Raw genomic sequence first — 144,179 nt, 5'->3', positions numbered from 1 at the left:
TATCGACACCGAAGGGGTGGACAGTAACACATGCAGAGGACTGACGGCTCTTCGTTCGAAATGACTCCCAACTCTTCAATGTGTGCTCCTATTAATATAATTATTTCGCGAGAAAACTATCTTGGAGAACGTAACACTTAATACATATTATCTTCCATAATACGTTTTTTTTTGTTAGATCGCGTAAATATAAATGTGTCGTTCAACCCGTCACCACCCGACACAGCCAATTGGTAAGGTTTGTCACGTAAACAGAACATCCCACATTGTTTGTAAATGTTGTGGATTTACTCACCAAAGCACCGGTGTGCAGAGCTAGCAACGAATTTGCATGTTCTGTTTACGTGACAAACCTTACTAATTGGCTTCGTCGGATGGTGGCGGGTTTAACGACACATTTATATTGACGCGATCTAACAACAAAAAATACCTGTATAATAACTTAATTTGGAGCTTTATTATAGATTATATTGGTAGCGAAAGCCTACGTGTTAAACTGACGCGTCATCTTGCCGTTTGAAAGTGACAGCTGTCTGCTAGTGATACACTCGTAATCATAAAAATTAGCATTTACAATTTGCATCATGACCTAGGCTATAAAATGTGGAGACGAGCTTTCAAAGTCACGGGACGGTTGCGAGGCGGCAGATTCAGGCATGGCATTCGGGCTCTTCACACACACACAGCAAATGACGTCGCTTTGCATCACCAGTAGACAAACACTGCAAAGAGGACACGACTTAAAAATGTTACATGTTGTTCATTACAATTAAAAATGTCTGCTGTGGAATCAATGATTATATCAGGGCACTGGATTTGCGTACTCTGCCCTTTTAGGTAACACGCGAATGCCGTTGTTGTCCTTTGTTATTTGCATCTGAAAGCAAAAGGGCACACGAGAGATGTGCTTTCGCCGAACGAGACGGCTATTGAAAGTAGATTAAAAAGATCCCCCTCGGACACTCAAACCATGCCGGTAAACGGAGGCACAAAGGTTACTGGATGGAGAAAAAAAAGCATTTGTCCACCTCAAAACAAAGGGAAACGGTCACGCGTCCCAAATACCTGCAACTACCACGGCGAAGCATCACCATCGTCATTCACGACACTCAACTCAACCATGTAAAAGCAATTAATAGCCGGCCCGCGGTGTTCCACGGATTACAAGATGTGCCCCCCCCGCTCTGCTCGCTTACCCACCCACATCCTGTACAGCGACACCCCGGTTTGAACTCAATTATTTAAACTAAATTATTTTCATTCTACGAGGTAAGGCCCACTGAGCTATACAGCTCTTTTTTCAGAAGCGACCTGGCCACAAATAATAGCTCAACGAAGTGGCTCGTCACGTGTAAATGTTTCGCGGTCAAAGACTCGAACACACACGTTGATTCGAAATGTGAAGGGAAAACCCGGAGGCCCCTGGAAAGAGAGAGAGAGAGACACGCAAACTTCTAATATACAGCAGCAGCAGGCGTCAGGGTCGGTATCGAACCCACGGCCTCCTGTCGACCAGGCTAGGGAGTTAACATCTCCCCAGCGCGTTTTACGTCAGGGATACGTTCCTGAAATGTGCGACAACGGAAATCATAAACGACGTAAATTGGTTGTGGTGGTGGTTGGTGGTGGTGGTGGTGGTGGTTAGTGGTGGTTGGTGGTGGTTGGTGGTGGTGGTGGTTAGTGGTGGTTGGTGGTGGTTGGTGGTGGTGGTTGGTGGTGGTGGTGGTTGGTGGTGGTGGTTGGTGGTTGTGGTGGTGGTTGGTGGTAGTGGTGGTTGGTGGTGGTGGTGGTTGGTGGTGGTTAGTGGTGGTTGGTGGTGGTTGGTGGTGGTGGTGGTGGTTAGTGGTGGTTGGTGGTGGTTGGTGGTGGTGGTTGGTGGTGGTGGTGGTTGGTGGTGGTGGTTGGTGGTGGTGGTTGGTGGTGGTGGTGGTTGGTGGTTGTGGTGGTGGTTAGTGGTGGTGGTTGGTGGTGGTGGTGGTTGGTGGTTGTGGTGGTGGTGGTTGGTTGGTGGTGGTTGGTGGTGGTGGTTGGTGGTGGTGGTGGTGGTTAGTGGTGGTTGGTGGTGGTTGGTGGTGGTGGTTGGTGGTGGTCGTTGGTGGTGGTGGTGGTTGGTGGTGGTCGTTGGTGGTGGTGGTGGTTGGTGGTGGTGGTTGGTGGTGGTGGTGGTTGGTGGTTGTGGTGGTGGTTGGTGGTGGTGGTTGGTGGTGGTGGTTGGTGGTGGTGGTGGTGGTTGGTGGTGGTGGTGGTTGGTGGTGGTGGTTGGTGGTGGTGGTTGGTGGTTGTGGTGGTGGTTGGTGGTGGTGGTCGTTGGTGGTGGTGGTGGTGGTTGGTGGTGGTGGTTGGTGGTGGTGGTGGTTGGTGGTTGTGGTGGTGGTTGGTGGTGGTGGTTGGTGGTGGTGGTGGTGGAGGCGAAGGCTGAGAGGCGACGGATAACTAGAATGGACGGACGACGATGACGATGCTGTCAGCGACGTAAGTGTGCGGGTTGAGGCAACATCACAATCGGGTGGCAGTATTCAGAATAAAGTGATGACGTATTTGCAAAACGACGTAAAATGGGGAGACGTAAATCGGTATATTGCTGTGTTTTAAAGCAGGCTGAGCCTTACTCTACAGAGCGTCTTTTGCCATTGTACACTTGGCAAGCGACTATTGTTGCTGGCATTTGCTCGACAAGCGTGATTCCGATAAACGCATCCATCATCTGCGATTGAAATCCATGCTGTTGAAAAAAAAAACACCTATACAATTTAGATGAATTGATGTGGTGTCCCTATGATTGCACTGCTGCAGCCAAAGTAATAGCCATCATTGTGTGTAAACTCCAAAGCAGTGTAGTAAGGATTATTCTGCTGTGAAACTTAGCCGTGTGCACTAAACAGCTGTCCCATAGCAATGTCCACATCTTGCGCATTCATCCCGCTTTTAATGATGCACTGTATCCCCCCACCTGCCCCCTCCCTCCCACTGTGTTCCTTACGAAAATCATCATCGGCTTTGTTCAATCCACTGCTCGATGAAGTCCTCCACAAACCGCCGCCGCTTCCTCCTCCTCATCAATCTCTGACGTCCTCTGTGATGCCACGGATCCATCTGGCGCGTAATGCAACACGAGCCGAATTCTGAAACAAAGAAAGATTGCCACGAATAAGATTTCACAACCGCCACAGGTGGTGGTGGTGGCGGTGATTTTTTTGTTTAATCATTCCACCTCGTTATGCTCTGGCACGCCGATATTTCGCATAGCCGAAGGCCCCGTCTGTTGGGCTACATAAGGATGCAACCGCAGTGCGCACGGAATACCAGCGCCGCCGCAAGTCCATGAAACGCAGCGGGTCTCCCAACATTGACCTAACCCCACACCGAATAAACAACCAACAGCCCGACCCACACAACCAACAGGGACAACAACTTCAGATCTAGATTGAACCAACAGGGACATCATTCCTTTACTGCATCGTCGTCATCGTCAGCAGTCCCTTGGGGTTCAAGGATGACGTCCGTCAAGTTTGGTGGTGGCTCTAGAGGTGACCGAGGAGCCCGATTCTTGATCGGCAGATCTTTGGGCATTGGGGGCTTCCACGCGTCCCAGGTGGGCGTGAGATCCCCAGTGCCGGGTTGGCTTCCTTTTCCCTTAATTGTATACACAATATTCAACCAACTTTTAAGCCCGACTCCTTTACCATAATTGACAAGATTGGGTAATAACAGAAGTACTGTTTAACACGTAGTAGGCTTTCACGACCAATATCATCCATAATACAGGTTTTTGTTGGGTTCGATCGCGAAAATATATAAATGTGTCGTTAAACCCGCCGCCATCCGAAAAAGCCAATTAGAAAGGTTAAAACAGGACTTCTCCACAGATCTGGCTGTCGCCTGATGAAGCTAGTTGTAATTACTGGCAAAACGTCGTACCCAGATGGTAAATGTTGTGGCTTGTCTCTCCAACACGTTGGAGAGCTGTGTGCAAGATATATGTCAAGGACGGTGATGCCATATTCGCAGGCAAAGCATTCGGCGCTGTTTCCCCATGATGTTTCACTACTGAAGACGCCAACATGTGTAGTACATATCATTATTCTGCTATGCGTCTATATGCAGTACTTCTGTTTATAATACACGTGTTTTTTTTGGTTAGATCGCTTAAATATAAGTGTCGTTAAACCCGCCACCACCCGACGCAGCCAACTCGCAAGGTTTGCCACGTGAACAAAACACGCCAATTCGTTTCTAGTACAGCCCACCCGCTGTGTTCAACCCACGACATTTACAATTCGAGTACGATGTTTCGCCGGTAATGACGACCACCATCATCAGGCGAGAGCCAGATTTGTGCAGAAGTCTCTCATGGTCCGTGCCTCTTGCCGCCGCAAACCGGCGGTCTCGAGTGATTTGTTTGATCCACGGATCACGGAGGCGGCCGCCATTCCTTCGAGGGTGGCAGTCCGCTTCGAAACCGTCGACCAACTGAAGTGGGCGCAATTTTGTTGCTGCTGGAGTTTGCGTGAAAAGACGTGGGGTGGGGGTGGGGGGTGGGGGGCGATGTTTCCACGGGGGTGACAGCCGTGCCTTCCTTCGAACTACGGATTTGTGGCAGGAAATTCTAACAAACGAACAAACAGAAAACAACCACACGGGCACTGGTTTCAACTGCGGAAGCTGGGGGTGGGTGGGTGGTGGGGGGGATTGGAGGGATGGCGAGGCTAAAACGAGTCGAGATTAAAAATCCCTTGTGTGTGGCTCAAACAAACAAAAAACCGCGTGCGTACGCAAGCAGGCGCGGCGGCGCGGGCTCGCACTCACTCTGCTGCGGAAACAAAACCACGAGGAGGGGTGGGTGGGGGGGCTAAGGTCACGGGAAGCAGCGAGAAAATAACTTGGTGGTGGTGGTGGTGGTTGTTGTGCCTGTGGGATGGACCGCAGAGAGCGGCTGCAGATGCAGCTCGCTGTGGTTGCGTAAAAGTTGCCGCCAACAATCGCCGGAAGCCCGTTGCATGAGAAAAACTAAAAATCTGTGCGCGCGTCGAACATTCGGATTGCACTTTACAGTAATAGCATCGCGTCCGCGAGGAACGCTCAGTTACGGAACGACCCGGGTCCGGGTTCGGGTCCACACCCCTCCCCTTGCCTCTACAACCCACGAAAGTCGAGAGCCTCCTAGGCTCGTGTAGGCATCGCAGTCGCAGGATAACTCCTCTCGTCCGCCACTCTCTATTTTGCCAACTAACTCCCGTTTTCCGTGCGGTGGCGCAATGAATGGTTGGTGTGCGGACTTAATTGTGATCCAGAGGTTTCACGAGTTCGATTCCATCTCTGGCGTGGCGATTGAAACGATGTTGTAAGCTTCTTGAATGGTACCTCCCCCTTCCCCCCAGCCTGCCGTAAATAAATGGGTTCAAGAGGGGCCCAGGTTTAGAGGGCCTGAGGTTCAAGGGCCCAGGGACCACAGGGTCTGGTAGGAGCCAACAACACGGTCCAAATGTGTGCAGTCAGCAGCACCCCCCGTATAGACAATTGTACGTACATCATGTTGAACTTCTTTTGCACCGCACATAGATAGCCTGTGCTAATCGGAGGTGGATTAAGAGACCCTGACGGATTGACAGATGCTGTAGTTTATACAAGTGCATATGCTATTTAATGAGTATAGGATATGATTAAAAATTCACATTCGTCAACAGCACCGTGGCCTTTAATTAAAAACGTCCTTATTGGCAATGTTTTTTTGGCATTGACCCTTCTTCACAGCGCATAAAAAGTGAGGCCAGAGAGATGGATAATATCTCGCTCAGCTATCAAAGGCAACGATCTTGATGTTCCTTAAAAGTCCTCTCTCTGCTCTTTTGCTTTTACAATTATACATACACACACCATACGAAATAAAAACATTCCAAAACGCGTGTGAATTTGTCGTATTGCAAACGATGGAGACTTCAAATACACCAAGGGGTTAACAAATTCTGGAAATCAGACACGTAATAAGCTCCCAGCATAAAAAAACTTTCTTTTTCCCTGTGCAATGACTAAGCTCATGGGGTTTCCATCAATAGATCAGAGATCTGTGAATCACTAATCCTCGGGGCTGCCAGAGCTTCATAAATAATTTCCAGCCCCTCCACCAAGATGCAGTGGATGCCATCGCTAGGGACCTGCAAACATTGGTGGCAATGTTAATGTTCCGAGATGAATTATTTTGCATAAGCAAGTTCCGTTTCCAAACAAATTGAACTCGTCGAAAAAGTTGAAACTTTTCGCTGCAATGCAGATCCTCAGCTCCACTTTTCGCCGCTTCGGTTGGCACCATCATCGCCTCCGCCGTCGTAAAAAACAAAGACCGTTCGTGCTTTACGGCCGAGCCGGGAACCCAAGTTGTGTTCATCTGTGCTACAGTGCAATTACGAGCGGCAGTAAATTAGGCGCAGAGCTTTTCGCGTGTTGGCGAGAAATCCCCAAGGGGGGAGCCGCAGCGAAGATTAAAACACTTTTCGGCTCGTCCGACGGAAAGAAGAACGATCGATGTTCAAAGTCAAATTTTACGAATTTGTTCCGCCACCTCGGTGGCGTGGCTGTCGAGTGTACAGGCGGTGCAACTGCGCGTCAGGGCCCACGGGCCAGGGACGCTTGAGCGCTGGGTTTTTAACAGAGGGGGAATTGGTTAGAGGGGGGGGGCAGAGGGTGAGGTGGGAAAGGGCGAGAGGGGGTGTCGGGGTATTTTTAATTCCTTGCTCTAGGGCTCATGCACAAACCTAGCGTCGCTGTTTTCGTACGAACCGCATTTTTAATTACTGCTAAATGTAATAATGAAAAACATCAAAATATACGTATGCTACTTGTACTAAAAAAACTTCATTTATTTTTTTGGGGACTTGCTTACCTTTTATCTACTTTGCAACTCCGTTATTTTTTGTATGGTTTGTTATTGTAACTCGGACCTAGATATGTGTGAAAAAGAATTTCAAAGGTCATCGGATTTACTCCAGGATGAATAAAAGATTCTCATAAAAAATCCAAAGTCCGAAATATTTCATTCCACAACTCATCGCTCCCCTTGTCTTCACCTTCAACAAAGCTATAATGTACCCCTTGGAGTGTAGTCCAACCTCAGGCTTGAATGCATTAGCCGAGCAAAGTACTGGACAAGACTCCGGCTTGTTCGTAATGCAGCTGCTCGAGTGCTTACACGTGCACCATTACGCGAGCACATTACATCAGTCCTCTTATCTCTTCATTAACCTCTACGGCTTTAGAAAGGCTCAAGCTACATTATTTTCAAGAACTAATACATTTAAATATTCCATCAAGGTCCATTAAGTTCTGATCTCCAACAGATCAGCACTCCTCGGTCGACAGGTTGCACTCTTTTGGTGATTGGGCTTTTGTTAGCGTGGTACCTAAGCTATGGGACGCCTCGCCACTTGAAATCAGGAAATCAGAGTCGGTAGATATATTTAAGTCTGCTTTGAAAATCCCATCTCTTTAAAGTGGCCTTCCCTCTTTCGTTTGGTCGGTTGCCCTGGTTCTGGTTTTTTCCTGCTTTTCATGCATTGCACATTGGGATCCTAGGACGGAACGCGCATGAAACATTTGAATTATTATTATCATGTTTAGGTGACCTCTCTCAAGCAATACATGCGGTCCATTACATCGTCCAACAGGGGAAGGAAATATATCTATGGGATCCTTTTTGCCGGTATCAAGATGTTGATAAAGGAATAAGCTTTACCCTTCCCGGAAATAATTCTGCTGTTCAAGGTAAGGGGTTATTGATCAGCGTTTTGTATTTTAGCTTTATAGCACGTGCAATTAAAAGTACGGCAAATCATCGCTTAACGCGTGTCCACATAACACGTTCTTGCTATAACGCGGTCCTTCCATTCAGGGAACACTCTTCGCACAACGCGGCACGCGCTCACCGCTATAACGCAGTTTCTGAGCCGTCGACGGCGAACTACTTTCTTGAGCTGCGCGGCTGAGCGGTGTGATACAGTGACGCGGAATGATACAGTGACGCGGCGGTGAACCCTCAGTTATTTGTACGTCGCAGCGCGTTCGTCATTGGTACACTGCATCTCGCCAAACTTCGTCACATTTTTCGTGGGTAAATCGTTTTCGCTTAACGCGGCGCTCTTCAGGAACGCATCTGCCGCTGCGTTGAACGAGGACTCGCCGTATATTGCGAGTCAAGTCGAAGATTTGGACGGACAAAATGTCTCATCAGTGGCCGTTTGCTATCAACCATCGAGCTCACACGGACGGGGTGAGCTCGAGGACAGCGGGGCACGGTAGACAAACGCATAATTGATAGCCATTGTTCGTGCCGTTCAGAGATTGACATTTGTTTAACGTTTGCTTAACGTTGACCTCGTCGTGCTCCCCTTTCAATCTCCGAGTTTATGTGTAGCCCCCCCTGCCCCTTTGAATGAGATCAAGCGATAGGGGCTGCTACAAGGCACTATAATTCAAGGGAGACCTCGTGTCACGAGTGTCACGAAAGCAAACAAATTGCACAGCGGTAAAACATCGCCGACAGAATACTTACAATTCTTAATTCATACCCTTTGGTTATTTACTTCTAGCTACGTGACTTTAGCGAAAGAACCACAAAGAGTATGGATTCCTGCAGTCACGAAAGCTTCAAATCAAGATTGAATTCTAAATTAGTTTTTTGTAGAGGTGATTTAGATCGTGGCAGTTTTTTTTTACAGAAACCCTCCACCACCTGACAGCCAATTGTGAATCGAGTTGGCAACGTCACGGGCAAATATCTTGCACGGTTTCCTCGCTCGCCCCGGTAGGAGATGCGTACCCGAAAAAATTGGGCACACCAAAGTGAAATCGCGTAGCGTGGTGTGCACAGCCACCCAAACCCACAGTGCATCGCACGGGGAGACAGTACATGCACAGTACATTAACAGTACATGCATAGTACACACACAGTACACACACAGTACATACACAGTACACGCACAGTACACACACAGTACACACACACTACATACACAGTACAATCTTAATTTTAGAACTTTCGTGACTGCAGGAATTATTATTTGGTTCTTTCGGTTAGATTTTATGTCGCTATTTCATTATACCTGATGATTGCTTGTGTTGCAATCGAAACGTCGTATTCTATTATTTAATGTAATTTATTATTTTATCTTTAGACGTGACTTAACCGAAAGAACCAAATAATAATACACAGTACACTCACGGTATACGAATTGATGGAGCGCACGCTGCTGACACGCTTTGGGCCCACAGTTGAGCCACACCTGCCCGTCGACAAACAAAACGGGCTTCCAACCTGCCAGAAGCTGCTGTGAGCAAGTCCTTGACCTCACCAGCTACATCGAATCTGGATTCCAGTAAAGGCAACAAACCGGAATCGGCCATGATGGACCTCTCATCCGCTTACGACACCGTCTGGAGACATGGGCTACTGCTCAAGGCAGCGCCCATCATCAAGTGCCGTTCAACAATGAATCAGCTTAAAACTCGATGCTCAGCAACGGAAACTTTTGTGTACACCTTGCCGGTAACACAGCCGTACAAAAGAATGTCAACGACGGCTTGCCCCAGGGGTCAGTAGTCGCTCCGATCTTGCTTAATATAATCATCAGCAACCTGCCAAAGACATCATCCCGCAAATGTATATATGGCTACTCAGGGAAGAAACCTGAAGTCGACCATTAGTGACACACTAACATCAGTCTTGTCCATATTAGAATACTACTTCCAAAAGTGGAGACTACGAGCGAATCCATCCAAAACGACCGTCTCAATCACCATCTCAATAACCGTGACATAAACGCCCGGTTGGAAGTGACATTCTGTAATAAATGACCGATATCCCAAGTACTTGGGCATAACACTAGACAGAAGCCTCACATTCAAAAAACACATCAAAAAGGTGTGTGCAAAAACAAAAAGCAGAGGGACCTCTGTTACGCAAACTGGCCGGTACAAGGTGCGGAGCCGCCACCCAAACCCTTCTCACGACCGCCCTCGCGCTCGTGAGCTCCAGCGGCGAGTACTGCGCCGCCAGTCTGGGCATCAAGCGCCCACACAAAGAAAGTGGACGTCCACATCAACGGCGTCCTTCGAACCAGTAACGGGCACGGCTGAAATGCACTCCCATTGAGTGGCTACCGGTTCTGGCCAACATTACGCGAGCAAACCTCCGCTGGGATTCAGCGCCAGCAAACCTATTTTTAAAAATCCCAGGCAGTGTACATTTACCATTACAGCAAGACCTGCTTGACCCTCCACAGACTCGTTTGAAATCCCGGAAACCAATCTGGGGTGGTGCGAGACAATTGGATGAAGCGGGGTCAAATGAAGACCGCTGGCGAACACTGTGGAGTTCTGTGGACATTCCCAATAACTGCCTCATCGACGACCCCACGAATGCTATATGCACGACGTTGATCTGCCAAGAAAACTAGGGTGCTCCCATCAACCGTTTCAGAACACAGAGTGACTGCGGCAACCCGAATCCGACAATGGACCACATTGCGAACAACTACATCCTACGCGCGCTCTCCGGCGGACTGAGCGGTATTAGTCGCGCCACTTCTGAAGCTATCGAATGGCTCGCAGACTTCAACTTGGACGTGTGATTTGCACTTACTTGTCATGCGCTAGAGAGAGAGAGCTGTCGGGTGGAATCGTATGTTTTAGGAAATCCTTTGTATAAAAATAACGCAATTAAAATAATACATTTGAACCGAGAGCAGTTGTTCTTGTTTGTGTTTGTTAATTTAGAATCGTGCATTTCCATTATGAAAAAAAAATCGTTTAACAAAAATTCGATAGACACGTTCGATGGAACAGCGCCGCATCGCGGGTCGTCAATGATTAAAAAAAATGGGAGTTTCTTGACTCAATCGGTCTCACCCGACACACAAAAAAACCGACTGACATCGCTAGCAGCCACGCTTCATAATTGTCACAAAAAAGACAGCCCTGCAAAGGCGCTGTTTATGCTGTTTTGATGGGAGAGTGCACTCAGAAATTCCCAGCGAAAGTTGAACGCCGCCGGCGGTCCGCTCGAGCAAAATATAAACTGGCAGGTGACGCGGTATAAGGTCGAGCGGATCATCTAATTTTACATTCAATTTGAGATTATTTTCTCGTGCTCCGAGATGGCTTGGGGTCGCTCAGAAGGCTTAAGGCCGCGAGTGAGAGTGCACGCCGAGCCGGCCCTGGTCAGGTAGATATCCTGGGTTTGAATCCCCCGAATCCAAATCCAGGACCCAGTTGTGTGCCATTAAACCGCGGTTCGTCTCAAGAAACGATGGTTGAAATTGACCGTCTCAGCCCGGTCACAAATACCTACACACACACACATCGCAGCCATATTAAGTTTGGTTCGTTATTTCTTTGCCTTCATCGGGCTCTGAGAATTACCATAAAAATGAAATCTATTCCATGAGATTCATGTTTTTTAAGCTCTTATTGGAAGGTTCTCAAAGGTTAACGAAGAGAGCAGGACTACAGTTGTGCATTGGAATGGTTACAACGAGGTGTGACGTAAGGCGCTCTTGAGATTTAAGTGTGGAATTTAAGTGCCCAATTAATGCAAATCCTTACTCCACCTCGTATGGCTTCCTTATGCCGCCTAGTAAGCTGCGCTATGAAGAAGGGCAAATTACATGACACGTTGCCTTGGTTTGCATTTTAAGACCACAGCGTTGTTAACAAGTGTGTTGATTTTTTTTGGTAGAGATTAGAGAGTCTATTGAATGGCCATTCTCTCACGCAAGATCCACTGCTTCCTGCAACGGCTTCGCATAAACGCTTCATCTCATGACGTGATTCCAGTAACGCAGATCGCTTTCACGAATGGTAAATTAAAGACACAAGCCACGGTGTTGTGACTGGGGCCATGCAACCCAAACTCTGTATTTTACAGTAAACCGCTGTGGTTTGCACTACTTCAACGGCAGAGGAACAGCAAAACGACACGATCTTTCTCTCCCGAAGCCCTCTCATCGTGGCTAGGATCAGCAGAGACCTCCACTTTGGCAATCAGCGCCTGAAAGTATAACTGCCATTACGCACGAGAATATGTGGGAGTAGCATTCCAGTAGATGTTTTAAAAATATATATATATATATATTTGGGAATATAAAGAGGGCAGTGCGTGACAAACAGCGCTACCGTGCCGCCTCCCCCACGCGTCCCAACTTAAGCGGATTCTCTTTTCAACAAACAAAAAATTCCCCGCAACACCCGGGGTTTGTCTCGGGTCCCAAGGCGCGGATGTTACATCAGCGGTTACACAGAAGCGCCGCGCCAGGTGTTGGCGTTGGCGCTGATGAGGGCAGGGAGCACCGAGCAGCTTTAAGGGGAAAACATTCGGTCCGCTACAAACAACAACAACTCAACGGAGCCCCAATTTAACGTTAACGACGCGTTCGGGGTGGGGGGGGGTAGGAAAGTAATCGCCGGGTAAATATATATATTTTATTTTTGTACGCGAACACCTGCCACGATCATTGCGAAAGTATGCACGCATCGACATCACCGATTCCCGCTTCTGCTGCTCGCGATAACCGAGGTGTGCGTGGCATTGCGCGTGCAAGGACGGGTCGCTTCACAAGCGCGCAGGTTGCACGGTAACGTTCACAGATGTATTGGGAGTCTACATTAGGCGATCTTCGGTCAAGGGCTTTATTGGAATTGCTCACACTCGCAACTAAAAAAAAAGTATATATTTGATCAAGTAAGGCCCACCGAGTTACATAGAAATTTTATTAGAAGCGGCCTGGCCACAAATGATAGCTCAACAAAGTGACTTTTCACGTGGAAATGTACAGCAGCCAAAATGTGGATGGAAAACCGCAGGACCCGGAGAAAAATCCACGCGACCACGGGGAGAGAGAAAGAGAGAGAGACGCGCTAACTCCAAAATATACAGCAGCAGGCGTCAAGGTCGGAATCGAACCCACGACCTCCTGCATACCAGGCGAGGTAGTTAACAACTCTTAGCCAGCGGGGCAGCGAGTAAGGAGCCTTCTCTGCATGAGTCCCGAACGATTCCTAGAAACGCACGTTTATAGGAATCTAGGAGCATGCCTTTTGATCATTCGACTGCTATCAATTTCCACACGTCAAGCCACTTCATTGAGCTATTATTTGTGGGCAGGACGCTTCCGAAAAGAAGCTAATAGCTCAGTGGGCTTTACCAGATAAAATAAAAAAATTAATTCTAAAGTTTTTATTGTATAATTTCATTGATTTCTTTACGTTTCCTATACTTTGCACTCCCATCGTGTTTTGCATTGTTTGTTGTTGTAACGTTCTGACCTACTGGACTTCTGTGAAAGAGCTTTATAGTTCATCGGATTCCTCCAGCATAAAAAATAAGATTTCCCTCCATATATATATAAATACTCTACCCACAGATCTTTGTGGAACGTTCCAGAAGGTTAATCTAACTCCTCCTCCTTTCTCCACCAAATATCTTACCTCCAGTGCTCAGCCAATCCCCTGCCTCGTTCCAGGCTGCGTTCCCGCAGCACTTTATTTATTAATTGGAGCCGTGCCGTGTCTCCGTGTCTTCACCTAACCCCCCCACCTCTCCCAACGGGTCATAACATGCCGTGAACCCGGTGATCCGAGTTCGATTCCCAGCCACTGCTTTTTATCAGTGGCGTGCGATATCGGAAACCGGTTCTGCCCTTCACCACTCCTTCACCAACCCGCGCTGAATGACCATCGTGGTGAAGTATGGTCAAAAACTCTCAAGATCGACATAGCGTGGGAAGGCCTTCCACCCAACGGTGCATTGAGAGTGGATGGGATTTATGTTACTTGACATTTAGGATAATGGCGCTAATGAAACTATACATGTGAAAATAATGGATTGGCATCCACCCTGAATATCATATGTCATAGGCTGTGGGGCTACATGATGAGCAACAGAGGGCAGTGCAGCCAAATCAATGATTGTCCTGTACTGTGCTTCTATGCTCCCTGCCTTCACCAATCCGTACTTCACGGGTGAACAAACACCACGTCCTCGTGGCACGGGGAGATCATCACCCAGCAGTACTCGACATATAGCCATCACAGTGCACGGTTAGTGTGTGCCACATCATGCGTAAACGTATTTACTCGTTGATTTAATGCATACGTTTCCTTACTGTGCATTTTATTTTATTAAAATTCCACCGACAATGGCTCCGAGTCACATCACGGAAGGGAAAAAAAAAGCCCCTTCTTGAACGAAAAAACACGCACGTGGGATTCTGAGTAATGACCTTGGCCAAAAGTCATACAATGAAGGCAGTGGCGGTGGGGAGGTCACAGTCAACAGACGAACAGGAATGTCCGGGCCACCACCAATCCCGCAGTAGCAGCTGCCGCAAGCAGCCCGAGGAGATAACGCAGCTCAGACCACCGCATTTAGCTTCTCTGGCTACGCTCCTGCACGTTGGCTGCCCGTAATCCTCCAGCACTGTGGAGGTAGCAGCGAGGTGTTGGTGGATCACCGCTGCGCTACCAGTGCGTGAAACTCCCTCCAGGAGCCGCTGTACTCTGGCTCGCCAGGAGAAGGCGGTACCACAAGTAGACGAATCGACATGTGTTTCCGACCGTACGGGGGTAATTGCGTGTTGCCCCCTCGCACGTGCGTGGGATCCCCTCCGCCACCACTTGTATAGTAAATACTCAACGTTATTTGACTGATAACGTCTTTAATCAAATCCAACAAAGGACCCTCCTGCAAAAAAAAGTCCAACGACACAGCGTGACCTCACCTGGATAAATAAAGTAACTTATTATTTGTATTCTTCTATTTGCTACGCAAGAATTTACTGCGCTTATCAAACGCACAGTTAGGACAACATTACTACTATCCCAGGAGAGTACAATCCCAATCCCTGTGAGCAGATCTTCCCGAAATACAGACCTAGGAATCTAAGCAGGCTTTTCGGCCTGGTTGCTTCTTCAATTGGGAACTTCTTGCGTACACCAGGTGATGTAGGCTTGGGCTACGTGTTAGCCAGATGACATTTCGGCAATGGATTCTTGAATCCATCTGCGCTATGCTTTGAGTGTCACCCCCCCACCCACCCTTCCCCGTAAGCGTGAGTTTTATCAGGTTCCTGCCGACATCCTGTATCGCACGCCAAGGACTCCTTCAAAAAATTGGCCAAACATCAAAATGCAGGACCCCCCCCCGCCTGCATTTTCTGGATAAACAAAGCGCATTGATATGAATAGCATTAGGAGCTGTAGCCTTGGGATTAAACAGCTGCAAGGAGCCGCACGACTGAAGGCAGACAAAGACTGCAGGACTAAATTTACAAAAAAAATACGACGTTTCGATCGCAACACAAGCAATCGTCTTTGGCTCTTTTTTTCTCCTGATGACGATTGCTTGTGTTGCGATCGAAACGTCGTAGTTTTTTTATTATCATTTTTTTTGTTTCATGTGACTTTACCGAAAAACCCAAAGAATAGGAACTCCTGCAGTCACGAAAGCTTTACGTCAAGATTTAGGATCAGGACTGCTGGAGAGAGAGAAAGAGAGATAGAGAGAAGGGGACGAACAAAGCCGGCCGGGAGATCAGGGCATCTGAGAAACCTGGGTTCGAATCGAGGTTTCAGCTGCTTGTGTGTTGATGTTCTCAGCCCCGGTCACACCGATGACTGCACGCAGGAACAAAAAAAACCCCCCATCCCATTCAATTTGGTTATGGACTTCATTTTTGGCAAATTTCCAGGTCTAAAGAACAAGGTCTCCGTTTGACTGTCATGCATGGTTACAATGTGCCCTATAAATTAAAGTGTTTACTCGTTGATTAAATCACGGGTGGAAACGTGTCACCTTCTACTGTGTAGAGCAAAGGGCCTTTCGAATGGATCTTGCGTGGTGGGATATTCTCGAATAACGAAGGGTTACACTGCTTCGCTCGAGAGATCCAAATCGATACTTCGTCTCATTACCCAACGACGATGGCACAATCAGAATAAAATGAAGGGGGGAAAGATTTTAATATATATAGATAAGGCAGGCACAAAGGAGAGCAGAGATTCGAGATGTTCAACGCGATGAGCCAGAGAGCCCTAGACACTTTTCTTGCCATCTGGCAGAATGCTTGCTGATTGCCGTAAAATGCTGCCGATTAGCCACAGAGAGGCTGGGACCCTTACTTCAACCCAAGCAGCCCAACGTAATGACGCCGCAACAATGCCAACAGCGAACGCGCTCCACTTGGTGGAACCGGTCGCTCTTTCTCTGCTGCTGCTGCTGTTGTTGCTCGTACGCGTCTGGAGTTGTCTTCCGCTGGTCTGCGAACAACACTGAGACCGTGCTGCTGTTCAAGACTCCAGGCTCAAGACGCGAATATTCCTCTCCAACACGTGATAGACTGCCCCCCCCCCCTACCCCCCTGCCCCCCCGCCACATTTACCGCAACATCATTCCACCTCTCTCAGAAATAAAAGAAACAACTACGGGACGTCTCCCCACGCCGTGTTGCTCATGGGGATGGGGAGTGTGGGGGGGGTGGAAGGGTTGACCATACTTCACCACGCTCTGGGTCAATGAGAGTTGTCGTAAAGGAAGTCTGTAAAAGTCTACCCCTCATCCTCCCCTTGAGCGCAAACAGCGGACCCCTATTTAGCGTGGCTCAACGGGCACAATGGGTTTCCTCGAAGTCGCTCAGGGCCCTTGCAACGCGCGAGCTCTGGGAAGCCACGTGGCACGGCTGTGATGTCATTCTGCTGCCAACTCGCATCGGCCCAATTGACGAGCCAGTCTGTGGCCAGAAGTTGAGCAGCTTTAAAGGTGGCTGACGGTGCTTGGGATGGGTGACCCACGCGCAAACAGGTGTCACAACAAGGCTGCGGGGCTACGACGCAGAAGGGGGAATTGCGGGTAAAATCAATTGTTGTACTGCACTCGTAAGCTCCCAAGGGCCTGCACTGACCAGCCTGGTGCGGTGTGGTCAAACGACCCCTCACAACCCACACGGCGCGGGGAGGGCCCTCACTCATCCTGCAGTGGACTGACAAAGAGAGCTGTAGATGTGCACACACGGCAATTATTTTAATAATCTTTCCCACCTGCAGTGCCGGATTATCCTCGTTGCAAAAGTAGCTATATAAGCTATCAATTCCGGTTCAGTGTTTCTGCACTTGTTCTATCACTATAGTACTATACTGCCTTCAACTTTTATGAACGACTGGGTGTTTAAGTTAAGCGATTTGTCGTATTACCTGTCTGTATAGCAAATGAAAAAAATACAATTACTTTACGATGCAAGTTAAACATTTTGTGTTTTAATGTGTAGTCGGTTCACTGAGAGACACACACTAACTCAGGAGGCAACACGTTTATTATATGAACAACAACGGGATATCGACATAAACCGGTCAGGACAGTCAGCACACTGCCCGACCCACAATGCCGAACACGAAAACCGAAGACCCAGAGGAAGACGCAGCACGGAGGACTCCATTCCAAAAGACAGCCCCGACCCAGCCTCGGGACCTCCCTTTTATGCCCCCCAGCGTGGCCTGGCTCCGCCCTCGGTCACGCCCCCTTCTGGAACCTACCAGAAGGCTCTGGGCCATACCCCACGTGTCCCTTCTGTCACCTTTGGCCTACATCCTTACCCTGGCCTATCACGTGCCCTTGCCAGCCAACCGGGCTGCTACGTCCTCAGATGCCCCCTCTCTGCCAGCCACCAGAACTACGCCCCCTAGGGACCCGTTCCATGACATTACATGGCCAGCTGGCAGAGAGGGCTACTACACTCCCAGTTCCCCTCTCGATCAGTAACTGTCGCTAGGTGCCGTAGTAATGCATTCTATGTCACTACATATGTATGTGGTTTTTTAAAATGTAGGGCCCCTTTATAACACATGCTACAGGCACTAGCTTAAACCGGCACTGCCAAACTGTATGGCTAATTCTCAAAGTGTGCATGTATTAATGGGTACCTAGTGTAGTGCATGTGTAAACACCGTCACCGGAGAGACAAAGGCGGTCGGGCATGGTGCTGGCCACCCCCTCGTGTACCGTTGCCGGCCTTCATAAGTGCTCGCTAACAGCACTTGCCCCAACAGTATGTGATAGCTATACGGGGTATCGTTGTCTTATGTGTGTGTGCACACGTGTGTATGTACACTGAACTTCTTTCGTCCCGTACGTAGCCAACCGTGTTAATCGGAGGTGCGACTGTTGTTAGGCATTTCAACGCAGCTTCTCTGTTCGCTTTCGTCTTAGGACCCATTCTTATTTCTCCTGTTCTGCTCTTCCCACACGTGGCACGATCTGGGCATTATCAGGGCCGTAAAAAGAGGCGGCCGAACGTTGTGAAAATAAATAAATAAATCGCTCTTTCACCACGCGTTTTAACCACACAGCGCCATAATTTTAAGACCGTTACGTTTGACAGCTGCCAGGCTATATTTATAAAGAAAATTGCGTTCATTTGCCGATAGAGACAGATTTGGGGGTGACTTTTTGGCCCGTTAAATTGACACAGGGACCTGACCGGAATAATAAAGCGTCGCCGTTGTGTGTGCGTGTGTTTGTGTTCGCGTCTGTGTGTGTCTATGTGTGTGTGTGTGTCTATGTGTGTGCGTGTGTGTGTCTATGTGTGTGTGTGTCTATGTGTGTGCGTGTGTTTGTGTTCGCGTGTGTGTGTGTCTATGTGTGTGTGTGTGTGTCTATGTGTGTGCGTGTGTGTGTATATGTGTGCGTGTGTGTGTGTCTATGTGTGTGCGTGTGTGTCTATGTGTGTGTGTCTATGTGTATGTCTATGTGTATGCGTGTGTGTGTATATGTGTGCGTCTATGTGTGTGCGTGTGTGTGTGTGTTCGCGTGTGTGTGTCTATGTGTGTGTGTCTATGTGTGTGCGTGTGTGTGTATATGTGTGCGTCTATGTGTGTGCGTGTGTGTGTCTATGTGTGTGTGTGCGTGTGTTTGTGTTCGCGTGTGTGTGTGTCTATGTGTGTGTGTGTGTCTATGTCTATGCGTGTGTATGTGTGTGCGTGTGTGTGTCTATGTGTGTGCGTGTGTGTGTCTATGTGTGTGTGTCTATGTGTATGCGTGTGTGTGTGTGTATGTGTGTGTGTGTCTATGTGTGTGCGTGTGTGTGTATGTGTGTGCGTGTGTGTGTCTATGTGTGTGCGTGTGTGTGTCTATGTGTGTGTGTGTTTGTGTTCGCGTGTGTGTGTGGGGAGCGGTAGCGTAGCCGTTAGCGCGCTGCGCTACGAATCTGGCGACCCGGGTTCGATTCCCACTCACGGCCAACATCAGTGACGATTTTCTGAACCGGTCCTGGGCCTCCCTTAGGTCGACTCAGCCTCAAATGAGTACCGGGTGTGGTGTGTAAACATCGCCACTGGGGAGACAAAGGCGGTCGGGCGTGGTGCTGGCCACCCACCCCGTCGTGTGCTGTTCCGGCCTTCATAGGTGCTCGCTAACAGCACTTGTCCCTAGTCTGTTAAGGCTATATGGGGGATCTTTGTCTTTGTGTGGGGAGGGGTAGTGGAGCGGTTAGTGCGCAGTGCTGCGAACCCGGAGACCCGAGTTTGATTCCTGCTCACGACGATTATATTAACTAGTCCTGGGCCTCCTCCCCACGGTCGACTCAGCCTAAAATGAGTACCTGTGGCAGTATGTTAAAGATCGCCACTAGGGAGACAAAGGCGGCCGAGAGGGCATGGCGCTGGTCACACCCGCCCTTCGTATCCCGTTCCGGCCTTCATTAGGTGCTCGCTAACAGCACCTGCTCCCCGACAGCCTGTAACAGGCTAGACACGGGTGACCTTTGTCTCTTGCTTGTGTTTGTCGGCTGAGCGATGCCGCGAGACCTCCACCATCCCGCGAACCAACCACCAACTACAGGGAAAATAACCCTCGTCCCAATTTTATTTTTTTGTGTGGGAATAAAATGAATTTGGCACCCCCCTCCCTCCCACCCCCAGCCAGGGACGAAGGCTCCGGCGTTTGCCTCCGAGCGACGCCGAGCGAAATCGGCTGCCCATCGAAGCCCTCGGGGCCACCAAACAGCAAAGGATGGAATTTATGTGGCCAGAAGAATAAAATAAAACCCCACCCCATTTATTCTAAAAATGATAATATAAGCAGCAGGGAGTAACATTACAGATTTGTGTAACATAAGGCGACCAGACCTTGCAAGAGGAATACATTTAAATCGATGTGCAAGAAGCGTAAACATTTCTTTGTGTGTGTGGAAAAATTTATATTTAAAGTGCCGTGAATTTAATATCGTCATCAGCCATCATCGATCCACTGTGAAGATGAAGACGTTACCCAAACCGCCGCTATATCTCACGGTCGTGCAATGCAACGGTCCATCTTGCTTCTGCACGCAGGCCGAATTGAGCGCTCCATCTCTCCCACCACTGACGTCCCCTCGGGCGTTCCCCTCCTTTGCGCTGCCGCTCCGTCGTTAGCCTCACCCAGCGGCCACCGTCGCTTCTCCCGACGACTCGCGTCCTGTCCTGCGCAACGTTCTCTGTACGTAATGTCTTGCGCTACGTTCTCTGTACGTCATGTCGCACGTTCTCTGTACGTCATGTCGTGTGCTACGTTCTCTGTACGTCATGTCGCGCGATACGTTCTCTGTACGTCATGTCGCGCGTTCTCTGTACGTCCTGTCGTGCGCTACGTTCTCTGTACGTCATGTCGTGCGCTACGTTCTCTGTACGTCATGTCGCGCGTTTTCTGTACGTCATGTCGCGCGTTCTCTGTACGTCCTGTCGTGCGCTACGTTCTCTGTACGTCCTGTCGTGCGCTACGTTCTCTGTACGTCATGTCGTGCGCTACGTTTTCTGTACGTCATGTCGTGCGCTACGTTTTCTGTACGTCATGTCGTGCGCTACGTTCTCTGTACGTCATGTCGTGCGCTACGTTTTCTGTACGTCATGTCGCGCGTTCTCTGTACGTCCTGTCGTGCGCTACGTTTTCTGTACGTCATGTCGCGCGTTCTCTGTACGTCATGTCGTGCGCTACGTTCTCTATACGTCATGTCGTGCGCTACGTTTTCTGTACGTCATGTCGCGCGTTCTCTGTACGTCATGTCGTGCGTTACGTTCTCTGTACATCATGTCGTGCGCTACGTTCTCTGTACGTCCTGTCGTGCGCTACGTTTTCTGTACGTCATGTCGCGCGTTCTCTGTACGTCATGTCGCACGTTACGTTCTCTGTACATCATGTCGCGCGTTCTCTGTACATTATGGCGCGCGTTCTCTGTACGTCCTGTCGTGCGCTACGTTCTCTGTACGTCCTGTCGTGCGCTACGTTCTCTGTACGTCATGTCGCACGTTACGTTCTCTGTACATCATGTCGCGCGTTCTCTGTACGTCATGTCGCGCGTTCTCTGTACGTCATGTCGTGCGCTACGTTCTCTGTACGTCCTGTCACGCGTTATGTTCTCTTTACGTCCTGTCGCGCGTATGTCCTGCCATGCCTACGTTCTTTCATCCGCACGTCCCTCCTTCTAGGCGCAATGGTGGCGAGATGTTAACTACCTCGCCTGGTATGCAGGAGATCGTAGATTCGATCACGACCCTAACGCCTGTATATTTGGAGTTTGCGTGTCTCTCTCCCCGTGCTCGCGTGCATTTTTCTCCGGGTCCTCCGGTTTTTCCCAACACATTTAGAAACGTGCGTTTAGAGCATTTGGCTGCTATACTTTTCCACATGATAAGCCACTTTCCTAGAGATATTATTTGTGGCCAGGTTGCTTAAAAAAAGAGCTACCTATCTCAGTGGGCCTTACCTGGTAAAATAAAAAAAATAGTTTAGTTTTAATTTATAGTTTCAGTACAATTTCGAAACGTGCACCTCCCAAAGCCATTTTTGCGCGCTCTTTCGCTTTTCACGAGTGCCGCGTCGGTCATGGGGACTCCTCGACCGTTCTTCCCCAGCACTGGTCAATGCGGGCTGGTTAGACCCAGGGCCGGTTTGTAAATCACTCGACGCGCTGCTGCCGTTCGCCGTAGCCGGGATTCGAACTCGGATGAGTGTCAAGGTTCACAAGGGTCGTGCTCCAACAACCGCGCCAACGTGTACGCAATTTAAAGCCTGCATATATATAAATGGAATTAGCGGCATCGATTAACATATTTGGAGGTAACGCATTTAAGTCGCTTTGGCTGAGAAGCTCGATGTGCGTTGCCAATGCTCACGCCTGCCAATGAGCCTTTCCCCACAAGAACACACGGTGCCTTTGCCGAATATGTGGGCAGTGACTCAGCGATTTAGAAAGTGTTGTAAAAAAATGTGAAAACGTCCTTCTCCAGTTAGGGCTTTGTGCAGGATAACCACAAACCCATCAGTCGCCCCCTTCAGCCACAGACGGCACTTTATGCATTAGCGCTGCCACGGTCACAGTGTCCCGCCGACTCACAAACAAATTGGTTGAGAGTTCAAATCCAGGTCAGGGTGTTATATAATAACCATCGTCATCATCATCATCATCAGCAGCAGCAGCAGCAGCCATTGTCTATCCACTGCTGGACGAAGGCCTACCCTCACCGCCGCCATGGTTCGGCGAGGCTACAATCGGCATCGCTCCTGCACATCAACTGGTCTCGCCACTGCATCCCCACGTGCTGGCTCGGACTGAGACATAGGGTAGCAGTACGTGGGGCAAATGCCCGGTGGGCCGGTCCATTCCGACGGCCGGAGGGTTGGTCTGTGTGGCGAAATTTCAAATGTGTTCAGAGTTTTTTATATATTTATAAAAAAAAAAAAATTCTCAATAAAAATATTTTCCAAGCTCTAATGTGTACGCTTCATTGCTTGTTTACGCTCTCAGTTGCCATTTAAGACCCCATATATTCGGAAGCCCCGAAAGATTATTCTTCACCGGCCCATTTGTTTGTTGGACCCAGCCCCAAATGGGCCAATTAAATCGCGCGGAAAATTTGGGTCCGGCGTGTTTACAAATACCCCGGGGCCGATTTTTAGTCCCGGTCTGTCACTGACCACGGTGGTCATCAATGTTGGACGCGTTCCCTCCTTGAGCTAACATTCCATCGCCAGTCTCGCCCATTGGCCGTCATCCAAACCGCGATGTTGTCCCACGAAAACCCATTCACGGGTTCTTTGTTGTCACTTTAACGTCTCGGAAATTCTGTTTCCCGATCCACGTGTTCCCCTTTTCTGTTCTCTCTGGATCAACACGTTTTGTGTTTGTACGATTAAATGTTACTCATCATTATTTGTTAATATTTATTTGAACAGCACATTTCCTTGGAGTGTATTTCTCATTTCTAAGTGTGTCCCTGGCTAGATGCAAGTCATGAATCTTCAGTTACATGGATTTTTTTTTCTAATTTTTAATCAGCAGACGTAACCATCCTGGTTTTGATCTTATTCGGCACACAGTGGTGGGGTAAGCTGCGGCAAGTGGCTGCCTGTGATCCAGCCCTGTGAAGGCAGCAGCGAGGGTTTGTGGATCACCGCAATAAATGTTTCGAAACTCCTTTCTATCTATGGGGCCTTTTTGCCAGTAAAAAAATAATGAACAAAATAAGAATAAAAAATATAATTTTTAAAAAGCTTTTTCTACTCGTGCCATCCCTGGGCTCGTCAGGAGGAGTCGGGACAGGACGTGGACTAATCTCCATCTGTTTCCATCTGTACGAGTATACAGCGTTGCCCCCTCGCACATGCGTTGATTTTTCTCCAGGAGCTCCAGTTTCCTCCCACCTTCCCACCTTGGATAATAAGTGCTCATTATTAATTGGCTGAAAACATCTTAAAACGAAACCCAAATGCAGCAGCAGCAGCAGGACCCTCCTGAAAACGGCCCTACGACTCAGCGTGGCTCTGCTGGATAAATGAGTAAATTAAAAGTAATCATCTGGCGATGGAGTAACCTTCGAAACACCACACAGTGCAGGCAAGGGACATTCACCTTAGCAGTCCTTCCATCGGCATGGCTTAACAGCTTTGACTCAGACGCACACTTTATTTCAGCCGGTAGGGTCCCGTTGAGAGAAGCAGCAATTCTGTCAGGACGACCAGAGAGCCCCAACACCTTCATCAGTGGCGGCAGTTTCCAGACGTTGCAGGGTGGAGGGAAGGTGGAAACTTACAAAAGCCAACAACAACGACGACAATTTATTTCCAAGAATCCCACGCGACGATTTTCTGCAAACAGGATAAACAAGAAATAAAATGGCTTACGTGCACAAATAACCAAAAAAAACGAGGTGAAATTACAATATCCATGTCCAAGATGTGAACGAATCGGATTCTGGTGGTGGTGGTGTGCAGAATGAGATCCGGAGGGGCTTGGAGATTTCGCTCTCCCCTTGGGGCAGGCAACTTGAGACGCAGAAAAACACATGGACAATGGACACTGAAATGATGTGCAATGTCACAAATTGTCTAAATACATCATTAATCGAGTCAACGACTCAAAAAGGGATTGGGAGACATCGTGTAATATTGAATTTAAATAATAATATTGAAATAACTTTGTTCCCAATGATATAAACTGTATTACAACGCAATTGAACTTAAACGAAATTACGTAAGCGCAACAGGAGGTAATGACTGGGCCCAAAGGGTCCCGTATGAATCGCGCAATAAAACATTAACACAACTGCTGCTGCTGCTGCCCAAGGCGCAGGGTGTGAATATGAAGCCTCCTTTGCGAGAAGCCAGCCGTGGTTGTCCAAATGGGACAGAGCCAGAGGTCGGCAACCAAAATAACAAGATTACTTTTTTTATTTGGTAAAAAAAAAACCCTAAAGAACCGCAATGCATGTGAATGACGTCACGAAGCGGTCCTTAACACCCCCCCCCCATTTCCCGTGCACAATTCAACATCTGAGATACGAACTGAAAAATCGACTTACGAACGGGTCTTCAGGAACGTAACCAGACAGTCTTCGACTTACGAAAAGGTCTTCATGAACGTGACCCGGCGTTCGTAAGTCGAGGACTGCCTGTGCTACAACTTATGGATCCCACTGCTAGAAGGAGGGCCTTCCCACGCCGCGTCGATCAAGGGAGTTGCTTTGACCGCACTTTGTCACGTCGCGTTAGCGCGGGGTTGATGAATCGACCACCCCCCCCCTCCCCCCGGTTCAGCTGTCGCCCCCTGCCATCGATGTTAACCGTGGCTAGGAGTCGAACTCGGGATGGTGGGTTGACAGCGCGATGCGCTGAACGCCGCCGATGATCATCCGCCGCCGATCATCCGCCGTCTCTCTCGGTATTAAATGGAACATTTTACACGCGCGGCGTTGTCACGCGCGACATCGAAACGCAATCACTGGAAGCAAGGGAAATAAACAGGCGCTAATATAAACAAACAGACATGAGATTACAAATTACGTTCATCGTATTCGCATGACGGTCCCTGAAATATTAGCGCCCGAAAGAACACCGGTTTCTGAAGTCGTGTCGTGACTTCCAATCTAAAATCATCATCATCATCATCTGGACAGCAAGCCCAAGAGGCATCGAGCTACAAAGGAATTCACAGCGGCAGCTAAAAGGCCCATTGGAGATAATCTCCAGCGATTTTTGAGCGATTGCCACATAGAATGCTCGTGCGTTTTTTGGGCACGGCGGTGAGGTTACTGAAATGCACCTGCCACTATCATTCCGCGTCAATTACGGGCGCAGTCTCTCGCATTCCCCCACCCCCTTGGGAGCCTGGCCGATGTACAGACCTCTGTGACGGCGGAAGAGGCTTGCGAGCGCGCGCGGCACACGCATGCACAGAGACAAAGCTCCCCCGTGTAGCCTATAACAGACTGCTGGCGCAAGTGCTGTTAGCGAGCAGCTGTGAAGGCCGGCACGGCACATGAGAGGGTGGGTGGCCAGCACCACGCCCGACCGCCTTCGTATGCCCAGTGGCGATCATTTTTGCACAATGCACCAGGAAGGAGGGCTCAGGACCGATTCAAATACTCGTCACTGGTGTTGGGCGTGCGCGGGAATCGGACCCGGGCCGTCACGTCCGTAGCGCAGCACGCTGACCGCTACACTACCGCTCCCCGTTTACCGTACAGACATACACACGTGTGAACACACGCACACACGTGTGAACACACGCACGCACGCGCGCAAGCACACCGCTGCAGTGTTTGTTCACATTGCCGTAACGCCCGCAACGATTATTTTGTTTATCCTTGACACACGGACGGAGAGGATATGAGCGTGCGGCACGCGGGGCCCTCGCCATTTGCGCGACCGCATTCGGCAAATTTGCGGGGACAAATCCGACAGGCCGCGTTAGCAGCGTGCGCGGTTTGTTACCGGGGGACATTTCGTCGTTAAAGCCAACGGTGGCAGCGTGGAATAGTGGTCAGGTCCACCTTTCTCTCTCTCTCTCTACCCACAACAAACCCCCCACGCACACTGCCAGACGGGCAGCAGGGCAGGGTGGTTAGCGGCGGTGGGCGGGGGTCAATGGCACCTGGGGTGACCAATGCTTCCATCATCTACCCGCGTGGGCTGCGTCTATCGGGGGCAGCAAGCGCCGTCCGGTTGTGTCGACACTCCTTCCGATTGTTCATATTCGAAGATGTTTCAACGTCGCATCGGGATTTTTATTTATTTTTCCATGAAGATAGTGGCCGTAAAACTTAACACGGTACTAGTAGTGGTAGTAGTAGCCTTAATGGATTTTTTTGGTTACATTTTTTGCCTCATTAGAAAGCCACCACGGTGGCCTCGCTATCTCGAGAGAGAAAATCTGCCACAGCATTCGCCATCAATGGTGGGTGGGGTAACCCAATGAGATATTTTTTCGGGCCCCAAATAGCCCAATCGCCCCATCGTTGCCGGTCGCTTTTGCGCGGCCAAGTGAGCCGTGACCAACGAGGCAGAAACTACACCCAGACGGTGGATGGCGTGGACGCCGGCTCTGTCTTTGCTTATCAAGGCAGGATCAAGGCGTTGTTGCAAGTCCGAATGAATGCGCATGTATAAGAGGGTCTATTGCTAGCCAAGATGCCTCTTTCAAAAAAGCAATACCCCATCTCCCACCTTTTTTTGTTTAGATGTTTGCATCTGCTAAGTGAAAGGCCCTAAGACCCCCCCCCCCCCCTACCTCCCAACGAACACGGAGCAGACGCAACGCGAAGCAGAAGGCCTTCCACCAGTGAGCAACTGCTTCAGCAGGATTCATCGCCCCCCCCCCGCGTAGACCCAACAACAAACAATCCCAGAGCGAGAGACGTCGGCGCCAAGAATGGAAAGCAGCGGAGACACATCCAAGCGGATAAATCCCTCGCATTTCTTTAAATAATTAGTTTTCTCGACTGCTCCCGTTCTCGTGTTTTTTTTAAGACATGGAAAAAACGTCGAGTAATTTTGTCCTCGCAATTTATTTCTGTTTGCCGTTACGCAACGCGCGCCGTCAACCGTGGAGCCGGGCGGAGCGGTGGCGCAACGGTTAGCGCACTCCGCTAAGAAGTTTGATTCCCACTCAGAGTGAATGTCAGTGGCGGGTGCTATTTGACCTGGTTCTGAGCACCAACACCAGTTATCCGTGCGGACGTTGAAACTTGTAAAAACAAGTACTTTATTTCATTTCATATAGCGTTTGTTATTTTAGGGACACTGACTGGTCACTCCCACAAATGAGACTCATCCTGGTCTCACGAGTCGCTGCCACCTGGTTAAACAAACCAAAGTTGAACTCGACCAGCGTGGTGAAGTATGGTCAAACAACTCCCGTGACCACCAACAAGCCATGGATAGTCCATCATCCAGGCGATTGTATTGACACGGGTCTCTGAATTAATGAATAATGTACTTTCGTACTTTATTTGTATTGCCTTCCTTGCCTTGCCTATACGTTGAACTCATATCGGGTTTTGTATCGTTGTTGTAACATTCTGACCCTCATAGCTCATCGGATTCCTCCTCCAGTCGAAATAAAGATTCTGATTCTGTATGTATCCTCAAATTCAAAATCACCACGCACTTGTGATCAAGGGGATCCAGGTTATTCCAAAGGCTACATCACAATATCATGAAAATACGGGGGCCCACAACACACACGAGAAGCCTCCGATCAAAACCAATGTGTTCGTCATGATGCAAGGAGTAGAATATCAAAGGGCAGTAAGACACAGAGCAATTGTGTTATTTGCACGAGTGCAGATGAAACCACTTCACTGCTTCCGTCATCAGAGAAGACACTGCCGTATTTCGTCAAAGTGGTTTCACGAGATAACCCTCACGCTACGTGTCTCGGGCCTCTGGGAAAGCAGAAGACAAAGGCAATACATGAAGCCATTTTACAACGTGGTTCAAGCAAAGACAAATGAATGCACTAGGATTTTCTGAAAACATACGTAACCGTGATATGTTTATCCTGAAGCATCTACTATACATCGTCTTGAGTCACAACACTACAAGAGCAACACATTCCTGCGGAGGGAGCTGGTAGGAACGTTGGGTTGCTCGGTCAATGGCCAGGGTCAACGGCGGCGTGGTGTATTCCGAAAATATGCCCGACTGTGAGGGCGGGCACAAGCCGGCGTGAGTAGGTTAAACGTTGAGTTTTATAAGGGCACCACGGGGTGACCAGCCCCTCCCCACCCAGCCCCACCCCTCCCATCCCCCACCCAGCCCCACCCTCACCACCCAGCCCCTCCCCACCCTCCCCTCCCCACCCAGCTCTTCCCCACCCATTTTTGGATGCACGACGGACGGACGGACACAATAATCCCCTGTGGGCTGGTGGAACCAGGTGGTTCCTACCAGTATTAACTCTTTATCTGTTGCACATTTAAGAGTGGCTGTTTGTTGCTCGCCGCTTGGGTGATTGTGGGTATGTGCTCAATAGGCAGTGATTTAAAGAAGATAGACCCCAACGCAGAAGGTGCCTGGGTTTGATATTGCACGAAGCTCATGGTCCACACCTAAGCCGCATCCACTGCACAAACCATTGCAGTAGATGCGGACAGCTGATGATGCACAAATGGAAAATTAAAAACTCTCCAGGAGTGGTGCGACTGTGATCATCCAAAACAGAGACCGTGTGAAGACGCAATGCCCCGATCCACAAATACGAAGAAGGCATCACCACAGCGGTACACTCCGCAGCGCCTGACGCGGTTATCTGGGCTTAACCGCCCGAGTCTGAAATTGTAGTTATTGCTCTGTATCATCTACATCAGCCGTACAAAACGATGAAGAAAGCAGAAGAAGAATAAACAAACATTACAGTACTAACATTAAATATAAACCAAAACATATTTTTGTAAAATGCCCGTGTGGGTGTTTTGTTGTCTCTCGAGCGAGATGCGACAATTGACACCGACCTGGAAAAACGGATCGTTCGACGCAGGTGGCTCTGCGAAGGCATCTAACCATAAACGTAGCGGCCACTAGCGGCTGCAGGGAGTCCACGGTGAACTCCGCACTTGCGATAAGCGCGCAAACGGATTTAACCCCCCGCCCCGCCACGCCGCCTGTGATTCAGCGAAGCCGTCACGATTCGCCGTTACGACTCTGCTATACGAACTCCGTTTTTGTTGTTGTTTTTGCCTGCATCGCATTAACACCTCTCCTCTCGCATGGTCGTGTGGATCTGTGTCATTCGTACAGTTTCCTCAGCTTCAAATGAGTGGGGTTGTTTTTTGTGCAGACAAAGACCCCCCCCCTCCCCGTATAGCCTTAAGAGACTGTTGGGGAAAATGTTGCTAGCGAGTAGCACCTATGAAGACGGGTATGGTTCGCGAGGGGGTGGATAACCAGCACCACGCCCGGCCGCCTTTGTCTCCCGAGCGGAAATATTTTACGCGTGTACTCATTTGAGGCCGAGTCGACTTAAGGTATGGCCCAGGATCGGTTCAGATAATCGTCACGGTTGTTGGTGGCCGTGAGCCACCGCTCCCCACCATGTGCGCGTATACAAACTCACGCATGGACAGACTCGTGCATCATCTTGCCGAGTCAGATCTGCGAGTCGAACCAGAAATGACCCCGAAGAGCAAACGGACGGGGAGCGAGGGGGACCACACGGGAAGGAAACCAAACCCCTGCTGATCCCCGCCTGGACACCCCCCCACCCATCCCCCAGAGCCCCCCCCCTCACCCCTCCCCCGGAGCCCCCCCCCCTCACCCCTTCCCAAAGCGCCACCTTCCCAGAGATTCGGGAAGCCTGCCGGGTTCCCTGTTAATACCGCTCGGACTATCGCCAAAAAGCCTCGTGGCCGTCACAAACAAAAGAAAAACCGCGCGCCGAAACATTGAGGCCGCTCCAGCTCCAATGAGCACTCGAGTCGCCCCGTGGAACGTGAGCGCGCAACTCCACAACGAGACTTCTGCGCGGCTTACACGCCCAGCGCAAACAACGACAGCTGACAACATTCATACACTCGCCCCCCCCCCCCCGGGCTTTGGGCCAAAACACAGACAGAATAGAACCAACTGCTCCACCTGAGCCATTCATGTTTTTGAAATGCGCATGCTGTGTCTGTGTGCCGTTCGCCTTGTGGCGTTCTCTGGCCAGACACTGGCGAGACGAGGCCATCGAGGCGGCTGTCTCTGGTGCAGGCAAATCAGTTTCAAGGACAATGAGAACATTACATTACACTGTGTAAACAAAACAATTTTTGTAGTAACTTTTTTGTTACTTTAGTATAAATACATGTACATTTGTATTCATATGTTGTTTTATTCTGACTTTACGTGAACGAAAAGACACAAATTCGCCCGTTTTCTCATTGAAAATAGGTAACTTTCAAAATATCACGGTCCTGGTCACAAAAGCAAAGCTTGTGCGCAATAAGTCATTTTCTATACTTTTTAGGCATAAGCAATTACAAAAAAACACTTACTACCCAGGAACAAAAATTGCGTTACATAGTGATATCAAAGCATTAACACGAAGGCTTGCACGACCAATATTATCCATAAAAGTCTTTTTTTTTCGGGAAAGATCGGGTAAATATAAATGTGTCGTTCACCCGCCCGATGACGCTGGTTGTAATCTCCATTTGTGAATGTTGTGGGCTTACTCTCCAACACACACCGGCGTGTGTTGGAGTAGCGACTGTGTCGTGTGGTGGCGGCCTAACGACATTTATATTTACGCGAAATAACCACCAACCACCACCCCCCCTTATCATGGATTATCAAATAATGTTTTCATGTTTTACAAGCATGTGAAGTAAATGCAGATTTGAGGCCTTGCTAGACGTGTCCATTTGGTGTTTGATTGTCTTAACACCGGAAAGGCATATTGAATGAGTTAACATCTTGATCCTGGCAAGAAGGGTCCCATAGACAAACTCCACTGCCATTAATCTACGGATCTTGGCCCTGCCATTCCACGGTCTATACCAGGAGTCGGCCACACGCGGTTCTTTCAAGGACTGCTTCGTGATGTAATGTATGTATGTGTTCACGTGCACTGTGGCTATTGAAATGTTGATTTGTTTTTTTACCGAATTCGAAAACAAATGGCTCTTCTTGTTATTTCTAGATTTGAAGCTTTCGTGACTGCAATGATTCATACTCTTAGGTTTATTCGGTAAAGTCACGTAGGTAAAAAAAAATATGAAAAATTACTAAAGTAATAATAGAAATATAATAAAAGAATAACTCACATTATTATTGTATTTTATTTCTATTATTACATTTAGTATTTTTTTATTTTATTTTTTTACCTACGTGACTTTACCGAAAAAACCTAAGAGTATATTCTTGTTATTTTAGTTTCCGAACCCTGGTCTTCACATATATACAGTATTTAAATGGAATGTCGCGTTATACCCATTTCAACGAATTTATATGTCGAAAAAAATCATGTTTATTGAATGAACAACTAACAAGTGGGCGAGATGCCACGTGGCCATCGCAGGAGGGCAAAAGCCCCCACAAGACTCGCTGCACGTGCATCATCATCATCATTATTATTCATCCGGCCGCTCGATTTCGCCTCCGTCGCAATCACCCGCTAATCCTGCCAAGCCAGCCCCGCCGCGCCATCAAAGGGGGCGAGAGAAACGTCATCCCCGGGGCCCATTTCCCAGGCCACACCTGTCCCCAAAATGTGGCGACTGACCCCGCCTGATTTGGGAGCACCGAAGTCAAACATCCCGTTGAACCGCACAGACGCTACCCCTCAACGCGCGTCAGCAATACCGCAGTGGCAAGGCCCCCTCCCCGCCCCGCCCCCCCTCCCCCCCCCCGCATTTGAAGCCGGACGAATCCCACGGGGCTCCTATCAAATGGTGAGTGTTGGGCAAGCCTCCAACAGCGTGTACGTAAGGCCGGTCCGCGCCCAACTGACCGCTCCCCATGAACCACCAACCCCCCTCCCCCACCTCCTGCCCCACTGCGACCAGCACCCCTCTCTCGCCAGCAGCACGGTGGTCGAGATGTTAGCGAGCTCGCCTCGTGTACAGGATGTCGTAGGTTCGATCCCGACCCTGACGTCTGCTGTATATTTGGAGTTGGCGTGTTCTCTCTTCCCGTGGTCGCGTGGAGTTTTCTCGGGGTCCTCCGGTCCCTCCCCCACATTGAGACGCCGCACGTTTAGATTATAGCTCCTGCTATAAATTGTCACGTTTGTAAGCCACTTCGTTGAGCTATCTTTTGTGGCTTCTGAAAAAGCACTACATAGCTCAGTGGACAGTTATTTGTAAAACAAAAATAGTTCTCGTAGTTTAATTTAACTCCCCCCTCTCACCCCCCCCCCCCCCCCACGGGCGAGATGGAATTCAGATGCTGTGGACTGGGAACTCAGACGACGTTTCATCGGCGAGCCCACGCGTCTGGGTCTCCCCCCACCACCACCACCCTGTGCTCGAACTTTGCCGATGGCCGTGGATGAGAATTCCACTTACAGACTGGCATGTGGGGGGGGGGGGGGAGGCTGTGTATGAATAGGGTGACCGTGGCTGACGTCCCACTAAGTGGTACATTTTTCACGTAGGCTTTTGGTACATATTGTGTGGAAATGATGACAGTGTAGGGTTTGAAGGTCCCCGGCCAGGATTTGAAAATAGGAGGAAAGTGCTTTTCACACATTGCTATTCACAAGGGCGATCACATTGTGTGCTCGCGCTTAACATTTTAACTGTTCTCTTTTTGTTTTGCGTTTGCCAATTTGCAATTTCCTAAGAATAAGCACACAGGTACCGCACGAATGCAAATAACCATTAATCAAGTGGTCTCGCGTTTTGCCACGAACATTTGCACTCGAATATATTTGTTGTTGTTGCTCTGTGTGAAGAGACAGATAGTATACATGTGAAAGAGACCTACCGTCTATTTATGGGATTACAATAACCGGCTGTGGCTCATGCATTCCAATCAGAAATTTGACACACAGGCAAATAATTCACTTGGCACAGGAGCCGTGCACAGCTTGCTTGGGACATCAGTTGAACGGAATTGGAGGCAAAGTGAAGAGCTCCCCTCTTATCCTGCCTGCCAATAAAACTAATTTCATTTGGAAATGCTTGGATACATCTTTTAATTACTTTCCGTGGGCTTTGTTGCACGGTTTTATTAACATTACGCTGGGAGACAAAGCAACTGTTCGGCATTCTCACAGAGCAGTGGATTAGAGAACGGACCGTGGAAGATGATATCTCAGAACTGCTTCCGAGATTTGTTCAAAGCAAGGCCGTAATTATAATATATATTGGGGAGGACACATCCCCCCCCCCCAATATTCAAATTTGCTCAAAATATCTCCCCCCAAAATATTGTTGCTATAAGAAAGATTTGGTCCCCCCCAATGTTGACTCCATGGCTACGGCCTTGGTTCAAAGTGACCTCTTATCCACACTAAAACTATTAAAACGAAACTTGTTTTCACGTTGCCAGGTAAGGCCCACTGAGCTATGGATATCTTTTTCAGATGCGACCTGGCCACAATTTATTGTTCAACGAAGTGGCTTACCACGTGGAAATGTATAGCAGCCAAATACTCTAAACGCATGTTGATTCTAAATGTAGGGGCATAAACCAGAGGACCCGGGGAAAAATCCACGCAACCACGGGGAGAGAGGAGAGACGTGAAAACTCTAAATATACAGACGTCAGCGTCGCAATCAAACCCACGACCTCCTGCAGAGCAGGCGAAGTAGTTAACATCTCGCCTCCACGGTACCCCTCACACAATGGGTTCATGAGCACATCGTAGAGTTACAGAGAATGTTCTCCTAGCAATGTAATAACCCTGTTCCACTCTAATTCTCAGTGGCAAATGAAATGAAAACGTACATTAAATATAGTTGTTTTATTTTTACAAAATAATTTCCAGGAGAGAACCCATTGCTCTGCAGTAGAGAATAAGAGATGGCTGTCATTTTCACTCTTCTCACAAGCTTCCTATATTCGGAGCACTAAAACTAATGTTTTTTCACGTAATAATACATTGCCATGATAATTTGCACAGTGCGGGTTTTCTTTTATATCATATCTAGGATTACAATGTTCCAGGGAAAGAATAACATGAAAAGGAGCACACACTCAAAAGTTAGAGCAGTTTTAAATTAACCTCGTCACTCTTCCGTATCGGTTACTGCCACCCTCTTTGGTGTCACTACCCATGATGTCTTCCGAACTTCAACTCGATTGTTACGTGTTCCACGGGACAAAATCCCGTTGTAGCCAGTTACCCAGCTAGCTTCGGTGACAACGGCCCCGCAGCAGCCACTAACAATGGAGTCATCGTCGGGGTGGTGGAGAGGAACCAAACCGGCAGCCAGCCAGCCAGCAATCTCGAGGCGTGGGTTACAGCTTTGTATGCTTCCGAGAACTTGGGACATTCACAAAAGGCTGACAGAGATAAGATATTGGCACTCGAAATGTTTTGCTGCAGAAGGATCACTGCCCGCATCTAAGTTGAACCCCAACAAAATTTGACCAACGTAGAAGTGAGAAAAAGGTTGCACAGAGCAGACGAGCTGATGATGATGCAGATGCAGATGCATGCATGCAGTGATGAGAAAGAAACTGGGCGCTATTTAGACACAAATGTAGGATGGACAACAGGCACATTAAAAGTGTTTTGTTTGAAAAAATTGGAGGGAACCGGAAAGAGAGGAAGACCTAACAAAGAATCGCTTGACGACACAAAGAGATTGGTGCCAGTAAGATGTGACACTACTTGAGCACAGAAGTGGAAACAAATGACGACATGTGCAGTGGAAACCTGCGGGATGTCTGCCCATGGATTATGACGACGACGACGACGATGATGATGATGAGAATGACGTGCAGTCATTACATCCCTGGTAATTACGCCAGCGCCAATCACGATGACAGGGATTGTATCGCCATGCCTCGGCAGCGAGATGTCAATGAACTTGTCCGGTACACAGGAGGTCGTGGGTTCGATCCCGACCCTGACACCTGCTGCTGTATATTTGGAGTTTACATGTTCTCTCTCTCTCCCGTGGTCGCGTGGATTTTTCTCCGGGTCCTCCGGTTGTTCCCCTCCACATTTAGAAAGATGCGTTTCGATTACTTGGCTGCTGTAAATGTCCACGCGAAAAGCCACTTCGTTGAGCTATCAATTGTGGCCGGGCCGCTTCTGGAAAAGAGCTGTATAGCTCAGTGGGCCTTACCTGGGAACATAAAAAAAAATAGTTTAATAGTTTTATGCCGGCCGATTCTCTACGGGTTTAATTCTGTCGCCGTCTGCTGGTATTGCCAGGTAATGGGTTGTGCGACCTTAATTGCCTATACAAGGGGGTCCCCTCTTGCACTGCTCCTGGCTAATCTTTTAAGTGACAAGAGAGTGGTTTAATTGGACAGCCGACACATCCACTTTCCGCTCGGATTAAAACCACCACACCGAGCGGATGTATCCGATCTAAGGACCGGTGTCACGTCCGTGTACATTACTCACCACCAGCTGATGTTTGACGTGAACAGGAATCGAACTCGTTGTCACTTGAGTCGTAGCACAGTGTACCAACCCCTGCACCACCCATCGCGCTGGCACTTAAGAGCAGCTTTATGCGTGTACGTGCGTGTATGTTGAACTTCTTTTGCACCGTACGTAGCCAACCGTGCTAATCGGTGGTGCATAACAGGCGTTATAGGCTCTGCGGCGGGGCTACGTTGTCAGTCGAAGGCAGTGCAGCAACACCCACTGTTGTGCCATGCTGTACTTTACTCCAACATCCATGCATTCACCAGCGTGGTGAAGTATGGTCAAAGGACCCCCACGACTCGCACGACAGCGTTGGGTGGGGCCCTCATTCATCAGTGGACTGACAACTAATTTAATTCTATGTGAGTGCTGTACATGTGAATCGTTTACGTCAATTTAAGTACTGTATTGGGGAGTTTCAGTTCAATGGCCTCCGTTAATAGGAACGTGTCGCCGCACGGACATTGACATTCGTAGCGACTCACAAAGCTCCGCTTATCCACTGATAGACCCCCGGGCCAATTTCCCGGCTGTGGCCACTAACATCCCACGCGAACCCGCATGCTCTCTCCCAAACATCCTGGGCTACACCAAGACGAATACTAAAACTTATTTTAAAAAAAAACAATGTACTATAATTCCAGGAACTCAAAAGTGTGTAGGGGGAGAGGGGGTCTGGGTGGGGGGGATGTCTTTTTCTCGTGAAGACAATTCATCGTCAGGCTTCCAGTGGCATTGTTAAATAGAATAACCATGAACGTAACCTTTGGAGCACTTGTATCGTCAAAGGGGAAGGAGAGGTCACGAATGGGGGGGGGGGTTGTGGGGGGGGGTGCTGAGAGGGTGGGCGGGTGCTAACACGTGAGTTGGGATATCCGATTACCCTGGTGGTGGTTGATGAACTCTGCCGATTACCGTTTCGATTATTCAACTAATCGGAGAAGACGAAGACACGAGAAAAACACGTTTTCAGCTCTGACCCCACGTGTGCCGCTGGACGGGAAGTTGGATGGAGGAAGAGGCTTAGGGACGACATCATCATCAGCAGCAGCACCATCGGCATCGACGAGGGTCTATCCTGACGATTCGATGCAAGTTATTATTGACGAACCGATACATCACTGCATGGCTTGCAACAATAGTTTATCGTTATGGTCAGCCATGGTCTATCCGCCACAGTGGCTGTCTTTCACTGCAGAAACAAGAGTGAGCGTTCTTGACTTGGGGGACATCTGGGTCGCGGCGGTGTCGAAAAACTGGTTGTTCAGTCTGGGTTGGCTCCAGACTGTGCAGCAGTGTGCATACACAGCAGCAGCCATGGTCTATCCACTGCTGAATGAAGGCCTTCGCGAGAAAGCTGTCGCCGTCTGAGTCTCGCGATGCAACGATAGAGGGGGGCAGGCAGGGGGAGCCATGCCCCCCCCCTCTCTGCCCTAGTGGCCAAAGCTACCAGTTGTGCTCCCCTTGACAACCACCATGGGATATGTAACGAACAACAGCGTGGAATAACAAAACAAAGATTTAAAAGGCGGTTTAAATGCATTTTGTTCAAACGCTTAACGATGCGATTAGGCAAGAGGATCCGCGATATATGAAATCGGCTCGAGGTGCGAGCGTGCGAGACAAATCAAATATTGAGGGGCCCCACCTGACCGATTGCCGCACCCCCTGAGCTGATGATGTCGTCACTACGCCACTGACTTGTGTCGGGGGCGCTGCACGTGGCTCAGCCGGTCAAAGCCAAAAGTTTGGGGGGTGGGGGGTTTAGGGGGGCGCAAGTCCCCCCTTGGGGGGGGGGGTTGGGGTAGGGGGCAAGTCCCCCCTTGGTCCCCAACATTTTTGACTGCGGTACACTACCATTAGATTATAGATTTGAAGCTTTCGTGACTGCAAGGATTCATACTCTTAGTTCTTTCGGTAAAGTCACGTAGGTAAAAAATTTAATTTATTTTAATTTCATTTTTTACCTACGTGACTTTAATTTCATTTTTTACCTACGTGACTTTACCGAAAAAACTAAGAGTATACTACCATTAGAATTAATTAGGCGGACAGTTATTAACACGCCGATGGCTCACGCTCACCTTGTGCTGGGACCCGCTCGCGATCTCACGTGAGCGGGCGCATAAAATAAGTTCACGTCTCTCACGGGGGGCGGGGGGGGGCAGTTCGTCTCAGCTACACCCCCCCCCCACCAACTCTTGCTGTCCATTAACTTTTTTTTTCGATGCCCGGTTCCCCACGTCGTGCGATTTGACCTGTCGTGGGGAGCGGTTGCGCAACGGTGAGCGCGCCGCGTGACGAACCCGGCACGGCACACGAGGGGGGTGGGCGGCCAAGCACCACGCCCGGCCGCCTTTGTCTCCCCGGTGGCGCTTTTAACACATCGCACCGAGTACTCATGTGAGTCCGAGTCGACCTCGGGGAAGGTCCAAGACCGGTTCAGATAATTGTCACCGGTGGTGACCGTGACTGGGAATCGAACTTGGGTCGCCGGGTTCGTAGCGCAGCGCGCTAACGGCTGCACGACAGCATTTCCCGCACCTCCGATGAGCACGGTTGGCTACGTACGGCGCGAAAGAAGTTCAACATACATTACACACATTCACGTGACAACTCAGCAGGTGTGTGTGTCTTGTGTGTGTGTGTGTGAACTCACCACGATCTGTCGTGGGACAGATGTGGTACGCTTCGACGGCGTGGATTGACAGCGAACCCTGGTCGTGAGATCACAGGATCCCATCCTCGCCGGCGGCTTCGCGACTCGCCGATCCGGTTTTTTTCCCCCCAAACACGAAGCTCGCGGGGCTCCCGGTCCGCACGCGGATTAATTGAGACGCGGTCCAAAGCATGCATGAAAAATCGTGCACACGCATGGATTCTGCAGCAGTGTGACGGTTTTTTGGTTGTTGTTCTCCCAGCAACCACATCATCAGATAGACAAGTAATCGACTCATAGCAACACGCGTTTGCATATTCGCAATGTCCGTTTGGCTCTGGTTTGGGTATCCAAAATGTGGGCAAGCTTTTCATTCGTTTGGTCGGTTTGCATTCGAGCCTAAGTCCCTAATGGCAATACAATGTTACGCGAAGATTTTGTTCCTATCGGAAAATCTTTTCACGAGAAATATCCCACGTTACGCAAAAGCACTGCGATTCCAATTAACTCAGGTATGCTGTAAGGACGTGTGTACGTGTGCATCCTGAGTGTGGGGAGTGGCGAAATTTTGAACCGGTCCAGGGCCTCCTCTAGGTCAACTTAGCCTCAAATGAGTACCTGATGCGGTGTGTATACATCGCGACGAGGGAGACAAAGGCGGCCGAGTGTCGTGTTGGCCACCCACCCCGTCCTGTGCCGTGCCGGCCTGCATAGGTGCTCGCAAACACCACTTGCCCCAACAGTCTGTTAAGACTCTCATTCTTAAAATAATAGCAATCAGCGCCCCCTATACGTCACGTGGGACGCAACTAGAGCAACTATCAGGCGCGTGCGGCTTGTTAAAAAAACAACTTTAATTTCCTTCTAACAAATGTATTTCGGAAACACCATGGAATGGCAGACCGAGTCTGTAACTCTATGAACGGAAGCGATGATTCGTTTCACCCAACACCCGGACCAGCTGAGAACAATAGACGTTTTCCCGGCACGTGGCACTAATTGGAAATTCACAACGTGCCATTTTTCGCCGTAATTATTAAGCCATGAATCATGGCATCTCCGTCAAAAGATGGCGAGCAGTGTTTGGAATGATCACGCCTATTACATGCCTTACCCAAGCTTGAGAATTGATCATGCAATTTGAACGCACATTACTTATCGATTTAAGCTTACAGGGGTGGGGAACCTTTTTTCTGCCAAGGGCCATTTGGATATTTATAACATCATTCGCGGGCCATACAAAATGATCAACTTAAACATTAGCCTGTTATATTTGATCAAACATTTAATTAACTCGCCCCTAATGCCATGGCTGGAACTGCTTCTCTTTGGTGAGGCGTGTGATGTTCGCTGGTATTGATGATGTTGCTACTCGCAACTGCTTTTCCAGGTTTGCTCCGAGATTTATTGAATTTCGAGTCCCGCCTGCGGTTGCCTTGGCAGGGCCACACCAAATTATTTCGCGGGCCTCATACGGCCCGCGGGCCGGACGTTCCCCACCCCTAATTTAAGTGGTGCCACGGTGGTGTGATGTCATCTTCCTCGCTTGGTACCGCAGGAGGTCGGGGGTTCGATCCGACCCTGACGCCTGCTGCTGTATATTTGGAGGTTGTTTGTCTTTCTCTCCCTCGTGGTGGTCGAATATTTTTTTTTCTCTCCGGGTCCCCCGGTTTTACCCTCCACATTTATAAGCATGCATTGATAGTATTTAGAATACTTTGCTGCGAAACATTTCCACGTGATAAGCCACTTTGTGGAGCACTCGTTTGTGGCCAGTTCGCTTCTGAAAAAATAAGCGAATACCTTTGTGGGCTTTACCTGGGTTAAATAACCAATTATTTAGTTTTATTTGTATAATTTTCAGCGATTTGTTTCCTATACTTGGCAGTTCTAACGAGATCTATAGCTCATCGGATTCCTCCAGAATAGATAAATCTATGCTGGGGCACTTTAGCTTGTATTGGATCTCAGATTGTGCCAGACTGATTCGGTAAGCCTTCAACTCTACATATATACAGCATTCTCTGGATTACGAGACACGCTTTCCCTCTCCCATGTTAAATCAATATTTGGGGTGCGTCTCATAGTCCGGTGTGTGTGTGTGTGCGTTACAAGCTCTGCCACCTACTAATCTCACCTCCGATGTATCACGGCTGACTACGCACGGTGCGAAAGAAGTTCAACGTGACACGCACACGCAACCCGTGTTGACGCGGGGCACGGGCTCGGAGTGCGTCTCATAATCCGGGGGATACGGCAACGAAGGAGGATGCGCATTGTCCGTGTGTCCGTAGTGTTACGGAACAGATTGAAAGTCACGAACTCGCGTGTGCGCTCTCTCTCTCATCCACGTTGCCTCCTCTCCCTGGCTCTCTCCGTGCCCCCCACCCCCCCAAAAAAAATGAAAATTCCAAACACGGCGCGCACCGCACACAGATCATTGCAATTCCAGTGAAACTCACGAGACGATTAACAATTCACGAAATGTTCCGCCGTAAACCTCGACCATCGTGCGCGTGAAGGTGAACGCGCCGGTGGTGTAATCAAGTCGGGTGAAGTTGCATTGTTTACGAGCTCTGTTTGGGTACAAACTGAGTAGTCGTTGGAAATATGTTATTAACCATTGAAAAACGATTTAACTACACATATTTGGAGCATCTTATTTGACAGGCACTATTCTTTAGTTACCGTGCAGTTTACTGATAGACAGCCAGTTTTGTTTTATCATATTTAGCTTCTTTTTTCACACACTGGTTTCCTGCTTTAAGTTTTACCCACCCAGCAACACAGCAAAGGGCTGTTTCATCTACATAACAAAGGCTCAGTCCCATTTACAGGAGCCGCACCTTAACAACTCTGGCACCTCCCAGCTCAACCAGTCTACACAACAAAGGCTCATTCCTAGCAGCAACCTCAGCCGCACCAACCTCACAATAATAATACAAAACTCCGATCCAGATGCCTACCTTGGCTCCTCCCACCCTCAACCAGTATATATACAAGGACGGGTCTCTTAGAATGTCTCTTTACTTGATACAGCAATCGTGCTGTGACGGTTCCACCTGAAGACGGAAGCTTGTGTTGCCTCCGAAACGTCGTGATTTTTATTTTACTTTTATTAATTTTAACTTCATTTTTTACCTACGTGACTTTACCGAAAAAAACCCAAGAGTTTTACTTGTTTCCTTTAACCGGAAGAGAACTCAAAAGGGGGTCCGGGGGTTGAGTCTCATTTGCAAGGAGGTTTCAATGACGCCTTTTGTTCGTGCGCAATAACTTGCCTAGAGCGATCTCGCCTGAAGACGGTCGCTTGTGTTGCGATCGAAACGTCGTGATCTATTAATTTTCTTTCTACGTGACTACCGATAGAACCAAAGAGTATTGCTTAGAGCGGTGGTGCAGCGGTGAGCGCGGTCTGTTACGAAGCCGGCTAACCGAGTTCGAATCCTGCCCCACGGGCTAACGTCAGGAGCGATCGAGTGACATCTGAACCGGTCCCGGGTCTCCATCAGGGTCGATACTCGGCTTTGTAAATGAGTGCCGGATGCGGTGTGCATACATCAACACCGGGGAGACAAAGGCGGCTGGGCGTGTAATGCGTCTCCCTCGTCACACCACCGTGACGGACCCCGTGCTCGCTAACAGGCAACAAACAGCACTTGCTCCAACAGCTTATGCAGCCTATAGGGTGTTCTTTGGCTGTTTTTGAATAACAAATGATTACACCATTGGTACCTCATTTGCCAGTAAAAAATATGATAATTGTTTTTTTACCCTTTTGTCTGACAACAAAACTGACACCTTTTTTACGAGGAGTCATGTTTGCATAGACCACAATACCTGCAGTCATAATGCAAACCAAAAATATAACTCTGATAATATATGCACTGTCCTTGAAGTTGATTGGTCTCGGGTGTGGACCAATCAACTTCAAGGACAGTGCAAACATTATCAGTTATTTTTTTTGTTTGCATTATGACTGCAGGTATTGTGGTCTATGCAAACATGACTCCTCGGTAAAAAAAGGTGTCAGTTTTGTTGCCAGATAGAAGGGTAAAAAACCAATTAACAAATGATTACTCACTCAGGGACGAAGAGTCATCACGGCTCCCACAAGAATAGTTATCATAATTATAATAATACGCTGAAATCGTAATTAATAGTCATCGTGTAACAATACTTATCATTTCAACTTTAAACGCGCACGGTTATTCACTCGCTCACGAAGCGAGAGCACGACTGTGGAGGAACCCACAGCAGCCAGGCAGGTAATCCGCGCACCAAGCTCTGCGGTCCTCTGTGTATCAAGATGTTAACGACGAATGAATGAGCGTTCACCTGTGGGAGGAAACCGGAGCGACCGGAGAAAACCCGCGTGTGCGAGTGTGGGGGGGGGGGGTTGCAACGCTCACATCCCGCAAAACATGGAACAGGAGGCGGTGGATGTCGCATTGTCATTGTTACTTTAACCGCGTTCTCGTGGCAAGCCACGGGTAGTTTCGCAACACTTGCACGGTCCACCAACCCCCGCTGCCTCGACGGTGCTAGATTCGTCAGCGCCGCTGCCATTCAGGTGCATCATCCGCTGCTGTCCGCGTGAGAAAATCGCTTCGCGCGGATCCATTGTGAAGGTGAATTGAAAACGCTTGAGAGCATTGCCTTGAACGTGAATCTTGCACGAGGTGAACCTTCACATCGTCACAGCTTGTGAGAGCGCCTTTGTTTCGTTTCATGTGATCAGCAGTTTAACGCCACCTCGAGTCAATCTCGTGAACCGAGGAGACTCGTGTTTTATTGCTGCCAGGGTAAAGGCACAGCCTTGCTCACTCCACTGCTGGCTGACAGGTCCTTATATCGACGGAGCTCCAGAGAGCTCCCTCCGAAGAGAGTGCTTGGCCTCCTCTTCCACGCGGACCAGACGTCTTGGAAGAGGCGGGAGAGGACCCCACACTTCTTTACCTCACCACACGCGACCTGCCGATCGGCAAATGTAAAATTATCTGCTGGGTGGACAGTGGAGGGGGTAATTGATAAACTTACCCCTTGCGTCTGTGGCGCCACAGTGGCAAGATGTTAACTGCCTCGCCATGTGTGGAGTAGGCCGTGGGTTCGATTGCGACCCTTGACCGCCTGCTGTATATTTGGAGCTTGCATATTTTCCTCGTGGTCGGGTGGATTTTTCTCCGGGACCTCCGGGTTTTTCCCCTCCACGTTCAGAATCAACATCACGCGTTTATTTGGCCAGCTCTAAATTTACATGCGCGACAAGCCACTTTCGTTGAGCTATCATTTGTGGCCAGGTCGCTTCTGAAAAAGAGCCACACAGCTTAGTGGGCCCTTACCTGGTAACATAAAAAATAAAAATTGTTTCGTTTTTAGCTGCTGAGCTGGGAGATCCAACCGACAAGCTCTTTCGCGTCATTATGCATAATCTCACATCGGGGATCAACGAGGGCAAATGGATTCCAATCACAAGTGGACGGCAGCTCATGGCTCTTAAGCAATTGTTCACAGACTGGTGGGCTGCTTGAAATAGTCGCAGCACTCGTGTGCTTGGACGTTTATCAGCCTAATGAGGCTGACTCTCAAGAGGGCCGGGGGGGGGCAGGGGACACCCGTTAATTGTGCGACTGCAAAACCTTAAGAGTTTGCGTCACAATTTTCGCCACACGCTGTCAACACCTTCTATCTCATCATCATCATCGCCATCATGTTAACGAGGGACCCGCCGGGAGGGGCTGAATGTAAACACGTCTTGACAAGTTCACTTATTTTGTTTTGAAATCGATGCGAAATTAAATGCCCAGCTTCAGAGTTGTGCAAAGGTGTGGGGAGGTAATTATATTACCTAAGAGTGTACGGGTCGATGTCAATACACTGCTGCATAAAAGCCTCCATCCAGCAGTGGAGAGTTGTTTCACCGTGCTTCACCGCGCCGCCGGTCAGTTGCGGGTTTGGCGAAGGGAGTACCCAAGAACTGGTTCAAATGTCACTCGCCACCTCCTCCTCCCTGCGGTGGCATTACAACAGTTCACTGGTAAAAAAAAAACATTTTAAAAACAAATTGTTCAGATGGTTGAGAAATTAAGGTTTGGGCCGGGCACTTTGTTAGAAGGGACCGACGCCGGCTGATGGTCAAGTATGAATGTACACGTTGAACTTCTTTCGCACCGTACGTAGCCGACAGTGTTAATCGGAGGTGCGGGGGAAGGGCAAGGGGAGTGACGGAGTGCAAGGCAAGGCACGGAAGGCGTCCAAGGGAACCTCGACCGATGAGACGGAGCGATGACATCGACCCGTGTGTGTGTGTGTGCGCAGGTGCTGGGTGGATTGGTGATGTCGACCTTTTTACGGAGGCATTCATCTAGCAGTGGACTGACCATGGCCGATGATTAAAAGACGTTAATGTGTGAAGGCAACCACCGAGAAGCATGTTCCATTTCATTCGGTTTATTTTGTCTGATGACCCTCACACTACGTAGAAACGGTAAAACATTTAAAATGCTGAAGGTCATTTCATATAATAATAATAATTTCCATGTAATTTTAAACATCTAAAACAATCACGATACTCTTATGAACATTTCCAAAAAAATAAAAAATTTCATCCGGTGCTAAAACAAGTGTGCTATCATTGACTTAATTAAATACTGTTCCTATTACAGTATTAAGTTACATTTAAATAAACTACATGGAAAGACACGTTTCTGTAAGCGGGCGTTTGGTCACCCTGGCGTGTGTTTGGTCAGTGTGCAGCCAGTATTGCTCCGTCATACAGACGACAACTGTCCGCAAGAAAACCGTAATTCGGATGGCACTGGGGAATCGCGGCGTGCGCCCGGGAGAGAGGTGAACGCAACCTTTCATACCCTGGCTTCTTTAGAACAAAAGAAGCAAAGCAGCGCCACCGCTAAGTACAGTGTGTGGAAAAAACATTAACGATGAAAACCACCATCGTTTTTACCAAAGTAGTCACAAGCAGACAGCCCCCCCCTGCCCCCCCCCCCCCCCCCCCCGTTGATTCACGTGGCCGCGAATCGTCCGTGAGTCTTGGCTAGGGTTGCCACCTGTCCCTGGTTACCCCGCCCCCCCAGAATCGACCTCTGCACATCCCGGTAAAATCTGTGGGAATTCCGAAACATGTTAAGTCTTCCCGAGACATCAAAAGTCAAAAGTCCCCTATTCTTTTCAGATGCATAATAACAATTATTACTATAATACATCCAGGGTTTAATTACTCGTGGACATATTTTTCGATGGTCGCCAAAACCCCCTGCATGCTGGGGGGGAAATACTTTCTGGAGCTCAGCCCCATCTACAATTAAACCCTGAACACAATTGCACTCAAGCGTGGCTCTTCCCTCTTTATAACGATCTTGTGAGATTCCTCTTCCAAAGATATGTCCCGTTCGTTTTGTTTTTTATACATATACCGCGCACAGGTGACAACCCTAGCGTCGAGCGTGAGTCCGCAAGCTCCGTTATTATCTCGCATCCTAGTTGGCACTGGATACCGCCAGGCGCTTGAGGTGGTCCATGAAGACCTGCAGGCTGACGTCGTCTGTGAGGATGGGCGCGCCAGACTCCTGCGTTAGCACACACCATGACAAGGCGGGGGGGGGGGGCGTTGATGAGATCTCGTCTGGCAAGTGCACGGTGTCAGTTTTTCTGCCGATACAAATCATCGTCCAACCTCCGGTCGGCAGCACACGGGCAAACTGGATCAGCCTACACCCCAAGACGGCATAAGAGAAGGACCCAGAGCAGTTTTGCTTTGTCTACTTACCCGCACACTCGCTCGCCTACCCCGCTCATCTGCTCACTCACTGAAACTTACTGGCATACTTTTGAAGTTTCTAGCATGTCAATGTGAAACTCACTGCCGGTTACTGTCTAGGATTTGTCACTCACCGCCAGCGAATCCTGCAGAAGCCTCGGGCAGGAAATGTTCTGCAAAGCTTACATATACCGTTCTTCGCGAGAGGCTGTGCGCTATAAGGCGTTACTCAAATACCAAATGTACTCATTATCGCTGGCTGCGTCCTCACGAGACAGCTGGCTGTGCCTCAGACGGACGCTCTTCCGCACACAATTAAGCGCTTGTAACACCTTCCTTGGGCACTGCCCATTTGGAGCGATAGGCCTCATCAAGGGAACGCATCTCGAGAGACGGCAGATTAAGGTTTTTTTTTTTCCTTTTTTTGTTTGAAGTGCGTGTAGTAAAGCCACCGTTGGCGTTCCGCTCGTAAGTGGAAATGTGGAAAGCAGGACGATGATGGGGCGATCCACCAAAAAACCGTTGAACAAAATCCTTTTCCACAAGTTTTTTTAAAATAAATATATAACACATCACCTGACCCGTAGAGTGGGAAAAAACTTCAAGTGACAGGTCGACTGCTCGCTGCCTACATTACGATGTGTTTCAAATCATTTAACTACTAACGACTTCTTGAATTATGTCGGCTTTCATGATCATCATCGCCATCATCAGCCATAAACAATCCACCGCTGGATCAAGCCGTCGCCATCGGTACTGCGATGTAACCGTCTAGCCGAGGGAACTGAGCAAATAAATCGTCATCATCAGGCTACTTTATTGGTGCACTGATAGGCCGCTTATCTATCGTTCCACTTTTAACTCGAGAAATAAAAGTAGCAGGAGCAAGAGCCACGGCTTCTACGTGGCTCCCTGTGTACATGGCACGGTGGGAGCGAGATGGGTACAACCAAAGAGCCGCCGGAACTAATGCCCTCTATAAAACGCAAAGCTCAAACGAACACGGGAGTGAGAATCCAAGCGCGCAAGTCTCCGTGGTTTTGCTGCTGCGCCGCTTTCCCCGACGCGTCGCGTTCGGGTCGTGCCGCGCGTCGTTCGGCACGACGCCCGCCATTTCACTCCATGTGCCGGGAGTTTCTTCCGCGCGTTGGGAGCGAATTAACGTTGCATATCGTGCCGAATGGACGCTGGATATCGTCGCAGAGCTGCTGGGAAATGTGTGCTCGAGTTGTGAACTTTTTTCGTGAAAAAAAAAACAACACGATTTGTAAATGCAAATACGTAAATCAATCAATACCTGTCCCCAGCCGTACATGTTGTTGTGCGTCTGTGAAGGGTTCACTTTTGACAGCAGGAACCGGGCCTGAAGACGAAAAAAGAGAAAAAGTGTGAAAACCTCGTGGCGTGACGAAGAACACGATGACACGAGTTAAAAGTCCGCTGCTAAAGAGGGAGTCATTACTGGAACCATTTCTACCAGCCTGGCAAAGTGGATAGCTGAATATAACAAAAGAAAATGACATATACGAAAGTGTAATTTTCTAACTTACATTCACTTAATCAATTTAAACTTCCCAAAGTAGTAAGGCTTCAGATAATTTGTTGAAATAGGTTACCGTCCTCCGAATGTTAAGTTGGAGAGTGTGAGTGCGTGCGTGCATGCGTCACGTGCGTGTGTTGAGAGCGGTGGCGAAGTGGTTAGCACGCTGCACTACGATCCCAGCGACCTAAGCGTTATTCCCAACCGTAGGATAACATCAGCGTCTCTAAATCTGTCCCGAGACCACACCTCTGTGGATACACCCTCTCTGGCCACTTGTTGGGGGCAGTGTGGCACTTCCTCTGTGCAACAATAGCCCAATTCTTTCAACACTTTCTGTGAATTAAAAAAAACTCAGGACAGAAAATAAACTGAAGCGCTACGCACATGATCATTGGGTGCGTGTGTGTCTCTGTGTGTGTGTCTGTGTGTAAATTGGAAAGACAAAAGCTTGCGAACAGCACTTGCCCCAACAGTCTGTTAAAGGCTATAACGGGGAAGCTTTGTCTTTACGTGTATCCATATATCTGTGTGCATCTGTCTGAGTGTGCACGTCCGTCTGTGCGCCTGCATGCGTGCGTGCATCTGCGTGTCTGCGTGCGTGCATCTGCCTGTGTGCGGGTCTGCGTGTCCGAGTGTGGGTCTGCGTCTCTGACTGTGTGCGTCTGTGTGCATCTGTGCGTGCGTCTGCACGCACGTCTGTGTGTCCGAGTGTGCGCGTCTGTGTGCGGCTTCCCTGTCTCTCGGTGTTGGCGCGTCTGTGTGTGCATCTGTGTCCGGAGTCTGCGCGCCTGCATGTGTGTGTGTGTGCACGTGTGCTTGCCTGGCTGCCCCCGTGCTCCGTGTCGATGTAGCGCGGCATGGGGAAGCGCGTCTGCAGGATGTCCTGGGCGTCATCCAGGGGAGCCTTCAGCAGCTGCCGGAAGTTCTCGTACTCGGGCTGGTCCTGGTAGTTTGCTTTCCGCCACTGTGCGATCGTCTGGAGACAAACAATGACAAAGGACCTCCGTATAGCCTCAACAGACTTTGGGGCAAGGGCTGTTAGGGAATCGAACTCGGGTAGTCGGGTTCGTAGCGCAGTGTGCTAACCACTACACTACCGCTCTCTAGACACAGACACACACGTATATATTTATATATATAACATGATCGGCAAGATGTAACTTTAAAATAACAGGATCCAAAAATACATCCATTGTGTCCGTGTGTGTAAATGTTTAATTTGGCTACGTACGAGTGCAAAGGAATTGCAAAGCAATAGCGTTAACTTAAAGTGAACTTAGTCTGGTAGAGACGATATCGCAAGGTCACCACCGATAGCTTGAAGAAGAATGGCATTAAAACAATTATGTACACATGGACTGTGCATTTTTTATTCTATCATATGCAAACATATGTGCAAGTGAATTATGCATTTTGTCACATTATAGTATAAAGAACCTGGTATGAAATTTTAAAAACGACGCCACTGCATATTCTTATTGGCTTGGTCTATCCACATATATCCCACATTTACCCATCTATAGTGTTGGGACATGCGCAGTTAGCGAGCACCTATTAAGGTTAACGGGGTATAGGGAAGGGTGGTTTTGCTCCACACCATGCCCTGCCAGTTTTGTCTCATCTCCCAGTGCCGATGTGTACATGTCCACACCATGTGCCCGTTTAAGGCCGAGTTAACCTACGGGAGGCCCAGAACCCGTTGTGATAAACACGCGTCAAGATGTCAACCGAGACGGGGAATCAAAGTACGTTTAGTGGATTTGTACCACTGCTACCCTATACAATTATACATACCACGCCAAAAATAATATCGTTTATTTAATTTTGCATCGTTCATGCAGATTGCATCTTATAATCGCTGAGGAGCCATGGAGAAGGCAGCCAGGCAGTGGGCCGGCGCTACCAACAATTGCCCAAGATCTGCAATCATCAATACAATCGGACTGTTTCAGTCAATTACCGAGCGTTAATAGATTCACACTTGCACCAATGAGTGTGGCGAGGCAGCGGTGCGTGCGTGGTATTCGGGGTTGCTCGTGTGCAGGCATACGCACCTCTCCGTGGTAGATGAGAATCTGGAAGAACGTGTCCATCAGGAGGATGCGGTCTGGCAGAATGCTGTTGCTGTCCAACAGAACGGGCTGTGTGGGGTGGAAGACAACATGATCAATCCACTGCTGGATGAATACTTCCCCAGGCTAGACCACACAGATGAAAAGGACAGAGCAATCGGGGCAAGCGGTACAAATGAGACAAATGGCACGCAGACGACCCAACAAAACGAGTCCGATGGTACATAAGAGATGGAAAGTGCAGGCCCAGATGGTAGAAACAAACGTAGCAATCCTGCTCTCTTGCGTTCTCACCCAGTTAAACAAATAAACTTGAAAATGAGACAAAAACTGAATAGATTTTCAAAAAAAGTGTCACAATCGTGGTGACCCCATATCCTGCTAACTCATCAGCTCGCACTGCAGGGAAAATCACCCACGTGCCTAACAGGATGCAGACGACGCCCTACAAACGATGCCATGTGACTGACACGCTGCAAACGATGCCCTGCAGACGACTCCCTGCAAACGACGCCCTGCAGACGACGCCATACAGATGACGCCACGCAAACGACGCCATGCAGACGATGCCATGCAAACGACACCATGCAGATGAAGCCATGCAGGAGGACGCCATACAAACGACACCCTGCAAATGACGTCATACAGACGACGGCCCGCAGAACAACACACCGCAGAACAACACACCGCAGACGACGCATGCGTGTGTGTGTGTGCGTGTGCACCTCGGGGGGTCCGCTGAAGGAGTAGGCGTACAAGATGGGCTGGATCATGATGAGCGACTGTGTCAGGTCCTGGCGCACGAAGTGGTGCCGGTAGTAGGACGACTCGTCGGGGCTGTTGTTAAACACCTGCAGGAACGGCGACCTCCGCAGGTGGAAAATGAACTGCGTGGGAGAGACGAACGCGGACGGCGATGAGACACCGCACACTCGGAACGCTCGAGAGGTCATCGTGCTCTACTGGCAGTCGACGCCTGGATGGGCAACTACAAGGGCTTGCCAGGTGTTGTAGGTGGGGCGGGGCTGTGAGGTGGCAGATCTGAGTGTCACCCCCTTGATTAAGTGGTGGGTTTTCTCTGAGTTCTGCTGTTTAGACCAACATTGCCAAACACTCATTGAAGATATTTTGGGTCTTTCGGTAAAGTCATGTAGATAGGTTCAAAGAAAATAACAAGAAATAACAAAAAAAACAAAAAAGCTTTAAGTCAAGACTCATTGAAGACATTGGCCAAAAAAATCCCAATGCAGGGAACCCTCCTGAAAAGCAGTCTTGAGACTCCATGCGAATTCCCTGGGTAAACAACTTTGATATGATTTACTATCATACACACTGGGAATGTGAAACGTGCATACACCATTTCTAAGGTGGCTGTTAAGCTTTTTTGTTAATCTCCAAAAGTATTTTATTAACAAAACAATTCAAGTACACAACACAGAGGGCATGAAAGGAGGTTGACACCGGCACAAACACATTACGGATTATAGTTGCATTGGGAACCTGTCTAAAACCGCATATTTCAATAAACTGTGCCAATACACTCTACAACCCCCTGGTGTGGTGTCTTCCTAATCTCTGGAAGCCCTGTAGGAGAAGAAGAAAAAGGGAAGGGGGGGGGGAAGGGGCTGGTGCCTAAATGCCCTAATGAATGCTCTTAAGAATCAATGCCCACTGAAGGAGAGGTAATGAAGACGTTGCATGTTTGGTGGCAAGCTTCCTCCCTCCCCCTTAGTTTTGCACTTTAAGATGCTCTAGGGCGGCACATTTTTGGAAAATTTATTGGCCCATTCCAGCAGTGCTGGGGGAGCGTGCTCTTTCCAGTTGGCTACAACGGTGCGGCCTTTTCACTTTTAGAAAAAATTAACCCGTAAAAACAAAGTTTTTCACTATAAATCCTTTATATGCGTGGTCCTCTCGTCCTCTGGCTTGAGATGGCTGCCACCTATGGGTCAGATGATTGCTTGCCACCATTAAGCAATTGGTAATTACATCTAATTTTTTTTCCTAAAAAGTGTAACATTTTGGGGAAAAAATTTCACGAAAATTTATTGTCAGGCATAACGAGTCTGTGTGCAAAATGTCAGCTCGATTGGATCACGGGAAGTGGGTAAAAAAACGACCGAAAAATTTGCACGGTCGTAAGCGCGCAAGCAAGCAAGCAAGTGAACTTAATATAAAGGATTTAAAAATTTGTTTCAAGACACCGCGCCGAAGTGACACGAAGACATTTTCGCACGCCAGAGTTACAAGGCTCCGACCGAGGAGTTGAGATACCTGCGGGAAGAGGGAGAAGGATTCCGAGAGTCTGAAGGAGCTCGTGTCGTCCTTGCTGTACTCCCCAAACTTCTGACACTGCGGAAGCAATGGACAAGAAGGCACATTCGCAACCGTCCCCCCATTGTACGTCGACTGCCGACCGCCGTGCAACGTTCAAGGATTTGCTCTTCACAAGCACACCATAAACAAATAATTGTCACGAATCGTGAATGACTCATGAATGCATGTGTCATGAGAACACTAATTGAATTTAATCAGATGATGAACCAAATGTCCTCTGTTTTTTGTTACCAAACTCCATCGATAACTGCTTTTGTAACCACGTCACAAGACGTCGGATTAAATCAGAACTCGCGTACAGCAGCGCATCACCCCGTGTTAGGGAACGGTCAACAGAAGCGGATTATCACAGACCTACTTCTGAGCTCCCTTCAATTGGCATCGAATCCACGCACTACTCGGTTTTAGTTGACGAACAATTTTTACCACCAAATGTAGCAACCGGGATGCAAATTACTTTCGCTGCGCCAGTTGCCCTTCAGATCACCGGTGAGCTGAAACAATTTGAATTTCGCGTCGTCAGAAATTCTTGGGCCGCATAACAATTTAAATATCTTCGGCCGTGTCGGGTGGCGGAGGAGGGTCTCTTCACGAGGCAAAACCTTCGGACCAAAAGAAACGAACTGCAAATCCGTGGCTCTCAGCTCAAGTTCAAAATCGTCGTCGGCGAGACGACCACTCCACGCTCGCACGCCCGCCCTCTCACGCTCACTCGCACGCTCGGGCTACCGCTGGGTACCAGGCGGATGAGCTGGCGGTCGAGCCAGCGTAGCACGTCGGGGCCCTCCTCGGAGTGGGCGCGGTGCACGCCCAGACGCGCCATCACCACGGCTGCTGCCTCCTGGTCGAAAGACGCCGAGATGTGCTGCAGCTGCGTCTGCGTGTCCGCCCAGCTGCCGCGCACAGGGGGTTCGGAGGTCATCCATCCATTTAGACATCCATCCATTTATCATCCATCTATCCATTTATCTATCCATACAGACATCTATCCATCCATCCATATATTCATACATCGATCCATTTATCCATCCATACATCCATCCATATAATCATTATCCATGCATCTGTGGATACACCACAGTCAATGGGCAAGTCGCGTGTGGTGGGTTAAAGTGTGGGCACTCCCCACTCTTCCACAATGTGTGACCGGCGTGGAAGAATAGGCCAAATAGCCTCTAGAGAGGCTCTCTAAAGCGACCTCTAGCGGAGGCCCTTTTGCGAGCAGTGGCGTGAGTTAACTGTTGCAGGGCTGCACCTTTACCTCTTTTCAATATGCTTATGACATTTAACAACTAAATTAGAAAATTAGAGGTAAAAGTCATTGCTCTGCAAAGAAATGTCACGTCCTCTCTTCTGCAATAAAGCAAAGTAATTTGATTCATAATAGATGTTTGGGTCAGATCACTGCGTAAGTAAAATGTGTGTTATGCACCCCCCTCCACCCAACCACAGCCAATGAATAAAGTTTGCAAGAGATGAACAAACGTGCCAATTTACCACTGCTTCAGCAGCACCACCGTTGTGTTGGAGAGCGATCGGCTGAGAGTTACAACCAGCATCATCAGGCAGTTGCGGTGTTCAAGTAATCCGCTGGTAAACAACGCTGTTATATGCGGCATCGCCCATCCTGCCGTGACGGTGCGATCGCCGGTTACCGCGTGCGCGTGTGCGTGTGCGCGTGTGTGTGCGCGTGTGTGTGCGTGTGAGTGTGCGCGTGTGTGCATTTGTGTGCGTTTGTGTGCCTGTGTGTGTGGGGAGCGGTAGTGTAGCGGTTAGCGCGCTGCGCTATGAACCTGGCGACACGGGTTCGATTCCCGCTCACAGCCAACAGCAGTGACAATTATCTGAACCGGTCCCGGGCCTCCCCTAGGTCGGCCTCGCGCAGAGGTAGGCAACCTGCGGCTCTAAGGACTTCTCGTGCTGCTCTTGAAATTTGAAAAAAATGTCTCTTCTTGCTATTTTGGGTTGCCGACCCCTGACCATGAAAGTCCAGTTCACCATGGAAGTCCAGTTCGCCATGGTAGTCCAGTTCACCATGAAAGTCGAGTTCACCATGGAAGTCCAGTTCACCATGGAAGTCCAGTTCACCATGGAAGTCCAGTTCACCATGGAAGTCCAGTTCACCATGAAAGTCCAGTTCACCATGGTAGTCCAGTTCACCATGGTAGTCCAGTTCACCATGGAAGTCCAGTTCACCATGAAAGTCCAGTTCACCATGGAAGTCCAATTCAGCATGGAAGTCCAGTTCACCATGGAAGTCCAGTTCGCCATGGTAGTCCAGTTCACCATGGAAGTCCAGTTCACCATGGTAGTCCAGTTCACCATGGAAGTCCAGTTCACCATGAAAGTCCAGTTCACCATGGAAGTCCAATTCAGCATGGAAGTCCAGTTCAGAATGGAAGTCGTCCAGTTCAGGATTGAAGTCCAGTTCACAATGGAAGCTCAGTTCAGGATGGAAGTCGTTCAGTTCACCATGAAAGTCCAGTTCACCATGGAAGTCCAGTTCAGCATGGAAATCCAGTTCAGGATGGAAGTCGTCCAGTTCACGATTGAAGTCCAGTTCACAATGGAAGTTCAGTTCAGGATGGAAGTCGTTCAGTTCACCATGGTAGTCCAGTTCACCATGGTAGTCCAGTTCACCATGGTAGTCCAGTTCACCATCGGCAGGGGTCGGCAAGCTGCGGCTCCGGAACCGCATGCGGCTCATTAAGGACCGTTTAGTGACAGTTATTTATTAAGGACCACCGTCTCGTGTTGACAAGCGCCATGGTCATGTCACCGCCACTGAGTGACGAACGGCGGTTGTTGTGGTTGTTGTTGTGTTGTGTGTGCGTGAAACGTGCGAGAGCATGCTGGGTACGTGGTGGGGGTGGGGGGCCGTACTTCCTGGCAATGGTGGTGACGCGGACGCGGCGCTGGCCGCTCGAGTGCTGGTACTGCGTCACGAACTGCACGGCGCCGCGCCCGCCCTGCGGGATCGGAGCGTTGTGCTGCGGAACAAGTGGGAGGGGAGGGGGGCGGAGGTCAAGCCTATTGTCAGGCGGTGTCGCGCGCGCGGCTTGCGGGAGATTCAGAATCGTAAGTTTCATCTCCCCCGAGTAAAGCCCAATTAACTAAAAAGAAGGGCGATTTCAAGGGCGACTCGGCCGGCAGCTGTCCGAACAAAAATTTGGCACGGTTCATTGATATTATATTGCCAATAAATGTTAATGCGCAAAGACAACGGACCCACTTTTATAGTCTCACAGGCTGTTGCAGGGAATGCTGTTCGCGAGCACAAATTTAGGCAGGCACAGCACATGAAGAGGTGGAGTTTTTATCCTCATGCCTGGCTGGTCGTGTCTCCCTAGCGCCGATGTTCGAAACATCAAACGAGGTAACTCATTTAAGCTCCGAGTTTACCTCTTGTCACTGCTATTATCTGTGGCCAGAAATCACGATGGTTTTAGCGCAATGTGCAAACCAATGTGTCACTGCTCGCCTTTTCCTTAAAATCAGAATCTTTATTTATTAGTGGAGGAATCCGATGAGCTATTACGCTCTTTTTCACAGATGTGCAGTCGGGGCGAGTCAGCAAATGACATGTATAGAGGGCACAATCCCACACATATAGATACACACATACGACACATCCGATTAACACGGTTGGCTACGTATGGTGCGAAAGACGTTCAACATACATAAATGCATGTGCATGGTGAGAGTGGCGGCGCAGGGTTTAGCATAAGAATCCGGCAACCTGACGTCGATTCCCAACCACGACTAACATCAGTGGCGAGTGCCATCTGAACTGCTTCTGCGTCCCACCTCCATACCTCCTCCACCAGCCCCTCCTCCCCCCACCCCTGCCCCAACCTGGGCACCCCCCTCCATCAACCTGCACTGGTCAGCATGGTCCAATATGGTCAAAGGTCAAACAACCCCCACGACTGAGACGCAGCGGTGTTCTTTAAAAGGCTGTAAATGATCGTCGTCAAACTTACATATAGACCACACAACCATACAAAATATAAACTCATGTAACGGGGACGAGAACGCTTCACGATTGCGTTACAAATTAGTAAACCACAAAGCGAAATATTTTTCCCCATCCAAGTACGATCCCGCTGCTCCGTCAATCCCGAGCGCCCAGATTATATTTAGCTCCCACCTGCAGGAACATTCAATTACAAACACGCAGAGCCGCGTAAGGGGACCAAAACGAAGGTGGAGCCACGGCTAAAGAGGTACGACGGCTATCACCGCCGCGCCCGACACGAGCGCGACACGCGGACGCGCCTGACCTGAGGAACGCTCCCCTTCCCATTGCTTTGCGCACGTTAACCGCATATAACTTGAAAACTACTATCGGATCCTGTAGTATATTTTAGAAAGGCACACGCACGTACATATATAAAGACATGTACGTTTAAAGCGTGTGGCAAGACAAAATGAATGACTCTGGCAAATGCTAAACACACGCTCGGTGCAAAATTTTAAGAGAGAGACCACCTTGCGGAAATAATGTAGAGAAGCTAGCCCTATGATTCACTATCACGGGCCGGACATTTAAACCTGCGCTCACATCGACTATAAACTCACCGCACAAGACCACCCGGCAGGCGGGTCGACCACGCAAACGGAAAACGAATTTTGAAGCGATAACAACCTGCGTCACAGCTTCCGCGCTTTTATCTAAAAAACGACAACTCGACGGGCACGGCGCCTGACCGCCCAGGGTGGTACGCGGCTCACGGAGAAGCGGGGGGGGGGGGGGTGGGGGCGCAATCTGCCGGGAATGGAGCTGGTGCACAAGCAGGTGTTCACGGCGCTGGCCGTATGCACGTGCCTCTTCGTGGTGGCTTCAAACTTCCTCTACCTGCTGTTGCTCGCCGAGTACAGGCACCTGCGAGCGCACACCAACGCCTTCATGCTCCACCTGGCCGCGTGCGACCTGGCCCTCGGGCTGGTGGGGCTCATCGGCCTGCCGCTGGCCTCCGCGCACCAAGGTAGGGGTGGTGTCGTTTACTTGGCTCTCATTTCCCAACCCACCCCCCCCCCGCCTGCCCGGTGTTACCGTCGTCTAGAAGACTCCGGTCATCGTCGCAGCAGGCGGCTTTTGGCTCGCCATCGAACAAAGACGGTCACTGCATCGCGCGGCGCTTTGAGATGCGCTTTTGCGGCCATCTGGAAAGCTCTTCCTTCCGATATTAGGAAGCCACTGGAGCTACACTACGCACCTTTAAATCATCTTGATTGAAAATGAATTTCTTAAAAACTGCTTTTTGTGTTTAGTTTGTTGTCCTTCCCCCGCACCTCCGATTAGCACGGCCAGCTACGTATGGTGCGAAAGAACTTCAACATACATACAACAGGGGTATTAACAAAATGTACACCGACAACCCTTTTGTCTATCCACTGCTGGATGATTGGTCTCTTTCTCTTTCTGTCAATGCCATACATGTTGTGAGGATTATTTAAAACACTTCACCAAGTTGGCTCAGAGTTGGGTGGGTGAAAACGTGGAGCCAAGAAGAAGGGACATAGACATAGAGTACAACAATAGATTGTGTTTCACTGACCTCTGCTGTCCAACATGTAGCCCTGTAGCCTCTAGCAACCTGTTTGTTGTATGGTGGAAGCCTACCCAAGCACTATCCGGACTTAATTCTGATTGGCATCCAGTACGTGACAAAATCAGGTGCACTGTACGCAATTTGGTCATCAGCTCGAATGAGTACGTTAAGTTACAATGGGCTACAATATGTATTCAGGAATTTGCTGGCAGGATAAAATCGTGACGCGTTTATTGAATGATACACAATAGCTATGAGTGGTGAAAAGGATGCGACAGTCATTTTAACCACGTCACCGTCACCGCTGCCTTTTCCTGGAAAGGCAAAAATTACAAAGTGTGCATATATTGCCAATAAGTAAACGCGTGTCACGACTCACTCTCAGGGCTCCATGAACTGTCACGAATCGGGTTGCTGCAATTCAAGTGATTAAATTATCATAATACATTTTTGGCACTGTGGTGAATTTTTCACTTTGCAATCTCAAGCACAGTTCAGCCTATAATCATTCATTGTAAGTACGCATGTCTGTTCATGCGTTAAGGAACAATATAATTGTACCGTGTGTTACGACAATGTGAAAATTGCAGCGGTGTACGTGCGTGCGTGTGTGTACACGTTTGCATGTATGTATGTATGTACGTTGAACTTCTTTCGCACCGTACGTAGCCAAACGTGCTAATTGGAGATGCGGGGACGGGGGAAAACATTTGAAACGCAAAAAAAAAATTCGTTTTCATTCTACATTTAAAATTCACAACCGCAAAGGAACGCTGTCTGTGCAAGATTTTTTTAATGCACATTGTATATGGCCTGCAATAACTTCCTCACCGAGGGATTCTCTGCCCCACCGTATATTTCCAGTTTAATAACAAATGCTGGGCGGGGCGCTTTTGCAGGGGGGGGATGGTCAATGAGACGTTCCCCCAAAACGCGCACAGTGACGGCACCGAGTGCGGCGGTCGCTCCCTCTCACTCACGCGAGTCGCCGTCGCGTCTCACGTACACCGTGTCCAACCGCCGCACTGCAGCTCGCTTCTTTCCTCGTGCTTCCATCGTTAACCTTGCCCAATTCAAGACACGAGTTAACTCGTGTCAGGGTGGCTAGATGTTAACTACCTCGCCTGGTATACAGGAGATCGTAGGTTCGATCCCGACCCTGACGCCTGCTGCTGTATATTTGGAGTTTGCGGTGTCTCTCTCTCTCATCATCATCATCACGGTGGCTAGATGTTAACTACCTCGCCTGGTATACATGAGGTCGTGGGTTCGATCCCGACCCTGACGCCTGCTGCTGTATATTTGGAGTTTGCGGTGTCTCTCTCTCTCATCATCATCATCACGTTGGCTAGGAGATGTTAACTACCTCGCCTGGTATATAGGAGGTCGTGGGTTCGATCCCGACCCTGACGCCTGCTGTATATTTGGAGTTTGCGGTGTCTCTCTCTCTCATCATCATCATCATCATCACGGTGGCTAGGAGATGTTAACTACCTCGCCTGGTACACAGGAGGTCGTGGGTTCGATCCCGACCCTGACGCCTGCTGCTGTATATTGGACTTTGCACATCTCTCTCCCTGTGGTCACGTGGATTTTTCTCCGGGTTATCCAATTTTTCCTCCATATTTACGGACATGCGTTTACAGTATTTGGATGCTATATATTTCCACATAAGCCGTTAGCTATCATTTGTGGCCAGGTCACTTCTGAAAGAGAGCCGTCTAGCTCGGTGGGCGTTACCTGGTAAGTCAAGAAAGTTCAATAGTTTAGTTTTAGTTTTAACTCCCATCGATTACACACGCTGGCAGCATGGCACTTTAGTCCTCGGTGCCTCTGTGTGCACGATAACTGCGATTGTAAAATAACGAAATGCAATGAGTGTCTGATCATTAACGGCTCCCCTCCCTACCACCCTGCCTCGCCGCCGCTCTTCCCGCACCCTCGTCGCTACGGCCGCGGCAAGCCGGGCTGCTGGGGGACGAGGCGTGCCGCGCGGCGACCTTTGTCCTTGTGCAGCTGCAGGTGATGGCCGTGCACTCCATCACCTGGCTGAGCATCGGCCGCTTTCTCGAGATCCGCCTCTCCCTCACGCACACGCAGGTGGGGCCCCGCAACCTCCCAAACCCCCAACCGCAGCTCCTTGGGAAATCCACACTAATCCCCCCCCCTGACGATCCCCATCCTCAGACCCCCTTCTAAATTCCTGAAGCCAGGTCAAAAGAATTGTTGGCACAGCCGTTGCTCACGTACGTAGGGGGGGGGGGGCGATTGACCTGAAGCAGAAGGCACCATCGACAAGGGCATAAAGTGTCGTTGCTCATTCTGTTTAGCTGCTAACCTCTGTTTAATTAAGGTTACGCTACAGGGTTGCCTGGCAATAGTCTAGCGTTGGGGGGGTGTGGAATCGGTTCGGAACCGAGCATCGAATCGGACTTTCACACATCTTTGAAGTGGGGTGGGGGGGGCTTGCATCAACACACGTCGTCGTGATATCGAATAATAAACGCAACCAATAAATTCAAGCTCACCGAATGCCATAACGGCGGCTGCTTTTCACGAGATAGCACGCTGGGTGTCGGGGGTCACAGGTGGGAAAGAGACGGCCGCCTACCACGCTGCCAGTGACGGGTAAATACCGTTTGCGGGCCGTTTTGAAGTGGTGGGCCTCATGTGTAATATTTTTCTGCAATATTTTACTGTCTTTTCTTGGATTTTCTGTTTGCACTCAGTCACATTCACTTAAGATGTTTTTTGTTCATGTTTTTGTTTGTTGCGGTTGCACTCGATTCAAGAGCCGAATGGCTCACAGGGCTATACCTAATAAATGAACTTGAACTTGATGTGGCCAAGGACTGGATGAAAATTAAGTAGCGGATCGTACCTTGCCCGATAGAAACGTGGGTTTAGATTATTTGGCTACTATAAATTTCCACGGGATGATAAACTTCGTTGAGCAATCATTTGTGGCCAGGTGTCACTTCTGAAAACAGAACTAATAGCTCAGTGGGCTTTACCAGGTAAAAGAGAAATTGATTAGCTTATTTATTTACGTATCGTTGCACACGCCCGCCCGTCACCTTAAAACGCCCAACAAAACTGCGGCCCGCGGAGCCATTGCACAAGTTCGAGCCCTTTTATAAATCCACTGCTGGATGAGGCCCCCCCATACTGTGTGGAGGTCATGGGGGTTATGTAATGATGCTGGTCAGTGCAGATTGTTGAAGGCAGAGATCAGCGACACGTATGTATGTTGAACTTCTTTTGACATGAGAACATCGAAGCATGGTACGGCAATGTAAATTCATAATAATCATTTACATCTTTAAGGCCCATTACATCCGTAGATTCCCAATGCGCCACAGTGTATGAAAAGCCGGAAATAAACGAAACTTGCAGGGTAAGCGACCAGCACTAGGTTTGAAGGGCAGTTTAAAGAGGTGAGTTTTCAAGACGGACTTAAATATCTCTAACGACGCTCAATGTCTTATTAGCAAAGGGAAGGAGTTTAAAAGATTTGGAGCCGCACTGGCAAAAGCCCGATCACCCAAGGAACAGAGCTTTGACCTCGGAGTAGTTATATAAAGAAGGCGATCCAAACATCTCAGTGATCTCGTTGGCGTATAAAGATGGATCAGTTGCTGTAAACATTTCTGTACCGTCCCTCGGCTGTCCCTCCACGTAGCCCTGGATTTAAACTATAAACTGATTTTTTTTTAATTATACCAGATATAACCTTTCAGAAGCGACCTGGCCACAAATGATAGCTCAACGAAGTGGCTTATCACGTGGAAAATTAAAGCAGCCAAATACTCGAAACGCATGTTTATAGATGAAGAGAGAAAAATCAACGCGACCACAGGGAGAACGTGCAAACTCCAAATATACAGGCGTCAGGGTCGAGATCAAAACCACCACCTCCTGTATACCAGGCGAGGTAGCCCATTAATATCTCGCCGCCACGGCATGGCGATGCAATCCGTGTCATCATGATTGGCGATGGCGTAGTTAAAGGGATGCAATGACTGCACGTAATCCTTATCGTCATCATCGTCATCATTGTCATCAGAACCAGGTGAGGTAGTTAACATGTTACCCCCATGGCACCCTACGAGATTTAAAATCCCGTAGGGCACCTAAATCCCGTTGCCACGGGGCGCGCGGTTTGCGGTTCTCGTTCTGCGCCTAACGGAAGCTCGACGACGACGACGACGACCCAAGGTGCTGACGCCAACGCGCTCGGGCTTGGCGCTGGCCGCCGTGTGGACGTACGCGGCGCTCATCGCGAGCCTCCCCTTCGCGGGACTGGGCCGCTACGGCTACAACGCCAACGCGGGGATGTGCACCCCGCTCTTCGAGGTAAGGGGGAGAAAGGCGCAGGCCCTGCCGTTTCGTTCTCTAGGGCAACTGGGGGGGAGGGGGGAGTACGCGGACCCCCTGGGGGTTCACGTGTCAATGTCCCAGGACGGTGGTGCAAGAGGTGGAATCGGTTCGGAACCGAGCATCGAATTGGACTTTCACACGTCTTTGAAGTGGGGGGGGGGGGGGGGGGCTTGCATCAACACACGTCGTGGTGATATCGAATAATAAACGCAACCAATAAATTCAAGCTCACCGAATACCATAACGGCGGCTGCTTTTCACGAGATAACACGCTGGGTGTCGGGGGTCACAGGTGGGAAAGAGACGGCCGCCTACCACGCTGCCAGTGACGGGTAAATACCGTTTGCGGGCCGTTTCGAAGTGGTGGGCCTCATGTGTAATATTTTTCTGCAATATTTTACTGTCTTTTCTTGGATTTTCTGTTTGCACTCAGTCACATTCACTTAAGATGTTTTTTGTTCATGTTTTTGTTTGTTGCGGTTGCACTCGATTCAAGAGCCGAATGGCTCACAGGGCTATACCTAATAAATGAACTTGAACTTGATGTGGCCAAGGACTGGATGAAAATTAAGTAGGGATCGTACCTTGCCCGATAGAAACGTGATGTTGGGGCATTTCATAGACGACTGCATGCAACGCTTTGTCCCGGTCGACTCGGGCAATTATTCAGGGTAATCGTTGCCGGCGACAGTCGCTGCCAACGAATTCATAAATGTTTGAAATTATATCGTACGTGAGAGTCATTTGGTGAATAATCGCGTATGAATCTGCCAATATAAAATAACTACAATGCAATTTGACTCCATATGGGAACCTCGAACGATTTCAAGAGAAACCAGCGAGCGCAAACAAAGTACGCCATGCATGGAAAGCGTCCGTTGAATATATTTTTTATTTGCTTGCAGTTACTTGGCTAGTTAGGATACCTCTAGAAATGGACAATTGGATAAAATATTGATGTTCATCATTCACACATTTACTTACAGAACCATGTTCGGTCAGGCAAGGGAGTCCTCGGTTGAAACAAAATTCAATAAGGGGTAACAGTGGCCAAAAAAAGTTGAGAACCATTGCTCTAGAGAATCTGCCTTGAGCGCATCGCGAGATTGAGAAGTGGTTTAAAGGAAAAAAAATCTACGAATCGAATGTCGTTGGCGAGCCGTCCTGTGGACAGCCCGGTCCAAGCTCAAGACCTTCCCCTAGTTTTCTCTGCCTGCGACTGACCGCCTCTTTCCCTCCATAAAATAAATAAACAAGCTCCATTTCCACAGGATACCAATGTCCCACTGTTCTATGCAGCATCTTGAAACGGGGATGAATTTAGACACTATAAATCCAGATTGCATTGTCCTCAGGTCTCTTAGGCCCTCACTCACGCAATCCATCCACCTCTTGACTGGCCGCCTGCAGTGCCTCCTCCTCCCATTGCCCTTCCTCTCCCACACCTCCCTCACAATATATTCCTTAAGACTTCCTTCCTGCATGTGTGACCGACCAAACCACCGCAGTCGGCTCTTGCCCCATTGTATCCAGAAGTCAAATTTGAGATGTTGGGGCATTTCATAGACGACTGCATGCAACGCTTTGTCCCGGTCGACTCGGGCAATTTTTCAGGGCAATCGTTGCCGGCGAAGTCGCTGCCAACGAATTCATTATGAGCAGTTACGGCAACTTGTTATGGCAACTTGCTACGGCAACGGAATGGAGCAGCGGTGACCAGAACAGCGGCTCGCGAGCTGAATGTGACTACCGGGCAGCCCGAGTGCGTCTCGACGTGAACAATTCTGAACCTTTCAATAGTATTTAATTTCAAAGAAATATGTGGAAGAAGGAGCGGCCCAGGGCACTCGGCCATTAGCACTCCCCCCCGAATGGGTTGCTCCCGCAAATTTCTAAATTCAAAACTCTCACAGGCAAGCGGTGCGAGCTAACAGGCCGCATGACCATCCCACGTCACCACTCTGCTCAGCATCTTGTGGCTCTCAGCCATATGAAGATCTTGCTTTTGCGGCTCATAGGATCAGGATGTTTGGCTAACCTAGGGAATAGTGTCAGAGTTCTGTCCAGCCAAGGAAAACAAAGTTTGTTAAAAAGTGTGTATGATGAACAATGCTTGGTCCAAGCAGCATACAACCTTGGACATCCACGTGACCTCTGTCTGCGACCTGCTTGGAAGGTGGTGTACCAGTTGCCCAGCAGGGCGAGCAGACATCAGATTTTGTCCGTACACCAAGTCCTCGTTTAATGCAATAGATACGTTTCCCAAAAAGTGCCGAGTATCGATAAAGTTTTGCAAAGTACGATGTACGCACACAGTGAGATGGCGCGGGGCAAATAACTTGGGGTACACCACCACGCTACTGTATCAGCCACGCAGCTCAAGAAAGTAGTTTGCCGTAGACAGCTCAGACACCGCGTTAGAATGGTCGAAGAACCACGCGACAGCGAGAACGCGTTGCGCCAACACCACGCGTTGAGCGAGCGACTCGCCGTATTCGGGAGCGCGACGGTCAAACGGCGAAGGTGGTGGTCTCCCGTTTGTGCGGCAGGAGGGCTCCGGCGCGTACTGCTCGCTGGCACTGGGGGGCGGGGTGGCGGCCCCCATCGCGGTGCTGTGCGGCATGTACGCGTACGTGGTGCACGCGGCGTGCAAGCAGGCCAAGCGCGGCACCTTCGTGTGCGACGAGGAGAACTGCCGCTACGTGCCGGCCAACCGCTACCTCAAGTGCACCGTCATGCTCATCACCGCCGTGGGTAAGAGCCGCGGCCACTCGCAGGAAACTGCGCATCTACTAAGGGCCGCGTTTTGCGATTATTTAAGCGGCGAACTGGGCTTGCAATCCAGAAGCGGATGTCGCAGAACGACCTCCGAGATCCCTTCAAGTGAGCACTTGTCCGCACAGTAGTGGGCAGCAGCACTTTGTCGTCCACCCTGCCACCGAGAGTAATGTTTGTCGCTAGAGAGTCAAACTGATCATCATAACGCTCACGGCCTAATCAAGGGCATAACAACATTTAAATTGGATAATTATTTCCTGTAGTCATTGGTGACCGAGCTGAGAGACCATCCAACACACGACGATTGAGAATCCAGTTTTAATCCCATGCGGCCGCCTGGATTCAAACTCAGGGCCTCCGCAGCGGCAGCTCAGCGTTCACACCTCCGAGCCACCCGGCTGACCAAATTAAAATCCAACGTCTCTTCGTCTCTCTCGTGTTATTGCAGCCACGCTGCTGACCTGCTGGCTGCCCCACATGACCATCAGCTTCTACATTTCCTTCACGGGCAAACCCGCTCCCTGGACGGCTCAAGCCATCGCCTCCTGGATGCTCAGCCTGCCCTCCGCCCTCAACCCCTGGGCCAACTCCCTCTCACAGAGGTGCGTCTACTTGCATGCAAATTATCAGCTGTTGCGTCATCACTGTGGATTGTTGCTACCACAGGGACCGAACGAACACCAGCTAATGTAAATGTGTACGTGGCTCAACCCCTTTTGTGAGCCCACTGCAGGTGGGGCACTTCCACCAACACTTGAGTGGGCTGTGGTTAGTGCGGGTTGGCGAATGCTGGGAGCGTACTCTCGTCTAACGCCACTGGAAGCGGAGTGCAGCAATGAATGCTGCTGCACTGCCCTCTGCTGCCCGCAACGTAGCCCCCGCAAGCCCCACGACAACCTACTTGTGCGTGGCCATCGGCGCACTAGCGATCCAGGCTTAGAGCTGCTGAGCTTCTGAGCTATGAAAGAGATCGAGCACATTGCAGTTGATTTGGTCAGAGGCGCCTATTACCAATGCTTTCAAACTTTAATGTTTGTTGCCATGAAACTAGCGAGCAATGACATTAAGTGGCGTGTGCTGCACTGGCCATTAAGGAAACGAACACATCTTATCTACGTGTTGTGCGTGTTTTGGAATCTTACAATTAGCACACTGTGCCTTGAACCCATGAACCCACGTTCGAAAATCCCACTTCACGGCTGACATCAGTGACGAATATTCGAACCGGTGCCGTGCCTCCCCTGGGTCAACTCAGCCTTAAATGAGTACCCGGTGCGGTGTGTGAACATCGGCACTCTGGGGAGACAAAGGCGGTGGGGGCGGTGTGCTGCGAGCCCCCCCCAACGGCTTGCGCGGGCTAAGCAGGAGACGTTTATCTTGGCGCTTGGCATTGCCGATGGACCCCCGAACAGAAAATTTCGCAAGGCGATGACACAGCGCTGGAAGCGATGGCTGTGCTGCGCACGGGACTCAAGCGGTGAGCGGGCGGAGCGGGACAAAGGAGGACACAGTGAGCAGAGCCCCCAGCCATCCGCGGGGCAGCTCTCGCTACCCACCACGGCGGAGTGAAATCAATCTATTTAAATAACAAAAATCTTAAACAGGGAGCTGAAAGTAAGAAGGTGGTGACGGTTTACTTTCGTTTGAAGGCAATCTAAGTTGAAAACTAATTTATTTAAAACTGCTCTGTGTGTTTAGTTTGTTGTCCTTCCCCCGCACGTATGTCAACGTACCGTACGTATAAGAATAGTTTTGACCCTTTCTGGCAATAAAACAGGTTAAAACACCAAACTGAAACATTTTTGCAAGGAATCATGTCTGCATTATCCACATATACCCGTGGTGAACATGCAAACAAAACACGTGCTCTGATACTATATGCATTGTTTTTAAACTGATTGGTCATCCACACCAGAGACAACTTCTTTAGAGCCTAGTCTCAAACAGTATGAGACCAGAGGATGCTAAAAGGCGTTCAGCACAAAAACAATGCACTATCAGGACATTGAGAGCTTCGTGCTGTTCGCTTTTAGCGATCTCTGGTCTAACACTGTTTGAGACTAGGCTCTAAAGAAAGATATCTCTGGTGTGGACCAATCAGTTCCAAAGACAATGCATTTTCTACCAGAGCACGTTTTCGTTTGCTTGTTCACCACGTCTATATGTGGTTAATGCAGACACGATGTACCGTACCGCACATACTGAAAGTGTCATCACTTGTTGTCCCCACGAGCCGACCGTGTTGCGTTCTTTGCGTCACACGAAAGTTTGTGCAAGTCAAGTTGGACAATCTGCATATCAGCTGTATTTAATAACTATTTAAAGATTCACCCAACCCAGATTCGACCAAGGCTCATAATTTGGAATGCTGTTTTCATTAAGAAATACATTATTACTGTTGTTATCCCGTTTTACGTCACGTGTATTTCTCGCTTCTCCGTTTCATTTGTACGGCTCGTTGAGTCTTGATCGTTCTAATTTCCGAAATGTATCGTTAACATATAATTAACATAAATCTAACATAATCGGCTCTTATGCACACACTTCGATGCACCTTTACATGTATATGTAGATTATATATAGATAATGTGGAGATGTAGCGATTCACTTCCCCAGTGATTCGATGAATTGTCATAAAATCGGGACGCCGATTCAATGCAAGAAATTCTGATGATTATTGTCTCGTTTTTACAATCTTCTTTGTAAAATGTATCTTATTTCCATCCCGTTTATATATTTGAAATCGCTCCATTAGCATCAGTGTAACAACACATCATTTTCACATCATGCACATAGATGTTGTTGTTTAAACCACACCGATTCTAACACGCAATTCGGCACGTGAATCGTGAGCCTTGACAATAAATTGAATTGATGAACCGATGCCTCCATGACCCAAGCGTGGCTCAGGCCAGGTTCACATAGATACACCTGCCTGGCATTGCGCATGTCCAAGGACACAAGGCCAGGTATGCAAAGTGGCAGCACAGCACAAGGTGCACACTCAGCCCGTCCCAACTGCTCATCATATACCCTCCACTCCCGTGGCAGCCGTCCAAGCACTTACTGATTAACTCCATTTACTCTCTCGCCGATGGTCACGTGCCACCTTTTCAACGCATCCATTGCTACTACTACCATGGTTACTGGTCCCATGAATGTCAATCATTGATTCCTCCACTCATCTTGAGGACTCGCTCAACCAGACTGACCGTTCTGTCTCATCGATACCGTACTGCAGGTCACAACGACATTCACTCACTCACTCACCCACCCACCAACTCACCCACCCACCCAGCCATCCATCCATCCACCTACCCACACTGCAGGTCGCAACACTTTGCGTTCTGCTTCATTCCTCGCGCTGCTCGACTCTGAAATTCCGTCCCATTGTCTCTATTTAGCAATCTCTTATAATAAATAAACCTTGCTCAAATCCGAGGAATGTGCCAACTCTTTCGATAACAACGTTGATTGTGTTGTGTTTATTGCTGGCCAACCGACGTTTCAGGCCTTTGGGCTTGTGCTCAGCAAGTGCGTCATACATATATATAAAAGTGTGTCAAGGTGCGTTTAGGTGCGTTTAGGTGGCCCTCACCTGGTTGACAATGTCAAAGTAGATGGCCAGGGTAGTGCTGGAATCCAGCGAGCAGATCTTCCACTGGCACGTACCACCGATGCCCATCTCCTGCGGCGAGGATCACGATTGTCGGCAGAATTCAACGCCGAGGCGCACGGCTATCGGTGTTCGCGCAAAGGACAGCGGCGAGCACCGCGAAGCGCATCCCGGGAACGTTCACACGTCCGAGAGCCGCAACAACCACTCGCGGCGCATTCTCAAAGCGCATCGCCACTTTCATTAAGCGGCCTGCGCGGGCGACTTTAATCATAATCGCACGCGCCCGTTTAAAAATGTTTATTTAACCTGAAAAACGCACTCGCCATTCACGTGGCATTCTGAAAACGTTCAAGTGTTGAGAGCAGTGGAAAGAAATAAGCTGTTTCAACAAAGCCCTTGATTGCACTTTCTGTTGTCAGCGCCTTCAAACAATAAACGCCCCATGTAATTACACCCCTGCTGTGGCCAGCTGAGCTAATTACAAGTGTCGTGCTGCGATTGTCGCGAAAACATGAACCTAATTAAGTCAAATAAACAGCGAGTAATTCATCGAGTTAATGCAGATTTATCAAAGCGACGTGTAATTATACGGTTATCGTCCAGAACGGCCGGGTTGCAACGGGGAAGGCGGCTTATCGTCACGCGGGCGACTTACGTTCTCAGACACGCAGGGCCCCTTGGTGTTCAGCGAGACGCAAGGACCGATGGCTCCAGACACCTTAAGCTCTCGCGTTGTCTGAAATTACCATACAAATGAAGAGCACGAAAGATTATTTACACTTGGCACGATGGACACTCCCCCTCCCAGAAGCGGTACGTGCACGGGTACCGAATGTATCTATCGTGGTCTAACAGAATCAAGGCATCCAATGTCAGATTATATCGGTTATGCAAAGCTAATGGAAATTCACCTCTGACCAAAATTGTCAGATCTCTTGGATCTTAGCAGGCTTGAGCCCGGACAGTGCTTGGGTGGGTCGCCATCATGCACTCCGGGTTGCCATAGGCTGCTGCGGGGCTGTGTTAGGTGGTGGTCAGCAGCAAAACACATTGTTGGGAGGGATTTCTAAGCTCCCAAGCGCAGGATTCGCTCGGCGCACTGGTGAAGTATGGTAAAAAAAAATCTCTATGACCAACACAGAATGGGGAGGCCTCCATCCAGCAGTGGATTAACAAGGCACCATCACTTATTATTACTGCTGTCATGAGCATAAAAATAAATGTCAAACAAACGACTTGCGAATAATTTATGCAAGAGGTTTAATTGACTCACAAGTGGATTGCGTTCACATACGCCGCAATGAAACTGCCAAACCTCGCATCATCACCATCAGCCATGATCTATCCACTGCTGAATGAATGCCTCCCCAAGCCATCGGCATCTCTCACGATGCTGTGCTGGAGTAATCCACCACGCACCCACAGAACCGCCGATTTCATCGCTCAATATTTCTGGAAATGTTGCAACAATATTGGATAAACCCTACAAGGAGCTCGATGGGTTAGTCCCGCAATATTTACGGGAACCGATCCATTTTCATGGTCCAACGAGGTCGCCGAGATATTCCGATCGCCTTCTTCGAATGGCTCCGAGGTCAAGCCGAATTTCCTTGGGTGATCGGGCTTTTGCCAGTGCTGCTTCCAGGCTTTGGAAAACTTTTGCCATTGCTCATAGGACAATCAGAATTGTTCAAAAACTCACCTCTTTAAATAGGCCTCTATCCCCTAGTTCTGGCCGTTTACCCTGCAGGTTCTGTTTATTCGCTGCTTTCCATACACGGTGGCGCATTGGGATATACGGATGAAACGTGCCTTACAAATGTAAATTGTTATTAATTATGATACAGGTTGGTCCAAATGCCTTGTGACCTCCAATTAATTGAGCCCTATTTATTTTCCTTTGCATATCCATTTACGTTTTAAATAAACGTTACTTCCAAAAATATGAAGTATTAGAGAATAAAAATGGGGGTCACAATACATCTGGACCACCCTGTACTGTTAAGTGCATACTCGGGCAAACAACACACAAGTGGGGGTTTCACATTGCAAGCTGCTATGCTCACCTTGACTTCAAGGACAGCTCCAAAAGCCATGCGCAGGTTTCCCTGGAAGTCCCTGCCAAACACTCGCTGGAACGTCTGCTTGAAGAGCGACGTATTGAAGGAATCGCCCATCACCATGTAGCCGCTGGAGAACAAAACTCGACAACGTCACATCGACTGCATCGATCCGCAAGCCAGGGGACACACGCGGAGACAATCTTTAATTTTGTCGTTGCATTTGCCTACGCGCTTAGAAATAAAAATACACAAGGGACACCTTTACACTTTCATCGATCGGATCCGAAACAACTTTCATCTGATGGGAATGATCAACCAACAGAGCAATCTAATGACAATTACTTGAACGTGTAAAAAGTAGATGCCCAACAGCTATCGCCTCTACAGTATAAGGGGTTGGATTACAAGATAATAAGTTCAAGTCCGAATTATCTCAGTATTTATGCACCTTGCCATAAAGATCTGATCCACTAAACAGGACAAATTAGGTCGCATTCCAAAATCCATGGATCGTGTTGGGTTGATTTAGATAATAACGCTACGTGTCGATTAGATAATGACACACTGCATTCCAATCAATGCATTGGGGTCATAAGCTAGACCAAACCAAATACACACAAGTACAAAGATCTCCCGTGTAGGCTGCATCGGTTGCCGGGGCAAGTGCTCTTAGTGAGCGCTTATAAATACCAGAAGAGCTCATAAGGTGACGGTGCGTCCCCCACGACGGGGAGAGAGACACGCAAACTTCAAATATACAGCAGCAGGCGTCAGGGTCGGGACCGAACCCACGACCTCCTGCACACCAGGCGAGGGAGATAGCGTCTGGGAACACGTGTGCGTGGTGCAGGTGGTGTACCCAGTGAGGTTGGGGCAGCACTTCATCTCCAGCAGACCAGTCTGGTCCAGCGCGCAGGCGTAGATGTCAATGGCATGGCCGTTGACCGTGGCACGGTTTGCCAAAGCTTCAAAGTGCTGACCGTGCACGGAGGTCGGGGGTGGGATGGGAAGGCAAAGAAGAGCGTTGTGCAAAAAACGCGCGAGCGCTACAACGATGCAGTCTTACGCGACATCCCAACGCTCCAGTGGTGCAAAGCGATGCGAGGCGCCACTCACAAACCTCAAACCAAGCCAGGGATACAAACCTTCTTGAGAAGGACAGTGTCAACTACCAAGAAAGTGTGTCACGCACCAAAGAAATCGTTCTCATTGTGCAAAGGACCAATTTCTTGCGTGACACTCGAACAGAGGAAAAAAAAACAAATAAAGCATCTCCACCCAAGGTTGGCACAAACCTAGCCTTGTCAATTAGGGTGTAAGAAACGCCAAGAGGTGGAGGAAATTGGAACGAGCCCGAGCAAATTTGTGAACTGACAGCATGCCAACCTTGGTTGCTTTCTTCATGTGTTTGACATTGTCCTTCTCAATGTCGTGCCAGGAACGGATGGGCGTCTTCAGCTCCTCGCCAACGACCATGCCAGGCCCTTGTGTTGGGGGCCCACCCGTGAACAGCATGATCCGGGCGCCCGCGTTGGGAAAAGTGCACTGTCGGGTTCAAGAGCGTCACCAACAACAGGAGTTTGTTAGTGGGTGGGGGAGGCAAAACACAACTGCAAATCAGCACAAAGAAATAAACAACTGCCGACACAAAAACGATAACTGCGTAGGTTTTCTCGGTGTTTTTCAGGTCGCACCGCGTATTGTTCGGCACAATGTCTAATGTTTCGCTCCACGTGCTGGGAGCCGTTTTTTTTTTTCACAAACCGAACTCGGCTCCTGAAGACGCGTCGGAGAGCCTCCCGACACAAATTGCTGCGAGCAACACTGTGAATTTCTTTACCTCCAGCAATCCCACGGCAATGGAGAGGGCAGTGCCGGTGGATCGCAGGGCCCTCTTGCCCTGCTGCACGGGCCATGGGTCCCTCTGCAGCTCCCCCAGCAGGTCCGTCATAGCCATGTCGATGTTCTGCACTGGCTGAAGAAACCTGCAGACGTTGGCAGAGAAAGGCGAGCGTTGTGAGCGTGCGTCGCAAGTCAAAGGGCTGGACTGCGTCATCTTTTGTTGTTGCTGCTGTTGTTGTTCTTGTTTTCGTCAGATGTCACCACCGAGGAGAAGCCTTTACCGGTTGTGAACTGGAGAATGCTGAGGCTGGACTGGCTGAGCCTGGCCACCTTGGGAAGCAACTGGTCTCATCAGCCCGAGCATATCCTGTTCACAACAAACAAACAAAAACCATTACTGGATTGTAATAAATATTTTCCATACTTATTGAGTCGGGATGTTGCCGTGTTTTAATGGTGAGCGAGCACTGGTCTTGCAACCCAGAGTTCGGTGGTTTGATTTGATGTCCCGGCTCATCAATTGAAACCAGTATAAATGAGCACAACACTGTCAGTCCATTGGCAGGTCGGAAATTGGTGGGTTAAATTGTTACCTCTTCCAATATGTCTGGCCAGCATGGAAAATTAAGCCAAAATACACTCCAGAGCATCCTCTAGTGTGGGCCCCTCTGCCAGCAGTGGCATGCGTAAGGAATTGCAGGGCTGTGCCATTATTACCACCCTTTTAGCATTTAAACCCTTCCCCATCCACCCACTCACCCCAAACCCACTCATTATATCTGAGGGACAAAGGTGGTACATCCGCACACATTACTTCGAGGACACAACACAGTTGTGATCTTGGTCGGGGGGGGGGGGCGGGAGGCACCTGGATCTGCTTGGCCGCCAGGTCCTTGCTCCCGCGGAACACGTAGCTCTTGGCGATGCCCTCGGCGCCCAGCTCGTGCACCTGGACCATGCGGCCGAACGTGATGAGGCCAACGAGGGCGGCGGGCGGCAGCAGGCTCAGCGACATCTGCAGCGACTCCTTGAGCGCCTGCAGGTCATCGTCCTCCAGGCACGTGTCCACCACGTAGAGGAAGATGGGCGGCAGGGTGGTGCCGCGCTGTGGGCGAGAAGGGGCCAGACAGCGACCCGCGTCGTTATCGTCGTTACTGTCGTCGTCATCGTCGTGGGCCATCGTCAACTCACTTCTGATTGAAGGTCTCCCCCCCCACCCCCCCAGTCGTCGCCAACTTTTAGTGATTCGATGCGACAATCGATTGAGTGCGCATGCAATAGACATATTTCACGGCACAATCGGTCTTTTTCGTTATTCCGGAACGCTCTTCTTTCCGATATTAGGAAGCCACTGGAGCTATGCACTTTTAAATCCAGATTGAAAGCTCGCTTCTTTAGAACTGCTTTTTTGTGTTTAGTTTGTTATTCTTTCCCCGCACCTCCGATTAGCGCGGTTGGCTAGGTACGGTGTGAAAGAATTTAGACGTACATAGAGCTACACATGCATTCATTCAAACACACAAGACAGGCAATTCTCCTCTTGAGCGCAGCGCTTCACGCTAGCACCACCTGCTGACAACCTTTTGAAGTGCCGAATTGGGACACGAATTTCATTTAAGCCATTATCATATTTTCATTAAATTTACAGCGGGTTGTCATAGGCAATTGGGTCTACATGGTCGGCAGCAGAGGGAATTGCAGCAAAATCCAAAGTAACACTGCGCCTCTAAGCTGTCATGTCTATGCTGGCCACCTTAAACAATCCGCACTGACCACAATGGAGTACAGGCAGTCTACAGTTTACGACGATCCACATTTACGACGTATATATAATGCCACCATGGATAGATTCACGATGCATCTTCCGACATGACTCCGAACACATCTGAACAGGGTCAGTCTGGTTTCCGGTGTGACTTTTGTTATTCTCAAATGTTTTTGTGGATTTTTACATATTAAACCCTGTTAAACATGGCTGATGTTTTTACTGATTCTACTGTCTGTGGGAAAACAGGGTCCTAGATATATGAAGACGGGATTATCAGGAACGCGTCGCAACGTCTATAAAAGCGGGGACCGCCTGTACTGTCGAATAACCCCTCCTGGAACCGCTCAACATGGGGAGCTCTCATCCAGCAGCGGACCGACAAAGGGCCGTAGATCAGAGGTTGCAACCGGGTACCCGATACCCGTACCCTACCCGATACCCGGCTACCCGTACCCGGCCGGGTACGGGTACCCGTTTGCGACCCTGGTGCGGCCAGGTACGGGTACAGGTAGACCGTGAGTCACTGGTGAGTAACTGTTTGTCACTCATTTCCCAACGTCTTGTCTCTTCTCACAATTTAAGTTCCTAGAATCAACCCACCCGCGCCTGCAACATGGCTTCATCCCAAGAGGTCGCAATCAGGTACCCAATACCCGTACCCTACCCGTACCTGGCCGGGTACAGGTAGGGTACGGGTATGGCCGGGTACGGGTAAGGAATCAAAACCCGTTTGCGACCTCTGCCGTAGATGTAGGTGAGGTCAATTTGGCGATGGTAAACTAAACCACTGTTGGCATAGCTTACGAGAAGCGTTCTTACCTGTACGATGTATTCAATGGTGGAGAAGTGAGGTACAAGCTCTGCAGGCTGGTTCACTTCTGAAATCCCAGCGTACGTAGGTGGAAACTGTCAAACAATGCACAAACCACACAGGCGCATGTTTACAGGGACTCCTCAACTTATGAACGAGTTAGGTTCCAGAGGTCTGTTCATAAGTACAACTTTACTCCTGTCCTTCCAAACATGTTGTGCGGCATGTAGACTAAACACGGGGAGTGGCTTTAAAATTTGTATAATATCCTGTAGATGTAGATGCCACTGGTTCTTAATGTTCTGCAAACGTAGATGCCACCATCGCCATCTATTTCACGGCGATTGAACTTTACGACTCTCGGTCCGAACAGGCAGCTGAACATACGGACAGGTTTCTTCATATCTCTGAAAGTTTGTAAGTTGAATGTTCGTAAGTTGAGGAGTCTCTGTATCATTAATTCAATGCCTATGTGGATTTATGTGAACCTGTAATTAAACGTTTGTGGCAAAAAGAGCAAAAAATTACCAACCGGATTTCTTTGAAGGCAAAAGTTGCATGCCCACAGCTTCGCGTTGTAATCCACTTGGCTGTAAAAAAAAAGATTTTACGAATGACGGCGATGTTCAGCTCAAGGCTATACAGAATTGTAAAATCCCTTTTTTATCCGGGAAAACATTGATGAAGCTCACGATTGTATTTTAGTACAGTCCAGAATCACGATGTTTGGGGCAATTCCTTACATAGTGTGATATGGGACCACATGATGGGATAACTAAATCAATTCACGCTAATTGGTCAGCAACCTAACTAATATTTTTATTAACTTTGTGCACCAGTGCCAGTGCAGCATCAGCACAGATTTTGTATGCGTATTGTACCATCCTCTCCTAATCACCTCATAGCCCTGGGGGATATGCGTCTCACACACGGCAAAATCTGCTTCCGTGGGGCCGTTCTTGAACGCGCAAGGGGCGGCTGCACTGCTCTGCGAGATTTCCCCACAGGTTTTATCCGTCTCACAAAGTCACACCGGCAGCACAATTGTAATACAATTGGGGAGGGAGGGGTGTGGAAGACAACCAGATTATAACTTTAAAAATCAAGTCTGCACAATCCCCTACAATCTCCGAGGCGACAACGCCTGGCTGAATCCCATCTTATTAACGTCCCCGGAAACAAAGTCGGTTGCTGCTGGGTCAGAGGTCAGACTTGTTATTACTCCATGGGGTTGGGTGTGAGGCTTGGGGGGCGTGGGGGGTTCGGGTGGGTGTGGAAGCCCTGCCAGCGCTACACACCACAGCGGGTTGAGGACGGCACGGCACGTGGCGCGGCTGCAAAGCACCGGCTCGTACTGCACGGGCGGGAGGTCGGGCCGCTCCTTGAGCGGCGTGTAGAGCCCGCCGAGGGGCACCACCAGCTTGGTGGCCTCGATGCGGCTCGAGGGCCACACGTTCCAGCTGAAGCGCACGCCGTCGCGCTCCTCGCCCTGAGAGATGAACTCCTGGTACGTGGCCATGGCTGACCGTCGGCGGGTGTCTCCTCCGGCTTCTGCGGAGACAGAACTAACTGAAGTGTGTGTGTGTTGTTTGCACCTCCGATTAGCACGGTTGGCTAAGTATAAAGGATGTTCAACATACATACGCGTGTTAAAGTTTGGCCCAGCAAAGGCATTAGAAAGTCCTATTCGGCCCCTAGTCAAGAAAGGATCCCCCCTATCTCTGTTGTAGATAATCATCGTTATCATAATCAGTCTTTAATAGTCTATCTCTGGATGAAAGCCTTCCTTAGCCGTCACCATCTCTCACAAACCTGCGATGGTGGACGTCCTTTCGTGGTGGATGCCCTCTCAAGCACGTCCCCTCCCTCCTTTGTCTGTCTGTCACTCCATCATTAGTCTCATTAACCACCCATCATCCCTTCCTAGTGCTGTGTTCTGCCCAAACCCACTAACTTTGCACAACAGTCAAGACGATGTCTTTAACCTGTGAATGTTATTCAACAATACAGCAATATTTGATTTCATAAAGTGTCTTCATATAAATGTATCTCAAGACACGTGAGTGTTTGGCGTGTGGGAGAAAGCTCAGAGAATAACCCACGCATACAAGGAGAGGAACACACTCAAAACTCTGCACCGATGCATTCAAAATATACCGCCGTACTGCCATCTCCTGACTACCTCGCAACCCAAGCCTACAACACCTGGCACTCCCAGGACTTTGCCCAGCCAAGAACTGTAGTAACCAAGCTCAACTCTACTTTGCTATAGAGGGCTGACCGCAGAAGGCATGCAGGATATCTGCTCGAGTGTTTGAACAACGTAAGCTCATTATACCTTCGTCAAATAATTAATCCCTTTGCACATTAATAAAATATCACATTAAATCATTCACACTCATTTTGTGCAGAAACATGACAGATCTGTTAACTTAACACGATATTAAAACATGAAGTGTAGTTTTAAATATGTACATTACCGATATTCCACAAAGAGGTGTTATATATTTTTTAAAATTGTATCTACCGCACAAAATGTTTTAGGTCTGGTTCTTGCCTATAACACCCTGCAATTCAGCAGCATTAGAAAAGCGGTCCAGAGTGTGTTTTCTGTAATAAGAAAAATGTTTAATGGTCAACAATTTCACAGGGGAAAAAAATGTTGGTTTCATGTGACGAAACAGATGCTTGTCAGTTGAGTATTTATCATTCTTGTAAGTGAGAACCCACCTGAAGCAGGTACAGGAATTTCCTATTTTGAAATATCGTGGCCTAAATGATCGTACCAAACTGGTGCGTGTTCATTCACGTCAACTGGGCTATTATTGTCGCGTTAGTGTTTGCAGTTCCGCTTGTCGTTACGTCAACAGTTGGGAAACTTGCGTCACAACTTAAAGGGAGTAACTCTGGGTGGGGGGTGATTGATAGGCTGTCATGCAGCATAAGGGGCAGGATCTTAATCACCAGTGGCCAGGATCCATCCACTGCTTGATGAAGGCGTCCACCTAATTCGTCACCACCTCTCGATGTTAACAATCAACCCCCCCAACACCTGGCACACGAGCAAACTTCATAGTCCCTTCGAGTGATGTTACCCTGCCCAAACCCCACTTCAACGTTCTTAACAGTCAACATAATGACGTCTATAACCTGTGCACTGTCTAATTAATAATTTTTGGTCTAATTCATGGCAGGAGAAACGTATGTACGTTGAACTTCTTTCGTGTCGTACTGAGCCAGCCGTGCTAATCGGAGGTGCCCATTTCGATGAGCCACGTTACCGATTCAACGGATGTAAAAACAAATATTCAAACAAAACTCTGATCCTATTACACTATTACAGGTTCATACATGGAATATAACTTGGGAGTTGTAATCTCATAGAAGCTATCACAGAAATGGGCTGACTGCTGAGATATGCCAACGTATTTCTAGGGCCAATACAGAATCCGAGGCATGCAGACAAATATTACAAATCCCATTCTCAAAAGCTGTACTACATTTACATTATATTCTTGGTTCTTTCGGTAAAGTCACGTAGAAGGGAAATAATAAAATAATAATACAAATATTAAACAATAAAAATTGTCACGACGTTTCGACTGCAACACAAGCAATCATCATCAGGTGTGAAATCCACAGCTGGTAAACGTGGCACTTTTTTAAAAAATTCTTGCTGTTGATTTCACACCTGATGATGATTGATTGTGTTGCAGTCGAAACGTCGTGAGAATGTTTATTGTTTTATATTTGTATTATTTTATTAGTTCCCTTCTACGTGACTTCACCGAAAGAACCAAGAATATGAACCCCTGCAGTCACGAAAGTTTTAAATAAAAATTTTACATTTACATTCTTGAACAGCTTACTCGTAACAGCTGTACGCCGTGGCGGACATGGTGGGATTCTGTGACCATACTTCACCACGCTGGTCAATGCGGGTTTGGTGAAGACGGGCTGACAGGGGGAAGCATAGAAGTACAGAAACAGCTGCTGGGATACATCCCACACGTATCGGTCGCGTTGGCAACAGCTGCTAAACGTGGCATATGCGGGTAGATGCCACAGAGTCTGCTCGAGTCAAACTTTACCCATTGAATACTCACACAAAGTTATCGCATTAACCCGGCAGAACGTCAGCTACCCAATGTTGTTGCTGTTTTTACTTATAGGCGAAAGGCAACGGGTGTGATGAAGACGTAGCCTTGGATGTAATGAGCGACGTTCAATTCAGCGGGCGTATTAACAAGGCAGCACAATTAAGAACAAAAGCCAAAGGCAGGGAGGGCGAGTGTGGGGGGGGTAATCATCGCTCGGATGTGACCACGGCGGCCAGGGTTCAATCACCAGCCAAGGCTAACAATGAGTGCGGTGAGCGATATCTCAAAACGGCATCCTCCACAGTCCAGCGTGGTGAAGTATGGTCAAACACCCCCCCCCTCCTCCCACGTCTCCCTACCTCCAACCAGGACCGACCGACCACGTCGCGTGATGGAGACCCTTCAAATCACAAGTGGATGTGACACTACGGGGTCTAATAGGGGGGGGGGGGGTGGATACCTTCACTCCGGATACGGCGGCGACTTGGGGATTTAGTTGCCCACTGACCGCCTCTTCATAACCGTTGTCGTTCATTCAGAGGGGGGCCCCCCATTCAGAGGGGGCCCCCCATTCAGAGGGGGCCCCCCATTCAGAGGGGGCCCCCCATTCAGAGGGGGCCCCCCATTCAGAGGGCCCCCCCTGTTTTAACTTTAACCACGAAGACAAAGCCCCCCCCACATCTAGCCTGCTCCCTATATCCTCGACAGTAGCACCCGAGGGTGGCCAACACCACGCCCGGGGCCGCCTTTGTCTCCCCGCACCAATGTCCTCGTCCGAGGCCGAGGAGGGCCTCAGGTTACCGGTTCGGACAATCGTCACCGGCGTTGGCCTCGTTGAGCGGAAATCGAACTCGGGTCGCCGGGTTCGTAGCTGACCGCCACGCGAACGATCACTGACACGGACACGCCGCCGACGACGATGATGATGATGGTGATGCCCCCTCCTCTTACCTTAACTCGACACGGCTGTCCGCTGTTCGCCGCCCGCTGAGCGAGAGAGAAGTCTGCCTGGCTCACGAGACGGCGGTCGGCTTCCACACAAGATCGCTACAGCGGAGAGGCCGGGAGAGGGGGGGGTGATGGGGGGGTGATGGGCGGGGCGAAGTTGGGAGCGTCACGGGGGTTGGGGTTTAGCCGGCCACCTTGCGTGGGGTAAATACACAGCCACATACTAATACACTTACACACACTTACACACTTGCACACAGTCACATACACACACTAATACACTCACACACACACACAGACACACACTCACACACTAATACACTCACACACTTACACACCCAGCCACTCACACAGCCACACTCACACTAATACACACTCACACACCCACCCAGCCAGCCACACACAATTACACCCACCCACACACTCACACACACAGCCACCCACACGCACCCAACCACATACACACCAGCCATACACACATTAGCCACACACGCAAAGACAAAGATCCCCCGTATAGCCTTAACAGACTGTTGGGGCAAGTGCTGTTAGCGAGCACCTATAAAGGCCGGCACTGTGGCACACGAGGGGGTGGGTGGCCAACACCACGCCCGGCCGCCTTTGTCTCCCCAGTGGCGATATTTAAGACAACGCACCAGATACTCATTTGAGGCTGAGTCGACCTAGGGGAGACCCGGGACCGGTTCAGATACTCGTCACTGGTGTTGGCCGTGAGCAGGGACTAGCGCTCCACACACCCATCCACACCCCCCGTGTTAAGCTATTGACGTTTAGATCGTGTACCTCTCGCGATGGAGATGTGTGCCCCACGCGATGCTCAAGCCCAACGCGTGTCTATTCATGTCGGTCGTAGGTAGGAGGTTACATTAATGAGTCTGCGGGAGCCCTAACGCAGGTTCCCTCTGGGTGTGTGATCTTCCACGAAAGTCCATGGTGCATCCTAAACCGCATCCATTGCACAGACCATGGCAGGTGTGGATATAAATTTAAATATATATATTTAAATCTAACCAGGTAAAAACAAGGCCGTAGCCATGGAGTCAACATTGGGGTGGACCAAATCTTCCAGGGTGTCTGGGGGTCCCAACCCAGAAAAATATCTAAATTTGAAAACTAATTTTCTGGCTAAAATATTAAAAAATGCACTAACACATGGGATGGACTTTTTTTTTTACAATAATGTCGAATAGCGTATTGGATTACATTGCTCTGTTTTTACTTTTTTACCATTTCTTGTTTCATTGTATGTAATGGCAGAGATTAGGGATTAATAAATTACAACCATAACCACAATCATATAAACAGATATCTATGCATTGATTTATATGAAGACAAGTCCAGATATTTCTCTTATTGGTTCTTTCGGTAAAGGCACGTAGAAGGGAAGTAATAAAATAATAAAAATAAAACACAAAATTTTTTATTGTGTTTTATTTTTTTTATTTTATTACTTCCCTTCTACGTGACTTTACCGAAAGAACCAAGAAGATGAATCCCTGCAGTCACGAAAGCTTTAAATCGAAGTCTAGATATTATGGCCAAGGTTTAGCAAATTGTTTTTATTTACATAGCATAGCAATTCTATTTTTTATAGCAATATATTGGGAGGGGGGGGGTCATTTTGAGCATATTTGAATAATGGGGGGGGGGGGTGTCCCCACCAATATATTATAATCACGGCCTTGGGTTAAAATGCCCACTGAGCTATGTAGCTCATTTTCAGAAGTGACCTGGCCACAAGTGACTTCTTAACACGTGGCAATTCATAGCAGTAGCAAGCTACTCCAAACGCGTGTTTGCTCAAAGTGGAGGGAGGGTGGGGGAGCTAAAGTGCCCGGAGTTTGACATCAGCCATACGGGGGGGATAAAAAAAAGAACGAAGAATTTTAAAGCAACGTGGCCTTAAGAGCGGAATGGGCCCTCACATCGCCTGTAGCGCCACTCGTGTCGCGATTGCCACCCCTTAGTAAGATGGCCGAGCGCTGGCTCTGTCGAATGCGGGCCCTACGCGCGTGCGATTTGCCGGACTCTGAACCGCACTCTGCAGATTATGAAGACAGAGATTTCCCCCTTCTATATACTGGGTGGAGGGGGGGAGTTTGGTAAGCAAACGTTGCGGGAGGGGGCGGGGGGGGGGATCGATACGTCCCGTGTAGTTGTGTATCAGACGAGATATTGACACCGGGTACAATTTGGGGTGGCGTCTGGTATGCAGGAGGGCGTGGGTTCGATCCCGATCCCGACGCCTGCTGCTGTATATTTGGAGTTCGTATGTCTCTCTCTCTCTTCCCGTGGATTTGTTCTTCTCCAGGTCCTCCAGTTTCCCCCTCCACGTTAAGAAGCACCTTGCCGTTTAGATTATTTGTCTGCTATACATTTCCACGTGATGGTCAGCCACTTCGTTGAGCTATCATTTGTGGCCAGGTCGCTTCTGAAAAATTAGCTAATAACTCAGTGGGCTTTACCTGGTAAAATATTTTTTTCATGATTCGCTAACCTTTCCTATACTTTGCACTCCCATCGTGTCTTCGTATTGTTTGTTGCAACTTTCTGACCCCGTGCCCCCTTTTACTGGACATCCGTGAGAAAGAGCTTCACAGCTTATCGGATTCCTCCAGCCCCCCCAAAAAAAACACCCCATAGATTCCGACTTTTCCGGGACGTCGCGTTCAATCCGGACAATACGGTCACCGCCGAAGTGAACTGCGAAATGCAATCGTGTGTCAGAGGGCGTTCGGGGTGTGTACGTCACCACGACTGGCTGGACCTGCCACGTGGATTAAAGTCGCCCTGCAGGCACGCGGCCACGTGGGACCGGTGGTATTGAGGCGTGGTGACTGACAAGCACCCCCACCCCACGTGCCGTCACTTATATAAGTGGCAGCCTTTGGTTGTTATTTCTTTTTCATTGAGAAATAAGCGCGGTTAGTTTGGAGGGTGTTGTCTTTGTTGTTGTTGAGAATTTCGTCTTCGATTTTCATTCCAGTGTTCAGAGACTGGTTTTATACCTAGCAGTAAGGGTACATATGCTGTGCGATCAATGATAATAGTAACATATAAATGTCAACTTTATATAGATTATATTGGTTTCTGTAATAAATATTGTCTAAGTATTGAATTATAATAATTTACACACAAAAACTTAAGAATGCTCACGTTCTCTCCGTCTGCATTAGTTTCACCGGGGGGGTTTGAGAAATGTTACGTCACATCAAAATGAGCAACTTGAAATTAATATAGACAACACGTTCTACTTAATTAAATCGACTTTTTTAATAAATGTTTTCTCCTACAACATCAGAGTGCAGCGCCACATTAAATACGCACTACAATGACAATCGTTTAAAGCGATTTGAAGCATGTTTTAAAAAAAAATTGGGGGGGGGGGGGGGCAGAGCTTTGTGACGTCATATTTGAGGGGGGGGTCTGACTTTTTGTGACGCCGTGTGACGAAGGGCGGGGGGGGTCAAAAATCATCCAAAATCGCGTAACGTAATTTATGGACGGCCACTAAGCATACAGTGGCTTTTGACATGGGAACGTGGATTTTCTGCCCTCAGCCCCGTTGCTCGTTTGAGCAGGGAGACACTTCGATTTTAATCGATAAACAATACTTTAAACATCCTGTTGCCAAGTGAAACACCGCAAATACTGTTACAATACATTGGGTGTCACCAGAGGGCGCAATGATATCTGTTTACCATAGGTCGCAAACGGGTTTTGATTCCTTACCCGTACCCGGCCGCACCAGGGTCGCAATCGGGTACCCTATACCCGGCTACCCGTACCCGGCCGGGTATCGGGTAGGGTACGGGTACCCGATTGCTACCTCTGGGATGAAGCCATGTTGCAGGCGCGGGTGGGTTTATTCTAGGAACTTGAATTATGAGAAGAGACAAGACGTTGGGAAATGAGTGACAAACGGTTACTCACCATTGACTCACGGCCTACCCGTACCCGTACTGGTAGTATTAGCCACCCCAAGTGGCACCGACCAACCCTGTCGCATGGACTAAGGGGCCGTTCATAAATGACGTCACGCACCTAGGGGGGGGGGGGGTCAGACATTTGTGATGATGTGTGACGAGGGGGGGGGGGGCTGAAAAATGTGACGTCACATCAAAATGCGCAACTTTAAATGAATATAGAACTGTTATAACAACATCAGAGTGCAGCGCCACATTAAATACGCACTACAATGACAATAGTTTAAAACGATTTGAAGCATGTTTTATTTTCGAAATGGAAATATGGTTTGGGGGGGGGGGGCAGAGCTTTATGACGTCATATTTTAGGGGGGTCTGACTTTTTGTGACGCCGTGTGACGAGGGGGGGGGGGGGTCAAAAATCGTCCAAAATCGCGTGACGTCATTTATGGACGACCCCTAAGGCACAATCCTGCTTTCAAGTATCCCCTACGCAGTGCACCTGCATCAAGTACGGGGCTTCTCTTTCCCACGACAGCCACGGATTTCGCGACACCGCACTCGAAGGCACGCACAGAAGATCGTCAAAGAATCGCGCCATCCGTGCCACATCATCCTGGCGGTGTCGCTGCGATCCACACGGCGTCGACTGCTGCTGCTGACTCCTTTGAAAAGTCAAGTTCATTTATTAGGTATAGCCCTGTGAGCCATTCGGCTCTTGAATCGGGTGCAACTGCAAAAAAACAAAAAACAAAAACATGAACAAAAAAACATCTTAAAGTGAATATGTGACTGAGTGCAAACAGAAAATCCAAGAAAAGACAGCAAAATATTGCAGAAAAAAACACCGTACACCAACGCTGTGTGCAAAAATCCCAGTGGTATGCAAGTCAGACAACCAACAACAACCACAAGACAACTTAGATTAGGGCCATCAGTTTAACTCTTTACTACAACAAACAAACATGGCTAAACAAATACACTTTTCGAAATCACCAAAATAAAGCCATGAAACCAACTCTCAGGAGCGCGTCACAACACTGCTGCTTTTCCCTCCTGCCACACGAAACAAGATGGATTGCATACATTGGAACGATTTTACTTCTGTAAAGCGTCAATAATAAAGGTTATTATTTTAAAAGAATAGTGTACCAATTTTACATGCTGTGGCGGGGGTAATATATTTAATTCAGACGTCGCTGTCACGCATACAACAAGCTCGTATAGTATCGAATATGCTGTTACGGCGTGAGGCCCATTCTGCTCTTAAAGCCACGTTGCTTTAAACTCGACTTTTTTCCCGTATGGCTGATGTCAAACTCCGGGCCCTTTATCCCCCACCCCCTCCACTTTGAGCAAACACGCGTTTGGAGTATTTGGCTACTGCTATAAATTTCCACGTGTTAAGCCACTTGTGGCCAGGTCGCTTCTGAAAGCGAACTACGTAGCTCAGTGGGCATTTACCTGTGACGTCTAATGGTATGCTGCACGACACGTGGATGACCAGGGCTGTCCATAAGGGGGGTGGAAGGGGGAGGGTTGCGGGGCCCAGGGCAAATCCCACCATGTGGGGTCTTCAGACTAAGCCAGAAGCATTCCATATGACACCGTGACGTCGAAGGGCGGGCACCCCCTAACGCGCGGGGTCCAGGGCGGCCGCCCCGAATCGCCGTACCCCAGCGATGGGCTCCGTGGATTGCAATGGGCAAGTGTGTGCCGTTGCCTTTTACTAGTTTCAGTGTTTGAACACAGCAGATAGAACTTGAGAAGAGCCATTAGAGTCATTGGAATTATACGCCGTAAATATTAAGTTGGGGGTGGAGCTGTGGGTCTGCAACGAGCCCGGCGAAATGGGTTCTATCCCTGGCAACGGCACATTTTAATCAACTCGCCCAAAGTGTTTTTTTTGCGAGCCGTTTCACCCGGAGCAACACGGTGTGTCTGTAACGTGAAACGTAATGCAGTTTAATTTCACCGTCGTGCCCTTGGGCAGAGACAAAACCTCCGCTCCCATTCCCTGGGCGATTCCACTGCGCACAGCGTCACAGCCCCGCAGCCAACTTCCCACGGGTGGTAAAACTCGTGTGATCGCTTTTAGTTCTGTGCGTGGGTGTGGACAGCGCAACAAATGAGCACCTTGTGCGGTGTGTAGTAAACATCGCCACGGGGGAGACAAAGGCGGTCGGGCGTGGTGCTGGCCACCCACCCCCTCGTGTGCGTGCCGGCCTTCATAGGTGCTCGCTAAACAGCACTTGCCCCAACAGTCTGTTAAGGCTATACGGGGGATCTTTGCCTTTGTTGTGGGGAGCGGTATGTCGACTCAGGCTCCAATGAGTACCTGGTGCGATGTTTCCACACCGCCACTCGGGAGACAAAGGCGGCCGGGTGTGGTGCCACTCGTGTATCATGCCTGCCTTCATAGGTGTTCGCTAACAGCACTTGCCCCAACAGTATTTTAATGCTATAGGGACATCTTTGCCTTCGTCTTTGGGGAGCGGTAGTGCAGTGGTTACTGTGCTGCGCTACGAACTCGGCGACCTGAGTTCGATTACCGCTCACGGCTAACACCAGCGACGATTATCAGAACCAGTCCTAGACCTCCCCTAGGTTGACTCAGCCTCAAATTAGTACTTGGTGGGATGTGTAAACATCGCCACTGGGGAGACACAGGCGGTCGTGTGTTGGTTCTGGCCACCCACTCTCTCGTGTGCTGTGCCTGCCTTCATAGGTGCTCGCTGACAGCACTTGTCCCAACAGCCTGTTAAAGGCTATGGGGATCTTTTATCTTTGGGGGCAGTAGTTTTCGCATTGCACTATGAATCCGGTGACCTGAGTTCGATTCCAGGCCACCGCTACAATGATTACACTTGCCTTAGGTACCTACTTTTAACACAATTCTGCTTCATATTGTATCGGCGTGTCTTTATTCCAACACATTTGTTTTATCGTGCGATTTTAAGTAATTAAAATCATTACAAAGACAAAGATCACCCGCATAGCCTGTAACATACTGTTTTGGGCAAGTGCTGTTAGCGAGCATCTATGAATTCATCACACAAACAGGTATACACCCACAATTACTCATACACTCAGTCACACATTCTCTCACACACGGAAACTGCACAACAGAGGGAGAACATATAAAGTCCGCCCGATTCTGGAACCGAACCCTGGTTCGCATTGCTGAGGCACGAGCCATCGCCACCGCGTCGAAAGCTGTAGCAAAACAAATTAACAATTCTCTGCCTGGTTTTTCCGCTTATTCCGCTTTATATGGAACGTCAGGGTCGTCTTAAGCCGCCGTACATAAATGACGACATGCACCTAGGGTGCTGGGGGTGGGGTCAGACATTTGTGACTATGTGTGACGAGGGGGCGGGGTTTTGAGAAATGTGACGTCACATCAAAATGCGCAACTTTAAATAATTATAGAATTGTTATAACAACACTAATTGTTATAACAACACTCCTACAACAACAGAGTGCAGCGCCACATTAAATACGCACTCCCCCTCCTTGGCACGCCTCCTTTGGCCTGGCATCTCTGCCATACCTACAGATTAGCCGAACTAATCAAGCTTCTACCTGGATAATATAAGTAACACAATAATTGAGCGGGAGATACACCGCGTTCACACATGTCTCTCCACGTAAAAACTTAGTAATTATTTTTTCGGTCACACATTCCATCGCCCACACACGGCCCTTCTGAGAGTGAATGGTTTCATCCAAACAAACAACCAAACTCTGGACCGGTTTCGACATTCAGTGTCTCACCAGCTGAGGCAGGCTGCTTGCTTCAAGCAATGCTGGTGAATTGCCAAATGTTAATAGGGGTATGAAGACCAATTTAAAGAGGTGAGTTTACAAGACGGATTTCAATATCTCGAGTGACTAATTATCTGATTGCCAAAGGCGAGGCGTTCCACAGCCTTTGAAACTGCGCTGGCAAAGAACAGGGGCCTGGCCACCCCATGAACAGGGTGCATCGACGTGTGAGCACTTCGAACCAGGGCGAGCCGAGGAACTCGTTGGAGAATACAAACGGATCAGTTCATGCAGATGACGTGGGGCTGACCCATCCAGAGCCTTCTTGGTCAGCAGCATGACCTTAAGAGTCCACTCCACGCCTCCGATTAGCACGGTTGGCGACGTACGGTTCGAAAGAAGTTCAACATACATACAGATATGGGGTCCGAGTTCGATGCAAATCTCTACGATGCACAACACCAGGATAATCATCATCCCATTATCCGAGAGCGGGGGGGGGTCGAGGTTCTGGAAGTTTCTCGTGGAGTGGCGCTTCCTCCAATCACTTTTACACCGCGCACGTGAACATTATCAAATATGTTGTTGGTTCTTTCGGTAAAGTCTACGTGACTTTACCGAAACAACCAAGAATAGGAATCCCTGCAGTCACGAAAGCTTTTGAAGCGAAATATAATGAAATATGGTAAAGTTAAAGGTGAGTTTATATTTCGGTTATTTATTTTAGTAGAACGTCTCATGCGTGCGAATCTTGACGTTTCAAGTTCAACCTTTTGTTGTTGTTTAACGAGGCGGCGAGAGCTCAAGAACCCAGGTTAGGAGTCTCATTTGCAAGAGTTACCACGTGAGTCACGAAAATGGCAAAACAATAAATGAATGAATGTTTAAATTCATGCATTGAAGCAAACAGAAATCGGAGCAAAAACAAACTTAAATAATCGTTATTATGACTTGACGGCGCGTTGCACGGTTTGAGATGTAGACTCACGCCGAGACTCATAGATTCCCATATACACCCATAGATTCACATCGAGAGCCACACACACACTTGGTGAATATCTGAAATTATGCCGGTGGGTGGTGTTATTATGTGGTCCATGATTTTAAATAAAGAATCACATGGAGACTCATAGATTCACATATACACCCATCGATTCACATAGAGAGCCACACACATACGCTTGGTGAATATCTGAAATGATGCCGGTGGGTGGTGTTATTATGTGGTCCATGATTTTAAATAAAGACTCACACGGAGACTCATAGATTCCCATATACACCCATATATTCATATAAAGAGCCACACACATACGCTTGGTGAATATCTGAAATTATGCCGGTGAGTGGTGTTACTGTGTGGTTCATGATTTTAAATAAAGACTCACATGGAGACTCATAGATTCACATATATACCCATAGATTCACATTGAGAGCCACACACACACACTTGGTGAATATCTGAAATTATGCCAGTGGGTGGTGTTACTATGTGGTCCATGGTTTCAGATATGGACTCACGTAGACACCCATAGACTCACATAGAGAATCATAGACTCCCATAGCGGAGTCAAGACACACACACACGTACACTTGGCGAACATCTTAAATTCTGTCTGCGAATGATGTGGCCCATGATTTGAGATCAGCGACGGCAATCGCTCTGTAGGGCTATTCTGAATTGTCCATCGGTGTCGGAGAAGGAGATAGCAGCAATCGCTGCTCTGGGTTAAATTCGCAAGAGCTTCCAGTCCCAGCATAGACAACCACCACACCGTAGGTGTGCACGCAGCGCTCCCACATCAAACACTGTACGGTGATGAATAATACAAACTGGAAAACATAGCTGCCCGACCCGTTCTGAGCACTGTTTCCAAGTGGCATCTGCCGAGGTGCCTATTAATAAATCGGCGACGTTTTTGTTGTCTCCAGGGTCTGTGCCGCATGGAGACGTGGACTGGCTGGGCCAGCTGAGCGTAATGTCTACTTGACTACTCGGCTGATATGAAGTCATTAATTATTTAAGCAAACGTATGAGTGTTTCTGTTTTAATGATTCATTATTATTAAACTTTTTTATTTGATAATAATGAATCATTATACAAATAATGTACAGCTCATTGTCAATCTACTGTTAGATGAACCCCCACACACACACACACACATCCTCCGTGCCATGTTAATAATGGGAGTTTGACCATACTTCACCACGCTGGTGAGTGTGTGTTGGTGAAGGTGGGGTCGAGGGAAAGGGGGGGGGGCGGGGGGGGGCTCGCCACTAACATTAGCCGTGGCTGGGAATCAAACTCAGGCGGACACGGTCATATGCGCAGTGCACCAACAACTGCACCACCACCACCACCCCATCCCTTTGAAAATGTTAACCTATATTCTTGGTTCTTTCGCTAAAGTCACGTAGAAGGGAAATAATACAATAATAAAAATATAAAACAATACAATTCTGGATATCACACCTGATGATGATTGCTTGTGTTGCAGTCGAAACGTCGTGAGAATTTAATTGTTTTATATTTTTACCATTTCATTATTTCCCTTCTACGTGACTTTACCGAAAGAATCAAGAATATGAATCCCTGCAGTCACGAAAGCTTTAAATAAACATTTAATGTTGAACCTAATCAACTATCAGTTGCACTGCTTATCCCGGTAATTTTAATCATTGTCAATAACTGTCGTTAGTGTTAGTGTTGTGCAATGTCTCATTTATATTCTTCTTCTTTCGTGTGGCACCGTGATTAGCAACGTTATTTGTTGAAGCATGACATTGGCCCACGACCAATGCCATGCCCATTACGCAGTTCAGCACAGCAGTGATCTGGCGTCACTCAGAGCAAAGGCTGGCATCAAGTGTGACATTTGGAGAAAGCTCGTTGACTGACTGCAGATTAAAGAATATTATAAGACGTGAATTAAAAGTTTGGCAGAGCACCTATGAATGCATCACTATCCGAGCCCACTGCGACATGCATGCGAAACTGCACAAGCTTGTATTGCGATAATAACAGCGATGCTCTCGTAATGAATCATGTAACAGCCACTTTTGTCATTCCACTGCTGGATAAAGGGCCTCCTTTACACCGTTTCAGTTTTGGTGGTTGTTGGATCATACTTCACCACGCTGGTCAATGAGGACTAGCAGAGGTTGGGTGCCAAGGACTGATTCAGACATCACTCGCCACTGATTGCAGTCGTGGCCAGGAGTCATTCCACTGTGAACAATGAAATGGGTATCATTGTGTGGTGGAGGCTTGTTTGAAATCTAATTTCATTAGAACTTATATTTTGTGTTTAGTTTGTTGTCCTTCCCCCGCAAACTCCGATTAATGCGATTGACTACCTCTTGGTGCGAAATAAGTTCAACATACATTCATAGTACGTACAACTCATCAACGGTTGTTCTTTTGATCGACTTGCCCGCGAATGTGACATTTCTAAAAATGGTTTCGGGCTGTGAACGGGAAGCGATCACCTATCCACGCTCTCTTGAGTTATTGCAAGACAACGCTATTTCCTCGTCACAACTGGATGATGCACGTCCTCATCATCATCATCAGCCATGGTCAATCCACTGCTGGATGAAGGCCTCCCCAAGCGGCCACCACCCCTGACGACCCCACGATGTCAATACTCCATTTGGCTCCCGTGTACGAGCTGATTTTATCGCTCCGTCTCCCTGGTGGACGTTTCCACCTCTGATGCGTTTGGATGGGACGCACGTGTTCGCTTTGAGCCATTCACTACCTCGCTCACATGGAGACCGTCAACGGTAAAACGAGCGCCCTGACATCAACACGTCACGTGCTCATCAAAGTGGGAGACGGTTAAAGTCGAGCCCATATCATCCTCGATTACCGTATTCTCCGGTTTTAAAAAAAGAATAAGACGCACCGCACACCTGCACCCGGCGTCAATAAAGTTACACACATCGGATCTCTCTCTGACGCATACGCACACATATCGGATTATGAGACGTACCTCCTCCTCCCACCCCATTTTATTTATTTAAAACACTCTTAAAAAAAACAAGTTGCGTCTTATTATACGGAGAATGCGGTAATCGCGGTCGCATCGCGCTGATGCTGCTTCTGAAACGACGTAATCACTTAATTCTAGATTTGACGTAATCACTGTCGTGAGAAACGGAATCAGCAGCAAACGTTCACGACCATGCAGCTCAAAAGCGGGCACACAACTCAAATGAGTAATGAGACATCGCCGCTCATCTCCTGTTTCACAGCCCTGAGCCAGTGGTGGAAATTCCACATTCCCATGGCGGAGTGCGAATTTACCCATAGGACAGCCGCTGTTCACTTCCCCACACAGTGGCGTAAGTTATTTCGACCCCGGAGGGATGATGGGATGAGTCATCCCTCTCCACCCCAATCGAGATTTGAACTCGCAACCTTCCTCGTTCGACCGCTGAGCCATCTGGCCGGATGATAATAATAATAAAAAAGACACGAATTCCTCAAATACGTCTCATTTGGCACGCTCGATATCCAACAAAATCCTGAGTTTTGGACTGGATGGCTCCGTGGAACCCACTGTTCAAGCGCATCCGATTCCCCATCTTCCCCGTCCTGACATTGACCCGCCTCGACCAAAAGCATGCCGTCAAATCACGGAAGCCCACGCCTCTTCTCGAAGAATATACCTCTGTAGAATCACGTGCAAAACCAGCATGTTACGTGCACACACGTTTTGTGAACCCCACTGTTGGATGAGCGCATTTACAAGCTGTGCGAGGCATGGTGGGGAGGGATGGAGGGGGGGAGAGTTATATTACCGTACGGCTGTCACCGCTCTGGTCAATGCGAGTTGGTGAAGAAGGACTTGGGAGCAGAGGTGTGGGCGAATCGGGGCGACCGTCCCGGGCCCTGTGCTTTGGGGGAGCCTCCGAGCTTGGACGTCACGGTGTCAGATGTCATACTTTTCGATTTAGTTTGAAGGCGTTGTGGGGTTGGGGGCACAGTGGGATTTGCCCCGGGAACTCGCAACCACCCCCCCTAGGAACAGTCCTGCCATGAAGCATTGAAGTACAATACAACAATCGATTTGGCTGCACTGCTTCCTGATGTCCCACCACGTCGGTTCTGCAGCCCGCTGGCAACACGCCGACCTTACGAGCTCTGTGCAGGCTCACGCCTGTCGAGTCTGTGGGATGTGACGGAGACAGGGCTCACTACGGGTGATCTGTTCATGAGGTGGCTTCAAAAAATACGGACCCGAACAACTAATTACTAACGAGGTTGAAAACGAATTCATTTGGAACTGCTTTTTTACGTTTAGTTTGTTGTCCTTCTCCCGGACCTCCGATTGACACGGTTGCTTACATACAGTGCGAAAGAAGTTCAACATACATACATCCATACATACGACATGGATAAAACTAATATGCCCACTAAGCTGTATAGCTTTTATTCTTTGGGTCTTTCGGTAAAGTCACGTAGAACAAAAAAAAATAGAAAAAACTACGACGTTTCGATAGCAACACAAGCAATCGTCATCAGGAGAAAAAGAAAGAAAGCTCTTTTTCAGAAGCGACCTGGCCAAAAATGATAGCTCAACGAAGTAGCTTGACACGTGGAAATATCGAGCAGCCAATCACTCTTAACGCACTTTTTTATGGAAGCATTCACATTACTCGGACAAGAACGGAGCCAAAGTGGACCTCATAATTCGCGGAACACGTTCTCCAGTTTGGCCACCCGTGACTCAGAACAAATGAATGTAATGTGTTTTTGTCTTGAGACGACACTTTATCCTCACAATAGCCAGTGCGCGCGTGAGTGATGGTTACACGTAGACGTTCAGGATTGCGCATGCATAATGAGCGTGAAACTTCAGGGAGAAGGAATGCAAAAATGTAAATAACAAAACTATATACCTGTTCTGTGAAGTTATGGGTTGTAGTTGTGTGTGCGTGTGTGCAATCGCTCCGGGCGATGCAACGAACCAATATGATGAACCGGTTTAACCAGCAGTGGCGTGGCCACCCTTTGGCAATCGCATTGGCACCGTTATTTCGGGGAACCATGTCGTGTGATCTCCAAGCGTCGTGCCATCCCGTCTTTCTCGTTCGCCGGGGTGGCCCGGTCTTGGTCTTCGAAGTTGGGCGGGCCGCGCCTCTCTCCGTCTCCTCGCCTGAGATCGCTCGCGAAGAGTTTCACAACTCGTAATCGACCGCTGGGGTGTGGGTCGCTTGTTTTTCGTTGCGCGCGCGCGCGTGCGTCCGTGCGCGTGCGTCCGTGCGCGTGAACGGACGGACGGAGACGCGTACCCAAGTTCCGTGCTCCCGAGGCCCACGCGGATGCGAGTCGCTCTTCTGCTTGTAGAAAGAATCAGCAGCAGCAGCAGTATCAGCAGTAGCAGCGGCAGGAGCATCGTGATCATCATCATCATCAGAAGAAGAAAAAGAAGAATACTTTACCCAAAGAACCAAAGAGTAATACGCAACATAAACATTAACAGCATCAGCAGCAGAAGAAGACTATCTGTGTGGTCATTGGGCTGACTAAAGAGCTGAGAACATTTACAAAACACTACCAGCAACACCACCACCATCATCAACACCGCTAGGTACGGTGCGACAGAAGTTCAACATACGTGCATACCACTAACACAGCCAAAGGAACAACACCGTCGACAAACGCCACCATCAACATCAACATCGTCAGCCTCACAGCCGCAATACGTATTAACATTACGACGACTACTACCACCACCATTAAGATCATTACTATCAGCAGCAACATCACCAGCATCACCACCATCATCAGCAGCAGCAGCATCAGCAGCAGCATCATCATGCCTCGCTCCTTCATGATGAAGAAGCGCTGGGTCAGCAGGTGGTGTCGCGACTGGCAGGACTCCTCTCCGGAGACGTGCGCGGACGAGGGCGCGCCCTCCACAGGTCGGTGACACCAGCCCCCCCACCTCCCGTGTCCATAATGGGGTTGCCGCGATGTGGCGATACTACGATATTGGCGCACGATATCAGGAGGGCTTCATTTCTCACTCAAAAGTTACCCCCCCCCCCGATATGCGATTCGTGCAGATTATGTGCGTGAGTCACTACTTAGAGTAGGGATTATCGGCATAAGGCATTGCCACTCGAGTGCCAAGGTACAGATGTCCTTAATAAGAATGCGATATTATTGTACCCGATGTGTGTGTGTGTTTTTTAATGAACACGTGAACAAAAATTGATGGACAAAATAATACGAGATAATGGATGTGGCATTGCAAAACGTATTCTTGGAACTGCGCTCGGGATTATTCTGGCTGAATGTAAACACTGGATATATGATCCGCCAAACGAGTTGAGTCCTTTATGCTAAATATCGTTACATGGTCATGGTCGTGGCTCATGAATTCGTCATAGTTGCTGACACAATAATTTAACAAAAGCACAACAATGGAAATCCGAATTATATAGCTGTTGCCCATTCACGTTTACAGCAATGGATTGCGATGAATTTCCCGGATAAATTGACCGCGTGGCGATTATATAGCCGTCTTCACTTTGGCAGTCGATATAATCACTCAATTGCACAACCAACCACCACCACCACCACTCCCCTACGTGATCCACCAACCCTCGCCTCCAAAGCTCCAGCTCGGACCCCACACGCGGCGGGCGGCCTGTGGCCTCGCTGCCCCTCGGGTTGATCGACACGCGCGCCTCTCTCCCGTTCTCGCTCCTTCCTCCCAGCGTCGGAAAACAGCAGCGAGGAGCGGCCGCAATCGTCGGAGGAGCTGCCGCTCGATCTGACCGTGCGGGTGTCCTCCCCCTGCTCCTCGATGGGGAACCCATCCCTTGGCACGCGCTCCCCGTCTCCCACCGACGCTGCGCCACCACCGCCGCCGCCGGCGCCGCCGCAGTACCCGGCGACTCCGTTCGAGTCCCTAAGGAGATTCTCCCTCCTGCCTCCGCCCGTCCGCTTTTCGCCCGAGGAGGCATCTCACCGGCCCTTCCTCTCGCGGCCTTACCCGCACGGCCATACCCACGCGGCCCTACCCGCGCGGCCTTACCCGCACGGCTGTGTGTTGCCCCGTGGCCCCCCGCCGCTGCCCGTGCCCGCCGAGCTGCGGGCAGCGGCAGCCGCGGATTTCCACGCGGGGTGGCAGGATATCCAGAGCCTGGTGTCGATGATGTCTCGACGAGAGGCGCACGGGTGCCCACCGGCCTGGGACACTCAGCTGCAGGTGCGGTGGTGGTGGTGGTGGTTGCCACCGTTGGCGGTGCAGGTCCGGCCGTGACGGCGATTGCACCAGGCCGGGTGGGCGGGGAGACAAACGATGTATGAAGTTGTCTGAGAGGTCACAGCACTGAGATCCTGGGTTCGAATCAATGATTCAGCCGCCAGTGATTAAATTGGGTTCTCAAGAGTAGCGAGTTGATGGTTTCAGCGCAGTCACCGATGAATGCACTTTATTGCACTAATTTTCCCTTCTGCACGAATGTTGCTACATTTCAATTCGGCACTTTATTCAAGCAAACATCACAGGTCACTCGATAGGCGCTCAGGAGTAGCTCCGTGGTGTCCACCTCTGCGGGGCGTTCTCTAACACGAAGCTGTACTCTGCGTGACATTTGAATGGATTATTCGTATCATGAAATGATACCGATAACAGAATGAGGGGTGAATGGTGAGAAACAGACACGCAACTAAACAGAACATTAATGGTTTAAAAAATCACGTGATGCTCTATCGGCAATGGTACGCAACCCAACAAAAACTCAACAAACTCGTCAATAACATTGGCATGAACAGAGAAAAACAACAGGTGACGTTTCGGACAATGTCCCTTCTTCATAGCCCTTTCATTAGATATTATCTCTCAGCTAAGTGAGGCGAGATGGTATTTCTGTAATGAAGAAGGGCCATTGTATGACACGTCGCCTATTGTATATGCAGAGCCATTGACCAGGACGTCGCTAACCATAGTTGAAGGACCATTCTCAGACACGTTGCCTAATATGCGTGAAAAAGGGGGGCCTTTGCTTGAAACCTCACCAATAATCACGCTTCATACGAATATAAGAGAAAAAAAGTTTTGCCGACTGGCTGGCTGAAGGGCAAGGCAGGATGTCAGGTCTGGAGGGAGGGAGAGAGGGACGGACGGTCGGTCACGTCTTAAGGGCGCGCGTACTGCGAGTGCAACAACATTACATCTATACACAGTAATAGCCCGCTTTACGTCGGGGATGCGTTCCTGAAAGGTGCGACGACGAATATCGAAACGACGTAAAATCAAGCAATTTACAGGGTAGCAGCTGGTGGAGGCGACGGATACGAACAAAGACGGATGATGCCGTCAGCGACGTAAGTGTGGGTGGGTTGAGGCGACAGCAAATCAGGTAGCGACGACGTATTTGCGAAACGACGTAGAAAGGGGGCGACGTATATCGGGGTATTACTGCACGAGAAATATATGGCGTGTCACCGATCTCGGGCGTAATTTCTCACCTCAATATTGTCCGGCTGACAACGGAGTGAGGCTTGTCAGCGCAAGACACTCACAAGTACAAGGCACGACTCAGCAACGTACTCCTAGCGACGCAAGTGGGGCGGTGGGCGGGTGAAGTGGTTTGAGGCGGCGCGAATCAAGTGGCGGTATTAAAAGTAACAACGAAAAAGCGGGCGACGTATTTGCGAAGCGGCGTACAACGGGGGGGGAGGGGGGGGGAGGGGGTGTCACCGTGCATTGCATACCGACCTCTCGGCGTTGTCGCTCCGTGCTGGGCAGGTGAACGGCGCGGCGAGCGGGCAGCCGGGCCTGCTCTCGTGCCCCGTGTGCGGGAAGCATTTCAACCTGCAGCGCATGCTCAACCGCCACGTCAAGTGCCACAGCGGCGTCAAGCGACACGTGTGCCCCTTCTGCGCCAAGGGCTTCAACGACACCTTCGACCTGAAGCGGCACGTGCGCACGCACACGGGTGAGGGGGAGCGCCGGCGTGGTGAAGTATGGTAGCGACAATGTTGTTTTTTGCACATAAATGATATGCATTGTTATATGAAGTCGGCCACCCGCGGAACCCGCCCACCACCCACCCACCCACACACTCTCCGCTATGACGTGAAGAGGCCTTTTTTACCCATTGCACGTGTGCACGTTGAACTTCTTTCGCACCGTACGTAGCCAACCGTGCTAATCAGGGGTGGATTGACAGATGCTGACGCATTGACAGATGCTGTCATTTATACAGCGATGAGCGGTGTGTGTGTCTGTACTGTGACCGTAGCATCGGTTGGGGAGCGGCAGTGTAGTGGTTTAGCGCACGGTTTTACGATGCCAGCGAGCCGAGTTCGATTCCCGCTCACGGTGAACACCAGTGACGATTATTTGGTCGACTCAGCCTCAAGTGACAACTTGGTGATGAACGGATTTATAAGAAAAAAACATGTTCATTACAGGAGTATAGGATTATTGTGGGCCGTGTACGTTTCTGTTCTCAGATTTTATATAGCGCCTTTGTCAAAGCGCTTTGCAAGACTCGTTGGTTCTTTCGGCAAAGTCACGTAGGTATAAAATAAAATAAATTAAATCACGACGTTTCGATTGCAACACAAGCAATCATCATCAGGTGGGGAAACCACAGCAAGAAAACTTGTTGCTGAAGTGGGAGATGACGATTGCTTGTGTTGCCATCGAAACGTCGTGATTTAATTTATTTTATTTTCTACCTACGTGACTTTACCGAAAGAACCAACGAGTATGGATCCCTGCAGTCACGAAAACTTCAAATCTAGATCGCTTTACAAGAATTATAAATGGTACACTCGTGTGTGGCTGATGGGGAAAATGGATGGGGTTTGAGTGTTGGGGAGGGGAAGGCATGGCAAGGAAGGGTGATAATCTTAGGTTTTTTCCGTAAAGTCACGTAGGTAAAAAATTAATAACTAAGTAATAAAATAATAATAAAATATAAATAGTAGAAATAATAGAAATAAAATAATAAATCACGACGTTTCGGAGGCAACACAAGTCTCCGTCATTAGGTGGGACCGTCACAGCTAAATTTACTGTATCACGTGAGGCAAAATTCCAAGAGACAAGCTCTTAAATACAAGTTAAGGGGGGAGGAGGGAGGGGCTTATCTGAATGGAACGTGTTGGGGGGTTGGGGGGGCTGAATGAGAACAATAGGTGCACATGCTGTTGTACTACCCGGTGTTGGTTGACAATGAAATACAACAAGGAGAGTGCTGTTAAACGCTGGGGATGTCAACACTCGGTAATGTAGAATAGTACCTGTGAAATTAGATGGTACAAATATGTGTAGTTAAAACTTTTTTTGCATGGTTAATAAGGGCGATGATAAGGAAAGAGAGGGTGACGAAGTTAGGGAGGGGAATGGAGGGGTGGTTAAGGTTTTAAGAAAGAGGACAGCAAGTAGGAGAGGGATAAGCTATTGAAAAGCGATGAGTCTTAAGGCAGGAACGGAACGTCTTTCGTGGAGTTGCCTGTTTGATGTGGAGTGGAAGTTTATGCCAATGGAGGGCAGCCAAGAGGGAAGAGGAGCGGAAACGCGACTGAGCACAGGCAGGGGAGAGGGAGCGTAGTGAAGGAGCCTCCGATGGTATTACCTAAGGCTAATAGTGCCGACTTCAAGTCAGCCTAGCAGCGTTTTGAAAGGAAATATCGATTGAGAAAAAAAATCTCCTGACATCACCCTACCATACCGCGTGTATGATTATACAAACTCAACAGAGGACACATTGTGGCCACATTAGTTAGTGTGGCAGGATGGCGATACGACAACTGCATACTCTGTGTCTCTACAAAGGTCGCATGCAAGAGGTTCACGGTTCGGTTTCCAGCGGCCGCCCTGATTAGTACTGCCGGTGTAGTAACCATGGCAACACTACGCGCCGTCTGCTTCAGTGACGTCATTCGCAAAAAGTGGGCCATTGCGTGCCAAATTAGCGAAATTCGAAACAACCCCAAAAATTACTCGATTTGGGTTAGACATCGCCCCCTACTGTCAGACTTATGCCCCAGGTCACTGTTGAAAAATGAGTCATCGCCTGGATAAGCACAGAACAATACAATTAAAACATGCAGCGGGGTTCACGCCGCTACAGCCAACAGAGGCGCTACTGAAAAGAAAAAATAAATCGACACTTGAGCCGAAGAGTGACCCTGAATTCATGGTAAGTGGGGAATCGTTCCACCCTTTCACACCGAACGCAGACCACGTGCAGTCCACGTGTGCACTGAGTTAAATTCACCATCATCACAGCGCCCCAATGTATTGCACACGAGCACACGTGCACATGCGTCGCCAGTGTATGATGCTTGCAAAATGAGATTGACATTCCGTGATCTCTTGAGGTCTCACCTGGTTAGACAAAATCAACTTAAATTAGTTCGGGAATCACCGACGCTGTGACCACCACCAGTGGCGGAGTGACGACATTTTCAGCTCAGGGGGTGCGGCAATCGGTCAGGTGCCCCCCCCCCCCCCCCCAATATTTGATTGTCTCGCACGGTCGCACCTAGAGGCTATTTTCTATATCGCGGCTTCTCTTGTCTCATCACATCGTCACGTTCACGGTCTCGAACACTTAACGCTGTAGGGGCGCTCCGTCTTCACATAATAAGTGTTTGTTCCTGTACATTGATGTTGAAAACATGTCTCACGGTGATTGTGAAGGGGGCCCCAACTCGTTGCTTTGGCCACCAGAGGGGGGGGGGGGGGGCAAGGCCCCACCCTCGTTACGCTACTGACCACCACCCCCGCCTGTGCAGGTGTGCGCCCCTACAAGTGCCAGGCGTGCGACAAGGCGTTCACGCAGCGGTGCTCGCTCGAGTCGCACCTGCACAAGATTCACAGTGTGCAGCAGCTCTACTCGTTCAAGGAGCGCCGCTCCAAGCTGTTCGTGTGCGAGATCTGTGGCTTCACGTCCAGCGACCCGGAGTCTTACCACGACCATCTGCGACTGCTGCATCCCGACAGCGCCGCGCTGCGTAAGCATCGACGCAGGGCAATTATCACCTCCTCCTCTTCCTCCTCCTCCTCCTCCTCCTCCTCCACCACCACCGCCACCGCCTCCCCTTCGCCCCCCTCTTCCACCACCGTCACCGCTGCCCTGGATGCAGAGTACACCGGCGCGCAGGCGGGGAAGTGACGGTGTTCGTTTCAGCGAACGATGTTCAAAAAGTGAAAAGTCAAGAGAGATGATATTTTGCCCATGTCCCGTTTACAGCTCCCCTGAGCCGGTGGTAGAAATTCCACGTTTCCTATGGTGGGTGGGAGCGAGTTTCTGCATCCGAGCAACCACTGTTGACTTTCCCACAAAGTGGTGCACACTTTATCACACGCGGAGAAGAGCCCACGCGTGCGAGGGGGTAACGCTCTATCCCACACAGACGGGACAGATGATATAAGGCCGCGCGCTCTGCTGTAACCGCTTTCTCCTGACGGGCTGCGCGATAGTGGCTACTCGACGCCCACGGGGACGGGAATTTCGCAACATCTTTGTGTGATCCACTAACCCTGGTCGCATGCTGCCTCCACAGTGCTGGATTACAGGCCGCGTGCGACGTAGCCACTGCCGCCCGGCCAACCAAGGCTGCGACTGAAATATATTTGCAAAACAACAAAAAAACCGATGCTGACTAAAGTAACACTAACGCAGCGTGTTTGCCAGTTGGTTTCATTTCGGGTCGAATGATGCGTGCGTTCGGAAACGGTGCGGGAGTGGCTGTGGCATCAGCTGGCGAACAAGGAAGACACACGTGTGTGTCGGTGTACGTCAGTCCACTGCTGGATGACGGCCTGCCTGCTTCTCTGCACGATGTGGGTCGTGGGTGATGCTCGACTATACGCTGGACGGCACGGGGTCGGGTGCAGTGGTGCCCAAAACCGGCTCGGAAATCACTCACCACTGATGGTAGCCGTGGTCAGCAATGGAACTCAGGGAGCCGGCCTTATGGTGTCACCGCGCCATCCTATTTAATGTCATGCTGTTCATCGTAGATGCTATGTAAATACAAATTATCGTGTATTACATACGAGATACACAATACACATGTTTACAGGTTCTCAGGTTTTTTCGGTAAAGTCACGTAGACTACGTGACTTTACCGAAAAAAAAAAAACCTGAGAATATGAATCATTGCAGCCACGAAAGCTTCAAATCTAGAATGAATGTTTACAGGTGTCAACACACTACTGGCAGGAAGGGAGCATAGACGTGGGGACATAGTACAGTACAGCAATGGATTTTTCTTTTCCCGTAATGATCTTCACTTTCCATAACGTCGCCCCGCGTGTAACGCATGGTGCTCATCCGCCCAATCACTATTCCAGCCTCAACCTGCTTAGCTTTTGACGAGATCTGGCGCACTTCAGGTGATCCGGTGATGAACAAGCACCCGAACCACACCTCACACAGCTCGTATATTATTACAGGTGTCAAATCAGTGGAATGTCAGTACAAATTATACTAAGTAAGCCAATAACGTCACGAGGCCAAAAGTAAATGTTTGGATTATAGATAATTATATTCCACGGTGTGATAGTTAACAACAATGGGTCACGTTTTTGGAATCCCCACCCCCCCTGCCCCCTGCTTCTGTCCACCCAGCAGGATAAGGGGGTACATCTCAGTCGGTCGAGTTACACGGCACGTGTGGTGGAGAGAAATGTGGGTACTCCTACGTCTAACCAACGTGGAAGAATAGGCCAACTACCTACCAGCGGAGGCCCTTCCCGCGGCAATGCTGGGGAAAGTCGTTATGTAACACACGCGCAATTATTTTATTTGTTTTTGGAACTTCAGCATTTTCGTCCATCTATAACTTATGTAATGATTGGCACGTGGGTATGTTGCTGTGTTTCATTAGTTTAGCTTTCGGCTTGCTATGTGGCGCGAATCAGAAACATAGACACGGACAAAGAAAGTGGAACAGCATCTGCAAAGTGCGGCAAGATTTGCGAAAAGTGCATCTCGTTCGAATCACACTGAGACGAGAAGGGGAACACGTGCACGGGAGGACGACATGCCTAAGTTAGAGACGTAGAGCTTGAGACGTGATATTGGGAGTCAGGAAAAGGGGGTTTGGGAAGGACACGCGAGACGGGGGTGATGGCCGGTAGTCGAGACTAACAACGGAGTGACTACCAAAGGAGTGAATATGCCCGAGAGGACGTCAGGCAGGCGTGCAGATAGATGGGATTGTTAAATCGCATCACCGTGAAAGATGAGACATTAAACCAGGAGTGGCTAGGACCGCCCATGGGGGGGGGGGGGGGTGGTGATTGACGGTGCGGGGCCCGGGGCGAATCCCACCGTGTGGGGCACCCTGACGCCTGCAAACTAAACCGAAAGTTTCGATTTGAAGCTTTCGTGACTGCAGCGATTCATCTTCTTGGTTCTTTCGGAAAAGTCACGTAGAAGGGAAATAATAAAATAATAAAAATTTTACAATAAAATGCTCACGACGTTTCGGCCACAACGCAAGCAGCCGTCCTCAGGTGAAGAACAGGGCTGTCGGAAATTCGGACGCTGTCTTTCCGACAGCCCTGTTCTTCACCTGAGGACGGCTGCTTGCGTTGTGGCCGAAACGTCGTGAGAATTTTATTTTATTGTAAAAAAAAAATTATTTTATTGTTTCCCTTCTACGTGACTTACCGAAAGAACCAAGAAGATGAACCGAAAGTTTTACATCTGCTACGTTTGCGTCAAAGTTCGGGCCCCCCAAAGCGTGGGCTCGGGGCAGTCGCACCGATTCGCCGTGCCCTCGGGACGGTTCTGATGCCCGATAAGAAATAATATATTACTGTTTAAAAAAAAAATCTAAATCACAATCTGATGTACGGCGTGATCACCCATACAAGCTTTATCCAGGCTCAAAATCCTTGCTTGGCTTTCGAGGTCCGTCTAGGTCGGGCGCATTTCAGGTGCATCGATCACCGGCGCATCATGCGTTCGTGCAGTTATCTAAGAATCTAGATTCAACGATTTCCTCCAGGGCTCGTGACGCGATTGGGTCACATTCCGAGTGAGACAACCGTGCCAGGGTTTTGGGGGGTACGGAATTAATTACAGGGTTTTATAACGCTTCTGGCACCAGGTTTGTCCTCTCCAAAGTGGTGTCGTGATCGACTCTATCGGCTATCCACTCATCATCATCATCATCATGCAGATCGATACAGTTTGTTACCGAATGCAATTCGTGTCAACCGATGCCACAAGCTCTATTCACGTAAGTCCACGTACAACGATGCCAGCGACTCGTGTTCGACATCCAACGCGATCGGATAAAATGACAGGTCACGATCCTTGCTCACGATTCGAAATCAATAATCGATTTCTGCGGTAGAAAATTAAACGAACCCTTTGGTGACGCTGCATTGGCAGTGGCGAACACAAGAATATAACCAACAAAGAAACTACGCAGAAAGGTCATAGCCCTGTTTTATGTCTTTCCTTTTGGAGGCTGGCTTACTGACGGGTGTATTGAGTTTGTTTTTGCTGCTTGTGTTTTTGTGTGGTTTGCCGTAGTGTGGTGCATCCACAGGTGTTTGCAGCTGCAGGTAAACCCCACTGAGCCATTCGCTTATTTTCAGAAGCCTGGCCACGAATGATCGCTCAACAAAGTGGCTTATCACGTGGGGATTTACAGCAGCCAAATCGTCTAAGCGCATGTTTCTCAATGTGGAGGGGGAAACCGAAGGAACCTCAGAAAAAAAATCTATGTGACCAGGGGGGAGAACATGCAAACTCCAAATATACAGGCATCAGGGTCGGGATCGAACCACCGACTTCCTGTAGACCAGGCGAGGAAGATGACAACTCGTCACTGTGCCGCTCCTTAAATAAATGAAGAGTATATAAGTTTAAATTCCACAAGTACATCAATTTCCAGGCTTAAGAAAGGAAGTAAAACAACAGCAAAAAAGAGTTCCAGACCACACCAATACAACACGAAGTCCCTCAATAAAATACTACTTCTACTACGATATCACTATCATTGTAATAGCTGTTATAACACATGCAAGCGAACGGGGCGATGATGTGAATGTTGTTTCACCATTCTAGATTTGAAGCTTTCGTGACTGCAAGGAATCATATTCTTAGGTTTTTTTTTAGGTTTTTTCCGGTAAAGTCACATAACTTTACCGAAAAAACCTAAGAATTTGTTTCACCATCATCGACAGCCATCAAATAGTTCGCCAGCCTTGCTCTACTCGTTGCACGTGGCAAGCGGGCGAACGGACAGACGTGTACACTCTGAAGCTCGTCTGACACGCGCGCGTGAAAGCGTGGCCGAAAGGCGCACGTGTCGTAAGAGTTAAAAGATGTACTCGATTACACTTTTTGTTGTTTCAATTTTTGATATTTCTCCAGCTGTCCATTTGCTGTATGCACGATAAGAAATGTATATTTTTCTGATGGATTATATGGTGACACTGCATGAGCCAGTGGTGCAACAAAAACAACAAACGAAAAATCTAAACTTTCATCAAAAATATGGAACAGGTGACGTTTCGGCCAATGGCCCTTCTTCATTGGAAATGCATTTCATAGTAAATACATGCCCGAAACGCAAGTCATATATTAGCCATGACAATAGGGCCATTACGCGGAACGTTCGTTTCCCCGTTCGTTTCTCAGTCCGCAAGGGTCGCGGCGGCAGCGTGTTGAGTAGTGGCGGTCTACACCTCCCTCTCCCTAGTGACGGACTTAAGCACTACTACATACTATCTTCTTGGTTCTTTCGGTAAAGTCACGTAGAAGGGAAATAATAAAATATAACAAACAAAACATAATAAAATAATTCTCACGACGTTTCGGCCACAACGCAAGCAGCCGTCCTCAGGTGAAGAACAGGTCTGTCGGGGAGACAGCGTCCGAATTTCCGACAGCCCTGTTCTCCACCTGAGGACGGCTGCTTGCGTTGTGGCCGAAACGTCGTGAGCATTTTATTGTAAAATTTTTATTATTTTATTATTTCCCTTCTACGTGACTTTACCGAAAGAACCAAGAAGATGAATCCCTGCAGTCACGAAAGCTTTAAATCGAAATTTACTACATACTACTATACACGATACACGACTACACGATACACTACACTATGCACGACTATACACGACACTATACACGACTATACACGACACTATACACGACTATACTACTATACACTCCACTACTACACACGACACTAGACACTGCTATACACTACACTATACACTACACTGCTGGTGCCGCTCAGGGTGACGGAGGTAACATTTACGTCTCATTTACAGATTACGTTATACCAGTAGGAACCCACTGGTTCCACCAGCCCACAGGGGATTATTGTGTCCGTCCGTCGTGCGGGGAGGGGCTGGGTGGGGAGGGGAGGGACTGGTGGGGAGGGTGGGGAGGGGCTGGGTGGGGAGGGTGGGGAGGGGCTTAGTGGGGAGGGTGGGGCTGGCTGGGGGGTGGGAGGGGTAGGGCTGGGTGGGGAGGGGCTGGTCACCCCGTGGTGCCCTTATAAAACTCAACGTTTAACCTGCTCACGCCGGCTTGTGCCCGCCCTGACAATCGGGCATATTTGCGGAATACACCACGCCGCCGTTGACCCTGGCCATTGACCAAGCAACCCAACGTTCCTACCAGCTCCCTCCGCAGGAATGTGTTTCATCTACGAGGCTGGATCGTCAAACACGAAGCTTTGAGCGACATTCTATGCCATCCCATATCAGTCGCCAGCCACCAGAGGGCGGCACACGCGTCTTAATACTTTAGCATCGCCAATGCCAACCAACAATAATTGTTGAACTTCTTTTGCGCCGTACGTAGCCACACCGGAATGGCTTGCTGGCTTGCCGCTGTGATTTACTGTGATTATGATCAATCGTACATTTGGACAATTCTTTACAAATCCGAAAGGAAAGGCCCTTAAACGACGTGCCACTGCCCATGGTGCCGATGAGAATTCAACAGAGTTGGGGTCAGTAACTCTCACTGATTATCTCTGCGTAAGAGCGAAATGCCCACGCGATAACACATTTAACAGGTGCGCGCCACTGCACTGCGATGATGTGTACATGTGTATACACGTACAGCCCTTTGACAATCCACTGCTGGATGAGGGGCCTCCCCACGCTGTATTTGGCGGTCATGGGGGGGGGCTACTTGACCGTACTACACCACGTGGTGTCAGTGTGGGTTGATGAAGGCTTGCGAGCTCAAAACGTTGCAGCACAGGAGTACAGTGCCGCAATGGTTATTGCTGGCCGCATCGCCCTGCACTACCATGGTGTGTGGATATATGGCTTGAAAAGAAGGCAATTGTAAAACGTCATGAAATATTTATAATTCATAACGTAATTAAGATTAGATATTACCGTCACCAAATGTTCAAACGTTTACATGAATACCGCGGCACGCACGAAAGTGTGTGTGTGTCTTTTATCACGTTAAATATTTCAACGAGTTACCACTTCACGTCTCCCGATGCAGCCAATAACGGAACTTGGCCATTTCCAACGGTTATAAAATCTTAATAATGCCACGGTCGGCACGATTTCTCTAAGGTACCAAAAGAAAAAAAAAAGAAACCCACCGTACATCGTGCTGTAGTTACATTTTAGTAATGCTGAAGCAGCTGCTCTCTTAATAGCCACAGCAGACACCCTCACGGCCTTGGGAATATTGATGACGGACAATGGATATGCTTCATTATTGCCGGATTAAATCTCGTCGCAATGTACACCAAGCAAGTAAAACACGCCGATGACCCAATCACCCAGCACCCACGCGATTGTCTTCGGTGTCGGAAGCTAAGCGGGGTTGAGCCTGGGCAGTGCGTCGATGGGATGATTGCCAAGCACAGTGGGGGCTGCGTGCCTACGTGTGTGGCCAATGTGGCAACATCCAATGTCGTGCTGTTCTTCTATGCGTCCATGTCTGCGCTGCCCGCCTAAGCACACCCGTGCCTGTCGGCGTGGCGAGGTATGTTGTCGATTTAGAGCTTTCGTGACTGCAGGGATTCATCTTCTTGGTTCTTTCGGTAAAGTCACGTAGAATGAATATAATAAAATAATAAAAATAAAACATAATAAATTAAGACAGAGTCTGACTCTGTCTTATCGACAGACCTGTTCTTCACCTGAGGACGGTTGCTTGCGTTGTGGCCGAAACGTCGTGATAATTATTTTATCATGTTTTATTTTTATTATTTTATTATTTCCATTCTACGTGACTTTACCGAAAGAACCAAGAAGAGGTATGTTGTCTTAAAGCCCCCGCGAACAGCACGGTGGTGTGGGGAGGCCCTCATCCAGCAGTGGATTGACACTTGCAAACCAATGGACACAAATTTTGTCAAATGTTCATAATTCATTTTGAGGAACCGCTCTCTCTCTCTCTATGCTGCCCACGTTCTGGAACGCGTGAGGTTGTTCACCGATCAATCGGACTGTGGCACCCACCGAAAATCAAGGAGGCGTTGCGGAAGGATTGCAACAATCAAGGGCATTTGGAAACAACGATTTGTAGGCAAAGAGTTGAAAAGTAGTAAAATGTCGTAATCGGTTATAGACAGATGGAAACTGTTGAGATCACGCACTGAAAACAGAGAATTAATACGTAAATATATTCGCGCACAAAATACAGTGGAGAGTATTGAAAAACATCACATTTGAACAAACGCCAGCACAATACGACACATCGTATGGTGAAGTCAACGGAGGGAAAAGTTACAATGATCGTGCCATTCTATAAACTACTAAAACTAAAAAAAACTTGTATATTTTACTAGGAAATCCACGCTGAGCAATGTCGCTCTTTTCAGACGCGATCTGGCCACAAATGATAGCTCAACGAAGTGGCTTATCATCACGTGGAGGTTTATAGAGGCCGACGAATACTCGAAATGCATGTATACAAATGTCGATGGGGGGGAAAATCAGAGGACCCGGAGAAAAATCCACACGAGTATGAGAAGCGACCATGCAAACTCCAAGTATCCAGCAGGCGTCAGGGTCGGGATCGAACCCACGACGTCCTGCATACCAGGCGAGGGAGTTAACATCTCGCCATCACCAACACCGCGCCCATCATGAACACCGGCGCTTGCATTTGCCACCTTGACCGGAGACCCAATCATTACGCTGCGAGATTATCGTCCGACAATATCCGTGCGCACTCGGGCAATGAGTTGGGCGCCAGATATCCCCCTCCCGTGAAGTTCAATGAACGCATCTCCGTGGCCGGGAGCGAATGGAGGAGATTGTGCTGTGTTGGTGGCGCGATCACCACCACCGTCACCACCACCACCACCACCGCCGCCACCATCATTCGTTGTGTACACATCCGTCCGCTGGGGTGCACCAATTCACTTAGCTGAGATTGTTAACGTGTCCTGACCCCATGAAGCAACCCCATCAACTGACCGTGCTCGGGCACAATTGTCTCTTGACGAATACACGTAGATAACGGCGTCACCTCGCCGTGCGGCCCGCGAGAGTGTGACAAGGTTGGCCGATGCCAAACGTTGACATTCAGTTACACTTTGGAGTGTGCGCCAACCTCAGTACGCCGTTTGTTGCGTAGAGACGGTTGCATCCCGGGTTTATATTAATCAAGGAGAGACGATGATCTGCGGACAAGCTTATCGGCGGAGTGGAAGCCGAGGAATGGAATTCGTTCACCGAGAGAAGATGGGAGTGGAAATAATAAAATAATATAAATAAAACATACTAAAATAATTCTCACGACGTTTCGGCGACAACGCAAGCAGCCGTCCTCAGGTGCAGAACCTGAGGACGGCTGCTTGCGTTGTAGCCGAAACGTCGTGAGAATTGTATTTTATTATGTTTAATTTTCATTTTTGTATTATTTCCCTTCTACGTGACTTCACCGAAAGAACCAAGAAGATGAATCCCTGCAGTCACGAAAGCTTTAAATCGAAATTTAAGATGGGAGTGATGACATCAGCACGTGTGCATGCGCAAGGTCAATTGTTGCACGGCAGGATCGTGAGAGTTGGCGATGCCTTGGGGAGGTCTTTATCCAGCAGTGGATGCATCATGACCGCTGCCGCCGCCGCTGCTGCTGCTCCTGTTGCTATTAAACATTGATCAAAGCCGCGCTCTGTTATTGATCTCTTATTTTCTGTGGGTTAATGCTCACGGTCCAAGCGCGGCACTTTCATTTGTGGTTCATCGTTTGATACCGAGCATCAATAAGGAGACACGTCAATGGAGGCATGCGTTTGCTTTGAAACCAAAATTGCCTTGAAGTGGTTGTAATTGTTCTCTGTTTATGGACGTGTTGACTATCCGCCTGACTTCGCGATGCTGCTCGCCGTTCTCATATTTCACACATCTCACGCGGAACTATGCAGGCAATTTGACCTTGGGAGGAAACAAAAACTCAATTTAATAGGTGCATAGTCCACAATTACTAAGAGGGAAACAGGATGCGTTGTTTTTAGCAATCATAATTAAATCGTGACCACGTGGCCCAGAGGTCACGCCACGTGGCGCAGAGGTCAGAGTGCTGAGTTGGCACCGCTGAGATGCTGGGCTGAGACTGGGTGCAGCCACTCGCGACCAAAGCCGACTTGTCAAGTGTGCACGCTGTCGACACCGTCGCCTATCATCATCCGGGAACGCTTCGGCTCCGAAGGCTCTCGTAGCGCCAGCTAGAGCAGTGTCCATGTGTCGACGCGCTGGAGAAGGGGGCCTCTTCGTGCCGGAGTCACGACAGATCTCACGGATCCCACGAGACCCTGGGACGGACGACTGTACTGTGCTGTGACTGACACGGCCTTCATCCGCTCTCCGCCTGGATGGATATACGGTAGCGTCCTCCATAATGCTTGCATGCAAATGCCCCGTGACATTACGTTTTGTTTTTCACTTTTTCTGGCTAAATTCCAGCTCGTGATTTCTTTTTTTTACTGTTATGCGGTAAACGTAATTATCTGTGTCAGTGCTGGTGGAAAAGTGTTGCCTCCTAGTGTACATTTGAGATCCCACGAAGGGAATTCAGAAGAATGTGTGTGCCATGTATGCATGCTGAACTTCTTTCGCACCGTACGTAGCCCAACCGTGCGTGTCTCCTTCAGGGGGACTGTTCTCTGTGAGGGTTTCCGATTGGCTACTTCCGTCCTCGTGACGTCTCGCCGACAACGCAATCGGGATAACATTTGGGCAAAATAAATGTATATGAGAAACTATATCCTGCGATTGAATAAGCCCTTTGTTTTTTCAAACGGATACTAATTTATATTATTTGGGTCTTTCGGTAAAGTCACGTAGATAGGTTAAAAAAAATAACAAAAAAAAACTACGACGTTTCGATCGCAACACAAGCCGTCGTCATCAGGAAAAGGGTCAATAATTTCTCAACGAACGGAAACATCCAACCAGCATAAGCTGAATATAAAGTCGAATATGCACATCTACCGCCCTTCTTCTGTCAATCCACTGCTGGATGAGGGCCCTCTGCTGATAGCGCAGCCCTGCAGCAACCTATAACACGTGCTTTGACGTGCAACACAACTCCTGTGTTACACAGAAGCTGTGTTACACAGAAGCTGTGTTAAAGTCGCGACGTCTTAAAGTGTAACACGGTTTCTGCGTTACACTTTAAGACGTCGGGACTCGGTCTTTTGAATCGTGGCTGGCTACGGACGCGGCAATAAACAAGACTCTGGTTGAGGCTTCTCTCTGCCACGACAGCCACGGACCTCGCTACGTCGCGCTCGGACGCAACGTGGGAGGTAGGTAAAAATTTAAAATTAAAAAAAGTAAAATAAAAAATAAATAAAATAAAAATCACGACGTTTCGGAGGCAACACAAGCTTCCGTCTTCAGGTGGAACCGTCACAGCACGATAGCTGTATCAAGTAATTTTATTTTTTTACCTACGTGACTTTACCGACAAAACCTAAGAATATGAATCCTTGCAGTCACGAAAGCTTCAAATCTAGAAGCAACGTGGGAGGTTCGCGCCCCGCCTGCCACGCATGGAAGATCAACCAAAGACCGTATGGTCATCCAGAACAGACCGGGCAACGTATGACGACGCAATAGCCGATCCACAAATACAAAGGAGACATTGCGACGCGGTTGTCTGGCTTGAACACCTGAATGTCAAAGTGCAGTTGCTCTGCATCTACACCAGCGGCCGTCACGAAAGAGGAGGGATCCGAGACTCGCCCAACTGCGGCTGCGGTGAAGCACAAAACCGTCAAAGAACGACGAAAAGGGCGCTCCATCCGTGCAACATCACCCTGACGGTGTCGCTGCGATTCACACGGCGTCGAATGCTGCTGCCTTCTCTTGGACCGCACCTCCGACTAGCACGGTCTGCTACGTACGAAATAATTTCAACGTGCGCGCGTACATTGGTTGAACGTACGTGGGAGCATTCGACTCTGAACGCGTCTCACCACCGTTGATTTTCCCCTCCTGCAATACGGTGGGGGGGGGGGGGGGCGGGGGGCAAGACGATGCAACAAACATTCTGCAGGGAAGCAAAGGTCGTCGCAAGGAAGCGGGGCATGTCCACTCGCTGTGCAATATTTCATTCTCACAATTCAATGAATCGTCTTGATTCAGGGTAACAATTTGATTCAAGGATTGATTATTTTTTCTAAACATTGTGATGAATGTAGAGGCCGCGGGGGGGTGGGGGCGGGGTGGTGGGCCGAGGGGGGTGGGGGGCAGTCACGTGTGAACTGATTACACGCAACAAATCATCCTCAACGTCAACAGCCATGATCGACCCATCGCTGGATGATGACCTCCGCCAGCAGTCGCCGTCTCGCCACAATCTTGGGATAGAACAATCCACCTGGCCCATGCACACGAGCTGATTTCATTGCTCCATCTCATCTCCACGGTGGATCTATTCCCAAGAATATGTTTGAATCAATGCATATTCGCCGCTGTGATATCTGGTATCTCAGACGGAGCCGTTGACAATGAGGATGGCACATGCAAACAGTTTATAACATGCACAATCCGATGCATCTTGAGTACAAGTACCGGTTTTGGTCAAAGCATCGACGGCGTCGTTACGATCTGAATGTTTACTGGATGTTGTGCTTGTCCAAATGCCCTTAACGCCTTCACTGTGTGGTGGTTCGTGACTAGGCGGCACCAGGGCATCACACGCCGGAATGTTATACCCCAATTACAATATCGGTCTCAGCTTCCCCCCACCCCTACAATTTGCATCTCAAACCAAAACCCAGATATTATTACAATACGAGAACGCAATGTAATCGAGGGTATCCTCACCCAGGATCGAGAATATGTTTTTTTCAGCAGAGTCCTGGATTTGGGATATTTGGCCAATGCCACCACTGATTGCTCTTTTTGGGGGGTGTGGGAGTAGCCAGAGAAAACCCACGCACAGATGGATTCAATAAGCCATTATGAACACGACCAGGCGGTAGCGCATTCTCCTCTCGTTAAAGAGGCTCACGGTTTGAAACTAGCGGCCAGGTTGGTTATTACAATTTTTTTATTACATTTTTTTAAATAAAAAAAATACCAGGTAAGGCCCACTGAGCTGTATTGCTCTTTTCCAGAAGCCACCTGGCCACAAATGATAGCTCAACGAGGTGGCTTATCACGTGGAAATATATTGCAGCCAAATACTCTAAACGCGTGTTTCTAAATGTGGAGGGGAAAACCGGAGGACCCGGAGGAAAAACCCACGTGACCGCGGGGAGAAAGACTCACAACATCCACATATACAGGCGTCAGGGTCGGGATCTAACCCACGTGCTCCTGCATACCAGGCGAGGTAGGTCACATCTCGCCACCGTGGCACCCATGCAAGCTTTCTCGGCCGTACAATTATTACGCGCCGGTCTACTTCACAGTGGACGTTAAAGATCGCGTGGCATCATTTGAAAGAGTGGGCCATCGTGTGGAGTATGGTCAAACACCAGGCATGACCGACGTTATCGTTTGTGGTCAGATCACTTTTGAAAAAGAAGTTAATAGCTCAGTGGGCTTCACCTGGTAAGGTAAAACATAGTTTTGTTCTATTTGTATACATTTTAAAGTGATTCGCTTACTTTTTTCTATACTTTGCACCCCTTTCGTGGGTTTATATTGTTTGTTGTTGTAACGTTCTGACCTGCCCCGAGTGGACATCTGCGAAAAATAGCTTTATAGCTCATCGGATTCCTTCAATATGAATACCTATTCTGATTCTGATTACATTGGGAGACATTACACTTCGTGTAGTGAATGTCAACAACACGATTGCATGCAAAACAAGCGACAGAACGTACATATTGAGAGCAATGATGCGAATCCCAGCGGCGAGCCCTAATTTTACTGTAATGTTTAACAATATTATTTGGCAGGCCAAGAAAGTGCGCACTTTTGGATTTCATCTTTTTTTTATTGTATTTAATCAGTGCGTTACCGTGCAGGCAATGTTTTGCCCTCGCTTGCGAAATTGAACGACTCTTCTTGGTGATGCATGCTTCCTGCTAAGCGGATGCATGGGGCGGAATATCAAACGATAGGAAGCAAGGTGGGGGGGGAGGGGTCAGAGGGGGGGGCGGGGTCCTCCCGCGTTTACGCAGCCCGCATTCGACCGCAAAGGTGCCGTGATGCATGGTTCTGACACGAGCATTAAATAACAAGCCACGGCAAATCAGTCACTTCAACTCACTTTGCGAAGAGGGCTTCTTCTTTTCAACAGTGTGGCAAGAGCCCAAACGAGATAACAAAATATCTGCTTAGGGGCCGTCCATAAATGACGTCACGCGATTTTGGACGATTTTTGACCCCCCTCCCCCTCGTCACACGGCGTCACAAAAAGTCATACCCCCCCCTCAAATATGACGTCACAAAGCTCTGCCCCCCCCCCAAAAAAAACATGCTTCAAATCGCTTTAAACTATTGTCATTGTAGTGCGTATTTAATGTGCCGCTGCACATTTATTAAAAAGTCTATTTAATTAAGTAGAACGTGTTGTCTATAGTTATTTAAAGTTGCGCATTTTAATGTGACGTCACATTTCTCAACCCCCCCCCCCCCTCGTCACACATCGTGACAAATGTCTGACCCCCCCCCCCCCAAGGTGCGTGACGTCATTTATGGACGGCCCCTTCTTGTTTTGTTTCGTGGTCGTTTGGTCCTACGCAGCCATTCGAGTGAGACGATTGATTACGATTCAACGGATGCGCGCACGCCTCCTTCCCGAATGGGAGATTGAAGACGCCAGCAAGGCACGGCAGGACTGCGTCTGCCACCGCGCAACCCGAACTACGGGATCTGTAAATAGTAGATCACAGAAAAAAAAAACACTGAGAATAAATTGTGCGAGTTCATCGAAAGTTTTGCTTAGAAACCAAAAAAAAAACACGCGAAGACATTACTTCTGGGACGTTCCCCCGCCCCCCGCCGCACTTACACCTAAAAGACTAATCAAGCAACGAGTTAAATTATTCACCGTTTGCACTGACGCGCCCTTTGCTGCTGAAAGGTCAAACTCATACATTACATCAAGATAAGTGCCAAGGGTCTATTCTTGGCAACGCATCCTGTCCAATTAAACGTTCTGATGCCCATGCTGGTTGATAAGCAGGAGAGGATGAATATGCATGTGAGCAGATATCGACGTGGACCTTCGTTTTTATTGAAACACTTAACCCTACACGGGCGTGCAAATTGGTAACACACGTGCGTTTATTGAACGGGGACGAGTCGATTTTCCACGAAGATGGCTTCAGACGCATTTCCTTGCGTGCACGCGCCGCGATTTAAACGCGGGGCGGTCAAATTAAACGTCAAACATCGTTCGCGTGCAAGCCGCTTCGAATGTGAACTCTGTCCACCCTGAACCTCGGCCCATTCGTAATTGCGCGACTCACGTCCGCCTGCATCTGGGAGCGCTCGGGAAGGAGGGAGGGCGGGGAGGGCGGGGGCGATTCACTCGACCTCTTGAACCTCTTCCTTGAGATCGTAAAAACGGAGGGGAAATGACGACGATTCATGCGGTGCCATTATTAGGTTGGCTACGTACGGCGCGAAAGAAGGTCAACATACGCAAAGACGTGGCCCCGAGCGGTTACAGAGGTCGATACATTCGTGAACACAATCACGGGGGCATCAAACACACGACTAAAGTTGAAATCCTCATGCGCAACATAATTTACAACAGCGACAACAACGCAATGAATCTCTGATCTCACTACGTTTCTCTTTTTCGTTCGCCCATCTCTCATCACTCTCGACCTCCATCTCTCGCTTCGACGCGGCTACGTACGGTGCGAAAGAAGTTCAACATGCACGCGTAAATTTCACGACGTGTCTGCGTCATCCGTATCTCTCATTATCTCTCATCTCACGACATACCCGCCTCGTTTGTCATCTCACGATGATAACGTTAATTGAAATGAGTGTCGGCGATTCTTCACTCTTCCCTCCTCCCCCCCCCCCAAAAAAAATATAATAACATCTGATTACCCCTCCACCCTCCTCCATCCCAGTGCGCCAGAGGTACCGCTGGCGATGAGCAACTCGGTGCATCGTAGAGCAAAGGGTGCTCATCTTTTATTCAAACCGCCTGGGCCGATACGCGCGGCACTCGTTACTCATTTCTCCAGCGAATGAATAAATTACGCCCGGACCCCCCCCGCTCCCCGCCCCTATCCTCGCTAAGAAAATACTGGCGGCGAGAAGTTGTGACGCAAAGAAGAAGAAGCGGAGAGAAGTGCGCTCGCGATTGATTGCGCGGAGAGACAGAAAGAGAGGAACGCATGGGAGTGGAGCGCACACGGAGGTGAAAGACGTTGATGTTGCATTTGCATCGCGGGCCTCTCTGTGGCCTCTGAAGAAGGGCCATTGCTCCGAAACGTCGCCTATTACATACCCTTTTCTTTTTAAGGCCGCGGTGTTGTTGACGATTTTTTTTTATTTTGTGATTGTGTTCCACTGCCCACGCAGCAGAAGCAGCGATTAATTTGTAAAGAAAAATGGTTATGGTTTTGCATTAATAAGGCACTTGAATTTCACAGCATCCCAAAGCACCATATGTCCCATCTCAACATAACCATTTTATTTCCCCACGCGAATCTCGCCGATGGGGACCTCCAGTGGCAGCTGTCCCTACGTAGAACAAGATGTACGCAGCAGCGGACGGCTTGCAAATGTGTGCACGGAACGTAACTGGGCATGGGCAAGACACATCGCTCAACGGGATCGTGACTTAGGGGCGAGAATAACTGCAGTGGTGCTAACTGGTAGCCAAAGGAGGAAATGCTCCGATGAGGACGTACACTGTGGAGATTTACCAATGAGATCATGTGCGAGATCAATTGTCGCATTGCGAGACAGGTGAGGATTGGCGACAGCTAGGGTAGGCCTTCATCCAACTGTGGATCGATCATGGCTGATGATGATGATGATGCTGCTGATAACATGAACCGAGCGATGTCCTTGACACTTTAACAGGAACTTTCTTCAGTGCATCTCTGCGGCAATGACCACAACGTGTAAAGTATTGCTTCACAGACAAAACAAAACCTGGCCGAATTTGCTTTGAGCTCTCTTTTTTTTCTCTGCTTATCAGTTCGCACGCTGAAATGTTCCACCGCGGGAGGGCTCATTGAGACTCAAACGTCTTTCGTGTTCGAATTGGGAAGTAGGGTCATCATCAGTCATGGTTTAATCCACTGCTGGATTAAGGCCTCCCTGATCAATTGGCATCTCTAACGATCCCGCAATACAATAATCCACCCGATAATCCACTTTTTGCTGGCGATAACTTTTCCAAGGGGATTAAAATCAATGTCAATTCATCGGCTATCGAGCCTTACTTTCACGGCACTTGTATTTGATTGCGTGCGTTGGAATATATGTGCTTTCGTTTAATGTGCGTTACACCCTGCAGCTACTGGAGGCGGCTACACCTACCACGATGTGAGAACAAATATCGATACGTGAATTAAAGCGTGACCTTGAATTGTGACAATTTATCTTTTGTGTCACGCGAAAAATACCTAGCTTGCAAATCTTAAGCAAATTGTATCGATTAGACTACTTTCTTTACTTATTGTATACGATGGAAAGCCACTCAATCATTTGTCCACATGGAGCAAACAATTGTCATATTTTGTCGGCATTTAATACAAATAAATCAATATCATTACTTTACAATGTTTCTAATAACGGTTTTCAATATTTAAAACTCTGGCGAAATTTCCATTTGCCCCATGGAAATTCGGCCAGGCACCGTGCGTGTGTGCGCGTGCGTGTGTTTGCGTGCGTGTGTGCGTGTGTGTGCGTGTGTGCGTGCGTGTGTGTGCGTGTGTGCGTGCGTGTGTGTGCGTGCATGTGCGTGCGTGTGTGTGCGTATGTGTGTGTGCGTGCGTGCGTACGTGTGTGTGTGTGCGTGTGTGTGCGTGCGTGTGTGTGCGTGTGTGTGCGTGTGTGTGCGTGCGTGTGTGTGCGTGTGTGTGTGTGCGTGCGTGTGTGTGCGTGTGTGCGTGTGTGTGTATGGGTGTGTGCGTGCGTGTGTGCGTGTGTGTGTGTGTGCGTGCGTGTGTGTGCGTGTGTGTGTGTGTGCGTGCGTGTGTGTGCGTGTGTGTGCGTGTGCGTGCGCGTGCGTGTGTGTGCGTGTGTGTGTGCGTGTGTGTGCGCATGCGTGCGTGTGTGTGTGTGTGCGTGCGTGCGTGTGCGTGTGTGTGTGTGTGTGCGTGCGTGTGCGTGTGTGTGTGTGCGTGCGTGTGTGTGCGTGTGTGCGTGTGTGTGTATGGGTGTGTGCGTGTGTGTGTGCGTGCGTGTGTGTGCGTGTGTGTGCGTGCGCGTGCGTGTGTGTGCGTGTGTGTGTGTGCTTGTGTGTGCGCATGCGTGCGTGTGTGTGTGTGCGTGCGTGTGCGTGTGTGTGTGTGCGTGCGTACGTGTGTGTGCGTGTGTGTGCGTGTGTGTGCGTATGTTTGTGCGTGTGCGGCAGTGCAGCGGTCAGCGCGCTGCTCTACGGAACCAGGCGACCCCAGTCCGATGCCCGCTCACGGCCAACACCGATGACGATTATCTGAACCGGCCTTGGGACACCCCTAGGTCTACTCAGCCTCAAATGAGTACCTGGTGCGGTGTGTAAACATCAACACGAGGTCGACAAATGCAACCGGGCGTGGTGCTGTCCACCCACTCCCTGGCGTGCTGTTCCGGCCTTCATAGGTGCTCGCTAACCGCACTTCCCGCAAAAGTGTGTAACACAATACGGGGTATCTTTGTATTTGTGCTCCATAGATCTGTGTTGACTGCACTGCGAGAGAACCAGACGACCACATTCTTAGTACGCAGCTCTCATTGGGGGGCGGGGGGCATGAGAGAGAGAGAGAAGGGGGGGGGACGTGAAACGAAACGGCGATGCACATTTCATGACACCTGGTTGCTCCGGCCCATAGGACACGCCCCGCCTCGTTGGCCGCCTATCGAGGCCACCCGCCGGATGGGCCACATCAAACAGAGCGGGCCTGGCCGACGGGCGTCTGCGTGCGACGCATCGGAGACGGACGGAAGGCCGCTTGAAAGCCCCGAGCGCGCCTCTCAATGCACGTGCTACGAAGAAGGGACATTGCCCGAAATGTCGCCTATTGCACACGAGCGTGTGTGTGTGTGTGGATGTATGTTGAGCTTCTTTCGCGCCGTACGTCGCCAACCGTGCTAATCGGAGGCGCGGAGTGGACTTTTAAGGTCCTGCTGCTGACCAAGAAGGCTCTGGATGGGTCAGCCCCACGTCATCTGCATGAACTGATCCGTTTGTATTCTCCAACGAGATCCTCGGCTCGTCTTGTTCGAAGTGCTCACACGTCGATGCACCCTGTTCATGGGGTGGCCAGGCCTCATTTTTTGCCAGCGCAGTTTCAAAGGCTGTGTAACGCCTCGCCTTTGGCAATCAGACAATTGGTCACTCGAGATACGGAAATCTGTCTTGTAAACTCACCTCTTTAAATTGGCCTTTACCCCGAGTTCTGGTCGTTTGCATCGGTTCCGTGTTGGTTTCCTGCAGTCTATACACGGCGTTTTTGGACCTACGGATGAAATCCACCGTACAAATTAAAATTATTATTATTTAGAGTGTATGGCACTTTTGCACCAAAGCTCGTAACATTTAATTTGAACGCGGGACGCATAAATATTGATCTTTTTTTTTATTGCAATCTCCATGACTCCATTTGCGCGCTACGACGTTGAGTGGCATCGCCGCCCATTCAATGCGTCAGAGACTGCTAAATTAATGTCATTGTCATGCAAATCAGGGCCCTCATTCCGCGCGGTCAGTGCAGGCAGACGGGCAAGCAAATGGACCCGTTCACCGTGTGTGCGAAGGTCTTGCGGGCGTCACGCTGAGGTTTAAAAAAAACTTAAACATTTTTTTTTATTTTATCAGGTAAGGCCCAGTGAGCTTTCCAGCTCTTTTTCAGAAGCGACCTGGCCACAAATGATAGCTCAACGAAGTGACTTAAGATGTGGAAATTTATAGCAGCCAAAAACTATAAACGCGTGTTAATTCTAAATGGAGGGAAAAACCGGAGGCCCCGGAGAAAAATCCACGCGATCACGGGGAGAGAAACACCATAAACTGCAATATGCAGCAGGCGTCAGGGTCGGGATCAAACCCACGACCTCTTGCACACAAGGCGAGGTAATTAACATCTCGCCAGGGGTAACACGGGATCACAATAAAGGAAAAAAATATTTACGACACATTTAGATTTACGCGATCTAACCTAAACAAACCTATATTTTGAATTATGTGATAGTTTATAACGTGGTTTGAGCCAGCTGGCTGGGATTGGGACAAACGTATCCCACTACTGTTCACGCAGGCATTGCAGAGAGCAAGCGTTAAAGAAGACAATGGTAACAAAGGCGCGATAAAGGAGAAAGGGGGTTGCAGCAAACCCAAAAGAGAGATAATTACCACAATGGTGGGGAACATTTTTGCTGCCAAGGGCCATTTGGATATTTATAACATCATTCGCGGGCCATACAAAATCATCAACTTAAAAAATAGCCTGTTATAGTTGGTCAAACATTGAATTAACTCACCCCTAATGTGATGGCTGGAACTGCTTCTCTTTGGTGAGGCGTGTGATGTTAGCTGGTATTGATGATGTTGCTACTCGCAAATGCTTTTCCAGATTTGCTCCTAGATTTATTGAATTTCGAATCCCGCCTGCGGTTGCCTTGGCAGGGCCACACCAAATTATTTCACGGGCCCTATACGGCACGCGGGCCGGACGTTCCCCACCCCTGCCTTACCAGGACGACTTGCGTGGACTCTCTTTCACAACCGGCGATCTGAGTTTGATTCCCGGCCACGGCCAACATCAGCGACGAGTGATATTACTCGAAGCGCATTGACCCAGCGGGGTTAGGGCATGCTCAACGAACCCCCGATACCTCAGCCTGACAAAGCGCTGAAGCGTACCACATTCTACAAGTTGGCTGCTGCATTGCGGATTTGAGTTTTCGACGGCCACGCATGGGTTCTCAAAGCTAAGCGGAGACTTCCAAGCCTGCCGGGCTTGCGAGGCAGCAACAATGTGGGCACGTGTCTTGAATCCATCTGTGCGGAGTTTTAGCTGTTAACCCCCCTAGAGTGGCGGTTCCCATTGTTTTCGAGTGTGCGGACCCCTTTTTTCAAACCTCCAACAATGTCGCGGACCACCACATCCTAAACTAGTTATTTTAAAGTCGTACATTTCCTTGGTGAGGATGTTATTCATGTTTCTCAACTACGGACCCCCCCCTGCAGTAACATTGCTGACCACCAGGGAGGTACACGTCAGAGGTCGCAAACGGGTTTTGATTCCTTACTCGTACCCATACCCGGCCGCACCAGGGTCGCAAATGGGTACCCGTACCCGTACCCGGCCGGGTACGGGTACCCGTTCCCTACCGGTACCCGTACCCGAAATGAGTGACAAACGGTTACTCACCAGTGACTCACGGCCTACCCGTACCCGGCCGCACCAGGGTCGCACACGGGTACCCGTACCCGTACCCGGCCGGGTACGGGTAGCCAGGTATCGGGTATCGGGTACCCGGTTGCGACCTCTGGTACACGTGACCACAGGTTGCAGATCTCTCGGGCAGCGGTTCTCATCCGGGGACACGCGGACCACAGGGGGTTACACGTGGCAAGCTATAAATGTGTGAAAATTATATCGTGCGTGAGAGTCGTTGGTTAATAATCGCGTATGAATCTGCCAATGTCAACTAACCACCGTAACGTTTTAATCCATATGATAACCTAGAATGATATAAAAGACCTTTCTAAACTCATTGATCGCGAACAATGTGGCTCGAAGAGGAAGCAGCGAGCGGGAACAAATCACGTTGCGCATGCAGAGCACCCGATGAAATGTTGTTGTTATTTTTCTATTCGCTTGCAGTTACCAGCCAGTTAGGATATCTCACAAAAATGGACGATTGATTACATTATTGACAGTCATTGTTCACGCATTTATTTCTCAGAACCATGTTGGGTCAGGCAACAAAAATAAAGGGGAGTGGCGGTGAAACAAAATTCAACAAGGGGCGCGGGCAGGAAGGGATAACAGCAGCAGCAGCCAACAAAATGTTGAGAATCCCTGGCCTCCAGTTTGCGTGGTGGATTATTCTCTCTGGGTTCTCCGTTTGTTCCGCACACAAAGACAAACGCCCGTTCGTGCAATTGGCCGAACGGTCCCAATGCAGCGGGAAACGTCCTCAAAGAGTCACCCCCCCCCCCCCCGTAAGGGTTTTCACGGATTACCGAAGAACATTGTTATTAATGTGCATTGTTATCCGCTGCGATGGGCAGCGCTACCGATCGGTGGCTTTGGAGAAGCTTGCTCAGCACTTGCAAAGCGAAATCTTGCAAAGCAGATGTTTTGTTGTTTTATTTATTTTTTCCAGATTATATATTTTTTTGGCTTACGGTGCCGTTTCACCTAATACGACAGACAAGGCGGAATTTCACTTGCTTGTAGTATTTAAATTGGGCGGCTTCTACTGCATCCTCGGTGTAATTTTTTTCATCTCGTAAATATTCAGATTTCACTGGTGTGGCGTGGTTAGCGCACTACGACTACCACGCTGTGTGTATTGAGTCAGCACAGCTGAGAACCTGGGTTGGAATCCAGGATTCAGCCACCCTTAAAAATAATAATAAAATCATTATCTAGTGTAGCGACCAGACGGTCCCAATGCCGCCATCAATAACTTCAAAGACAAAGATTCCCCGTATAGTCTCAACAGACTGTTGGGGCAAGTGCTGTTAGCGAGCACCTATGAAGGCCGGCACGGTACACGAGGGGGTGGGTGGCCATCACCACGTCCTGGCCGCCTTTGTCTCCCTAGTGGCGATATTTTTACACATCGCACCAGGCACTGGCTGAGCCGACCTAGGGGAGACCCAGGACCTGTTCAAATAATCGTCACTGGGGGTGGCCGTGAGCGGGAATCAAACTCGAGTCGCCGGTTTCGTAGCGCTGCTTGCTACTGCTCCCACACACACGAACATCATGTCACATCTGGAATTTTACTTAAGTTGGCCAAATTCTCAGCTCTGAGAATGAAACAGTTTGGTGTGACCGTCATGCAACGTGGCTTTTCTGCACAGCAAGCCACACGAGAAAGTGCAGCGCCCTCCATATATACTTAGGCTTTTTCGGTAAAGTCACGTAAGTAAAAAAATAAAAATAAAATTAATAGAAGTAATAATATAAATAAAATAATAAATCACGACGTTTCGGAGGCAACACAAGCTTCCGTCTTCAGGTGGAACCGTCACAGCACAATTGCTGTATCAAGTAAAGAGGTGTCACTTGAAGTGGTCTCAGAAGTAGTTCTGTGACATCTACTTTCGCAAAGGTCGTTCTCCAACACACGCATTACCACGCCGCTCCACGAGAGTTCTAGTCCAGTGTCTTCATTTATTGATTTGACAATTGGGAGAAAGGTCTCGGGGAAAGGTAAAAAAACATGTTTTTCTTGCCCAAATCGTATGATGCAATCGTACACGTAGCAATGACCCCCCGCCGTGCTGCGGTAAAAGCTGACAGGACCCTCATGTCAAAGAGCCGTGAGACTCGGGGAGGCGTTGCTGGGTACACGGGTACATGAATGTCGTCGATCGATGAAACCTGGAGATTAGAGAAAGCAAGAAAAACACACATGGGGGGAAAATTAGCTTTTAATTGAGCAAAACTTTGTGAATAATAGACGGTTGTTAATATTGACAGAGGCTTCATCCGAACGCGAAATCAGCTCGTTCCTGCGCGGCGCACACAGAAGCGGAGCCAGCGGATTGATTGGTAATATCCATCGTGAAAACTTCATTAGGTAGCAGGGGGAATTTTTTTTTGCAGTTTTAAAAACACATCGATTTCCTACACTTGGGTCCCAGCACCCGGATCAATTTAAAATCGTTTCTCAGATAAATAAATAAATACAAACAGTGCTATTATTTCCTCCGAGGATTAACAGCACTGTACTGCAGGTCCGATGCGAGTCACTTACTCGCGATTCAGTCACGATCCGATTCAGGCATCGCTTCTCAAATAGTCGTTCGTCTAGGAACGCCACGCCGAGTCCAATTTCTCTTTCGTTTCAGGAGGGGTCCTGCTGCTGCTGCTGCTACAATTGCGTTTTATCTTTCCATTTTAAGATGGTTCCAGACAATAAATAACGAGCGTCTTCATTATCCACGCGGAAGGAAAGCGGAGCACCCGGAACAAACTCACACGCGCGAGCGAGGGGGCAACGCTCTATCCCCGTAGAGATGGAAACAGATGTAGATTCGTCCACACACTTTGCTTCTAGCGAGCCACGGTTACGGCACCTCCTCGACGCCCAGCCACGGGTGGAAGGGAGTTTCACGCAACATCTGTGTGCGGTGACCCACAAACCCTCGCTGCTGCCCTCCGCGGTAATGCCGGATTACAGGCGGCCACGTGCAGCGGCGTAGCAGCCACCGTGGCCCATGGAGACCGTGAACGATGTCAGTGGCTTTCTGTTGGCTCGAGGTCGTGTGAATCCATTAGATGCGACACGTACGAGTCAAAAAGCATCGAGCTCCTCCTCTGCCCTTCCCTAAACCCTTACTGACCAGCGTGGTGAAGTATGGTTACACAACCTCCATGACTGACTGACACAGCGTGGGGAGCCCTTCATCCAGCGGTGGGTTGACTGCTGTACATTACACAGCACGACATTCATATTAGATAAGACGCATGTGTTTTTTGTAAAGCAACTAACACAAATATAAAACGATGCTGAGAGAAGGAGAGAGGGGGAAGAAACGCACATTAACAGAGGCGGCAAAGAGATTTGCCTTCACGCAATTCTCTCCATCTTTCGTTTCAAGCTCAGGCTCCAAAAGAAAGAAAAAAAAACCTCCGAGCGAGTGAATAAATAACCCCTGGCCAGCCAGCCAGCCAGCCGGGGTGTTTTGTATTCTGGGGACGGCACGAGCTTGAGATGGCGATGGTCGTGGCTACAGCCCCGTTACCAATACACGCTGCTCGGCGATGAAGATCAAAGGTTGATCTGCGTGCGTGTGTGTGTGTGTGTGCCGTGTGTGTGTGTGTGCCGTGTGTGTGCCGTGTGTGTGCGTGTGCCGTGTGTGTACCGTGTGTGTGTCGTGTGTGTGCCGTGTGTGTGTGTGTGTGTGCCGTGTGTGTACCGTGTGTGTGTCGTGTGTGTGCCGTGTGTGTGTGTGTGCCGTGTGTGTGCCGTGTGTGTGCGTGTGCCGTGTGTGTACCGTGTGTGTGTCGTGTGTGTGCCGTGTGTGTGTGTGTGCCGTGTGTGTACCGTGTGTGTGTGCCGTGTGTGTGTGTGTGCCGGCCTTCATTAGGTGGACATCTGTGAAAAAGAGCTTTACAGCTCATAGGATTCCTCCAGTATGAATTCTGAGGTGCTCACGAACAGCAATTGCACCCAACAAGTATGTTAGGCGATATGGGGGGGGGGGGGGTCTTTGTCTTTGGAGCGGGGATACATTTAAATTCGCCAAAAAACATATCTGCCTGATGTCTCGAGACTCATCGTGGTTTTTGTTGGGTAAATAAAACAGAGCAACGATATTGTTTTTTCGTGAAATGTAGTATTCCGATTGAGTGGTGTCAAAATACCCACGTGTGCATCATAGATTGGCCCAATTTAGCAAAAATGATTAAAAAAAAATAGGCAAAGTATTATTTTTTTTGCTGCATTTTGTTACGTTATATTTAAGCCGAGATGTCAAAATGGCGTGGATATTCGGCTCGTTCCCAGTACGAATTGATTTGTAAAGATCACAGTGGAATGATAAAGATCCCTCGTTTACGCGTACAGGCTTGCAGGGCAAGTGCTGTCAGCGGGCCAACTTAGATGCATGGATAGACGCACCAAGACAAAGATCCCCGTATAGCATCCACAGACTGTTGGGGCAAGTGTTGTTAGCGAGTAGCACCTATGAAGGCCGGCACGACACACGGTGAGGTGGGGGTGGCCAGCATCACGCTCAGTCGCTTTTGTCTCCCGAGTAGCGATGACTTAACACACCGCACCAGGTACTCATTTGAGGCCGAGTCGATTTAGGAGAGGCCCATAACTGGTTAAAATAATCTTCACCGGTGTTGGCCGTGAGCGGGAATCGAACTCGGGTCCCCGCTTGCATTGGGCGGCGCGCTAACCGCTACACTACCGCTCCCCAAACAACAACAACAACAACCGCCATTCGCCACTAAGTGGCGGTGACGTCACCACGACGCTTGTGCCAGGCCATGTGCACCTTGAGGCCACGTGAAGTGTCGAACGCCCGCTGGCAGGTCACGGGGCAGACCCAGGTGCCACGGGTCGACTGACCGAGATGACCGAGATGACTGGTTGATGCACTCCCCACACACATTCACACACACACACACGCACACGTGACGCATGCACAAAGGACACAGGCTGACTCATTACATCTCGCAGAGGATAGCTCCGCTGAACAAAATAGTTCCGTGGTTCAATTTGGAAGTGGGTTCGCGTAATAATTCAACGTGAAAGAAGAACGTCATGGAAGCTTGTTCGTAAGTGCGGGTGTTCGTACGTCGAGTGTTCTTAAGTCGAAGAGCGCCTGGATGGGATTTTTTCATTTATTTTCACAAATGTTGAAACCGACTTCCCTGCACATTAATGCATGCTGCATGAAATATTGTTTGAAATGAAAGTAGGATTTTTTTTTAAAGATTACAGCTGCCTTCTTTCGCGTACATAACACCACGCCTTCTCTACCGGTGGCTGTGCAAGGGCCGTCTCTCCGTCTTTCTCCCAGAAACATCCCGTGCTTTGTACGCAATTACGTTGAACTTCTTTCACACCGTACGTAGGCAACCGTGCTCGTCGGAGGTGCGGGGAAGGACAGCGAAAAATAAACACAAAATGCTTCATCCTCGACCCCTTTACTCAAGATATCTCTAAAACGAAACTGAACAATGTCTTTGTTACCGGGTAGGGCTCACCGAGCGATGTAGCTTTTTTTCAGAAGTGATCTGGCCGCAAATGAACGAAGTGGCTTATCGCGTGGAAATGTGAAGTCGAAAAATACTGTAAACACGTGATGTTGATTCTGAACGAGGAGGGGAAAACCGGAAGACGCGGAGAAAAGCCCACGCGACCACGGGGAGAGAGACACGCAAACTCCAAGTATACAGCAGCAAGCGTCTGGGTCGAAATCGAACCCACGACCTCCTGTATACCGGGAGAGGTAGTTAACATCTCGACACCGTGCCACCGAATGTTCTGTTCTCTTTCTTCTGCGCTTGTTCAAGACCAGGCTCAAGACCGCATTGCTTCCTCTGCCGACGACGGACTGACCCTTCCTCCTCTCGCTCATCCATGAAATAAACATGCCCACTGTTTGTCGACAGCATCCTGGGATGCGGTCGCATTTAGACGCTATATAAATTCAAATGCGAGGGTGTTGTTTTAAACACCAACCCTTGTTACTGAGCCACACACACATATATAATGCACACCAACTCGCACACACACACACACACACCCCCACCCACATGCCCACATGTTCGCAAATACACTTGTACGTACATGAAAAAAAAAACAAAGCTCCCCCGTATAACCTTAACGGACTATTGGGGCAAGTGCTGTTAGCGAGCACCTATGGAGGCCGGCACGGCACGCGAAGGCGTGGGTGGCCAACACCACGCCCGGCCGCCTTTGTCTCCCTAGCGACGATGTTTACACACCGCACCAGGTACTCATTTGAGGCTGAGTCGACCGAGGGGAGGCCCAGACCGGTTCAGATAATCGTCACTGGTGTTGGCCTTGAGCGGGAATCGAACCCGGGTGGCCAGGTTTCTAGCGCAGCGCGCTAACCACTACATTAGCGCTCCCACGTACATACACGCACAACCACCCTCACACACACACCCACACCCTAATCCAACACACAAGCCACGTTCTCACACGCAAGCAAACACAAGATGCCTCGTGCACTTGCACCCACGTCTTAACCCACTCTCACAAACGCACACACGCACATACACCCACGTCTTAACCCATCCCCACGGACATACACGCACACACACCCACGTACACACGAAAGGCAAAATCCCCCGCGTAGCCTGTTGGGGCAAGTGCTGTGATGATGGTCAGCATCACGCCCGGCCGCATTTGTCTCTCCATTGGCGATGTTTACACACCGAAACAGGGTCGACTCATTTTAGGCTGAGTCGACCTAGGGGGAGGCCCAGGACCGGTTCAGATAATCGTCACCGGTGTTGGTCGTGAGCGGGATTCGAACTCGGGTTGCCAGGTTCGTAGCGCAGCGCGCTCACCGTTGCAATACCGCTCCCTAAAACCATTCACACACACGTACGACAAAGACAAAGATCCCCCGTATAGCCTTTAACACACTGTTGCGGCAAGTGCTGTTACACGTGCACACATATACATACATACACCCACGCACGCAAGTACACACGCACAAACAACGCGCTCACACTCCCACACACACACGTCCACACAAACGCACGTCCACAAACACACACACACACACCCACACACGTCCACACACACACACACACACGTACACACACACACACGTCCACACACGCGCACACGTCCACACACACACACACGTCCACACACACACACACGTCCACACACACACACACGTACACACACACACACGTCCACACCCACACACACACGTACACACACACACACACGTACACACACACGCGCACGTCCACACACGCGCACGTCCACACACGCGCACGTCCACACACACACACGTCCACACACACACACACACGCGTCCACACACGCGTCCACACACGCGTACACACACGCGTCCACACACGCGTCCACACACACGTCCACACACACACACGTCCACAAACACACACGTCCACAAACACACGCACGTCCACAAACACACGCACGTCCACACACACGCACGTCCACACACACGCACGTCCACACAGATGCAGCAAGGCGCGCTCTGCGTGTGAATGGTTTCGGAGCGCGAAGCTCCTTGGGCGAGAATCGTGAAACCGGATCAGCCACCTCCTCCTCCTCCTGCTGCTGCTGCTGCTGTCGCTCGCGAGGCAGTGTTCATCAGGCAGCAGCAGCAGAGGCAGCGATAGGAGCCAGCAGTCGCAGCAGCAGCACCAACAACAGCAGTAACATCAGCATCAGTAACAGCAGCAGCAGCAGTCACATCAGCAGCAGTAACATCAGCAGCAGTAACAGCAGCAGCAACATCAGCAGCAGTAACAGCAGCAGCAGCAGTCACATCAGCAGCAGCAGTCACATCAGCAGCAGCAGTCACATCAGCAGCATCAGTCACATCAGCAGTGTTATCAGCAGCAGTAACAGCAGCATCAGTAACAGCAGCAGCAGTCACATCAGCAGTAGCAGCCACCACTGCAACAGCAGCATCATCATCATCGTCGTCGTCGCAGCAGCAGATGCGACGCATCGCCACGCTCCACTTCGCTCTTCAGCCCGAGGCGGTGTCAATTCCAGCTCCCAGCTACGGATTCAGACGCATCTGAGTGAGGCGCCTCCTCGCACAGCTGCCGGCGCGGCGGCATTCCCCGCAACGTGGCTAAACTAGAGGACGCTGTTCCGCTGTTGGCCATGCTGACGATGAATCTGATGCTGGTGCTGGTGGCGAATGATGGGGGGCGCCTGGTGCTCATCGCGATAACCCGGTAGCCAATAGCCCCCCGTTCGTCATCTCCTGCAGCCACGTTGCCATCGGCGTCTTAAAGAAGTGAGACCGTCGCCGGGGGGGAGGGGGGGGTAGAGCTGGGTGGGGGAGGGGGTGTCTCGTTTCTTTCATCTGCGCTATACGGGCACGAGTCCATCGTGCGGCTCGCACCGCGAAGCTCACCTCGAAGGTGGGGAGCGGATCAACGCGGGGGGGGGGTGGGGGAGGAGACGCGGGAGAGGAATAGCGAAGATAGGACGACGCGATCACACGATTCGGCCGTCTCCTCCGTCGCCCGCTCCTTTCTCCACCGCGCGCCTGCGATTAGCGCTGTTGGCTAGGTACGGCGCGAAAGAAGTTCAACGTACGTACGTCGCAGCCCCCTCTGGGCTTGTCCGCGCTGCACTCGGTTACGAGGCACGTTCCTTCGCTTGCCATGGCGCACCACAACAGCACCACCACCACCACTCGGAGCACAGCACTGGGCCATAATGGCAACCACCATCCTCATCAACAACAACAGCAGCAGCCCCACCAAGATCACCGCAGCTTCTGCTCGGAGTGCGAGGCTCTGGGCTCGGACCAGGCGCACGCGGCGCGGTACCCTGCCCCTCTCTACAAGGAGCAGCCGCTTCAGCGCTGGCGGCAGGAGGCGGACGAGAAAACCGTGCAACCTCTCGACCCCCGCGCCCTGCAGAAGGCGATGGAAGCGTATTACTACGGCCCGGGCTTCGCCTCCTTTGCCGCTCATCGGGCGGCCGTAGCCACCGACCCAGGCGGGGGGTTCATGGGCACGCGGCCGCAGCAGGGGCCGCCGCTGCCGCCGCCGCAGCTGCTGCTGCTGCACAAAGATTCGGTGGCCGAGTGCTGCGAGACAACGTTTAGCGAGGGACGGGTCAGGCCTGCCGATGCGTTGCCCGAGCCGGACTTTTGCGGGCTGGCCACGAGCGATGCCCACGTGCACACGGATTCGTACGACACGGACGAGGAAGACGAGAACTTCCACGAGCTCGACGTAAGGCCACCATCGCCCCAAATTGCTCTCTCGCTCTCTCTCTCTCTCTCTCGTTGCGTTAACGAAGCCGTTTCACCGCTGCGCGTTGTTGTCGCCTGCACCGTAGCACGTCACGCAGACACACACACCGCGCTCAGGTGGGTTCTCAATTTTTGAGGCTGAGTCGACCTTAACGGGAGGCCACCACGACCGGGGTCCAGTTATGTTCTCGCTCGCCGTGCGGTGTTCGCGCTGCGCGGTTTGGAACGTGACGGTGCAAAGCGGTCGGAGCCATTGGAACGCGAGACGATAATTCAGAGATTTATCAACCCGGCGCGGCAAGTTTGAAACTCTTGTCAGAATGAATGCGTCGAGCACGCTGGGACTGTCAGTTCCCGTGCACGTGACGGGGTGTTTACAAGGCGCCTGGCCGGCGTGGAAGAGTAGGCCAAGGTCGGAGCCATTGGAACGCGAGACGATAATTCAGAGATGTATCTATCCGGCGCGGAAGAAGAGGCCAATGTGCCATCTTAGAGGAGCGCTCTCGAGCTCCCGGCGGTGGCGTGAGCAGGGAATTGGATGGCTGCGCCTAGAGCACATTTGAAGTGAATTCAGAGCTGACATTTCTTTTTTTTATTTACGGGTTTTTGGTCCCGGCGAATAATTGGGGAGGAAATTCCGTCTCCCGAGTCGCGCTCTCGACGTTTAAACACTGCCATGTCGTGAATATGCATGCGTTGTAAATTGTTAACTTATTTATATTATTATACACCGCGTCCAGTATACATCTCGATATTGATATTACTCGCATGGCTACCCCACGCAGTCTACCAGCAGCTTGGAACACACTCAGCGAGAAATTAAGCCCTCGGTTAATTTGCCACGATCACTCATTGTGTTGTTCCGCTTTTAATTGAGACGAATTACGACAGCTGCACCACGTGTTGTTGTTATCGTAGTGGTAGTACACACGTACGGGCAGGCTCCCAACCCTTGTTTGTCACTCCACTGCTGGATGAGGGCCCTCCCCCCACCCCACCCCCCACATCGCAAGAGCCCCAGCAAACAGCACGGGAGCGGTGACGCTGATGACAACGCCACCCAGATGTATTCCTCAATGAGTTCGGAACGCAGAGACCGCACGCGGCTAGCGTATTCCTCCGGATTATAAGACGCTGCGGAAAAAAAAAGAAACACCCTCCCCTCCACCCCCACCAGAAACTTGTGCTGCGGTGTCAAAAAAGTTTTACAAATCGGCTCTGTCACACACAAGACAAAGATTCCCCGTGTAGCCTTGACAGACCGCTGGGGAAAGTGCTGTTAGCGACCACGTATGAAGGCTGGCACGGCACACGGGTGGTTTCGTGGCCAGCACCACGCCCGGCCGCCTTTGTCTCCCCAGTGGGGATGATTTCACAGACCGCACTAGGCACTCATTTGAGGCTGAGTCGACCTAGGGGAGGCCCAGGACCGTCACTGGTGTTGGCCGTGACCGGGCATCGAACTCGCTTCGCCCGGGTTCGTAGCGCAGCGCGCAAATCGTTACACTCCTGTCACAAACACCACGCACGCGCACGCTTACCGGGATCTAAGGCTCACACCCCCCCCCCCCCTTTCGTTCTAGTTCCAATACAGATTGGGAAAGGTGCGTCCTATAACCCGCTTTGGAGCCCCCCCCCCCGCACCCCTCCACACACACACAGAATTAAATAACAATGTACCGTTCCGTTTCAACCGCGTGGGAGTTAAACGCCACCTGCGCACGCTCCGCCTATGGTGTGGGTCAGATGAATGTCGTAACTCAAAAGCAAATGATTATAGTATTCTATTAAATTGGAAGATGAGCTTCCACCATCACGATACTGATAATTACCATCCACTTAGCAAACCCGACCGTGCTCTATCTACAAGCACAGCCCCTGTGTTAATCCATTGCTCGATTGAGGGCCTTCCCCACGCGGTCGTGGTAGGGAGATGCTTAACCATCCTTCAGCCCGCTGGTCAACGTGGCAGCACAGTACGGTACAACAATGCGATTCGTGCTTCAGCACTGCCCTCTGCTGACAATGTAGCCTGTCGCAGGACTAGAACCCATGTTTCAAAGCGTTGCGGTCGCTCAAATTAAAGCACTATCCAGGCTAAACGCCTGCTTAGCTTACAGCATGTGATGAGGCCGGGCACACTCCTTGTGATTTGGTCACTCGTAATTTCATCCGGCAGCAATCCAGAACGCTGCTCCGGGGAATGACTGCGTTTTGGCACCCAGCCCACACATCCATCTCGCAAATAACGTCGGCGGAGTACTCGCGACGTCGTGTGCCTTGTGCTCCGAGTGGTAGTGCCTTACGTCGCCTATTACTACTCCACATCATCCTCGCGTCGTTCCGGAAAGAAAACAAATATCGCGTGATGAATGACGCCCGAGGTCACAGACACCCCGCATATGTCTCGGACAGCGACACGCCGATTTACGTCTCGCTCTCGTTAACGTCGTTACTTTGTTATTCACACCGCTACTTGATTTGCGTCGCCTCACCACCCTCCCCCCACCCCAGACACACTTACGTTGCTGACGGCATCGTCATCATTTTCATCGTCGTCCGTCCTTTCTCGTTATCTGTCACCCTCTCAGCCTTCGTCCTCCTCCACCTCACTGCTCCTGGACATCGCCTTTGATCGGACGTCGTTTCGATATACGTCGTCGCGTCTTTCAGGAACGCATTCCCCGACGTAAATCGGGGTATTGCTGTCAATCGTAATAATGTTACTCGCAGAGCGCTAATATCATTGGTTTCAATTGTGCGCTCGACTGTCTGCTCACAGAGCGAGTGGTTGATTAAACGAAGGTTCGATGCCAGGAGTAGGCGATGGTGCCATTAACGCGGTTTGTGAAGCACGGGGAGATCAAAGGGACTTTGGCTTGGAGAGAAGTCAGATTAATCCACGGCACGTCCGACGCAGTTGCACCGCTCAGTGGGCAGAGCACGCGACTTGCAGGGTGGGAGAACTTGAGAGTTCAATCCCCCGTTCGGAGAAAGCGATCCCACCCCATCATGCTTTCATGGGCGATAAAGCGAGCAACGTTCACCTCTCTGTAGGAAGTCATCACGGGTCGTACGATGATTAGTGTACTAACACTGACAATTTATCTTTAATGTAGTGCCCTTTAGTCAAATCCACTGCTGGATGAGGGCCTCCCCAGGCCGTGCAAGTAGTGGTGTTCATTTGACTATACTACACGCTGGCCAGTGCGGGTTGGTCAAGGTGGAGAGCATAGACGCCGGAGAATAATACAGTACAACAGTAGATTCAACTAAAGTAAAAACACAACTTATGTTTACTTGGTAATAGCGACTGAGCTAGACAGCTATTTTTCAGAAGCGACCTGGCCACAAATGATAGCTCAACGAAGTCGCTTAACGCGTGGAAATGTACAGCAGCCAAATACCCTGGAGAAAAATCCACACGACCACGGAGAGAGAGAGACACGCAGACTCCGAATATACAGCAGCAGGCACCAGGGTCGAGATCGAACCCACGTACCTCCTGCATACCAAGCGAGGTAGCTAACAACTCACCACTGCGGCACCCTCGCTTCTGCACCGTCGACCCGACGACACTCTCGCCCCATTGCTGTTGTACACAACGGCCCAGTCAACACGTGAACGTTGTTGGGCCAACGATTCCAACCACGTGCCAAGGTTGGCGCAACGTTGCATGTTTGCCGGGAGTGAGAATGTTTCTTTTAAATAGGGACGGAAACTGCCATAGGCAGAGTGGGTGAGTGGGGCGGGGGGGGGCAAAACACCTGAACAAGGAGAAAGGGAGTGTGCAGCGTAGATGCCTGCGGTAAAGGAAGCTCCACGCAATCTCAAATGCCACAGGTGTCAATGAAATGTGTACAGGTGACAACGGCTTGTGGCGGTGACGTGAAGCGGCCTGGAATGACCGTGGTCGTTCGGTCACCGGTAGTCAGTCACCCGCTGTATCACTCTTCTCTCGCTACTACTGCTACTACCACCATGGCCACTGGTCCCGTGAACGCCACTCATTGATTCCTCCAACTACGATGAGATCGCGATCTACCAGAACACTGCGTTCGACCACCAGGTCACAACAGTCTCACTCGCTCATTCACACACTCGCTCGCTCGCCCACCCTGCACCTACTCATTCACCCACTCACCTATCACAAACAAAGACCCGCCGTATAGCCTTAACAGACTGTTGGGGCAAGCGCTTTTGGCGAGCACCTATGAAGACCGGCACGGTACACGTGGGGGCGGGGGGTAGCACCACGCCCGGCCGCCTTTATCTCCCCAATGGCGATGTTTACACACCGCACCAGGCACTCATTTGAGGCTGAGTCGATCTAGGGGAGGCCCAGGACCGATTCAGATAATCGTCCCTGTTGTTGCCCGTTAGCAGGAATCGAACTCGGGTCGCCGAGTTCTTAGAGCAGCACGCTCATCGTTACATTACCGCTCCCCATACTCACCGATTCACTCGCTCACACCCTCACCACACTTCACCCACTCACCAAACTTCACCCATTCATCCACTCACCACACCTCACCCACTCACCAAACTTCACCCACTCATCCACTCACCACACCTCACCCACTCACCAAACTTCACCCATTCATCCACTCACCACACCTCACCCACTCACCAAACTTCACCCATTCATCCACTCACCAAACTTCACCCATTCATCCACTCACCACACTTCATCCACTCACCCACTCACCACATTGCGGCTCACCACGATTCTCATCCCTGTTTCCTCCCCCCCCCCGACTGCTCCACTTTGAAATTCCCTTCAACCGTAACATTTTCTCACGTTCTTACAGCAAGCCATGCTCAATTCCAACTAAATAATCTTACATCAATCTAAATTGAAAACTCATTTCGTCAGAACTGCTTGTTGTTGGCGTGTTTAGTTTGTTGTCCTTCCCCCCACCCCACACCTCCGATTAGCACGATTGGCTACGTACGGTGCGAAAGAAGTTCAACACACATACGTACAACATAATACAACTGTAACAGTACTGGGTTGTTGTTAGACAATTGGGCTTTTAGGCCTGTGCTTGGGATTTAGAAATCACAACCATTCATTCAGAATTCGGAACTTTGTTCCCTGCGCAGGACAGAAAGCGGATTCGTTCCACGGCTCGGGAAGTGTCTGAAAGAAACAATATCTCCACGTTTTTTTGTCGTGGGAGATATTTATATAGTTACATATTTGAAGAGCGCGTACGAGGTGCGTGCGTGCGTGTGAACCCCCGGGGTGCGCCAACCTCGTGACTCGGCCCTCTGTGGCTCGCCGCTTGCGCCGATTCTCCGTTGCCCACGAGCGATCGCGGTAGCAGCGGCAGCAGCAGCAGCTGCGGCGACGAGGAGGAGGAGGAAGAGGAGAAAGAGAAGGGGGCACGTGTGATGCGCTGCCTTCAAGCGGAAACGTTCCCATCGTCCCACGCGCCGGGGAAAATTCCGCTCAGCGTTGTTTAAATGTTGGGCCGCGATTCACATCGGAAGGTGCCCCCCCCTCTCCCCCACCGGCGGAGAGACAATGGGCGTTTTCTACGACGGGAGTGGGACACAAAATAAAGTTAACAAGTAATGATACTCTCACAGCGCAATTACAATAGCCGCAGATGTTCACGGGGTTTTAATTTTACCGGCGCGTTCATCATCAACGGTTGGCCCACGTTGATAAATAAAAGTCGGGTGCCGTGTAAAGATTGGATTACCGAGACGAGAGAAGGCATCGCTTGGATTGGAGTCACTCACGGCACATTACGCAGCGTGACGTGTGTTCAGTGGCTGTATTATACCCGGAGGGGGGAAAAAACGCCACTTCGAAGCCAGAAGTCCCAATGACTGCATAGCGACAGGCTGCTCGCAGCTTCCTGCTCCACGAGCTTCCACTCTGTGCCTCGTCTCATCCGCTGTCCTCGTTCCACGGCATCCTCCCCTCTCTCCCTCCACTCGTTCTCTGCCCCGGTGGCATCCCCATATCCCTTCTAATATACGTGATCATGCGTGAGTCTATGGGCCTCTGTGCGAGTCTATGGGCCTCTGTGTGAGTCTATGGGCCTCTGTGCGAGTCTATGGGCCTCTGTGCGAGTCTATGGGCCTCTGTGCGAGTCTATGGGCCTCTGTGCGAGTCTATGGGTCTCTGTGTGAATCTATGGGTCTGTGTGAGTCTATGGGTCCCTGTGTGAGTCTATGGGTCTCTGTGTGAATCTATGGGCCTCTGTGTGAGTCTATGGGCCCCTGTGTGAGTCTATGGGTCTCTGTGTGACTATATGGGCCTCTGTGTGAGTATATGGGTCTCTGTGTGAGTCTACGGGTCTCTGTGTGAGTCTATCGGCCCCTGTGTGAGTCTATGGGTCTCTGTGTGAGTCTATCGGCCCCTGTGAGAGTCTATGGGTCTCTGTGCGAGTCTATGGGCCTCTGTACGAGTCTATGGGTCTCTACTCTCCATAGCCCTTCGAGTTGCATGTTCTTTATCTCTTCTCAACGCATACTCAACCATCTCAGTCTACAGTCCACTTCCTGCCTTCTTTAGAATATTATTAATCCCTGCTAAGGGTCCAGCTTGTTCATTCCGCCTCCTTTCGCTTAAGATATATTCCCAACATCCATCTCCGTAATCTCATCTCTTCCGTCTCAAGCCACTCTTTGTTTCATTAGTGCACACATGTCTCTGCTCGATAGATATTACACAAACACGGCGCAACTGTGTTCAGGTGAAGTGCTTTCTTTTGGTCAAATCCCCACGTATCTATTGCGACGTTCCCATGATTTGGTTCAAGCAGTAACCACCGAGCCTATGCCTCGTGGACAGCATGTGGCCCATGGCTCCGTGTCAGCTGATCGATAGATGCCAGAAGTGGCAGCCTCCTTGTCCGACTGACAAGTGACCAGAGGAGAACGGTGACCGCTGGAGGTTGAACTTGGCTCGGAGAAAGCGTGCTGCATATGCACGTACCTTGTCTTCTAACTCTATTGATGACCTATTTATAAATGTCGTATTTCGTTATTACGATGATGATCATATCGACATGTTTGTACTCTAATTATTAATGGTGATGATGTTGAGGATATCTTGTTTAAAATATAATTAGGATGCCCTGCTCAAAATGACGATGGTTGTGATGGTGGTGCCCTGTTCGTAATCATACTAACGACACATTATTCAGATGATGATAAGAATAATAATAACCTGTTCACGGTGATGGCAATGCCATGTTTAAAATCACGATGGTGACAATTGTGACGACTACAATGACGACAACGATGACGTCGACGACGATGACGACGACGTCAGCGATTCCAAAGCGCGTGACGCGTGCCGATGTGTCCCCCCCCTCCCCCCGGGCGCGTGCCCCGCAGAGCGACTACTCGAGCGACACGGAGAGCGAGGACCACTTCATGGCCCTCCCACCGCGCGACCACCTCAGCCTCTCCGTCTTCACCATGCTCTGCTGCTTCTGGCCGCTAGGAATCGCCGCCTTCTGCCTGTCCCGCCGGGTAAAATCTGCCAGCACGACAACACGAACACGAGCGAGTTCGATACCCGCTCGCGGTCAACGCGTGCGGCGATTATCTGAACCGGCCCTTGTCCAATTTCTCCCTCCCCCCCCCTCTTCGTAACCCCGGTGCCCGAGCCTCTCTGGCAACTGCGGGCCCTGGTTAGTTTGCACCGCCACCTGCACACACGAGGGCTACGCCCACCATCGGGTATTGAACGTGATCGTGGGGGAACAAAAAACAACAGTTTTGACCTTCTGGCACTCATCGGTTGCAGGCCAGGCTTTGCCGACACTGTTTGCGTGATGGTGTTTTTCTCCGTCTCGCACGCGCCACACAGACGAGCAGGGCGATCGTCAAGGGAGAGCTCCACCAGGCCAGCGCGTCGTCTCGCCGGGCGCTCTTCCTCGCCGTCCTCTCCATCACCATCGGCACGGGCATCTACGTGGGCCTCGCCGTCGCGCTCATCGCCTACCTCTCCAAAAACGGTCACTTCTGACGCAGCCCCTGGGGCCCTCCGCCTGCCTCCTCCGCCCGCCCGTCCGTCTGCCCGCCCGCCCGCCCACGGCTCGCCTTGACCCCGCGGCTCGCCTTGACCCCGCGCTCACCTTGACCCCGCGCTCGCCTACTGCCACCCCCCGCTGTCGCCTCGTCGGAGGGGCAGCGGAGGGTCAGGTCGAGAGCGAGCGGTCGCGGCCAAGGCGATCGGCAGTGGCCCACACGACGACGGCGACGGCGCAGCCGGACCGAGTCTTCTTAAGCGCAAAAAAAATCTAGTAATAATAATAATGAAGATAATTTTAAAAATAATAATAACGTCGCCGTCTACAGACGCGGCATCTTCTCCAGCGTGGTTCCGTCCTCGTGAATCCGAGAAGAATCACACAACGAGACGGTAACGAACCCCTCCCCCCCCCCCTCTCTTCCACCTCTTCCCATTCATGCCAAAGGACATTCTGCATGGGATGCAAGTTAACGCTCGTTCGACCACTAGCGCAGCTTTTCAATGCGGGCGCTCCTCTCTTTGTTCGATTGTTCGTTCGTTTGTTTGCGTGTTTGTCGCTCTCTCGCACCCCCCCACCCGACCCCCAATATGGTGCGAAAAAAAGGCAAGACGGTGGTTGATGTGCTGTGAAATTACCTGCTCAGAGCCTGGCCACAGTTGCAGGGACAAACGTAGCAGAGAGAGAGAGGAGAGAGGGGAGAGTTTAGTTTCTCGCTGCTAGGTCCGCGGATGACGATAACCACCGGAGCCCAAGGGAGGCTGCCTCACCCCGATCATCATTTTGTAACCAACCATTTGTGTTGTTGTTGTTGCGGGGAATTGTTCAGCAAAGGGGCCTCTGGGTAACCGGAACGTTGACGATGGTAGCGATGATTTTGCGGGATTTTATAGCAATATTCTACGTTACCCGATGCGTGCACTAAACTACAGGAAGGTTATTTAAATGAACAAAAAAAAAACCGCGGTTTGTCAGAGTTTATATACGTCATTTAATATAAATTATTCAAAGCATATACGATATGAAATACAAAATATATAACCGGCTATGTGTACGTATATGTATGTATGTATTCGTGTATGCGTATTGCATTTTGTTATCAAAAATAAAACTGCATTACACAAGGGGGGTGAGTACTGTCAAGACCAAAGGCTGTTGAATGTGTGTGTGTGCTATGGTCGTATCTTCACGTAGCAGCCCCGTGTGTTTGCACCAGCGGGCAGCACTGAAACGGCGAGTTGTATCGGTCAGCACCGCGGACAGCGACAAAAACAGGCCCTTCACGACAAGAGTTGCAGAATACTCTTTGTTTTTTTCGGTAAAGTCACGTCGGTGAAAATAAATAACTAAATACAACTACAAAATTAAATCACGACGTTTCGGAGGCAACGCAAGCTTCCGTCTCATCACCCTCCCCCTCCCACCCTCCCCCCCCACCCCTCCCCCCACCCCTCCCCCCACCCCTCCCCCCACCCCCCCCTCCCCCACCCCTCCCCCCACCCCCCCCTCCCCCCACCCCTCCCTCCCCCCACCCCACCCCTCCCCCCACCCCTCCCTCCCCCCACCCCTCCCTCCCCCCACCCCTCCCTCCCCCCACCCCCACCCCCCCCCTCCCCTCCCTCCCCCCACCCCCCACCCACCCCTCCCCCCTCCCCCCACCCCCCACCCCCCCCTCCCCCCACCCCCCCCCCCTCCCCCCACCCCCCCCCCCCCCCCCTCCCCCCACCCCCCCCTCCCCCCACCCCCCCCACCCCCCCCTCCCCCCACCCCCCCCCCCCTCCCCCCACCCCCCCCCCCTCCCCCCACCCCCCCCCCTCCCCCCACCCCCCCCCCTCCCCCCACCCCCCCCCCTCCCCCCACCCCCCCCCCCTCCCCCCACCCCCCCCCCCCCTCCCCCCACCCCCCCCCACCCCTGGTTACACCAGCCCACAGGGGATTATTGTGTCCGTCCGTCGGCCGTGCATCCAAAAATGGGAGGGGTGGAGTTGGGTGGAGAGGGGAGGGTGGGGAGGGGCTGGGTGAGGGGTGGGAGGGGTGGGGCTGGGTGGGGAGGGGCTGGTCACCCCGTGGTGCCCTTATACAACTCAACGTTTAACCTACTCACGCCGGCTTGTGCCCGCCCTCACAGTCGGTCATATTTGCGGAATACACCACGCCGCCGTTGACCCTGGCCATTGACCGAGCAACCCAACGTTCCTACCAGCTCCCTCCGCAGGAATGTGTTATAATCAATTTGGGTGCGATGGGGAGAGTGGGGCTGCTGTGAACGTGCACCGCATTCTCTCGATGATAAGAATCTCGGGAAGAGTAAGATGCACCCAAAGCGCGTGCCCGATGCCGATACTAAACGGTATGCAAATGTGGTCCCACGCACACACACACCGACCATATTATTATAAGACGCATCCCAACTCTTAACTTGAAATAATCCAGAGCGTACAATATCTCAGTTAAGAGGACAGAATATAAGATCTGGAAAATGCAGCAGGCCCGCAACTCACACAATCCTCGGTTCGATGACTTCTCACAATCCATGGCTGGTCTCTAATATATTTAAAAATATCAATAAAAGTAGAAGCCCTATGAAGGACCACCCCTCTTAACGACCAATCGCTTCACGATGGGCCTCCATGGAGCACAGCGTGTTCGCTTACCGACCATTCCCCTGTTGACGGGCTGTTCGATACAGTAAATATAAATTGATGCATTGATTAACCATGTTTCTTTTAATATGATGTTTTATAATGTTGTTAGTATCTGTGTGTATTCATATCCATTGTTTAAATATTATAAAGTACTTTTTTGGGTGAAAAGTTGTATCTTTAGATGCTATCGGAATGAATTAAGCCTCTAACGTATATTTCCTATATTCGCTTAACGACCAAATTACTGAACGACCGGTTTCGTGGAACCAATCACCGTCGTTAAGAGGGGTTCTACCGGATTCTTTTGTCTCGTTTCTCATTTGTACCGTCTCGTTTGTGCTGTTTTTGTTAATCCCAAATTGCTCTCGAGGTAACATTGCCATGTGATCAGCACGTAATTGGCACTCATCGTAAAAAAATCGATCCTCAGACGCTTTATTGCACGCACGCATCACGGAGTGTGAGGATCGATACTAATCGATTGATTTATCCATGCCAAGTACCTGTGGTTTATTATCAAGTCCCTTAATGGATCTTGCTCGTCTCAGGCCATGTCCATGATGTGCCGAACATTTCTCCGCCAGCCACCCACGGATTCGATCTGACGTAACGATCACCCCCTTCCCACCACACCTGAGCGAGCGCCATTCAGAGGTTGAAATTCCTTTCGAGAAACAACCACATGTCGCGTGTATTATTTGTTGACATGTCGGCGAACATAACGGCCTCTGGTCGCTGGTGGGGGAAGGGGGGGGGTCAAGTGAACGAATTGAATGGACGAGTATTCCCCGTTTTACGTCGGGGATGCGTACCTTAAAAAGGTGCGACGATGGAAGGACGTAAATGAAAAGCAGTTTTCTTGTTTTTCCACGTCACTAAAAATTAACCCGTAAAAACAAAGTTTTTCACTATAAATCCTTTATATGCGTGGCGGCTAGAGTCTTATCGTCCTCTGGCTGTAAATGGCTGCCACCTATGGGTCAGATGATTGCATTGCACCATTAAGCAATTGGTAATTACATATAATATTTTTGTCCTAAAGTGTAAAATTTTGGAAATTTTTTTTCACGAACATTAATTGTCACGCACAACGAGTCTGTGTGGAAAATGTCAGCTCGATTGGATAACGGGAAGTGTGTTAAAAAACGACCGAAAGATTTACACGGTCCTAAGCAAGCAAGCGAACTTAATATAAAGGATTTAAAAAGCGTCATATTACTCAACATACCGGGGCATGACCAACAACTCCTTTTATTCAGCCAATGGTCTTGAAATAAAACTGCATGAAAGAACATGCTCTTTACTGGGGGTGGGGGCGAATTGGTGATGGCATTTTGAAAACCGAGGCTTTACGCCCCCAGCCCCTCCCCTTGTGTCTGCAATGTCCCGCTTTCACGTCGAACAAACACTGCCGTAGAAGCACGTTAAAACTTGTTTTAAGTAGCTCGTTATTAATGTTTAAATCTGTTAGATTTATAAGAAAAACGTCAATTGGATTCGCTGAATTAATGAGACAACTCGCTATGTTGAAGTGTTAATGCCAGATGTACTCTTGCAAGCTTTCTCTAGGGGGTTGCCACCTGTCCTGGTTTACTCAGGGATCTGTCATCTTATAAAGGTAGCTGCTGCCCTTGGAAATCTGTGAAGTCTTCCGAGGGTATTACAAGTCCCAGTTGATAAGAGTTGCGTAATGACACAACCCCCGATGACTACAGAAACTCGACGAAATGCATTCAATTGTCATTCTACCCTCTTCAGGCGTTGTGAGATACTGTATTTCCCTTCTCACACGTCCGAGGTTGTGTGCACAACAGATGTGGGAACCCGAGCTTGGGGCTGGCTGATGGGAGATTGTAAAACGTATTGATTCAGACGCGGAACCCAGGTGTTTAAAGCAGGCGAGAACTCGGGTCAGGTGTTCTCTACCAGGTGACAACTCAGCTGTTTTCTTCCAAGGTGAGATCCCATGTGTTTTCGACCAGGTGAGAACCCAGCTCAGGTGTTTCCAACCAGGTGAGAACCGATTAAGAGTGCAGGCCTCTTTTTCATTCGAGACGAGTGACAGAAGAAAAGCACGAACGTAAAAAGGGGCAAATGACACGGCAAGAAATCACAAATAAAACAAAGCAAAGACAAAACTAGTAGCGGAGATGGAATGTGCATAAACGCAGATGAGATGAATACGAATTTCAAGCTCAACAAGATAAAACAACGCAATGTTAAAGTAATGAATGTAGTTCATCACAAAAGACTCCGTTAGTTCAGAGCGCGAATGTGATGTTTAAATTACATACGTGTCTTTGGTCGTCTTCCCGAGGTATTTAAAAAGCACGCCGCACGTCTCTCCCCCAAGCAGCTACATTGCTTATTAATGCTGCAGTTGAATGTAATTCAAGTTGCTAAGTGCGTAGTGTGACCATTTGGCTTTTATACGGCGGCTAACTTA

General features: G+C 49.6%; 3 protein-coding genes and 1 long non-coding RNA gene across 4 annotated transcripts; 2 read left to right on the top strand and 2 right to left on the bottom strand.

Annotated features, from left to right (window-relative positions):
* Positions 1 to 44,972: 44,972 nt before the first annotated feature.
* On the bottom strand, positions 44,973 to 80,257 carry LOC144937127 (protein transport protein Sec23A-like). The gene is made up of 20 exons (XM_078864415.1): positions 80,135 to 80,257; positions 76,382 to 76,634; positions 75,616 to 75,673; positions 75,092 to 75,178; positions 73,373 to 73,609; positions 72,786 to 72,871; positions 72,503 to 72,647; positions 72,049 to 72,207; positions 71,522 to 71,637; positions 70,666 to 70,789; positions 69,255 to 69,335; positions 68,579 to 68,668; positions 55,151 to 55,257; positions 53,007 to 53,160; positions 52,205 to 52,282; positions 50,656 to 50,817; positions 49,913 to 49,999; positions 48,679 to 48,834; positions 47,613 to 47,678; positions 44,973 to 46,124 (listed from the first exon to the last, which is right to left on the bottom strand). The coding sequence occupies exons 2-20, from the start codon at positions 76,600 to 76,602 to the stop codon at positions 46,035 to 46,037; spliced, it is 2,304 nt and encodes a 767-aa protein (XP_078720541.1). The 5' UTR covers positions 76,603 to 76,634; positions 80,135 to 80,257; the 3' UTR covers positions 44,973 to 46,034.
* A 17,243-nt stretch (positions 80,258 to 97,500) lies between these two features.
* LOC144937273 (putative transcription factor Ovo-like 1) lies at positions 97,501 to 100,998 on the top strand. The gene is made up of 3 exons (XM_078864682.1): positions 97,501 to 97,803; positions 100,619 to 100,837; positions 100,970 to 100,998. Exons 1-3 carry the CDS (start codon positions 97,689 to 97,691, stop codon positions 100,996 to 100,998), a joined length of 363 nt encoding a protein of 120 aa, XP_078720808.1. The 5' UTR covers positions 97,501 to 97,688.
* Positions 100,999 to 101,641: 643 nt separating this feature from the next.
* On the bottom strand, positions 101,642 to 127,874 carry LOC144937126 (uncharacterized). The gene is made up of 4 exons (XR_013637573.1): positions 126,622 to 127,874; positions 123,844 to 123,991; positions 119,800 to 119,887; positions 101,642 to 101,852 (listed from the first exon to the last, which is right to left on the bottom strand). It is a non-coding gene; the product is annotated as an uncharacterized LOC144937126 (long non-coding RNA).
* Positions 127,875 to 130,244: 2,370 nt separating this feature from the next.
* LOC144937125 (synapse differentiation-inducing gene protein 1-like) lies at positions 130,245 to 140,229 on the top strand. The gene is made up of 3 exons (XM_078864414.1): positions 130,245 to 131,068; positions 138,448 to 138,585; positions 138,926 to 140,229. Exons 1-3 carry the CDS (start codon positions 130,490 to 130,492, stop codon positions 139,082 to 139,084), a joined length of 876 nt encoding a protein of 291 aa, XP_078720540.1. The 5' UTR covers positions 130,245 to 130,489; the 3' UTR covers positions 139,085 to 140,229.
* Positions 140,230 to 144,179: the final 3,950 nt, after the last annotated feature.

The sequence above is a fragment of the Lampetra fluviatilis genome, chromosome 18, assembly GCF_964198595.1.
Source record: "Lampetra fluviatilis chromosome 18, kcLamFluv1.1, whole genome shotgun sequence".
NCBI lineage: Eukaryota > Metazoa > Chordata > Hyperoartia > Petromyzontiformes > Petromyzontidae > Lampetra > Lampetra fluviatilis.
This window is presented reverse-complemented; position numbering and strand designations above follow the sequence as displayed.

What these genes read in the sequence shown, in the direction of transcription:
- LOC144937127 (XM_078864415.1), bottom strand. Translation starts at nt 76,602, where the DNA reads ATGGCCACGTACCAGGAGTTCATCTCTCAGGGCGAGGAGCGCGACGGC. An exon ending in TGCTGCCCCAACCTCACTGG is followed by an intron (nt 70,790 to 71,521) that starts GTACACCACCTG and finishes TTTGTTCTCCAG; the next exon opens with CGGCTACATGGTGATGGGCG. An exon ending in CCTTCTCCCTCTTCCCGCAG is followed by an intron (nt 50,818 to 52,204) that starts GTATCTCAACTC and finishes TCTCCCACGCAG; the next exon opens with TTCATTTTCCACCTGCGGAG.
- LOC144937273 (XM_078864682.1), top strand. Translation starts at nt 97,689, where the DNA reads ATGCTCAACCGCCACGTCAAGTGCCACAGCGGCGTCAAGCGACACGTG. An exon ending in GCACGTGCGCACGCACACGG is followed by an intron (nt 97,804 to 100,618) that starts GTGAGGGGGAGC and finishes CCGCCTGTGCAG; the next exon opens with GTGTGCGCCCCTACAAGTGC. An exon ending in TCCCGACAGCGCCGCGCTGC is followed by an intron (nt 100,838 to 100,969) that starts GTAAGCATCGAC and finishes CCCTGGATGCAG; the next exon opens with AGTACACCGGCGCGCAGGCG.
- LOC144937125 (XM_078864414.1), top strand. Translation starts at nt 130,490, where the DNA reads ATGGCGCACCACAACAGCACCACCACCACCACTCGGAGCACAGCACTG. An exon ending in AGAACTTCCACGAGCTCGAC is followed by an intron (nt 131,069 to 138,447) that starts GTAAGGCCACCA and finishes CGTGCCCCGCAG; the next exon opens with AGCGACTACTCGAGCGACAC. An exon ending in CCTTCTGCCTGTCCCGCCGG is followed by an intron (nt 138,586 to 138,925) that starts GTAAAATCTGCC and finishes CGCGCCACACAG; the next exon opens with ACGAGCAGGGCGATCGTCAA.